General features: G+C 44.2%; 6 protein-coding genes across 11 annotated transcripts; 5 read left to right on the forward strand and 1 right to left on the reverse strand.

Moving 5' to 3' along the window:
- Positions 1–31918: 31918 nt before the first annotated feature.
- LOC309573380 (uncharacterized protein C4orf54 homolog) lies at positions 31919–44389 on the forward strand (the record flags this gene model as incomplete). Its single annotated transcript, XM_082282286.1, has 2 exons — positions 31919–36340; positions 40748–44389. One exon carries the CDS (start codon positions 31919–31921, stop codon positions 36329–36331), a length of 4413 nt encoding a protein of 1470 aa, XP_082138412.1. The 3' UTR covers positions 36332–36340; positions 40748–44389.
- Positions 44390–49099: 4710 nt separating this feature from the next.
- On the reverse strand, positions 49100–74593 carry MTTP (microsomal triglyceride transfer protein; the record flags this gene model as incomplete). Its single annotated transcript, XM_082282258.1, has 18 exons — positions 49100–49268; positions 50141–50311; positions 50680–50804; positions 54584–54811; positions 55591–55712; positions 55814–55911; positions 56524–56735; positions 57751–57963; positions 58917–59024; positions 59605–59773; positions 60646–60803; positions 64154–64304; positions 65180–65319; positions 66346–66462; positions 67215–67322; positions 69281–69424; positions 70003–70190; positions 74533–74593. 18 exons carry the CDS (start codon positions 74591–74593, stop codon positions 49100–49102), a joined length of 2682 nt encoding a protein of 893 aa, XP_082138384.1.
- Positions 74594–78540: 3947 nt separating this feature from the next.
- Positions 78541–90879, forward strand: TRMT10A (tRNA methyltransferase 10A). Of its 6 annotated transcripts, none has more exons than XM_082282244.1 (8): positions 78541–78577; positions 79654–79957; positions 80969–81131; positions 81555–81626; positions 82053–82127; positions 83091–83240; positions 83805–83910; positions 85205–90145. In XM_082282244.1, exons 2-8 carry the CDS (start codon positions 79737–79739, stop codon positions 85369–85371), a joined length of 954 nt encoding a protein of 317 aa, XP_082138370.1. In that variant the 5' UTR covers positions 78541–78577; positions 79654–79736; the 3' UTR covers positions 85372–90145. The 6 variants fall into 6 exon arrangements, 4 of the variants coding, with proteins under 4 accessions (XP_082138370.1, XP_082138369.1, XP_082138372.1 ...); XR_014226428.1 differs by lacking the exon at positions 78541–78577 and adding an exon at positions 90259–90879 and having other exon boundaries at positions 78618–79957; positions 85205–87141; XR_014226429.1 differs by lacking the exon at positions 78541–78577 and having other exon boundaries at positions 78618–79957; positions 85205–85525; positions 87003–90145.
- A 5222-nt stretch (positions 90880–96101) lies between these two features.
- LOC309573476 (alcohol dehydrogenase 1) lies at positions 96102–108478 on the forward strand (the record flags this gene model as incomplete). Its single annotated transcript, XM_082282472.1, has 9 exons — positions 96102–96119; positions 99698–99799; positions 100978–101116; positions 103144–103231; positions 103340–103559; positions 104255–104515; positions 105048–105183; positions 106458–106596; positions 108454–108478. 9 exons carry the CDS (start codon positions 96102–96104, stop codon positions 108476–108478), a joined length of 1128 nt encoding a protein of 375 aa, XP_082138598.1.
- Positions 108479–118779: 10301 nt separating this feature from the next.
- LOC309573475 (alcohol dehydrogenase 1) lies at positions 118780–123241 on the forward strand (the record flags this gene model as incomplete). The annotated part of the gene is made up of 9 exons (XM_082282471.1): positions 118780–118797; positions 119714–119815; positions 120019–120160; positions 121127–121214; positions 121327–121546; positions 121678–121938; positions 122219–122354; positions 122660–122798; positions 123217–123241. 9 exons carry the CDS (start codon positions 118780–118782, stop codon positions 123239–123241), a joined length of 1131 nt encoding a protein of 376 aa, XP_082138597.1.
- A 4764-nt stretch (positions 123242–128005) lies between these two features.
- Positions 128006–131844, forward strand: LOC309572989 (alcohol dehydrogenase 1-like; the record flags this gene model as incomplete). The annotated part of the gene is made up of 9 exons (XM_082281604.1): positions 128006–128023; positions 128940–129041; positions 129495–129636; positions 129731–129818; positions 129931–130150; positions 130282–130542; positions 130822–130957; positions 131263–131401; positions 131820–131844. The coding sequence occupies 9 exons, from the start codon at positions 128006–128008 to the stop codon at positions 131842–131844; spliced, it is 1131 nt and encodes a 376-aa protein (XP_082137730.1).
- Between the last annotated feature and the right edge of the window lie 7200 nt (positions 131845–139044).

Here is a 139044-nt window from a genome sequence, read left to right on the forward strand (position 1 = left end):
GCTCAGTGTGGGGCTAGGAGCCATTTGGAACAGGATTTCTTAGCCTGCAGCTCCTGCTGGTCTTGGGGAATCAGTTTTGAAAGAGCTTTTCTAGCCTCCCAGATGGGAAAAGCTTCAGAGGGATTCCATGTGTCAGATGAGACTGTCCTTTGTTTGAGCTTCTAGTTGTGGCTGCAAGGTGCTCTGCTTCTGTGCTTAACTGTTCATGTCAACAGGCAGACATTCAGTTGTAGATAAAGATTTTGCAAATAAACTGAGGAGTTTTTTCCTTACTAGGAAAAAATCACTTTTTAGTGGCAAAAATTACTTTTTTCCTCTTTCTGAGTTTGCCCCTTCCTCTATTGCTTGTTGAAAGCTTGTGATCTGATATTCTCTTTGGTAACCTGACTCTGAAATCCACAATATTTGGTTAAATAGATACTTTGATGTCTCCACTGTTTGCTTGTATTTACTGGATAGATTTATTTATTATTGTTCTCCTGTTCTGGAAGCTGCTGTGTTTGATTTCAGCAGTGATGAACCCATTCCAGGTTATCTTGTCTCTCTTACTGAGAGAGGCAGAAAAGCAGTTATGAAAATTTCTGGGTTACAGATGAAAAGGCACAGGAAGAAAAATTAATTAAATTCCAAGCAACAAAGAGCCACAACTAAATTTTAGTAAATTCTAATTATATCACAAATGGTCTTCAAAGTTCAGCAATGCAGGCTCAAAGGTATTTTCCAGTTCTTGTGTACACCATTGTGTTTTGTGCACCAGTGTGCTGTGGTGGGAGGGGGTTCCCATCTGGGAGCAGATGCTTCCTCTTACTCTGCACCTGAGAGAGCAAAGTTTCCTCTTCATTTATAGCAAAAAAAAAAATAAAAAAAAAAAAGCAGAAATTGTGCTCTCATGCAGCAGAGACCGGCTTTCCCTTTAGCAAAGTCCACTAGATCTTGGGTTTTTAACACAGGTTAGCCACTGGACAGAAAGGCTACAGATTGCCAGCTTGCACTTCCCCAAAGCCAGAATACTTCAGTGTCTGTTTTGGTCTTGTTCCCAAGTACGGGCATCCCTGTGGGAGGACTGGCTCCGTTTGCAGTGGGAGTGCTGTGCAGAGCAGACCTGTAGATAGCAGCAGTGCTCTGGTGCTTGCAGCTCAGCCCGAGCCCTTCTGGCCACAGAGCACCCCCAAAAGACAGTTTGGCTTTCTACTCATCCCCTCACAGCTGTCAGTTACAAACCAAAATGTGATTTAAATTAAAAAAGCAGTCTCTTGAAGTCTTTCTTGAACAGCTGTGCCATCTCACAGGAAACAAATGCCATACCCCTATTGCTTTAACTTTAGGTCATGGAAAACAGAAGGAGAACTATGGCCATCAAAATGGGGTGGAGAAGGCTAATAATGATTGATACATGTACGAATATTCCTTGTGTTATGTGTCACACTAGGTTACTCCAGAATGCCACATTTACCAGCAGACTTTAAAACCCAGTGAATGCTTTACAGTGCAGCCACCAGGTCTCTCAGTCCAGCAGGTGTTTGCTTTTATGATAGTGGATTTGGAGATTGTACGTTCTGTTTGGGCAGAAATTGTGGGATTGCTAGGTGAGCTTATATCACATGTGTCCTGTAAGTGGTCAGGTCCCAGGATCATGATGGCTCTTCCAGGTTTTTGAGCTTTTATGCAGCAGTTGTTTAAAACTGTTTGAAAGTTTTAGGTTTTTTTAAGGTAGGTGTAATTTTGTACTATAAGATATACTTTAATATAAATTAATGAAGGAGAATTCAGCTTAGATAGGCATGTGACTAATAAATAAACATGATTGCTGCAAAAACATAATTAAATAACTCCAGTTACTTGACAGAACTTGGCAGGAAAGAATTGAAAATGTAATTTCTTTCCTTTTACCATTTCACCTTCCAATAACTTGAATAGATTACAGATAGCTGTGAACCATCCAAGCAAACCCTAAAGAGAGTGATTTCACCCAAACAAAAGTAAAAGAAACACAAAGCCACTGTTAACATGATTGGGAATGAGGGGCAGGCTGGGATGGAGCAGAGTGGGCACCTGCAGAGCACAGGTTTCCTACACAAAAGAGCATTGCCCATTGATTCATTCCTTTTAAGTTAACTGCACATTTTGCAGTGCCCAAGACATCTAATCCCTGTTACACTCGGGTATGATCCCATGGGATTCTGTGAAACCCTCTAAAGCAACTACAGAAATCTTTCCCCCGTGTTCAAACACAGGACGCACGCTAATACCATCTTCTGAAATTAACCTGATTGTTCCCTTCTGAATGTGGCACAGATTGTCTTGGAGTGTTCATTGGAAACAATTTTTTTGCTGGAAAACACTTCAGATACTAGCTATCAGCATAGTGATGAGTTTACTTTGTGGATTTTGAGGCACCTGAGGCATGTTTATTTGGTGTGTTTCTAATGACCGCAGTCAACACATTTCCAAAACCTGCCAGCTAGCCCTATGTTGTCTGCAATCTATTCATAGAGAAAACACAGAACAGTGGTGAGAAAAGGGATTTGAAAATGCCCACATGCCTAGGGAAAAATGGCTTGAAGACCAATTGCGCAAAAGGAAGTGTTGCTCTTGCCCCATTTTCTCCACAGTTTGGGCTGGGCAGGGCTTCTATAAATAAAGATCACAGTAGTTGTGTTGCTGTCAGGGTTCATTCCCCAGGCTTGGATTAGGAACACATCTCCACCTAGGCACAGCAAGACATGGAACAGCCATGCCCTCCTAAGTCTTTGTGGAGTTTCCTGCCAAGTAGGACAGGCCCAGCCATGTCCCATAGGAATATGATTATGTATGGGATCCCAGAGATATTTATTTAATAATTCAGCTTTATAAGTCTCTTAACTCTGCCCTTAGTAAAAAAAAAAAAAACAACAGCATTCTTCATACTCTTCATGATGTGACCTTTGGGACCAAACATATTTATCCTTTCTAACATAATACACTTTCTTCCTCTTGTTTGCTCTAGGAAATGCAGCTACTCCTCTAGGGCTAAGTACAGGAGGATTTTTTTCTGGTTTCTGAACTTAAACAGGGACACGGTAATAAGTACAGGAAGTTTCCCTTGATGCTTGCTCATTTTTTTCCTAGTCCTTGATTGCTGTGTGCATAACCAGGAGCTGGAGCATGTATATTTTGAGATGCTGGTGGGAGATTAAATGCCTCTAGCTAGAACAGCTGTGTTATCACACGTGGTTTGGTTTTCACAGTTTCAATAATGTGGATAACAATGTGAAGATTATGTGTTTCCAGTCTCAGTTCTACAAGGAAAACTTTCTAGGAACTTTGTCAGTCCACTGTTTAATATACATGTGTGCTTGTTAAAGCCTTCAATTTGTTTTTAATGTCTTCTTAGACACAGCCAAAGTCTCTTTAAAACTTCCCATTTTAGAGCTATGTCATGTTCCCTGAATAGATTATGTGTGTTTCAAATTCTTTTCCTATCCAGCCAATCTCAAGAAATAAACCCAAACACCTAGAAATTATCTTTAAATTAGAAAATGTGGGCTTTAGTGGCTGCTAGTGGCAGCACATGTGGGGAGGTGAGGGAGAGCAGGTCTTGTTGCCAAAGGCCAGGGTGAGGGGCAAGGTTGGAGACGGGCAGCTCCTCTTGTGGGCCACGTGGTGCCTTGAGCCAAGTGACCTGCTGGTGGTTCAGCCTCTGCCCAAGGGGAATCAGACCTGGCTGTCTAGTCTGTGCACCGAGATTACCCAGTAAGTAAAGATGTAGAGAGGAGGGACTTCTCCAGACTCCCTCAAAGATGGCTCTTGGCTGTAGTAATCTGGGGTGGGGAGCACCTTCAGGGTTGGAGACCTGAATGTCTTCACACCTGGAGTTGCACCAGGGATTCCTGCTTGCCTGTGAAGCCAGCCCATAACTCTGTCCTGCAGCAAGGCCCAGGGTGCCAGCTCCTCACAGACAGCATTACAGTACCTATTGCCAAGCCTAAGGTAGAGACTGCATCCAGAACAGGACTGACCACACACACGGGTGTCCACCATTCATGAAAAGTGATGGAGATGCAGCATATGATTTTAGGCTTGGGTAAAAGTCTGGTTAAAAGCTAGGCTTAGGTAAAAGTGTCATAAAATACAAAATGAAGCTATTTAAACTAGAGAGGGGGTGAGGGAAAAAAAGGCTGAGAACAGTTTTATTTGTTGTTTTGTAAAACTGTTTGTAGTGTGATCTTATTACAGTTCATAAGCTGGGGTTTTTCATTTTTGCTTTTTGTGGTTTCAAGGTTTATGTTCAAATAACATGTAATGAATAACAAATTATATCCATAATAAATAATTAACATATAATACATAATGAATACAATAACATTATATAACATTAACACTAATTAAATTTATCTCTGCACTATCAAATCTGATACGCCTGCCACTTTATGCAACTGTTTATGGATACAGGGACAAGCTTTAGGAGTAGTACCAAGACCTGAGTAGAAAGAAGCTTAGGAGAAAAATTTTTCTACCCAAATAAAATTATATTACGTCAGTTGCTCTGAAAACATTTGAATGTTGCATCATTTTGCACTTTATGGCACTGCTGATGCATAAAGCAGGATACTGAGAATCTGGGTCAAAAAGGGGATGCAGATTGCTATCTGAGAACAGTGATTGCAATTATAATGCCTTTTCCTTGCAGAGGAAGCATGGGTTAATATGTTAACGTTATGTGAGTATAACATGTTATGCTCACATCTGCATAATAGAATCCCAGAAGAGATCTTGCTGGAATTACAGATGCCAGGCATTTTCCAGTGCCTTGCCAAAAGCGCTGTTCACTGCTAGTTGCTAATTTAAAAATGTACATGCCTTGTGGCAGGTCAATTTTTTTCAAAAATGAGTAAGAGCCTAATCCTAGAAATGCTGCAGGAGCTTTATAACTCATATTTTGTGGACTCTAATTGGTCTAATGGGTGTTCAATGCACTGCAAACGCCTGGTATGGATGGCTGCTTCTCCTACCAGCACATGGCATCAGTGACCATTTGCAAGCCAGCAGCAGTCTCATCTTCCATTGCATGTTCAGGCACTTCAGCGACTTTAAAAACCAGCACTCTGTCACATTAACACCCAAGAGCATTCTCCTGGCAGGGCCCAGGTTATAAATAGAGATCCTCTCCAGAAGCCTGGTCTTACCTGAGCTGTCCATCTGCCCATGCTTCCAGGCATGATCTGTGCATGCCTGTTTCGGGGCAACTGCAGTGGATCTCCCCTGCAATGGCAGAAGAGGTTGTAAATGTTGCTGTGCCTGGCACACTCTCCCTACTCAAGGGGATGAGAGCATGTCCTCTGCTGGTTTTGGTGAGGGGAAAGCCAAGTTTGGGTCATCTATGAAGGATTGTGCAAAAAGAGAAGAAGGCATGGAGGCAGGCAACTATGCCATACTCTCCTGCAGAGCCTTCAAAAAGCACCAGGGTTGTCATTTTTCTGTATTTAAACTGCAGATATTGTCTTTTCTTTTCTTTTCTTTTTTCTTTTCTTTCTTTCTTTTTTTTTTTTTTTTTTTTTTTTGCAAGGCGAGTGCATTTGGCCAAGTAGCACAGTAGGGGGTATTAAAAAATCCTGCATGACCGTGCCGCTTCCCTATAGCTATTTATTGTACCATGGACCACAACAGCTGCACTGGGCACCCACGTGACACACATGTCTGGCCTGTGCCAACATATCAGCCCGTCAGGCCCTCTTATTTATACTGCGACTTTCATAGCAGCCATCTCACCCCACTTCACGTGTTATAATTAGACCTTGAAAACCAGTTCAGATAAACATAACTCGACTATTAAAATCTCCAAACTGATTGACATAAACAAGTAAAGTAGTGAGGGGCTGGGGAGCTTGCTCAGATGTGTCCTTGTCACCACGATTTTGGCATAGTAGACCGGTTTTTGTTTGAATGAAAGACAGCTTTCAGGTAGTGGTCTTCGGTTCTGTTACCTTAGAGCAGAGCAGGGTGCACTCGTGTTTAACTGCGGTAAAGTTGATACAGCTCAGACCTTGTCAACACTGTGGGTGTGCTCCAAGTCCAGCCACTGATCTAATTTCATTGCAGATAGGCAAAACTAATCAAAAGACAGTTGTATCCTGTGGTACAGGTGCCTGAAATATAAGCTGTAATTGAACAAAGAGAGAATTGGTGGATGACCCAAGAATGAGCCAGTGAGGATTTTTCTGGGTTAAGATGAAGAATTAAGGAAATTGAGATTTGAGACACGGCCTTGATACTGTAAAGAAAATGGAGGGGACTCCTAGAAACATGGAGGTCTTATTGTTGTTATGGCGTGATTTGGTTTCAGGAAGTCAAGAATCTCTTCTTTGAACTCAGAAATTCAATTTGCATGTTTATTCAGTATGTGAGTTGGCTTTCTTTCTCAGTTCTGACAGACTGTAAGTTGTAGTACCTGGAACTAGAATTTGGGACCTCTTTATTTCTTAACATTTCTCCAGTTTTTACATTTAGGTCATATCATGGGTTGGAGGAGGATGGGGCTATGTGTGAGCTCCCAGGAAATTCTAAGTTTGAAACATGAAATTCATAAGGTGCTAGCTCTCTAGCACATCATTATTTTAATGAATGTTAGAATTTAATTAACTTTTTTCTTGCTTTGAAAGGACTTGATAGTCCAGGAGTCTGTTTACCAGAGCTGGAATAAAACCAAACCCCCATGGCCTGTAATCTATTGAGAAGTGTAATTATGCACAAGGCAAAACCCCCCACTTATATCCAGGAAATTTCAGTTATTTAAACTACATTTCTTGTCTATAATAACCCAGATCTTTGCAGCCTTGAAAAAAACATAGTGCTGGCCAAAGTATATATGCTATACCCACAGAAAGCATTTTACTAACTGGGGTAAAAATTAAATATTGCGCAAATACAAAAATCAGAAGAGATTCATATCTAAATCAGAAGGCTTCCCTGCCATATTTCTGTAGGCATCATAGGATCCTGCCTCTGGGAATCATCCTCACAGTTCTGAGGACCAGGTAAAAGTCACACTCTGAACATCCACCAAAGCGAAGAGGCTTTACTGCACTCCTGCAGGCGCCTGCAGCACTTCACCACATGTATATTGCTGTTTTACCTGAAAGACTCAGAAATGTGCCACCTGAGGGTTTCACAGGGTGTGCCAGCATCAGACAGAGATCTGTGAGCTTTTGTGCTTCTGGCATGGCTCAAAACTGGGCACAGAGTAGCATCAAATATTGGAGATACTTAGTCAGAAGCCCAGGTGGGCTGTGTGGTTTGGTAAAGCCAAGCAAGCTGTACCACAGCCAGGAGCAGAACCCAGCTGCTTTTACAAGGAAATCCCTTTCTGTATCACTAATGAAAGCTTGAAAGTCATTGTCTTCTGGGATGGAAATGGCATGGCAAAGTATTGATGAGATCAAAACTATTTTTAAACTGCTAAAATGAAGTTCAGTTGTTTAGGAAGTGCTGCTGAAATTCGTGGTTGGTTTAGTACAGGTTTAATAGCAGTCCTGAGGCCGACAGAAATAAACTGAAACTCTGTAAATGAAAAGTTCATTGAACAAAACCACTCTGCATAAAAAATGTAGATTCAATGTAGAGAGAACAGAGCAAAATGTTTATCTGCTTGAGTTAGTGAACGTTATTTTGACATCTGTATCAGTTAAAAGTCATATCAGAGTGTTTCTGGCAAAGATGCAGACAACAAATTTGTAGCAATTGGGCTGGATGTAACAAAGCTCCAAGAAGCTGAACAGCAGTTATTCCATGGCATATTTTGCAACTGATAAAAATCCATTTAAATAACAGTTGCATGTTCATAATCATGTTCATTGAAGGGGAGCTGCACATCCAGCATACCTTGGAGATGTCTCACCAGCGCACAAATAGGGATCTTAATCAGCATCTCCAGAAAAAAAAACCTGTGGAGTCAGGTGCAAGGGTGAAGGTGGGGGCAGTTTAGTTGATGCCAAGAAGGAAAATGTCACTTTGATTCTTCATCTGCTATCATGGTGACAAGAAATAACCTAAGCAGCAGCAGCCCCTATCAGCGCTTTGAAAAAAGAGCTTTTGCTTGTTTGGGATTCAAGGTGAAAACTGCTTTTTGTATTTTTAAGTGGCAGGTTCTGCTCACATTTCTGGGCTGCTTCACATTGTGGAAAGGTTCAGCTGGCTGCTCTCTGCCACCAGTCTGTAGCTAAGTACTGAAAGCTTCCTTTAGGATCTAAATACAGGGAGTGTAAACTATACTCTTTGCAAGTTAAACAGCTTGACACCAGAAAACCCCTTGATTTTTTGTCCTTCTCTTTTGCTTTAACATCAGAAATGTATTGAAATACAATACATTGAAGCAGAGCTGTTTCAAGGATGTCCAAGCATAAACACATACTCTCACTGGTGAGTAACAGCAAAGAGGAAATCTTATCCAGGAGGAGCTGGCACATAACTGGTATTGTGGCTCTGTCAGGCCCTTCAGACTGATGCAGGAGCAGATGGTTATCTACAGGAGCACACACTGCAGGGAAATAAAGGCTGCATCAGATCATTCATGATCAAACCCCGTGGCTTCAGGGAGCCCTCATATTGTCAGGCTGATAAATAGGTGCTTCTTATTACAGATTTTTATCTTGCAAACAAGTAGCATCCACAGAAAAGTCGCTGTGGAAATTGCCACTAAAGCCTGCTGCAAAAATGGGGAAAAGATGACTAGGACTGAGATATTTTGGAAAGATATTCTGTACCTGCAAACTATTATTGAGCATGCGTTGCAGTCAAGCCAAGGCAAAGGAAGCTGGTGCTGTGGCACCTTACTCAGAGAAGTGGGCTGAGAAGGTATCTTCCCAAAAGTTCTCCCAGTGATTGTACACAGAGAAGTAAGGGCCTCACATAAAGCTGGGGTTTTCAGATCACCGTGGTGATCTGCTAAAGACCTTGGAGTGCCAAATTACCAAGGAGAGAGAGTCCTTAGCCAGGCTGTTAAGTGAATCAAGCCAGGAAAGATGGAAAAATGCTGTTCACAAGAGGTAATGTCCATATGCCCTTCTGAATGCAAAGAGGTGAGTAGTAATTTTAGTGTCTTCCAGCAATATCAAAGCAGAATATTTCTTTTGCAAGGGCAGAAGTAGCTGGAATTAGTCAAATGGTAATAATTGCATAAGCCATAGGTAAGTTTTGCACTGTAAGTGCAGTCCATGCACTCCCCCATTTCCACTGCTGCAGGCAAAAAGGGTCTCCCAAATCTGATCTCACTCTCCTGAATCTGATCTTACCCTCAGGAACAGTTCATTCCATCCTTTCCATCAGTACAAGAGGCTCTGAAGGTGTGGCAAAAAGTAGTGCTAAGTATTTAATCTGCGTAATGGGGTGCTGCTGACAAGCCCAGCTTCCTGCAGAGCAGCAGAGTCCAAAAAGAAACCCTTCTTGTGGGAATTGCAGCAAGTAGATAGGCTGCTGTGGCAGTCACATTCCTTCAGAAGAAAATATAGTATCCCAAGTGGAGAAAATAGGGCAAAGTGCCCTTCCTTCTCTAGCAAGGAGGGGTACCCAAGCATTGTTAGACTAGACGGGAAGAAGATCCCATATGCCAGCTACATGCCTGCAAAAACCTGCTGCAAATCCCCTGTCTGTGTGAGGGATTCTTCCCTGCCTATATTTTACTTCAAAGGTTTCCTTTGGGAATAGAGAATTGTAATTTATTTATAGAGAAGAAAGAAATCAACATGCAAAGCTCTTATTTCAAATTCTCACTCATTCTACTGCTGAAAGTCAGCTGTTCAGACAGTTAATGTGTGCTGGGAAGAAATTAAACATGTGACTGAGAGATGCATGTCCAGGAGTTTTTCTTGAATGAACATTTCCTTTTCCCTTTCATTAAACCTGTTTCTACCTGTTGCCTTAAAAGTCCTGTGACTGGATTTTTGAATGAGAACATAAACCTCTACTCTGAGGAGAGCTACAGGCCTTCTGAGGGAAGGTGCTTTCTGTGCTTTCCCTTTGCATGGATTTCCCCATCTGCAAGGCAGGGATGACAACTCTAACCTCATCTTTTGAGTGCTGCAGGCTGGCAGGTGTGAGCCAAATGATCTCCTAAGAAGAAATAGTTATGTGTTTATGTAGTAATGCAAAGTGCTGTGGTTGGGGACTCAAATGAAGAACATTGTGGGCTCAAGTGAAGAGTGAGAAAGCTGCTAAAGGGGAGTGGAAAAAAGAAAGATCAGTTCTTTCAATCTTTCCAGCTTCTAATCCATGGCAACCTGCTGCTGAGGACAGCTGAGGGAGATGCACTGAATCAGCACGTCTCTCAGCTGCTTTGGCCACTCACCCTCCTCGCCCACTCTTTGGGCTTCCCTGGCCATTGCTGGGTCTGTATTTATACCGCACTCCCCAGATACTGCAGTGGTGACTGTGGTATAAATACTGCCAGACAGCTATCTGTCACTCCTGCCACTGGCAGGCCCCAGGATGGCACAAATATGAGTTAGCAATTGGTTTCTGTGGAGGGAGAATTTTGAGCTGCTTTCTGACACCAGTTCTTCCACCGCTGAACTCCTACCTCGGGACTCAGTGCCTGCGTGTACTTTGAGGGAAGCTGGGACAGACTTGGGACAAACCTCTTTTGTCAATGACAGCATTGTTTTGATCTGTGCCACGGCAGATGTGAACTGTAAGGCTTGCTGCTCCTGTAGCAGTGAAGGAGAGAACAAGGCTTCATGGGCTTGCTAACATACTATTAATTTTGGGCAGAACTGGCTTGCCTCCAAGTGGTACAGAGAACAGGTTTGACACAGTTATGGATCACCCACCTCTGCTTTTGCAAATGGACACCTGAGCAGGGAAACCAGTCACAGTCAGCCCTGGAGAGTGGTCACAGGCTTCTGGAGGGGTGATGGTGGTAGTGGTGGTGACAGTTAGAGCTCTCTGAGCTCCTTTTTGGAGCATTAATCAGAAAGGCAAATGCTCCATGCACGAATGAAGGCACGTGCTATTTTGTGAGCAATTCTGAGTATAATTTTAATATTGTCATATGAAATAAAGTAAGTGTAAAGGGAGTGGGGAGAGAGTAGAGAGAGCAATAACTGTTTGTAATTTCTGAGAGGTGTAAGAGTCCTGAAACTCTTTGAGGCAATACCTCAGGGTTCATCAAGCACTACTAAGTGATTGCTCTGAACCCCTTCCCCTTCCACTTGGGATAGTGTTGCAACTGTCCAGATAAGCCATAAAGCTGGCCTGTCACCTAAATTTAAAGGCCAGATTTAAATTTCTGCAGCTGGGGCTAGCATGTGAAGTCTGAAGCCAGAGCAGTGGAAAAATGGGATTTTCCTTCTTTGTCTGACAGCTACAGAGTTGCCCAGTTCTTCTCATCACCTAGTCAGGATTTTTTTGTTTGTTTTATATTCTAAAGAGGAGGCAAGTTTCAGGTAGGATTTCAGGTAGGATTTCAGGTTGATGTGCTCTTTCATTTAGATGTTGTGCTCTTATCACAGCATCCTTGCCTCACCCCAGAAGAAACAGAAAACAAAGGATGCAGACCAAACATACGTAGCGTGGCTGCTGCTGTTCTTGACTTTGCCCCTAGACCTCCAGGCTGCCTTGCTTTGGGCCATGGGAGGTGAGTGGAAAGAATGAGAGGTTCAGAGGGTCACATCCGTATCTTGGGGATTAGCCAGGGGCTTCTGATTTGCCTTTTTAATGAAGGCAAGTCCTGTTTGCACCAGGCTGTGCCCCTATCTTCTCAATGAAGACAGGATAAAAAATGCCTTTTAAGTCAAGCCACCATAAGTCATTAATCAAAAACAAAGTCTTTGAGCATTTCTGTGGAATTAGGAAAATAATAATACCACGAGAGGAAGTAAAGGAGTACAGAAATTAATGAGGGCACAAAACAGTCTTCCAAGCACACTCCTTTTTCCCACCTTTTAACTTCTTAACCAACAATTTCACTGTATTTTAAGTGCTTTTATGACTTTCACTAAAGCAGCAGTGAAGAAGAAAAAATCGTTACCTAAAGAAAAATGCAGGCAATGGCATAACTTTTTTAAAACTAAGCATTAGAACAGTATTTTGTTCCTAATTACTTTAGAGTAGATAAAATATATCTAATTCTGAACTGTTGGGTAGGAAAATTACGTGCATTTAAAATATGCTTTGAGATACCACTCAGAAAAAAAATCCTTTGAGATACCACATGGAGAAAGAGCCTTTAAATCACTGAAGCTTTCTGTGTTGAGGGGTGGAAATGATGCTCTGGACAAGTGTTTCCATAATGCCAGCAGAGGAAAGATAAATGAGAGTAGCCCCAGGCTACTGAAAAAATAATATGCTTGTACTGGGTGCTGAAAGCAGTTTGTGAACTCTTGGGGAATATGAGAGCAAGGGACAGGTCAGATGTTTTCTTGCAGCACAGGAGAGGCATCATCAAACTTGCAGGCAGATGGTCAGGAGCCAGGCAAACTATCAAAAGAGTAATGACAGGGGATATAGGAACTAGAAGTACTGAAGAAGGAATGATGGAAGAAGTAAATAACCTGGACTGGAGAGGTGAGAGGCAGATAACAAAAGAGAAAGCCCAGAGCCTCATTACTGGTTGTAGCTGTAGTCCTAGAAATTATTTTTTCCAGGCTATATTTAAATAGCTTTCAGTATCTGTGGGTCATGGTATAAACAGCTGCTCTTCCTCAAAGCTAATGTCATTGAGGAGAAATAAAAGAGGGAGTTTGTAAACACGTGTCAATCTGGGGGATCCTAATGCAATCTATAAGTTGAGAATATCTGATGGATTTGCTCCTGGGTTTAAGTAGGAAATAGTATTACTGTTTCAAGAATGGTGGTAGAAAATATAAGTTTCCATTAGAATGAGAATTAAAATCTTAATCTTTGTATTAATTAAAATGATATAGATCTTTAACACTAAGTGTCTCTGGAGCAGTATACAATCTGTGGTAGAGAAACTGAGGTTCCATTGTAATCTGTAGCTCACAAAATTATGTAGTATAACAAAGAACTCCCCATGTGGATTTACTGATGTGTGTGTGTAGCCAGGAGGAGGGAAACACCAGCAGGCACAAGTCAGGGAAAGCTGTCTGAGGAAGATGCAGGCATAACAGACTACCTGTAAAGTGCTGCCTGGGCGCTGGGCAGGTGGTAAGCTGGTGGATATTTGGAACAGGAGAATTCTCTATTTTTATAGTTTTGTGTCCAAGATGGACTGTACCTTGGAAAACACAGGAACTACACGTTGCTTGCACTATTGGGAAGCAGGACAGGGATGGCATTAGCTTTATCCAACATGTAACCAGTGCCCACGATTGTCCACATTATGCTGCAGAAGGGCCTATTTGGGAGAACAGTCACTTTTAACAGAGGCCAAAGTGCTAATGGCTTATCCCTGTTGTTTTAAGGGCTGGACTGAAAAGACAAGGGATTTCAGAAATGTGAGACTCCATCAGAAGCAGGGTGAGTAGACCACTGAGACCTGTGAAGTGACAGAGACAGAGGTAGAAGACAAGGTGTATGATGGCAGGGGACAAGCTGGGGAGACCCTGCTCAGGCTTCTTATCCCAAGCATACCCCCATGCTGGAGAATTTCATCCCAGGGGATGTGATGATGTATAGCAGCACCTCCGGTGACTTCCTTGCACTGCAAGGAGAAAGCAAGGCTTGGTGTTTGGAGGAACTGGCTCTCTCTGCAGGGCTCTTCATGCCAATAGGTGCCAGGTCTGTGTGCCCATCCTCCCAGATGCCACCGCTGGTGGGCTCCCCAGGGATGTGGCCCATGTGATATTTAGGGAATAGCGCACTGCCTTTCCTCAGAGCTTGGTCTGACAAGGCACAGGAGGAGTGGAGCAATGTCAGCCTCCAAGGCCTGTCTGCCCTGTGGGGTACCTCTGTTTGGATGAACTCATGTACAGAAGGGTAATATTAAATGTTGGCATATAAACAAGCATATAAAAATATTAAGGGAAAATGAAAGTCAGAGGGGGCCTGTGGAGATCATCCAGCCAAACTTCTATCCATAAGGCTCTTGCCCACTCTCTGTGCAGCTATCAAGGGCACTTGTATGAGTTTTTAAAAACAGTTTTTGTCAGTGCAGTAGTTCTATTGTAATTATCTCATTATGTAGCCATAAAAAGCAAGGATGATGATAAAAATTCAAAGGAAAAATAGGACATCAGAGCTCTTAACTCTTAATCCCCCAGCATTAAGAGTTAAACCACAGCTATGAATCCTTAATGTAACCCACTCATATGTGTGGATTTGTGCCTGATCTTTTGGTTAAGTATTCAAAATAAGTTATGTATTCAAAATTATTTATGTAGTCAGAAAACATACTGGGATTAATGAATGAATTAAGTCGTGCTTGTTCACACCAGGTTTGCAGACCTAATTTCCAAAATAATGAGGAGGATGTAGAAAAATGCTAGTTTTTTGTGACAATAGTGAAAGCATAATTTCAGAACCTTGAATGATATGGTTATTTTCAGAAAGAACTGAGGGTCAAACAGCCTTTTAAGACTGGAAGTGTGAGACAATGGATAATCAGTACTGTCAATAGCATATGACACAAGCAAAAAAGGACAATGTTAAGGAAGTCTTTCAGAAAGTTTTTTCTTTCGACTTAACCCTTATCATTTGTATACAAGTATATTCACACATCCTTTGCTAAGACTCATGTGTCTGCTCTGTAGCACAAGCTTTGTTGCTGATATAGGAGTTGTTAGGGGTTTCTTCATGATTAAAATAAGTGTGGGACAATTTTTATGATTAAAAAGCCAATTGTGTGGGATAGAAGGGTGTTGAGGAGGAGAGGGCTGCAACCCTGCTTCCCATAGTCTCTCTTCCCTCCCCAACACCTCCATCCCAGGGAGTATTTTACTTCCTGAGAAAGCAGGTGGTTTCAAGATGTAAGTTGGATACCTTGCTGTGTGGCAAGGAAAAACATAACCTTGGATTTGGGTAGCTGGCCATTTAAAAAAGCACTGTAGTAAATTCTGTGATGGTATCAGCAGGTAGCTCTTATTTATGTGTGACATAACTGGTTGTGGTTTCTTCCTGGACGGATATCTGCACCTAAAAATAAAAGTGACACAGTTTGTGTTTTTAGCAAGATGGCACAAATACTTTTCAAATTACTCTGTTGACTAGAAAACAATTGCACTTCATCTTCTGATGAGTGCTGGCACCTGCTGCCTTCTGAAGTTTATTTGCAGCATGAATCATCAGCGGGGCCTTGAAGTGCCTTCAGTCCATTTTAGGCTCTGAAGACCTGGAATGCATGAAGACCTGGCCTTTTATGGACTCCACCTGGAATCCTATCTTCTGCTGTAGCATCTGAATCTTTGTCTTGTTCCTTGTCCTGTGCCCCTCCCATGGGAAGGGCCTGTAACCTGCATATCCAAACAATGGAGTTAATGCTGCTGTGGCTGCAGTTTCTGTTCACTCCAGGACAGTGGGAGCTCCATTTGGCTCCACCAATCCAGGTGCTGAGGACCTTGGTTTCCAGCTTGCCATCTTGCTGTGCAGAAGCCAAGCACCAAGCAATCCTTGCCACCCTGTGGTCTGTAAAGGGAATGAATGAAATGTGATCACATCCATAAACTGTAAGAGCAGTGAAAAGGATATTTCTGTACCAAGACATATAAGATTTTCTCATCAAAAATGTGGGCAAAACTGGTCTGTCCTGCTGCTTTCAGAGAACTTGTATGTGTTACATTATTCCCCAGACTGCTAGTGGCTTTCTAACCATAATCTCTTTTATTACTTCTGCACACATTTTGCCATACTCAGAAATTTTTTCCAGCCTAGAGATATAAGGATCATAAATGTCTCTATCTCAGAGCTGCAGAAACTCAATACTTTTAAATGCCTTTGGATATGAACAGTGCTGTACAGTGGGCACTAAGTATTATTATAGTAGCATTTACTCAGCTAGGCTGGCCTGCTGAATGCTGAGGGGCATGCTAAGAAATATATTGGTTCCTTAGAGAAGGGAGTGGAAGGCAAGTCATGATGTGGCATGATTTCCCAGGCCGTTGGCAGAAAAGCTGCATGAACTCTGTGTCTCTGTGAGCCTGACTGAGGCTGTTTGCACTGACAGTAAATTCAGAGTTTCCAATGAGTGAATGAAGATCACACGTGCAAGGGAGCAGGGTGTCGAGGTGCCAAAGTTAACATCAGGTAAGCTGGCTCTGGAGTCAGTGGCAATAGAGGCACCACACCCAAGCCCTGTGCAGGAGGGAGCTGCCTTGGCTGAATGCATGTGGTTACAGTGGAACACAGTCCTTGCCCCTGGGGTCTGTGCTGCTGTACAGCAAGGTCATGAGGTGTATGAATGTATAAGGATGGGGGACACGCTCATCCTGCACTGCCCTGCACAGAGTGGGAACATTGTGGGTGTCCTTGTGTACCTCTTGCCATGCACGCTGTTCCCGTGCCCAGAGCCAGAGCCTCTCAAATAGCTCCTGCACAGGCACCCCTGCGTTCCTGCACTAAGACAAGACAGCTGCAACTGATCTCTCTTCCCCTTTGCCACCTACTTCAGCCAGGCATGGCTGGCAAGGGTTTAGCTTTCCTTAAAATTCCCAGATGTCTTCTGCCTTGAATGAACACGACCCATGAAGACCTTGATTAGACCATCTACCGCCCACAGCATTTCAATATGATTGACTTAAACCCTGAGGGCTTCAAACCTGCTCTTCCTGACCTGGATTAGTGCTGCTAAAATATGGGCACAACAGATGTCTCTTCTGTCCCACAGGTGCCAATCTGCCCTTTAGGTGCCCCTAAATGCATCTCCCATGTTGCTACTTAGCAGGGGACTCTGCAAGGTCCCTGCAGACACTGGCCCCATCCAGGAGAATGCCAGGTGTTAGCTTGTTTAAAATGTAGTTGCATCATGCAGTATTGTAGTAATCTGCCTGTAAGAGGCAAACATCTAAACTGAAGATAAGCCATAAATTACAGCTGAGGAACAAGAAGGTGTTGGATAAATCCACAACAACCTGAATTTTTTGGGATTTTCCATAAGACTATGAGATCAGTTTGAAAAGGTTCAAATGAAGCAAGTTGCCATCCTCACCCTGCAAAAGCAAAGGCAGCTTGGCTTTGCCTCATTCTAGGCAAAAGTAGTCAAGCTTTTTGGGCAGGGGTCACTTCTAATCCCTCAGTGGAAAACTGTACCTTCTGTCTCTTTGTACCATATGGAATGTTTTAAAGCAACAAGGACTGTAATTTAGGACAAGTACAGCAGAAGGACAGCGACCACCTGATGAAGGCTCACTGGGACATTCTGGACAGAAACTTTTCACCTGCCTCTCCTCTGTGCCACTGCACAAGCAGACCATGCAAAGGACCCAAGCACAGCCTTGTTCTAGGCTGCCTTCAAGGGCAGGAGGTGGATTTCATCAGGATGCTGGTAAAGTTGGCCGCTTCTGGCTCAGGATCCTGTGAATGTCTAATGAAGGTCAGAGTATTCTCCCTGATGGTTATCCATGCTGCTCATCAGATGTAACGAGAGATGTGTGAAAGCACAGGCTCTGTTCTGTTCAACATGCTAAACTGAGAGCAGGGAATGTATTGTAGCAGATATTTCCTCCCATTTGGCAGGTCTGAGAGGGCACTCTGTATGGAGACCTCACTTTCCATATGGAAAGGTCAAATGAACTTCACACTGACTAAATTTTATTAGCCAATTTTTGACATCCTTCCTGATGGCTCTACCACATGGTTAGCTTGAGCTTTTCATCCTTCATTAACAGTGATAATGATGATCATTTTTACACTTAGCTCCCAGTCCCTATAAAAAAGCCCTGACCGTGTAGATGCCTGAGGACTGCTCAGCCTTGTACTACCTACTCTTTTGTGCAAACATGGTGCATTTACTTACCCTGCAGATTAAAGCAGTCTGAAATAACTTACTGCTTAGACAGCTCACCCTGCAAATCAGGCAAGAGTCTTTAGCACCAAACAAGACTGGGTAAAATAAACCCAGCTTCAAGGACGAAACCTTGTACCGACTTAGCTGAAACTTGCCTTGGAAGCATTCTGCATTCAGTCTGTCACCAAAATGTGCCGTATTTTGAAGGGGATACTTTGTACTTACTGTATGTTTTATAGTGAAAACCCACAGCTGCACTGCAACGTTCCCATGATGGTGGTAGAACCGGGTGGTTTATTTTGGTATGTAGGTTGGTTTGCAGTGTCAGCCCTCATTAAAAATTACCTGTGATTTAATAGTAGAGTTTGAGAGTGACCAATGGATGCTCCAGACCAGTATGTCTATCTACACTGTTTAAAAAAAAATCTGACTAATTTTCAATTTTGAGTGTTTGGGATTGGCAACACAATTAATTTCTAATCAAGAGCCAAGAATTTAACACGTATTTTGTCTGAGGTGTTGCTGTGATTATTGACTGCATCACAAACTTTGGCTTACTTTTTCCACACTTTCATGTTTTAAACCAATATTGATCAAAACGGAAGTAGCCTCCAACAGCTGGACTACAACAGCAATTAGCCTAACAACTGGTGGATCCTTTAGAAAACCTCAACAATTCAGGGCTTTTATTGTGAATTTCTGAATTATGGTTTTTTCTAATGCTCTGACTTCGCAAGTAACCTTTGGAGTACATGGCTGTGCTGAAAACATCTGTTGATCTTTATACAGTGTCTCTGTAAATAGCTCGTGCAGCTATTGCATCCCTGCCTCAACACTTGGGTGACAAAGCCACATTAATGTGACCAAAAAAAAATTGTGGACAATACCAGATTCTTAAGGCAAAACATTTTGTGCATCTCACTTCCTCTTCTTCCTGTCTTTTACTGAGATATTCTTTGGTCCTGTCCAGCACAAAGGTGGTAATGGGGATTCTTGCTATGGTACGCTGCATTTTAAATCAGACTGAGGAGAGCTGCTAAAATGCTCAATACAAATCCAACCTGGTACAGTGCCGTTCTCTTTTGTTTAGAAACTTAGGTCAGGTAATGTCCAGCTGGGTGGAAATCTCCATCTTGTGCCTGGTGAAAAGGCTGGAGCAGCCAGTGCTGCAGGTTATTCAGCAGGTGGAGCAAGCATGCAATTGTGCTTTCACACTGGTGTAAATTCAGAGGTTTGCTGTAAAACCAACAGAACAGCTGTTCCTCTGGTCAAAATGGGAGAAAGGGCATTCAGTGGGAGAAGTTTTCCTTCAGGGGCTCCTGATCAATGGGAAGTACCCACATACAAGCCCAGGCTCTAGTTTTATTTCTCTAATTTGCAAATAAAAAAAGTCAGATAAACTTTATGTCAAAAGGCCTGTTCTCACTGTGTTTTACTTCTGTGTAGGCAACCAATTATCTATTATTTTCAATATCAATTTTTTTAACAAGTCTGTTCTTTTGTTCTGCCTCACTGGCCAGCCGTTACAGCCATAAAGTACTGACAGCCACTCTGGCTGAGAGAAGATCAGATAAGCTGTATTCTGGTAGGTCAGCTGATCACTCAGGAAATTCTACCTTCATTTTCCCAGTTATTGATATTCATTTGGAGGGAAAAACTCTGCACAAAAAAACCCCAGCATGGCTATACAATTGCAGAAAACTTTGGACTCGATGATCTCTGTGGGTTCCTTCCAACTCAGAGTATTCCATGAACTGGTGAATCAAAGCATTATCAGGAATGCTAATAGTTCTGCTGACTTTTCTTATTGCTAATGGAGGAGGAGGGTGGTGTCCTCGCAAAACAAAGACAGCTTTTGGCTTCAGTCATAGGTCATATCATCCTCTGATAAGCACAATAGAAAAAGCAATTTCTTGAACTTTTAGTAGTTTCCTTTTTGAGATATTCTTTTAGCATAGATGCATTTTTTAATATGTTCTTACTAAGTGTTTCTTTCACTGCTCCTAGTACTTAACTTTATAAACATGGTATCTGAAAACAAGATCTGGGCAGAATGTAATAAAGGGCAAGCATGTCTTCATCTCTTGCAGCAGCATACTGTGGCACTACTGAATTTTCAGCTCCCCAATCATTTCCTGAGTAACCAAGCTTGGGAACCAAACCACTTTGTTAAAAACAAGAATGTCATGACCTTCTTCCACACTGGTGCCCAGAGAGCTCCCCGTGAAAGCCCAGTGTGCCTTGTCTTCAGCAGGCATTAATGCATGTGGGGGCAGAAAGGTTTTGTACGTGTGCCTCTGCCTTGCCTGTTTGGCTTTTGTGCCAGCTGAAGCACTGTGTGCTGTGGGGTGGAAAAGCTGCCTAACAGACGAAGGCAGCTGCCAGGAGAGCTGCTGCATGCTATCTCCCAGCTGCTTCTCCTGTAACCTCGGATGACCATCATTTCTGGGTAAAGGGAGAGAACACGAACCTCTGGGTTAGGATCTGCTAAATCGTGCCTTTCCCCCAAACATATGTGATTAGTTCTACCACTCCTGGTAAGCAATGGTCTAAATGGCGTAACTTGAGAGCCTGGCCACATACAGTAGAGATCAGCTTTGGTCTGCTCGGCTCAATCTATGGGCTGTACTCTCTCCATCATTGCATAGCTCTTCTCAGGTTGCCATCATATCCCTGTAACTGCTTTTGGCTGTATCTGATCACTAAAACAACTGTACAGCCGCAACAGGATACGTGTTAAGTAAGGCTTTGTTGTCAAGTGATGCTGGACTTTTGCCCAATCACTTTATGTGCCCATCCTCTTCAACATACACGAGGAGGTATGGAGGTTTCAGCTGAGAGCAGTGATTTGTCCAAGAAGATCAGCATGTGCTTCCTTTTATCAGCTAGGGATAAAAAATCATTATGCTGTGTTCTCTGCTTGCTTTATATATTCAATTCACGTGACTCACCGCATGGAAAGTTAAGTGGCTTGAACTGCTGGTGCATCAGAAAAAGACCTTAATGGACTCCTCTTTTTCCAGCATGGGGAGCAACATGTCCTAGTTGAATGCATTTGAACCAGGGCTCAGGAGTTCATTCAAGCTAAATATATCCCTGCAGTGCTGTCAAGGTATCAGGCACTGAGCTTATATATAACCACATTTTTTTCCATATGAACCCACTCATATGGTTTTATACCGTTCAATAAGACAGCCCAAAGCAAAAAGTGGATTTCATTTCCTTTCCCTTTAACCACATAGGCTCAGCCAGATCACTGATCCTAGTTTGGATAGAGCTACCCATCCAGCTGATCTTTTTATTGAGACCTCGCAGTGGCTTTCTAGTATGTCACATATTTCTCTGAGTCCTAAAAAAGGGCTCAGGGCATCAGTTCCTCTGGAAACAACATTTGCTTTTCCACATAAATGGGAAGCAAGGCAGTCATGTTACGGCCAGATGAGGAAGTTTACCTTTATGTATATACATGTATATAATACATGCCTCTATGCACCAAAGTGACTCGTCTGAAGTAAGAAGCTAATTACTGCCTGGTTATGATAGACCAGCTGGGACTTTAGGTGGGTTGAACTCTGCTGGTTGTTCTGTAAGTTTTGGTGAAAAGTTATACTCCAGAAGCATTTTTCTTCCTTCTGGGCTTAGTTCTGGCGGGGTCAGGACACAGGAATGGAAATACGTAAAGGGATAAAACTCAGCTGAAGTTTTAGTTTTCTTGTGTTCTAAAGCACAGAGTAGCAGGTGTGAAATACCTTTTGTGAAAAAAAAAATCTAAGCTTTCTTTTTTTTTTTTAAACTTATTTTTAATCTCTTTCACATCACAAATGCTAAAACAAACAAAATCTCTCTGACAAGGAGCACATTCTCAGGTTTGACCCTTGAGGGTCTTCACTGTTGCAGATGGGTCTGTGTTGTTATGATGAGAAAAATTGCTCACATAAAGATATCCAAAGCTGAGCTATCCCAACTTAACTGCTCTGCTTTTGCAGGTGAACAAATGGCCAGCACCCCAGCTAGCCAATTTAAAGCTATCTCAAGTATCTCTGTGCTACGTGCCACCCTGCAGCCAGCAGCTAATACAGTTGTTACTTGTGTCACTGGGTAGCAACCTTTTGTGCCATCTAGGCTTGTACTGGTAGTAAAAGAAAACAATTACTAGAGCGTGGCCAAATACAATTTCCTGCTGGACACTTTATTTACTGAACACTTCAGACCTATTTGCTAATTTGGGTTAAGTTCAGCAAATAGCTCATAAGAGGAGAAAGAGTTATTAAGTGTTCAAATTTTCTGAAACAGAGAGTTTTTTGCTTTCTTTTCCCAAACCTGATTTGCGGGGAGGTTTGGAAACCATTCAGAGATGGGAAAGGAAAGGCTTTCCCTCTTATTTCCCTCAGCCTTGAGAGTCATCCAAAGCAGAATATGATCCATGCTCAGTTCCATGATCCTCTGGCCATGGTGTGCTGGTGCAGGTGAAGGGATAGGAAGCAACCTGGCAACTGCAAGAGCCTCTGAGCAGGAGAGGCTTCTTTGGAGGAGGAATGTTGTCCCATGGGGGTTTTTTTGGCCCTGGGCTGTGGGGCTGAGGGAAGAGAAATGATGCCAGCATCCAGCTGGGCCCTACAGGGAGCCCATCACCCCAGAGGGTTTGCACACCAGCCCTCACAGCTGGGCAAATACATCCAAACACAGTTCAGTCACAAAGTGGACAAACACTTCAGTGTTTTGGCAGAGTGAACTCCACCGCAGCCAGTATTTGCCCAGAATTCCCCCTGCCTCATTACCAGGATGATCAATTTATTAATTGAGAACCTCCCTAAAGGCAACACTTGAAGACGCTGCAGAGGGGAGGATTTCCAGGAGGGTGTTGGGGGAGACGTGGTCAGTGTCTGCCTGGCCTGGGGATCTGAGTCACAGGGATTTCAGAGAGCTCATCGCTTCCTGGGAAGCACTCAACACCTCACAGGATCAGGCCTGCACGCTCTGTGCAGAGCACCCTACTAAACCCCACACCCCCAGGTGCCAAGACACCATCTGTGTTCTCAAAATGCTGTGGTAAAGGAAAGTGGCAGACCTGGAGAGAGAACCTCACCCTCCTTGCAGAAAAGAGAATACACCATTTTTGTGTTTAAAATATTCTTATTTTTCCTATTTTTAAAAATATTCCTATTTTTCACTGTTGATTAAAGGAATTGTGGGAAATGCAGAAGTGTATAAGCAAATATCTGGCATAGCTATAGATAGATATTGTATGTTTGGTATAACTATAGATAGATAATATGCTACAGCGTATCTATAGCTATATTTTGATTGATAGATGTGGTATGTTTTGAGGCCAAACTTGAAGCTGCAGTTTAATGAAAATTGCATTAAGCTTCAGCATGATGAGAACGGCTCAGCTGATGAAGGATGTGTTCAGGTGCTTGCAGTCTTCTAGAGGGTGAATTAATTCATTGCACAAGGTAAAAAAAAAATAAACCACCAGACTTGGTGTCAATACTGCTTTTTGGAGAAGCAGTATTAAGATAAGAGAGATTTTTATATTGCAAATTAAAAAGTACTTTTGCTCTAGTTAGATACACAAAGGCTTATTCCTAGGGTGAACATGCATCTCTGTTATTTGTATATATTTGACTACAAGCTCATCTGGACAGATTGTCCTCCTGTCCTATGGAGAAATGCCATTTCTCTAAGTTAAAACTGTGTTTAAAGTACGGGTAGAAACTCTTACTATTTCTGTTTCTGAGGCTAGCTATTAAGAGTTGATGTTTTATGTATTTTTTGCGAAGTATCGGCAATACATTTGTATAACTTTCGCCAACATATTCTGCAGAAAAAATACATAAAACCTCTGGAGGGCAAAATTACAGAAAAATGCCTCACATAAATAACCTTTTCTTACCTCACTTACCAGCTGAATGTGGGGAGATACTTACGCATTTTTCATCTCTGTGAGATCTTGAAGGATCAAGGACAAAATAAAAAATAAATAAATAAAAGTAGTCCAATTTAAATAAATCCCTTGCTCTAGTATTACTCAGCTTCTGCCAAGCTATCATTTTCCAGCCTCATAAAACTGTCATGTCATTAGCGTTTTGGGATGGTCTCCTTATAAACCTGACCTTTACAATGGATTTTACACGTGGATTTAAAAATCTTATTCTTACTTTCCTCTGCAATTGCCTCATGTACTGACTAAAAGGTTTTGTCAGATGGAAACTGGCTGGAGTTATAACTCCTGATTATGTAGCCAGTTTCTCACCTGCAACTCTTTAATTTGTAAGCCAAGCAAGCCAGTGGAGCAACACACAGAAAACCATGGATGTGACCTTAATTCCGGGCAGGCACATCGCATGTGGATCATAATGGTGTTTATTGAGCTCCCCTATATATAGCCCCTCCATCCCAAGAGAGCTTCACTCTGAGGGCTGCTTGATCCCACTTGTCATTGCCAGGGGTGGGAGGCACTTTAGGTGGCTTTTACTGTAAGCCCAGTGAGAAATGCCTGCGGACGGCCGCTGCACGCACTCAGCTCGGGGACCAAACATAGGCCCTGTGGCAGGGGCTGCGCGTAACCAGCGGGGATCGCTTTCCACAGGGCCCTCCCGACATTATTTATTGAGCACTGGGAGCAAATTAATCCCAATCCGACGCTGGCTGCTCTCCAAAGCATGGCAATTTCACGTTACAGCCTTGGAGCAGATTGGCAATTGACTGCTCGAGCACACATTCGTCTGTTGGAGCTCTTCTTTGTCAACAAATTGTTACCAGAGTTCAAAACCCCTCTGCAAAGCAGTTGATTGCATAAAGGGATGGTGTTATCCTATATAAAATCCAGACTGGCTGCTTGCATTTCTAATTCTAAAGTAGGAAAAAAATTGTACTGCTTTAGGTTTTCATGTGATGGCCCCTGGCTGGTTAAAAATATTAAAATAATAAAACTAGATTTAACAAAATCTAATAATAAAAATAATAAATTAATGAACCATGAGAAAATTAAGAAAAAGATCTTGAGTATAAATAAGATATATTTTAAAATATAATACAAAACATCATAAAAATATAATCTATTTACATTCACATTGCTTCAAGATATAATACCTTGTTTTCTCTTGTCCAAATACCCCGAACTATGGAGGCAGATTTTGAGCCTGAACTTTTCAGCTGAAATCTACCTCTATAATCAGTTTTGTGTAATTTTAATGAATGGTCATAAATCATCTCTCCTTCCCCCCACCAGCTTGGCTGATAACAACTCAAGGAAAGGTCACGGTTTCGGGTTTTTTGGCAATCATCTCCACAGTTCCAATAATCAGATACATCTGCAGTTCTCGGGTTACCCAATAACACTGTACAAAGAATAGGGGTCACTGAGAAAGTTCATTTCCAAAGGCAGGCCCGTGATCGGAGATTTTAACAGACCCAGCCACCTGGGAGAGTTGCTTCTGTGGAAGAGGGACTTTGAGAGGCCTGGGGGAAGGAGCAGCACAGTTGAAACCAGCTGGTGTAACTTCAGTTCCTGGAGAAATGTGGGCATAAACTTGCACAAACTTGTAGGCAAAGAGAGAGAAGGATAAAGAACCGATAAATAACAATGCGAGTTTGATAGGTTGGGGAGTTCTTCTAAAATGGGGCAATGGGCTTTGCAGAGAGCAGAAATGGTGTTTGCCTTTCACAGGGCATGATTGTCTTCTGTTAGCCAGGTAGGGAAGCATTGAGCTGGTGAAGTAATGAGGAAAGAAAAGATTGTTTGGATCGTGCTTGAAGGTCAATTACAAATACTGCATCATTTGTGTTACTAGGGAACTTATGGGGGTCAACACAATTGTGTTTGTTCAGTATTTTCATTAGTAACTAGAGGAAGAATGGAAAACATGCTCAGGGTAGGGCCCAAGCTGAAGGACATGACCATGCCAACATGACAACAACAGACGTTACTCAGAGCAGGATGAGCAGGACACAAAATTATTCCATCCCTCTTCTTACCACAGGGGAGGTTCCACCTGGTCTCTTGTGGGCACCTCTTCTCACTGCACGTACGGATGGGCTAAAGGACATCTGAAGAGCAGTGACGGGAGATGTAGCTGGTATGTCCCACAGGTAAAGTTACAGTGAGCCTAGGGCTAGTGAAAGCTGGAGATTAAAGGAAGCACGCTGGTCACCCTTAGTTATGAAGAAAACCTGTAACATAGAGTGGGAATCATCATCTTCCATCTGTGGCAGAAATAAGGGATTGACTGCAAGGAGATGCCAGATAGACCTGAGGACCATCTTTCTGATAGTATATGGAAAATCAGGTACCAGGGAGATGGCCTGGGGAAGCCATGAAGTCTCTGCAAGCAGAAATTTGTCAGTGCAGGCTGGACAGGCACCGGCCAGGATGTTTGTGAAAGCAATAAAGTGTTTATAATTAGTCTTATTCAACAGATTCCCGCAGTTTGCATGTGCTATTGCTGTCTACATGTGACAGCTACCAGAATATTCTCTTGTATCACTGTCGTTGTAGACACAGTTTAATCTGACATGCACAAAATTCAGCAAGTATTTGATTTATTTTGTCTGAGTAGCAGACACCCCACATAAATACATGAACGCATATTTAGACTGTGTTTGCAGCACGACTGAAAAGTACAGGAGAAATCTAAACTCGTTCTGGGATTATGTTCCTGCCTGTTTGTTTTGGCATGAGATTTTGGGGTCTGGAAGAGAAGGATGGGTAGCAAGGGGGAGGATCTGCTTTAAAAACATACATATCTTCTGCAGACCTTGAAAGGCATTCAGCAGGAGCTGCTTACAGCAAGGGCCAGAGGGAGCTGCAGGGAGGGCGGGAGGTTGTTGTTTCACAACATTTCAGCCACTGCTGCTCACAGAATGCACTGCAGAGCATAAGGCAGTGGCCAGAACTTGATCCTATCTCATCCTAGCAGGAAAAGTGGCCTCCATTTGGAGGGCCACACCAAGGTCTTTGAATCCTGCAAGATCAAGCGCTCAGGCTAGGGTCTTGAAATCCACCCAGCTCTGGAGTTTCTTTTGAAAGGTCTGACTCTCACTGAGAGGGAGAGGTCTGCCAGGAAGGAGCGCACATTTGGTTTACATTTGCAGGTTGAGTGTTTAGAAGAGCCCCTCAGTCTCTTCAATGGGCTCGGGATGGAAGAGGAAAGATCCCCTTGACTGGCATTGTCTCAGTGAGAGAAAGGATTGAGGCATCCAGGTGTTGGTTTTCACTTAGTTTTTGCCTAGTACTTTTTCAGTCAGTCCCTTGCTAAATGCCATAAGAAACACCATTTTAGTGCAAGCTACAAAAATCTCATTTTATTTCCACTTTGTTTTGCTAGAAAGCTTCCATACCAACACATGTGTGGGGGTATTTTACTTCCTTTCAACATATCTGGTAGCACTTGGAGATTTATAATGTGTACTGGGCTTCACTGTTTGGTGCTAAACCACAAATCCACCTCTTCTTTCCCGCAGTGGTGTTTGCTCCCTCCTTCTTGGGTACTAGCCCTGAGAGAAAATCAGGGCGCTGTTTTCAGTTTTCCCTTCTCCTTAACACACACACACACACACACACACACATATCTAAACTTCAGTAATGTATTTTTTGCTTTGATTTCAAAGATTAAGTATACCAGAGAGTTCACTTTGACAATGTGCAGTGTTACCAGAAAACTACTGAGAGAAAAATCACTGAGTGAACCCAGCAGTATTCAAATACTACTCAAGAGAATAATCAGCTGAAAATTAAAGCTTCTCCCTATGGCTCTATCATTCTTCATCTCTCTCTGAACCTATAGTGAGCATCCTTTGCTGTATGCACAGAATTTAACACAGCCCTTATGCTGCTTCCTTACTTTCTGTGAAAGACATTGGCTTCCCTGTGAGAAGCATAACCTCTCCTGCAGACCATCTTAGTTACTGGAACCATGTTTGTCTTCTCCATAAAAATAATATTTTTATTTTTCTTCTGTATGAGTCTGATTTTTATAACTCCTTTGTGATGACTTAACACTGTAAGAACTAAAATACATAAAGTGGTATTAACATTTCCTAAAGTTAAATTAACAGATTAATATTTTATCTTTCCCTAGTCAAAGAAAGCTCAACTAAATTCTCCCCCACCAGTTGTTCATGTTCCTTCCTGTCTCAGTTAAAAGAAAAAACCCTGTGCCTTCCTCTGCATGGTCCCCTATGTAACCATATAGTTACAGTCTCCCTAGCCTCATTCTTCATCTCTTGATTCCACTTTTAAGAGCCTCTTCTCGAATTCCTTTTAAATCCCACTTCCCTGCTACCTCCATGAGTAATGTCTTTTAAGGTGCAGAGCTAATTCAGCCTACCTGCATTTTCCCCATCACCTTTACCTGTCTGACCTAACCTATATGAGCAAAGGTCAGAGTGTGGCTAAGAGTGTATGTTGTTATTTTTACCAGAAAGAGATTAAAAGTAGAGTACCTACTATGTTACAAAACGCATTAAACATACAGATTTTCTGTGATTTTGAGGACAGCTCCAGTAACACTTCATGACAGATTTGGATGCAGAAATCTTAGACTGGTGCCGTTAGTGAGTGAGACCGATTCAAAGGTGGAAACGACAAGAGAGTAATTGATGCTATTGCATGCCTCAGCTGAGTATTGCTCGGGTCATAAGGATGACATGTTAGTTACTTATATCCCACATTATTAGGCAAATCACATTGATCTGATTATTAATCAATGGAGATGTCATGCCAGCACAGAAGAAGTTGGTATTTGCAAGAAGATGTGATGGAGCTGCAGTTTTCCTGTGTATTTTTTACTGCGACCAAACAGGTCTATCCCTTTGCTTGCTGTAGGGTTTGTCTGGCAACTCTAAGAGACACACAAAAAAATTTAAACCCCAAATCATCTGCAAAGCTTTTGGAGCACTCTGATCCCTTGTGAGGCAGCACCACAGGGGAGCAGTCCTGGGGAGTCAGCCCCGGGTTCAAGTTGTGCACCCAAGCTTTGGATGCGATGCACAGAGGCTGTTAGACACCTCCAAAACAGGCTTTACAAAAGCTGACACTATGGTAGCTAAGAGGAAAGGCTGGGGAGAAGGCATTAAGCCTAAACCCCATGGAATTTTACGCTTTGCTCAGGGCCAGACTTGCAGCAAAGCATCTCTGAGGACCTGGCGCCGCATCAGTGCAGAAATTTCTGATACAAAAAAAAAGAGGAGGAAATCCTTCGCATTTTCCCCTGCTCTTCTAATGCCACACAGTGATTAGAGCACTTAAGCTGGATGTCAGAGATCTGCTTTTTACAAATGGCATTAGGATTTGTGTGGCTCTGTACCCTGTAGCAATGTCTTAGTGCCACGGGAAACACCCTGATCTGACTGCCTAAGGCATGCAGGCCTCCAGGGCTTGCCGTGACTGAAAGTGGAGAAGAACAGGTGTGGATTTTATGTATGTATTTTTGTCACCAGGGGCATAAATTCCCTGTGATGGAGATATAAGTATGTCATAAACATACATATAAGAGTGCTCCATTATGGTTTCAGCCTCAGTGTTGAGAGTCATTGCCTAGGTTTGTAAGATGGAGTAGATTAAGATCAAGATATCACCGAAGGAAAAGTGCAGAAAAAACCGTCTCAGGACCACAGCTAGAAACTAGACTGTGAAAATAGATAAATAAAGAGTCAAGTTTTGATGCTCATTTTGGTGGGGATCTTGTCTGGGGATCTTGGCAGGAATACATGAACAACTGTTACAACTCAAAAAAACACCACCACTTTTATTTGTGCAGGTTTGGGGAGCAAAGATCTGATTCACTGTGTACTCCTAATGCAGGAAAACCAAACAATGGAGAGGAGAGTAAGGTGTGAGACACTGACACCCGAGACCCTGGTTTGGGAGATTAGAGTGTGGGGGCACTGAGAACGTGGGGTGGAGACCTTGCTTGAGAGGAGGCATCTGGTAGAAGGCAGAGGTAGAGCAGAAGGCCAGGCTGCTACAGCTGCCAGCAGTCACCCAAGTACAATGAATGATCAGGGTATAAAACACATTCCTCAGCATCCCAAGCATTTGGAAAGGACTGTATCTGAGCATCTACTCTTAGCCCATCATTAATTAAAACCAAGATGCCTCTTAATAATGTGCTAAAACATTGTCTTTCTCTAGTTACGTCATGATTTTATTGTGGCTGCTTGAGACAGAGGCAAGCCTGTAATATGTGTGGATGGGACACAAAACCCAGTGAAGCTGTTTAGGGATGATGATGCCATTTACCACAGCTCTGTTGAGAAGCGCGGTTGCTGTGTGTGCCAGGGGAGTTGAAGCTACATAAACCTGGGCTAAGATTAAGGCTGAGGAAGCCTAATAGTCATAAAAGCTGGTGCCCAGTTTCTTATTAACAGTAAAATGGAGGCAGGACAGGCTCAGTAAGGATGAGAATCAGATATCCATGCTGCTTGGGGAGAGCCTCACTGCACGTGACCTGACTTGCTCCAAACCCTCCAAGTTTGGAGGATGTGTCTTTCTGTTAAAATATCACACGGTGCTTCAGGAGTATTTCCATCCTGTCAATCTGCAGCCTAAGAAACGACCATGTATCTATGTAGGGTCCTAAAAACTGGAGCCACCTCACTTGTTTTCCTCCAGGCAGAAGAGACCCTTAGCTGAAACAGGCTGTGAACCTGCCCTTGCTGCAGGGAGCCTCACAAGGCTTCGCTTGGGTTCAGTAAAGAAGGGAGGTCATTTTTCCTGGAGGCAGCAGGAACAGTGCAACCTCATGGGGAGGATGGCAGCAGAGCAGCCTGGCTACAGAGTGGGATGAGGAGCTGGGAGCACCGGGAAACCCTTGTTTTGGCACGGACAGTGCTGGGAAGAGTTCTGGGATGGCATCTGCTTTGCCTCCTCCATCCTTGTGGCATCTGTGGCAGAGATGCACACCATGCCAGTGTATGCAGCTGTAAGGTCTGGATCCTGGTAATGGCTTTAGGGATTTCCACAACTCACTCCCATCTCAGTTCAGTGTTACCAGCCCAATGCCAGCTTCCTCACCTAAGTGTTCAGATGCTGCAAACTTGGGATGTTGTTTTTTAAGCTGTAAATTTAGGATGTTGTCTGCATTGTATACCTGAGAGCTGCTCCTCATCATTGCTTCCTTTCCTTCATTTCTCCTCCTTGGCATTTAACAGCTTCCCTTTTCAAAACTTCCATGGTGCTGGAGTGATATTTGGTGCGTGATTCTTGGGGACTGTACAGTAAAGCTCTCAGCCACCAAAGGTCAGGCATGCCATAGAAATGCCTATTAATAGGTCTTAGGTGCTGGGTGTGTCTAAACCGGCATTTCTTGGAAAGAGAAAGATTTCTTGGAGACCAGTGGCACTCTGGACTACTGTGAAGGTGCAGGGCCAGGCCGGCATCCATAGGGTGTCCCTACACAACCACACCTCTTGCAAGTGGGGACACAGGGTGCAGGGGGAGAGTTTAAGGAAGAAAATAGCTGTTTAGCCACTGCTGTTTGTGGAACGAGGGTGCACTTGCTGTTGACAAGCTGCGCACTCAGCCGGTGCCCTGGGAGTTTTTCTCCTCCAGCCGGTGCCGCCGGCTCCCCGGGGAGCTGGGCAGTGGCAGCATCTTTGCAGGCATGGGCAGCTCTCCCCTTCCAAGGGGCGTCCGGGCGCCTTTATTCCGGCAAACACAGACGTTTAAAATAGGATTTCGTTCAGCCGGCGTAAGTGACGCCAACTCTATGTATAATGCGCGCCTGGGGCCGCCCGAGTGAGGCCCATCTCGGAAAACGCGGAGAACCTGAGCCCGCCCCGGGATGTGCAGGGCCAGCTCCCCCGCGGTGGCCGGACGGCCTGCCCTGTGTCGCGGTGGGCTGCGGGGGGAGCTGAGCCCGGCCCGACCCCTCCGCCCCCCGGCGGCGATGCCCGCCCGGGCCGGGAGCCGGCGCGCCGGGCGGAGGAGGGGACGGGAGGGGAGGGGAAGGGAAGGGAGGGCGTGGGCGGCTGCTGCCCCCCCGTCCCCGCCGGCACGTGCCTGCCCGCCCCCGCGGGCCACTGCCGCGCCCCGACGGCCCCGGCATGGACGCGCCCGGCCAGCGGCCCGCCAGCCCCCGAGCCGGCCCGGAGGGCGCGGCGGCGGAACGGGCCGCGAGCACCAGCCCGAGCCCGAACCCCAGCCCGGGGGCGCCCATCCAGGAGGAGGAGGAGGCGGTGTACGTGGAGATCCGCGGCTCGCCACAGGGGCTGGAGGAGACCAGCCAGAACCCCGAACTGGCCCCGGCCGGCGGCGCGGAGGGAGCGGCCGGTCCCTCACTGGACAGGGGAGCCGGTGGGACCGGGGATGGCGGCTCGGCGAGCGGCGGACCCCCGGGGGAGGAAGCGGGACCAGCATCCTTGGACCACGGGCGGGATCGCCCTCCTTCCCCGGCGGCGGCGGAATGCGGTGCTGACACCGGCTCCGGGGAAGTCGCGGGGAGCGGCGGGACGCCGGAGGCGGGGGGCTGCCCGGAGTCCTCCTCCTCCTCCTGCCCTTCGCCCGTGACCAAAGCGGACGACTTTCCCGCAATGGGCGACCCGCTGTCGACGGAGGGCAAAACCTCCTCGTCCTCCTTCGGCTACGAAAGCGAAGTGGAGGATGAGGTTGCGGGGCGCAAGGCGACTCCCCCCGGCGCCCCCCCGGGCACCCCTCCCGGCGGCGGCCGCGACGAGGCGCACTATATCAGCACGCAGGAAATCCAGCTCAGCGAGGTGGACCACGACATGGACTTCGACGCGGGGCTGGCCGCCCGCTGGGACTTCGAGGATAACAACGTGATCTACTCCTTCGTTGACTACGCCTCCTTCGGGAGCGACGAGACCCCGGGGGACACGCTGACGGAGGAGGAGGAGAATAGCTGCTACCTTAGCACGACCACCAGCGACCCCAACAACCAGACGGACAGCATCGACAACACCAGCAGCACCGAGATCGTCAGCCTTACCTCCGAACACGACACCCCCGGCGGGGACAAGCGCGCCAGCTCGGGGGAGAGCCGGTCCAAGCAGCCTGGCCGCCCCGGCGGGAGCCCGGGCGCCCAGCTTCTCCTATCAATCAAAGCCGCTTCCCGGGCTATAAATGAGTCTAGCAACGTGCACGGAAAGCAAAACACTGTTTACGCTGCCAAGCATGAAGGCGACATGAGTCTCCGTGTCGCCGCGGCTCCCGACCGCAGTGCGAGTTTAAAACAGGATGCGGTCCGCGACCACGCGAAAAAGTTCATCGCGGTGCCCGCGCGGCTGCAGACGCGGTGCGGGGCCGCCAGGGCAGGGGAGCACTCGAGCGGCGCCTCCAGCGCCGTCAGCGAGCTAGACGATGCCGACAAAGAGGTGCGAAACCTTACGGCCAGGGCTTTCCGCAGCCTGGCGTACCCCTATTTCGACACCCTGCGCCCGGGCTCCCGCGCCTCCTCCGCTTCCCTGTCCGACAATGCCCTGGGCATCAACCGCTGGTCCACCTACCTGGACCTCAAGTGCGGCAGTCTGGGGCCGAGAGCCGAACCCAGCCTGCTGCGCTCCGGCCGCTCGCAGACCAAAGCCCTTGAGTTCGTGGTCAGCAAGCTCGATGGGGAGATCGCCCACGTCGAGACGCCGCGGCGGCTGCGGGCGGGCTCCCGGGTGGTGACCCTGCTGGACCTCGGCGATGCCGCCGAGGCCGGAGAGCCGCCGGCTGCGGAGGGCGGCGGGAAGGGGTCCAACAAGAAGTCCAGGTTCGCCTCCAGCCTCCTCAAAAATGTCATCTCCAAGAAGATGCAGCTGGAGCACGAGTTCAAGATGGAGCGGGGCGAAATCACCGACACCTCCTACACCGGGCCAGGCGCGGGCCGGGAGCCGGAGCCCACCGGCGGCGGCGGCAGCGCCGGTCGGGAGCGGCAGCGGGAGGGTGGCGTGCAGCGGCAGAGCTCCCGGCTCTCGGAGGGCGGCTCGGACTGCACCGCGGCGCCGGCGGAGGATGCGGGCGAGGGCGGCGGGGGCCGGTCTCCGGCCTCCAAGGCGTCGACGCCCCGCGAGGGGAACCGCAGCCTGGACCGGGCGCTGTCGGAGGAGCTGTGCGAGGTGAAGCGCAGCGCCTCGGAGGCCATCAAGGCCACCTTCCTCCGCAGCCAGAACAGTGCCTTCAGGTCCTGGAAGGAGCGGGAGGCGGAAAGGAAAGAAGAGCGGGCGCCCGTCGGTAAGCTGAAACTGTCTCCCAAGCACGACTGGCGAGCCGACCTGGGTGAGATCTCTGCCGGAAAGTCCACTAAGATGTCCCGCCTGTTCGTCCCCGCCATTCAGCACACTCCTCGGGAGAAGGAACCCGGCAAGCGGGCCACCAAGTGCTCCGCCGCGGCTGCCGCCGCCTCCTCTCCCGCCGCCGGCTCCGCCGCCACCTCTCCCCCCGCCGCCAAGCCCAAAGCCCCCGAGATCAAGATCAGCCTGGGCAGCCTGCAGCAGCCCCGGGACGCCGCTTTCAGCATCGCCCAGCTGCTGACGCCGCAGATCGCAGGCCGACCGCCGGACGAGGGCAGGGGACAGCCGCTCAAGCCTCTCAAGGCCGGCGACGGCCCCGACAAAGTGCCGCAGTTCCTGGTGCGCGACGTGAGGGACAGCAAGTACAGAGCCCAGGGCATCCTCCACCAGGTGCGGGACGTGCGGAAACTCATCAAAAGCTCCTACAGCGCTGACTCGGGGGATAACAGCAGCGACAAGGGCAGCGGTACCTCCGAGCAAGGCGGCCCGGAGCAGAAGCCCCGGCAGCAGCTGGTCATCGCCGGTGTCCCCCGGTCCCTCTCCCCCGTGGTCATCACCTGCCAGGCGGTCGGCCACACCGGCACCAAGCCCACCGAGGCGGGGGCCAAGGCGTCGGGCAGGGCGCCCGCCTGCCCCCCGGAGGGCACCGTCCTGGTGCACCGCACCTCGGGCAGGCTGCCAGTGGCCACCATCGCCCCCAACAAGAGCGATGCTCGCCAGCCGGCCGTGCTCAAGATCGTCTCCAAATCCTCCGCGCCCTGGCGGCACCAGCCCCCGCCGCCGCCCGCCGAGAAGGGCCGGGGACCGGAGGAGGACCCGCGAGAGGAAAGCAAGGCAGCGCCGGTGCAGAACGCGCTGGAGAAGCTGACGGCGGCGGTGCGGAGCATGGAGGAACTATACAGCTTCAACAAGCGCGAGTGGAAGCGTAAGAGCGACCCTCTGCCCATCACCGACAGCCACGTCCTCTCCCTTATCGCCAGCCAGGAGCGGGGCGTCGGGTCCCGACCCGCCGCCGCTGCCGCTCCGCCCCCGCCGCCGCCGGCGGACAAGGCGGAGGAGCCGTCGGGCAAGGGGCCGAGCAGCGAGCGGCTGCCCCGCCGCCCCTCCAACAGCGCCGCCGACAAGGTCTCGGCCAAAGCGGCCGCTTTCGAGAGCTTGGCCCGGCAGCGGCAGCGCGGCCCGCCGGCTCCCCGCGCCCTCCTCACGCTCCGCGGGGCGGGGGGAGCCGCAGCCCCCGCGCCGGCCAAGCCCCCCTCCGAGGGCGGCCTGCGGGGCCCGGCACCGCCGCGCTCCCCTCGGCTGCCCGCGGGCGGCGGCGGCGATGCGGAGCGCGGCCCCGACTGCGGAAACTATCTGTCCCTGCCGCTGAAGGCGGCCACCGAGCCCGGCTCCCCCCCGTCCCCGGGGGCGGGGGCGGCGGCGGGCGGCGGCGTCCGCCCCAGCCCGGTGTCGGCGGCGGCGGCGGCGGCGACGCTGTGCAGCCTGCAGCCCTTCGGCACGGCCAAGCCCTCCGGCAGCCCCAGACCGCCGCCCGGACCCCCACCCGCCGAAGAGCCCCCCGCCGCCGCCCCGCCGCCCGCCGAGGGCCCGCCCGCTGCCCTGTACCGCCCGCCGCTGCCCTTCGCTGCCCTGCCGGGCGCCGCGCCGCCGCCGCTGCTCTGCTTCTCGCCCTCCGTGCCCGCCGCGGCCACAGCGGCCGAGCCCTTCCCGCAGACGCAGCGCAAGGTGCTGCTGGACGTGAGCACCGGGCAGTACTACCTGGTGGACACGCCTGTGCAGCAGCCCCTCAAGCGGCGCCTCTTCGACCCCGAGACAGGGCAGTACGTGGAGGTGCCGGTGCCCCAGCAGCCGGCCGTCGCTCCCGTCCCGCTGCCTCTCTCGCCCCTTGCTCTCAATGCCGGCGCCTATGGCGCCACTTACATGCTCTACCCCGGGCTCCTGCCCGCCGCCACCGTGCTGCCCTCCGGTGCCCTGCAGCAGCCGCTGTCCCACCCGGGCAGCGATGGCAGTGCCCCGGCAGAGCCCGGCAGCCCCGCCGCGCCAGAGGCAGCTTTTGCCGAGAGTCCCTACTACGTTGCTACCAGCAAGGGCCCGCCGCCGCCGCGGCACGGGGCAGCCGAGGCGAAGCCGGTCATCAGCATCACAGCGCCGGCCACCGGCCCGCGGATCGTCGCGCCGCCCTCCTTCGACGGCACCACCATGCGCTTCGTGGTGGAGCACCGGTGAAGAGCGCGGGTGAGTAGGTGCTGCCTGGCCGGCACGGCAGTCACCGGTGATGGGTCAGGGCAGACCGGGTTAATGGCCAAATGACAGCGGTGCCACAGCTTCTTCTCAGGGGAGAGAGGGTCCACAAAGGGGCCCTCACCAGGGTGTAAAATACAGATAGAACACACAGATAGAATAGAGTTAGGTACACCCGTGGGAGCAGTATTCCTTGGAGCTTCTTTATTTTTGCAGTTTCAGAGAAGCACACCGTAGCTGCTCATCACACAGCCTGTATTTGTGCAGCCCCATGGCTGAGGCACCTCCCTTTGCTCCCGACGATGGGAGTGTGGTTGGGCATCTCTGTCTGGATCCATCATCTGGACCCATCTTGCAAGCCATGAAAGAGCCCCTTCACCCTGGCAACATATCCTCCTCTTGTCTCACCTCTCACCTCTTCCTCCCAAGGGGAGGTGAGCACCTCTCTCCCCTGAACCTGTTTCTCCCCTCCCTCAAGAAGAGTGGGAGAGGGGTCTGATGGAAGCAAGCCCATACTTTGGGCCCTTTTTGTTAGTGGGGTGAGGGAGCAGGATGCATGTAGCAGTCCCTGGTGTGCTCTCCTGGAACCATGGGGCTGCTGGCAGGGGCAGAGGTACCTACAGCTGCCTGTGCTGCAGGAAGGCTCCCAGGGGCACCGCTGCAAAGCACAGTTTTACACAGCAGCTCCAAGCTTGGAGTGCCATTGTCCTGACAGTGTCCAGTTACCTGGGGCTGTAACCCTCCAAATTCAGGGATGTGTGTGCAGGGGCACTGAGTACCTGTCCTGGAGCAAGGTGGAGAGCACAGGACTGGGCATACAGCAGGCAGTGAAACAAGTGTGGTGCAGTATGTCTTGTGCAAAATAACCAAGGAACGATGACATTTCATTTTGAAAGACCTGAAATATTACAAAAGTGCCTTGAGGATTGGTGTCACTGCTCCTTCTGCCTCTTGCATTAGAATGCATGGCTCATCTTTACCGCGTGCAGAGCTGCCCAATCTGTTGCTTACCAAAGACTCGCAGAGTTGGTTTTTTGGTGTATGTGAAAGGGCAAAGAGAAAGAGTGGAAGAGTGGCAACAGTCAGAGGTTTGGGTTTGTCACCAGTTTGCACTGAGCTTTGTCCAGCTGCATGCTTGAGGGTAAATTTTGTCTGCCAGCTCTTGGGTTATTTATTTTGTTTTAATATTTTTTCAGTTTGCATCATTACTACTGCCTAGTAGATTATTTGTTGAATGAAACCTTGTCAATGGGATTTATGCACTTACTTCTCTATTTGTAAATATTTTATCTTGAAAGTTCCATTCTTTTATCGTGGCTGTGGATGAAGTTGTTTTCATTGGGCCTTATGGGTCACTCAGGACAGGCAACATGCCAGTTTAACTTGAGCTCTGCTGTGCTACTTGAGATCATCTTGCCAGTAAAGTCTTCATAGAGAATCTAGATAAAATTGCAAAAAGTAGTTGATGATTTTTCATTTGGTCTGGAGGCTGAGTTGAGACTGCTAGCAGAAGGGATTTGCTAGATTTCAGATAAGAGACTTGACGTTTTTGAAAAGGTGGAGTATATAACAGGTGTATTTGTAACAGTAGCTATTTAAACAAAAACCTCTAGCTTTTCTTGTACCACTCTTTAAAAGTGAAAACCATCATATTTCCTGGTGTGCCTTGCCCCTCCTAGAGGGTTATCCTGTTATCACATACTTAGCTTGCCTTCAGTGCCTGGGGAAGCAGGTGATGCTCTCAGCAAATTGCTCTTTGTCACTGGTGAAGTTAAAACAGAAGCTCCGCTTGGTTGTGCTGTGTCAGAGCTCTACCACTACAAAACTGTGTGAAAGCTGCCCCAAAAGACTGGTGATGTAAAAACATGCATACTCAGTACAGAAGGTCATTCAGCAGCGTGCAGGCTTTAGTTTAATTTTACCATTCTTTTAATGTTTGAACATGCTGAGGTGCTCGTTGTCTAATGCAGACAGGGATGCGCCCTCTGGGCTGTCTCAGACCTGCTGAGGGAGGTGTCCTGCTGCTGGACAACGGATGTACTTTTTTTTCCTTGACCTGTTCTGGCAGTCTTAAATAATTTTAACTGCATGGTGCAGGATGTATTTAACTAGTCATTGGACTCATATATCTTCTATTTCAGTGGAAAAGTAGGTATATGCCAGAGGGGAATCACATCTATAGCCTTCTTCTTCCTGTTATTTTCATTTACCTATTTAACTTTCATGTCCCTGTGGATAATTTTTCCTCTTCTCTCTTTTATTATCTACTTTGTCTTTTGCTTTCCATTATTTTCCTCTATCTCTTTTGTGATTCCACTCCTAACGAAAAAGATTTGTTTGCTTGGGGTGGTGTTTTTCCCCTAACAAGAACAGCAGTATAATTTCATGTGAATTGAAGGGTGAATTGTTATTAACTTTTTTAATTCCAGCTGCTTTCACATCAGACCAGGGTTTTTTTTGGTTGCAGCAATGCTGTGCAGATCCTAAAATGGATTTTAAACCAGCCAGATTTCATCCTTTGAGTGTGGGAGTTGAATAAAGCACTGTCCCTTCAGGTCTTTGATTTTTTACTAGGCAAAAGGAGCTGAATGAATTCTCTTTTTCTCCACTCCTGAATTTCTTTCTGCACTGCACATGCTGTCTTCTTCCCTTCTTTGCTCTATTTCTTTCACATTTTCATTCACAAACTGTATCACTGTGTTAAGGACTGCTCCATCTTGGTCTCCGTCACCGCTGGGGGGTCAGTGTGACTTGAATCTTTGGTGATGGTGTGATGCCCGTGGTGGTGTTGGTACCAAATCCTCTGCACATCTACTGCTCTTCCAGCACTTCCTTTTGTATCTGGTGCTCTTTTCTGCACAATCGTTGGGATTAAATGGATCCCATCAGTTTGTGTTCTGACAAGATCCAAGCTGCCATTTCTGAACTATTCTTAAGTTTTTGATATGCAGAAAATAGTAGAAAATATGTGCACGTTTCTGGGCAATATCATATGGTTGCTTCTCTTCCTGCTCTGCTTCACTCACCATAGATGGGGGAGCTTTAGCAACATCGTTCTTGCCTGATGCACTTCTTTCTTGATACAGGAAAGAAGTGATGCTAATTTTCAGTTCAAATAAACTTGCATCCAAGCCTAGACGGCACCAACACGTAGTGAGTGGACTGCCTGACAGCAGCTCATTCCCAGCAGAAATGACTGAAAATGCATTTTTAACTTTTTTATCTATTACCACATTATACTCTGTGGAGTTGCTGCCTTGTGTTAGTGTAGTGGATTGGTCCAAAATACTCATTACTATTTCTGAGGAAAGAACAGGTAGCAAAGTAGAAAGCAACTGTAGTAAATTGTACTGCCAATATTAGAAGGGTATTTTTTACTGTTTTGTTTAAACATGAGCATAAACACCTTATAGTTACAGGAACATATACACCAATATACGTATTAGCTGTGTTTTCTTCCTAATTGCTATCAGATAATCTATGCCTGCCTTTAAAAATTAATTATGCGTGAATAGCATATAAAAATTATTTTAAAGGCTCACAAATTGATATTTTTAAACTTTGTTTTAATTGTTCCCTGTTCAGCAGGATGTATGTTCTACATTACTAAGTCAAGAAGTCAACTTACAGTGTAAAATGCAGTACAAAGGATTTACTTTTGCTGATGCCTTTGCTGAGAATTTAGTAAAGAATTTATCCAGTTTTAGTGGGAAATACTGGAATATTCCTAGAACCAAATAGGCTTCAACATTTGATCTAGTAAGTCAGTCTACAAATGGAAATAAGCATGCCCTTGTGTTCAAAACTGAGGCTACTCAGGAAACGTTTCAATAGTGCTTAGCCTTGATACCAATAAAAGTTAATGGTGAGTTTAATGACTCCTCCTGCCCACAATGATTTCCTGAGCCAGTATTTAAGTCTTAACTCCACGAATCTTGGAGCATGTGGGTAGGGGTTGTTTCCCTTTTCCTGACATACTCCATGCTGGATGCTGTGTCGGTGAGGAAAGTGCCCAGCTCTTTAACTGAGCGGATGCATCGCTCAAATCCTGCTTAGGTCACATTGCCTTCTTCCCACCTAGGTCCGTGGGGTTCCCCAGGACCAGTCTGCCGGCAGCTGTGGGGTTGTAAGGCACAGCATGTTCCACACCTTGAGCAGAAAGGATGGGTTCTGCGCAAAAAAACAGGGCTTCCCAACCACTGACTCATTTTAAAAAGTTGGGTGCTGTTGTCTGATTGTTGGCAGTAGCTTAGGACATGAGTAGCAAGAATAGTGTGATGACAAAGGAGGTATTTATGCACTTCTCCAGAGGAGTAGAGGTTGTTCAGATTGTTGTGGCAGCTCTCTAACAATCCGTATTAATGATGCCTTTCTGGTTTTGTTTGTTTGTTTTTTCCACAGGGATAAGGAAGAAGAATTATGCTTCTTTAATTTGAAATACACTTTTTAACTCTTCAACATTAATCCTAAAAACTGCTTCTACAGCTTTCTCAAGTGTTTTGCTTCATACAAAACAAGCATGTAAGTTTCTTGTTTTCTCCTAAATGCCCCCCTGTTTTGGAGTATGCCTACATTTAATTATGTGAGCAACACTAAATTACTGCAGTATTTTGTGCAAAGTTGTTTTTGTACTGAAGCTGATCTGCAGGCTTTAGACATTGCCTCTGTGCTGGTAGCCAGTGGTAGTGATGCCACTACAGCTGTTTGTAAAATGCAGGGCGTAAGTGCAGCAGTGTTGCAGTGTGGATCTACACACAGCTTCATTCAGGTCCCCGGAGCGTGTTGTGATGATCCAGTGCAGCCCTGCAGCTCTTCAAAAATAAAGCCCTCAGCTCTCTCCTACTGCAGTAAATGAGGGTCTTCCATATAGGTTTTAGTCACAATTTGCAATCAGATGTTTTTTTGTACTCTGTACTTCTCACTTGGAATTGCAAATGAAGAGAGCTGTAGTGTCAAATTTATCTTTAGTGTTTGTTTTTTGGCATGGTTCAAAACAAACTGTGTAAATGTCAGAAAACACATTTGATTGCTTTCATTTTTTGTTTGCTCCTCTGTACTGCATTGAACATCACAAGTTGCCTTAATTATGACAGTGTTTAAATACTGGGAAACCAGAAATTGAATGTAATATTTTAAAATCCTGGTTCTAAAGGAGAGAGCAGCATTTATTTTTCTTTAAGACTGCTGTCTATTCTTCCTTAAATTGCAACATTGTTGAAAACAATGCCCTGTGAGAGGAATTTTTTGATGTCACAGCCTCAATAGTACTTAGTTGTTTCTTTAGCTGTTGTTTGACAGGTTTATCTGAGGGCTACAATTACAATTTGCTAAGAAAATATTTATCTTTTGAACAAAAAAATATAAAATAAGATTAGCGAAATTGCAGTGATTTGTATGAGCAACTCTGCTCAAACTGATTGTTTTGTTACCAGTAACTAGTGTGTTTCAGCAAAAGAGAATTATTATGACAGTAAAACTAAAATACAATAGTCTGTTCACTGCCCAAAATTTCAGTTCAGTGAAGGACTTTGGGAAGCACATAAATGTAAGAGCAAACCTAAATTATATAACGTAAAGCTTTCTTGAGGTAACAGATTAGAATTTTAAAGTCTAAATGCAAAACTCAAAAGTCTATACTTAAGCAATTTGCCCACAGGCAGGATTTTCCACCACCTGTTCTCGAGGTTTCCTGCAGCTGGGGAAGTTTCAGTGTTTCCCATTTTTAAAATAAGCCCTGGGTTTTCATTTTCCTGAGTAACTCACCAGGTGTGGGAAACTCAGGTAGAACTGTCTTTAACCATATGTGTGAGATGGTATTTCAGTGCAATTTATTTGTTTACAGGCACAAATTGTAATTGCCCTCAGGATGAAATGCACTGCAAGCATGCAGATAGGGAGTGATTTCTCATGTATCTCCTCACTCATTTTCATCATTGTGAAAATCCAATGAATATTCTCACCCTTTTTAAAGAGCTTGGTGTGCCCAGCTAGAGCACATACCATCTAAGGCTAATCCCTGTGCTCTTCAGCTGTACACTCTGCATTACAAGCTTTAACTTCCCACTGGGATTCGGGCTCACTGCCTCTTAAAGGAAATGAATGCTTCTCTACCTTTCTCATGACCGATAAGCCCATAGGTGTGGTGATTAGAGTATCAGTGTTAAACAGAACAGTACTTGGGACTGCAGGACAGTGCAGGTACCAGAGTAGATGGTCCCCTGTGACACACACGTGTGCAGGACGTCCAGTATAATACTAGCATCCCTGTTCCAAAATGTTCCTGTCCTACCTTTTCCTATATCGGTGCTCGGAGCAGAGTTTCACATTGCAGTTTACAAGATATAGGTTTGCACACACAACCTCAGGTTTACAGTTTCACCCGGTGTACTTGAAAAAAAAAATGCATAGAAAGCAAGTGCCCAGGATTTCACATGTATTTGTTGGAGGAAAATTTTGCAGGTTTATTTTTTTTTCCACTGTCTGTGGAGATGAAAGCAATAAAATGAGGGAATACCAACAGCTATTTATTTTCTCAGGGGAGATTACTTCAGTGGAATGTGTCAATCCTAATGTCAAACAGTGTTTACTTGATTTTGTCTGTTACTAAAGAGACTTCATGTTTACATCAAGGGGTCAGTTTTGCAAGGTGCTTCTCTTCGCAGACCTAGCAAAGCCTTCACATGCATCTCCAACTTCAGATATCTTCAGATTCCTGGGGACTTCAGTGGAAGGATTTTTTCCTTCCCCCATCTATGCAAAGCTTTGCTGAACTCATCCCAGAGTGCTGAGTGCCTTGCAGACCCGAGCACCGTTCTTCACTTTAGAGAACCCGAGCTCTGGGCTTGAGTCAAGCCGGACTCAGCAGATAATGCCACAAAAGGTCACCAGAAGAAAACTCTGGTAATATGGTGCTCCTCCGTGTATACCCAGTGGTGAATTTCTCCAGTGGATGGGGTGATGTGTAACCACATATCTTGGATTAGAGTCAAGCCCTCCATGTCAGGACTCACAAGCTGCTAGTATTATATGTTTCACGGTGCAGTCATAGTATGTTACAGCTGAAATTCACCCCATGTGCAAAGCAAGACAAAATCCTGTGCACCACTCAAGTTCCCTCCCAGCCCTGCTGTCAGGGTTTGAGGGCTGCGCCAGCAAACTGTCCATGCATTTTAGGTCAGGATCCAATTAAAAGTTTGAGTAGGACTGGAGTGATGCATCAGAATGTTGTTCTGGTCTTTTGCAACAGGGTTGGTTTCACTCAGTATCAAATTTAGCCCCTGGTGAATCAACTGGTGAATGATTTGAAATGTATTTATGGGTTGTGTGGGGTGTTCTTCCCCCTTGTTTGTATTCAAAGCTACCTTTATTCTTTAGTGTTGATGGCCAAAGTGTCATTCCTTACGCTTATATATTGCCATTAACTTGTGGCTACCCGAGAACACATACTTCAAAAATGCTTGTGCTTTTTTTCACCTATTTCTTTTTTTTTTTAATTTCTTCTTTATTTTCCCCCGCCCCTTTCTTTTTCCTCTCATTTTTAAAAGGAGTGGGATAGTTATCAGTGTAAAGATATTGAAAAGTGCAAATGTGAAGTAAGGATAATGATTGTTAAGAGGATGTGGGTGGTATGTCTGATGAGAGAGGGGTGGGCTGTAAGGCAAAGGGGAAACTGCTGTGAACGCATCGTGTTGATGATTGTTGCCTGTGGAGGAAGAATTAAGAAAAAGAAGATGTATAACTGGAGAGAAATGGACTCTTTGACCTGCTGTCATTGTAGACAACACTGTGGCAAGTGTGTGGCTGAAACCCGAAGTGATCCCGCTGCAGGATGCCGTGGGCCTGGGATTGAAGGACGGCAGAGTCGCTCTGGGAATTGCACAGTGGAAACACTTCAGTGCATCACAGCCATGTGAGAACAGACTGTCTGAAACCTCCAAGTACCAAAGTTTGTAACTGAATGAGTTGGCATTTGTATTATGTTGGGGTTTGTTTTTTTTCTCGAATGTTATGATAAATAAAATGTATTTTTCAGTAAAAGATACACTGCAAGTAAGCCTGCAGTCCTGCTTGGTTGTATATTTGCAAAGTTACCTTGGCTGTTGTGCAGAACAAGTGAAAACAGAGGCATTACTTGGTTCAACACATGAACAGCAACAGAAGAAAGGATTTCACCACAGAGCAGATCAAAAATCCCGCACTCAAGAGTCTCCCTGAGTTTGTCCCAGTATTGAAAGTCTGTTTCTGACCTGATCTCTATTCTGTCCTCTTAGGACAAAGAGAAGTTGGAATTGCTTATTTTTTTTATACCCAAGTATATCTTAAATGAAGAAAGAACTCCCCAGTTCAGTGAACTAACTTTGACTGGTGCATGGGTCTGGGTATCCAAAGAGCTGCATCTTTGTTTGTTGTAAGATATTCAGAGAGAGCAATTGGTGGGGTGAATAACTTTTTTCTGCTGACTCTCTCTGTTATTTTCATTGCCTAATATTGCAGTGCAAGCAAAGATAAGATGACTTTATTAGTGGATAGCAATATTGCTTGAGTTATTACTAGGAAAAAACTTCTGCTGCTTTAATGTATTCCTTCTACCTTCATGGAGATTGAGAACATTTCTGTTGTTAAGTCCAAGTGTTTAAAAAAGCATGAGTCAAACACCAAAAAATCCCAAAACAGACTTGAAAACTAAATTATTACTTTTGCAGTTTAAAAGAACACTTTTGCTTCTCAGTTTTCAGTATGTAAGGGGCACATAATGATCTCCCTCTTAATCATGTGCCCAAGATACTTAAAGGAAAACTGATTCCCACCTCATTATTTATCTACAAGTAATACAACATGTAGACATCTGCTGTGAATTTGCCTTATCATTTCGAGACACGGCTACATGATCTTCCCACCTTGCTGGAAACACAAGTTCACTGGTAAAACAGTGGTTGGTGTTTGCGACTTTCTCCCTCTCTTTCCAGATTCGTTGGAGTTTGTACCTCAGCACTGCATCCACAATAGATGTCATTGGTGGCTTCACTGCTAATGTCTAGCCAGTGATTCCCATACAGAGGCACATGTGGCAGCCCCAAAAGACTTAAGATTGGGATGAGAACAGATGTTGAAGGGAAGAATGGGGAAGGTGGGGGAATGAACTGGGAAGAGCGCAGCCACACAGGCTTAGCTGAACAGGAGAAAGCTGAGTAACCTCAGCAGATGAAGGCAAAACAGACACAAACTAACAGTGGGTGTGTAGAGCAGAGAGAAAGGCCTTGGATCACTTCGCTCAAATTAGAGAAGTCTGAAACTGCAAAGGGACCTGGGGTTGTGAACCAGAAAATTTGGGAACTCTCCTTTACTTTTCTTGAAGGAGAGCTCTCGGAGCCTGATTTCAGCAGAGCTCTGTAACAAGATCTTCACAGCACTGCTTGTTTCTCACAATAGATGGAAGATTTAAGCTGAAACCTCTACAAAAGAGAGGTCAAAAGTAAAAAAACTGAGAAACATGAAGTTTAACCTTACCCTAAGAGGCCCAGTCTTGCAACCAGTGTTTGTGTCCAGCCACAAAGTGCCTCACACAACTGAGATTAAAGTATGAGGATTTCTTACAATACCTTAAATAAACTGAAAGGTGGAATACATCTGGGATTTTCAAGGACTGCTGGAGAAAATCTTAAAAGTTTCTACATAGTCTTTAAAATATCACTGGTAGGAATGTCAAGACCAAAACAATAAAAGCGCAACTCTATTGTCAAAAGGAGTAACGAGAAGCAGATAATTCCCTGATGTCAGATCTAAACAAGCTATTCAAACATAAAACATAACACTAAAAAAAATTTCTTCAAAACAAAAAACCAAACAAACAAACAAGAAAGCAAGCACCTGTTTTAGAATTGCTGTCCCCTGGGCGTGTCGCTATTGAGAACACGTAATCTGCTTGCCAAATTGTATCCCTATATATATGAATATTTTTCTAAGAGTATGTGAAAAATACTCTTTAAAAATCAGCACTCCTGGAAACCTGAAGGGGGAAGTTTCCAAGTCTCTTTTGCAAGTGGGTTGCTTTTTGGATTTAGCTGGAGTATCATTGCAGTGTTTCTTCTGTGGCTTCCAATTAGAAAGGACCAAGCAGTTATTTGCTTCTTTACACTTCATGTATGAATTATTAATTGCTACCATTGCTGATTACTTAAAAATACGTGCAATACCATTATTAACTACGTATGTTACATCTTTGAGATTGACCCCCACTAATAAACAGAGCATTTGCTTTGTTTGTAACCCTAAGTGTGTTTTCTCTTCAAATGCGGGCTCGAGCAATGTATTAATTTCACCTTATTTTTAGAAGTTTGTTACTTTTGTTGTTTCCGTAGCTATGGAGCCCAAGTAAGGAAGCCATGGCCTTCCACTACCCAGCTGTTGGACTAAACCTCTCCTGGAATCCCCATTATGTCCAGCTGTTGGGGTCAGATAGCTTGAGGAGCATCTGCTGCCATGCCAGGGGGTATCCACAAAGACACATATCACTTCTGAAGGAGCAGTGTGGGTCTCAAAGGCTCTGTTTAAGTGTCAAAGCTGTGGGAGGTCCACAATTTCCCCTTACAGGCTGGTTGTTCAATTTGATAAAATTGAGAAGGGGTAAGCTTTGCAGTGGGATTGCTGATATCAGACAAAGATCTTACAGATCTTACAGATTGCAGTATCTAGAACCCTTTTTTCCTGATTTTGGGTTGTAAATTGATAGGCAAGCCTGGCAGAGTGGGGCTGAGGTGTCATCTGTTGATAACTCTTTCCAGGTAAAATAGTGATGGCAGCTTTTTCATTGTCCACTTTATATATTTAGGGTGTCGGGTCACTGCAGGAGGAGACTGCCTCTTGCTAGGTGTGTGAGTACTTAGCTCTGCTTTCATTTTTGTTTTATGTGACAGAAAGAGCAAGTAGTAATAACAAATGCAAAAGCTTGTCTTCAGTTTGTTCCTGAAACAGTAGTGGAGGTATCAGAGTGTCTACACCACAGAGGGTGCAGGCTTTGAGAGTGGATGCTGAGTTCAGTATTGATGCTGAAGAGGGGTGCCTGGGTCTTTCCTCTGGGTAGAGGGTTTGGGCACCTCCAGCCCATGGTGCATCCAGCTGGAGGTCTCCTGATTAGAGAGGAAGCTCGGGACAAGTGAGTTTCCAGCTGAAGTTATTGCTTCATATTGTGAAGGTGAGTAAAATGGTTCCTCTTACCCCGATCAACACCATTCCTTCCCCAGTGACAGACTTTCCCTACCCAGAAAGTAACAGACAATAAGACTGTAAACCATTTCTTCACAGTGTGTTTTTACCGGTTTTATTTATGCTTTGACTAGAAATGTGCCGGCATTTTCAGGAAAGACAACAAGCAGACTATTCATCCCACTGACAGTTTGATTTTTGCAGATTTCTGCACTCTTGTTTTTTTTTACAACACAAAAGAATTTGGATTCTTTTCTTAATCTTGTAGTAATTTTTTTTTTATGACAACCTATTTATGACTTTTTCCTGCCTGCTTTTGGGTTTGGGGTGTTTTTTTGAAAAAACAATTGTTCTTGGCTTTTTATTTTATTTTTTTTGTGACCAGCACTTGCACACCTTGTACTATAAAAATTAAATCAGATGGATCAGAGATCAGCTGAGTTGGGATGGCATATATCCTTTTTTAATCTGTAATGCTGATGTAAATGTAAAACTTTTTTTTTTTCATGGATCCTATGAAGACACTGCCTGAAGTGTGTAAGTCATTTTAATCAGAGGACTTGTCTGAGTAGTGATTTTTTTTTTGCACTGAAATACAAGCCTAACTTACCTAAAAGAAGTGTTCTGGCTCTGCACAGGCTTTGCTAGACTGCATCCAAAACGTATTTCTTTCAAGACCCTTTACTTCATCATAGCTCAGAATTGCCTTAGTGGGTGCTCATTTTTTGAAATGCACCTGCCTTGATTACACACAGGGACACAGATTTTTAGGAGGCAACCTTGACAAGCAACCAGTGTTGGCTTAACTCTGCTCCAGTTTCTGGTAGCTACAGAAATTATACCATTGATTTCAACGAGAACAGAATTAAGACAACTGTAAGTCCTTCTGGAAACATTACCTCACACTGTTAATCGATTGTATTTAACTACAGCAGTTAATAAAAAAACCTCCAAAAGATAAATAATAATAATCGAGTTCTGACTGCTTAAAAAAAACCGCAAAACCCTTTGAAATCATGTAAAATAAAACCTGCTTTTTTGTAAACAGGCAACACTGAGTAAGCAGGAATTCATGGTCCTACCTGGATGTTAACTGTACTTGAAAATTTGAATGGGGATTGGTCATAGGCCTAAAACACCTAAATACTTTAAAATATATTTATAAATAATCATTCTTTATACATCATAATTGCTCTTCCTGTATGTCAAAAACACAGACTTCTGTATTCCCCAAGAAAGAAAAATGAAGGATTACTTTTGCTTTTGGCACAAAAAAGTAAAAATGAAGAACAAGCACCGCCCTTAAGGGAGTGCATGGAACTCTACCAAATTGGTCTTTATTTGCCTTAGGGGTTTTTTTTACAAAAGTTTTAAATACAGGTTAATATGTAAACACTGTGCACGCACTGAGAGTTTGATCCTGGCCCGTTGAAATCAATGGCAAATTTCCCATTAACTGCAGCAGTGCAAGGTCAAGCTCCATGTTGGTAAGGTACATGCAGGCCTAAGTCATTGAGGGATTCCAGAAAGCAAGGAGCTCAGGTCCTGCTTTCAAAACCAGCTGCCGGCAGAGTCAGACTTTGCGCCGAACACCTTCTTGCACATGTTGGAGTTTTCCTGGTGGAGAGGGTATTCATTCCCTGCCAGCACAGCTGCCTTCCCTCTCCTGGCAGTGTAGCGCCTGCCAGAGGGCAGGCTCTCATACTTGGTCATGTGAGTCCTGCAAAGACACAGCACCAGGCTCTGGCATTAGCAGGTTTATGCAGAGCTTGCACCCTGTTAGGAACACCTTGCACACAGGCGAGATGGCACTTCCACAGTGAGCAGATATAAGCAGCAGATGTTTTAGTGGCTGCAGAATAGCAGATACTGCTTTCTTAGGATTTCCTGAAGATCCTCAAGTTCTTTGATTCCTCTCAGGTTTTTACCATCTTTTGGATGAGAAAAACCCGAGTGGAAACCTGACACAGGCTCTGCAAATGTTATCTTCCTTAGGTCTTAGCAAATAGGGATCAGGTGAGAGTAGTAAACCCCATTCAGTTACTATTCTTCGGCTACTGAAAAGTATATTTTTATCCTTATTGCACAATTGTTCAGTTTTCAGGAAAATTGGTGCCTTAATACAATATGATAGAACACAATGGCTGCAAGAGCTTAACAGCCAGGTACTTTTGCTGACACTAGTAAATAGCAGATGCTCATTTATGGCTTTGCATTTCCTCTCTCAACAGTGTAACAGAGATCTACTGCTGGCAAAGCCTGAGGTCACCATCAGAACTGATTGTACATGAGGGGACTACTGTCCTGCCACTTGAGTTAGTTCACTTGCAAAGCCAAATTAAAAAATTGGATTAAAGTGCACAGATCTGATCAATTGTGATCTTCAAAAGGGTTCTTTCTGAATCCTAGGGGTGAGGAACAGGGAACAATGGGCTAGCAGAGAGGTCAGTGTCTGTAACAGCCTGTGCTGCACCTGATTGTGTTGGGCTGGAATTCGACCTCAGTGGTTAAACTCTTGTGACTGTGAAAACCTAAAGTTCCAGCAGTTGGCTGAAAGGACACCTCAGAAAAGTCTGTGCTGTTAATTCTTACCTGAATGGAGACTCTACTCTGTCCATCTGCATACAGACCAAAAATGGGTACTGTGAAAACTGCACCGTGGAGATGAAGTCTAAAGATGTTTCTGCTTCCAAAGTGGTTTCCATACCAGTTTTTATAAAGAAAGAATCCACCTCGGTGTTACCAGCTATAAACACGGCTACCCTACAAAAAAATTCAAGCATTACAATTATTTCAAAACACATTAAAAAAGAGGAAGTTGAATTACAAACAGTCCTACCATACACACATAAAAACTGCCCTCAGGGGAGCCTGTTCTTCACATAAATGTGTATAAATTCAGATGAGACCACCGGGAACTGGTATTATCCAGGTGGAAAGGAAAAGAGAAGTACAAATGTTCTCCCAGGCACACACCTATTTAATTCAATTTATTTAATTACTTAATTCTAACTCATCTTAATTCTAACTCATCTGCAAGGTCTTTTATATTTGAATTCTTCTCATTAGGACTACCAAGGCTCAGGAGTGAAAGCTGTCTACAGCTACAGAGTATGCTGGGAGTATCTCACCGGTTCTTGACGTTGGTTTTGGATTCCCGGTACCACAGGCTGAACTCCATCCCCCCGGAGATGTCGATGGCCAGTCCACCCAGGAACTCCGCACTGGCCATTGGCCCAGACTGCAGCTGGATTTCCTGAAGCCATAGGAAAGCACAGGTTACTGACTTCAGACCTCAGAGGTTTCCTTATTCCCTTTGGTACTGCACTCACACCACTTGTCCTTTTGCAGGAACGAAAAGGAAGAGAGGAATTTTCTGAAAGGATGGACAAAACATCCTGATGCACCTCCCTCCCTCAAAAATGGGATGAAGCTACAGCAAGGCACCTTGCGTCCTCTCCCTCTCCCCTGTGTGCCAGCTGGCATAATTTCTGCATGGAGTGTCACCGCAGGGAATACCATGTCTCCAAGAGCTACCACACAAGCCCCATGGAGGCTGTGATGGCAGTCCAGCTCAATCAGATTAAACTCCTTGCTGGAAGCCCAGCACAGATGCAGTGCAGTGTGACTGCAGCACCTCTGAGCAGCCCTGCACTGGCAGTAGGATGCTGCCACTTGTGCTGTGTGTAGTGGCTCCAAACCCACCATACGACAGGAATTATGTCTTCAGTGGCTTCAAACCCATCAGCTAATGCACCTTAATTTGCATTTAATGCATTTTCTATCAAATATCGAATGTGCTCATGGCTTCATGAAACCTATAAGGCTGGACTGGAAACACATCCATAAAGTGCATTTAGGAAGTGGTAGTATAGCTCAGGGTCATGGCAGTTCATTACTTTTAAGGTTTGACACACATCCAAGATTTTAAGGTTCACCCAGCTTGACAATCTAGCTCCCTTTATATAGTTGTTCTGCTTCCCTAAGAACTAGTGGATTAATTCACCATTTTAAAAGAAACATTAATCTGGGAAAAGCTTTTTTTGATCATGTGCCTCACATACAGGACACTTTCTCCCATCTCACAGATGGATTTTCTCCCTCCTCCCAGGTTTCTGTGTCTGTGGTATTCTCAGCACCTGTAATGTTGCAGGCCTTTATAGGACACATGGAAATGTGAATTTCCTCCCCCTTTTTGATGTCCAGGCACCCTAGAAGTCTCTATTCTCTTCTTAGCTATTCAGTAGTCCAGTAGCTCCAGCTAATGCTGTCCTAATATTTAAGAAAGAAGCAAGCAGAGAGTCAGTCTAGCTTCCTAATCCCTATAGCAAGGAGAAACGTCAGGGAAGGTTTTCGTTCAGAACATTAAAGTTATCTGGCTGTAATCGAAGACTTGGATAATTATGGTAGCTGTACATGGTTACTTCACCTTTCAGGGTAAGTTAACTATCCTTGAAATTATTTCCTTGACAGAACCAGCTTGGCAGAGCCATCTTGGCAGTCAGTTGCTGCTAAAGTGGGCTTGAGATTTAAAGAATGCAGTGGGCTGGCTGTGGCCTATAAATTCAGTGTGACCCCAGCAAAGTGTGGTCATATGATGCTCTGATTTCTCATTTTCACCCAAGTTAAAATCATGGATTGGAATTGTGGTCTTTCTGAAATCAAAGTGAGTTTTTATACCAACTGCAATGGGGCATAAAATACCTCCCTTGTTGGTCTGCTTAGGTGTGGAGATAAAGCTTGTTTTACTTTATTTTACTTTGCTTTTAATTGAGATTGGATTGGTGGGTAGCTGCTAATGAGTGAGGAGGTAACAGTATACATGCTGGCAGAGATATGTACACACAACCAGAGTAGCAGATATTTTTAGATGCATTGTCAAATTGCACCCAAGAATATTAAAGTAGGCTAGGTTTGCAAAGGCTGCACAGTTCAAGGCTTAAATGCTACCTAGAATTAAATTGTATTTGTCACTGAAACCAGCAGAGAAGCTAAGGAGCACTTGTCTTGTGTTTTACTAGCTCATCTATTTCCTTATTTATAGCTCAGCCCTGTCCTTCGTCTCATGTGCAAATCCAATCCAGGCTGATGGGAGGTGTAAATCACAGGGACCCAGCCTCCTCAGGAGAAGTATTTTCCTTTCCCTTCCTATTTTAGGCTTTGTGTCTCATTTGCAGTGGAAAATGTGATCCAAAAGATCAGAATCAGTCATTTGTTACTGTTCAAAATGCTGAAATGTGCAATGTTTCAATAAAAAAAATGTCTTTATGTACTGCACTGTAATGCAACCTTACTGTAATGCAACGCAGAGATGGCTGCAACAGGCACTTCTCTGGGAACTGGCTACCTTCCATTGGGGTCTGGCTTTCAAGTGGCTTCTCTGACCTATTAATACAGTATTTAATTTCTCTGGGCTTCTGGCAGGTGTGTTGCCTAGGAGAACTATTAACACTGCTGAACTTTAATGCAGTCTCAAAACAGTTTTATGAGAGCTGTTTATTTTATAGCAGGAATACAACTTCTGGTTATTCTTAGCCCTCAAACAACACCGTGGCCACATGGAAGTGCCAAAACCATGTTGATGTGCTGTTGAGATGGAGCATAGCTGTAAGACCATTCTTAGAAAGATGGGCTCTGCTTAAAAGGCAGCTCAGTCCAAAGCTGTGTTCAACAGTGCTTTAAAACCACATTTGTCCTTGTGGGATGTGGAGGTAAGACACTGCTGCTGAGGCTTCTGGAGAGTCGGTGACTGACTGAAAACACTACACCCTGATACTGTTAAAAGTGGCACACAGTCCCAGCCCTGGCTGCCCCAGACTTCTGAGAGGTTCTCCAAAGACAAGGAGTGGAGAATTTGCTGGCTGACAGAGCTCTGGGGGTGCCCAGCCATCTGATTCAGCCAGAGTATGTCTGGAGCTTGGTGCATGCACAGCAGTTGGAAATATTTAGTTCTCTAAATGCTCCCTGTGCTCAGGACTAGACATGATTATCTTTCTCACCTCTGCGGTCTGTTTGTTAAATAGGTCACGGTAAAGTTTTTGCCCATAATCTGCGTGTGAACTGTAAAGCACTGTTGGAATGAGCTTTAGTTAGCCAATTTGGGCACTACTTGGGAAGCCCTCTGGACTTAAAATACCATTAGAAGGACCTGAGCTGGGTTCTGGATGGGGAAACCTGTCATGTGCAGAGGGTGTTTCTGTGTAATTTTGAGCAGACTGGATTGTCTCATCATCTACTTTTGGCATTTTCTTTTGCCAAGAATTAAAATGGAAGGAAAAGTAAAAAGTGAAGTCTGAGACAGCAGATGTTTCATGAGCTGAGTACAGCTGTCAAATCCACAGGTTCTAAGGAGATCCCTGCTTGGGAAGAGCAAAGATATCAAACCAAGTGCTGACCCCATTGAGAGAGATGTCTAGATTCTTAGTCCTCCAAAAACACAATATGTAGCCAGTTATATTTATATGTGAATCTATTTATGCACAAAATTAGTATATCATTTGGGGTGACAGTTGCATAAAAACTGTGTAATCCTCATTTTAATTCCTTGTTTTGCCTAGAATTAAATGTTGAAATTTGGACCTCTTAGCATTGTTCTTTGAAGGATAATTACCTGGGAAAGTACCGGTGATTCATTCACCTGACAGTTATTGCCTAACTGGACACAAGGTCCCTGGACAAACTGTGAAAAGGAAAACTTAGGTGGTCACATGGGACAATACTGTATTACAAGAAATTATGGGGGGATATGAGTTTTCAACAGAAACTCAGTTGGATTTGCTTTTATTCAGTTGCACTTTGTTTTCTAGAAGATCTGTTCTCACCTTTGTTCTAGGTTGCTTTTCATGTAGTTTCATTCTGGTTTTTTATACCTATGACTTTTCTATTGCTCCCCTAGGAAGGGTAGCCTGTGTAACACTAGTCAGGTTTATTAGCACTGAAAAGAAACAAAATAAGGTGTCCTACAATAGCAGTGTGGGGGAGGAACCATCTCTGCTTAAGAGACAGAAAAAGAAGCAAAGAGTGTGCTGTTAGTACCTGTAAGTAATCTGTGAGGAGGACAAGTCCTTTCACCACGTTCATGGGATCTCCAGTTGCTGAGAGCATTTTGGACATTAAATCGCCATACCCTTGGAAAAACGTCACTGGCCTGAGCTGGAAATTGAACAGAATGGCTGACATGCCAGCAAAGGAGTCCAGGTTTTCCTCGCCTTCATCAGGAGTTGCAGCTATTATGGACTCCAGACCCTGAGCTTCAATCACCACCTACAAAAAAACAGTCATACAGAATCAATGAAAAAATCCTGCCTGACCCATAACAGCCCTACACATTTTCTTAAGGCCTACAAGCCTAATTCTAATTTATGTAGCTGTAGTTGAAAAGGTATGAGGTTAAGACTTCATGGAACTAGGTAGAGCACCTATAAAAATGGAAAATAAAATAATCTCATGCCATGTTTTTGCCCTTTGGGGAGCAGAGCAGAATTTACCCACATGAAGATCACAATCCTGAGACTATTTTTCTTTCAAACACATTTTCCTTTATTCATATGACTATTTTTCATGGACAGTGTGGAGGAAAAGCCTCACAGGAAAAACTGCACAATTTTTGTCCTGCATAAATTTAGGAGAATTATAATACTGAAGATTCTTGCCAATGTTAAGAAAAGTCTAAAACACAGACATTTAAATCTCTTTGATTTGTACATTTGATCTACTCCTTGAATTTCCATTCTATGACATACCTGAGCTAGGACCTGACTTTACAAACTCACAAAGCTTTTACTGATTACATCAGATAAACAGCATAGGCTTTACACAGACACAGACCTTGATGCATGATGCAGAACAAAACACTTGTTGTTTTGCTTATGGCAAACATATGCCACATTGGGGGGTTTTCCCCTCTTATTGGTTTTCCCCTGTTATTGGCTTGTTCTCTGCCCAGCAAACCATATGGTCTTAAGCATTAGCTGAATTGATTTAGAAGCTGTAAGAAAAGGACCACATACTGGCTTACTTATTATGTACAGTGTGGCAGTTACCTGGATGGCATGAAGTTCAGTGTTTCTGTCGAAAACATGGATGTTCATGTTACTTCTCCGTAAAATGCCAGAGCCGGAGTAGAGGATGTCGAGGCTGTAGGTGGATGACACATCAGGACCACCTTAATTAAAGAAGAAAGAAGGTACCTGTGACTAAACTAGTGGATTAATCAAATGTTTGGGAATACCAAGAAGGTTCAGAGGCAGTTTCATGGTTACATACGTGTGATATATCCAGTGTAGGCAGAGGAAGAGCCCATCTTGGAGAAGCGATCATAGTTATGGGTGCGCATGTCCTTCAGAACTTGCCGAACTGTTTTGCTGTGGTATTTCAAAACAAACAAACAAAACCACTGAGATACAAAAATGTTACAGTACCATTACTTTTCAGTAGAAAGATCAAATTTGAGAGAGAGTGAATTTCCCAGTAGGAAAGAGGGTCTTCAAAACCCTTACCTTTTCCCACTAAAAATCTGCTCTAACCCAGAGTCTCCTTTTCAATTTTAGGTACTCCGTGCAGTCATAGGAAGAAAGGCAAGCAAAGGTCTTGCTTGAAAATTAAAGGTTTTCAGAAGAAAAGATATACTGATTATGTTCATTCTCATGCTGTGATGTTTAAAATTTTTCCACATCACTGGTTCTTAAAATATAAAAGCAATGGACCCAGTGAGAGAATTAAGACCAACAGATGACATTTGTCACAGTAATGCAAGTCAGATGCCTAATTCTTTTTTGTACCTGTGAAAATATGAATAGCTATTAAAAGAACTACATTGAAATGAAGGGATTTATTCTGAAATAACAATACAAGGGATATAAAAATAAGATATCTTTTTATACTCTCCTTAAGTTTTAGTAATTCATGAGAACCTGTGTGTTCTTTGTAAGGAAGGGCTTTTTTTTTTTTTTTCATTTACACTGAACTTCATGTACCTTGAAGGCATTTCAAAGTGCAGTATATCTTGGATCATGGAGAGCATGTACTTATTCATTTCCATAGGCAGTTCCCCAATGGAGAGCAGGATGTTTTTCACTTCCATGTAGGATGGGTTACTGTTTAAGATGATGGCAGCTGCTGTGGTTCGCACTGTCTTCTCGTGGACTCTGCGAGTCTGGTGGTATATCCTGTTCATTGTTTCCTTCACCTGGTCAGGAAACACATTATTCACTCAATGCTCATGCAGATGACTGGGCAAAATACAGGTTGGAATGTCGTTTATAACATCAGCTTAAATTAGCTTAAGTTAGCTCCATAGCTAAGGCTAATACATAAGGATATATTTTCAGCATCATGTTTTTCATGGTCCTTTTGGAATGTTGAGACATGTATAGATAGCTCAGTGACCACAAGGACAAGTGGGACATCTGTTACGTTCTCTCAGCCACAGACCAAATACAGCCTTACACACTGGTTTTCAAAGTGGGGCTGTAAATAAGTAGCAGCACTAAGAACAAATTAATGTGGCAGTGGTAAGAGAGACATTTTCTTCACCGTTAGGGAAGTATGTACTTTAAAAATCAAGAATCTTGTGATTTTAATTTTCTAGACAGTGACCTGTGGTGGCCTCGCGTCCCTGAGAAGATTGTGACACATCTCTGTTACAGGGAGTCCGTGGAAAGCCACGTAGCCCCACTGACAGAATGGCCTCCAGCATGCTCATTGCAGAGCACTCTGACAGCCTCAGTCCTGGTGGCCAGCAGTGGGTATGAAATGGAATGTAGGATAATGTAGCAGAGGCAGGATGTCAGGTCCCACTATTTTCTATGTCTTTTCTTACTCTTGGAGGCTGCAGGGTAAGATGCAGCTATTTTATCCTTCTCTTACTTTGTGTTCTCCCCATGTGAAAGCACAAGAAAGAACAGGGGTTGCACAGGTGCCCAAGGGCTCCCTCTTGCGAGGGGAGCCCAGTTTTCCCAGCAGACTGCATGGCTGTGTGTGACCCTGGAGCCAAGGGCTGACTAGCACGTGTCCACCAGTCCATTCCTCCCCTTCAGCATGTTGAGTGCACCACACAGGTTGGTGCCATCAGCAAACTTACTGACATTGTACTCAACCTCACTGTCCATGCTGGTGATGACAAGAAATGAACTCTGTTAATTTATCCTTTATGTTTAATACAGTCTCCCGCACTTCTTTTCTAGGGTGGTACATTTTCTTACCTCTTTGGTGAGAGAAGAAGGATCGTATCTCTGCAAGGCAGTGGCAGCAAGGCTGCTGATGGGCCCTTCCCCTGACTCAGAGTACTTCAGAAGCACAGGAATTGCTTCGGGAAGGAGTGCGTTCTTCAGTGCCAGCAGGTACATCTGCACATTGTCATCTTTCTTGGCCTTCTCCAGTCTATTTAGAATCAACCTTTTGGCTTCCACAACAGCCTAAGAAAATCAACAGCACATTAAATGGTGATGATAAATCTCCCTTTTCTCCCTTGCAGGAGTAGAAGGGGCAGGCCTGGGTTCTAGCTTGTTTTTGTTGCACAGGGTTAGCAAAGGTGTCATTTGTGAGCTGTATGTTGATGGCTCCTTCAAGCATAACCAAAGTGACTGCAGCCACAAGTGACACCTGATCCACAGTTTTATCACTTGCCAGCTACTCCTGCCCTGATTCCGGGACTTCACAGGTCTTCCTTGTGGGGCCAACATGACCCCACGAAAAAAGGCAAGGGAAGTGTTCTTCAGTGCCTCATAACATAATGTTATAAAAGTGCTTGGCAATTAACAAGGAAAATTAAAAGGGCCCATTCAGGTGCTCTGGATCTTTTCAGCAGTGTGCTGCAGTGCTGAACAACACAGATCCAGCAGCCTTGTCTGATCATTCCCATCCTTTAACACCAGCATCTACTCAGTTCATGCTCAGAGTAAAATCCTCCTTCTGGGTTTTTCTGTGCATGTTTGGGGCACAGTTGAGTACTTGAACCAATGAATTCTCTTCACAGAGGTGAAATAACCTAAGGTGACTGCAAATAATAAACAGGTCCTGAGTTTGCCAGTGTTTCTCTGAGGATATGCAAAGCTTTTGGACAAGGGAGCACAAGTTCTGCTTCTGCTGACAGATTCAGCAGCGAGAAAAAAAAAAATCTGTCAGACAAGGGGAAACTAGAAGAGATCCACAGAAATGGGAAGAGACAAGATAAAGCCTAAATCTGACAAAGTATATGTCATTATTAAAAAAAAATACAATCCTCTATCAAACATAGGAGTTTATGGGCTTGTTTTAAGCGGGAGAATCTGCTTCCCATGTCTGTCCTGCTCTCCCAGTAATGTCAGCAGGGATCAGTCACATGTGTTGCAGACCAGAATTTGGGCAGCAGTGACCACCAGATACTCACTGGAAGCTTGCAGCCTCCCCTGTCACACAGCTTTCTGATGAGCGCTCCCATGACAATGACAAGAGTTTCTCTGATTTCTTCATTAGCGACATCCCCCTTGAACTTCTCCTGTCATGCAAAAGCAAAGCTGTTTAGTGTCTCAGTGTAAATATCATGAGCCACATTCTGCAGTGTGTTCAATAGGCTCCCTCATTTTCTGTGAAGATCACTGCAATGCAAGGGCAGCGATTACCACAATGGCCTGGGGTCAGGCTAAGCACAGCACAGCTTTATCATTACATATATATTACATATAATAACTGACTGCCATATTCAACTTGAGTTACATTCAGTCTCAAGTAGATTCATTTGGGGGAAAAAAAAAATATTTACAGTCCTGGTTACTGGACTTTCATAAGACAACAATCAAACAATCCTCAAATAATTTTCCTAACATTCAGTATTATGTTTCTTTTCCAAGTAGCTGATTTTCATAACATTTTACAAAGTAAATAGACTTTCAGTCTGGACCTAGGAATGTTTGTTGTTTTCAGGATCTATGTTAATGGCACACTTATAGGAAACCCTGGAAGGCATAAAGAAAGGAAAATTAGAAACAGCAACAGTTGTTTCTTCTTCCCTTTCTCTTTGACTGGGATGAGGCATAAGAGAATTAGCTCTGTTGTACTTGTTTTGTCCTTTGACTTACAGTTAAAGATTTCAGGAGTGTTTCACTGGGGTGAGAAGCAAATCCACAGGCATACAGGAATCGCTCCTGCAGGATAGAAGTGCTTGCATCCTTAAAGTCAAGAAACTCCAGTATGGCCTCCAGTGATTCTGGTGTCTGAGCTGAGGTTACGGCATCCACTACCTGTGGACTACAAAGAAGTGGAAATTAAATGAACATATCATTGCAGTGAGTCAGACAATACTGAAAGGACTTTGCTGCAGATTGAAAGAAAGAAGCTAATGTGCTGAAAGACCTCTTCATTGCAAGTAAGAGAATCTTTTACTCTTGTTGGAAAAAGTATTCTTCAACTCCTTCACCTCAAAATGGTACACGAACTCATATGTATGGATAATATTTGAATTTATGCAAATAGGGGACCAAAAAAGGTATTAAAAACCGAACTATCACAAGTGTATTAAAGTTTACAGGACAAGGTTGTAAATGTAAAAAAGTGGTTTAATACTGCATACACAATGGCACACAGAGAAAAGGCTTCTATGCTACCTGAGTGACTCTCAGGTTTATCTCTATTGCTAACAACTGCTACAATTTGTTGGCAAGATCCTGACCATATGACTCAGAAATGCTTGTCAACTCTCAAGTCTCAGTGTGCATGCTGTTCACAACCAAACTCTAATACCGGGACAATTCCCAGACTTCAATCTTCCCCTTCTTTGTTGAATTTCCAATTGAAGGAAACAAATGGGAAGTCAAGAACAAGTTATAGGGTGTTTCAGAACAAGCATTTGGTTTGAGAACCTTTGGCTACACTACAAAGTATGTTGGCCTTGCACTGTAGATACAACCCTGGTGGCTGAAGGGTGTGCTGAAAATTTATTATATTACAATATAAGAATAAACATAACTTTAAAAAAAATTCCTTTTCCTCCGGACAGTACTGAACACTGGGTTTGCATTGCTAGGAGATCACCAGTAGAACTCAATCTCTTTGCATCCAATTTGCCCTTCTGCATTTTTCAGTAACTTAAACCTTTTAAAAGCTCGTTCATGGCAACTTACAGAAATTCTTTATTTTCACTTCTAATAATTTTCAGTATCTCCTCCTTCGTAGCTTTTCTGATGTTCTGAATGAAGGACAAAAAGCTTTTTGCTGCTTCAGCTTTGGAAAGTTTGTCAGGATGCATATGTTCTCTGATGCTCTGCCAGTGTTCAGAAAGCTGCAAAACAATTCATATTATGTCAAATCTCTCAGATTGGGGTTTCAGTTCTCAAAATCAGACCTACTAAATGCAGATATGTAGGCCAGCTGTTGCTCAAATTAGCTGAAATCCAACAGATTGATGATCCTTTAGCTAAGTATTTGTTGATTTATGATATCCCAGCACAAATACCTTTGAAACCTTTCTATAGCTGTCTCTCTTCCAACACTATTAGTATTTTCCTGATGTTGTACATGACCTTAAATGCAATCTCTTTTGGAACAATACAAGTTTATTTATATTGTAACTGGAATAAAGTGAATTCTCTTCTCTTGCAAATTTACTGTGCTTTCCGGTGAATATGGTGTTTACCTTATGTTCCCATTTTTTCCTAAGTTTTTGGGTTTTGTTTTTTTTTTAAAGAGGGAGATGCACAATCCCCAATTCACAAATGAATCATAATTTCTGAGAAGATGGTAATTTTGGGTTAGTATAGAACAGGATTAAATGTCCAAGAAGTTATTCCCATTTTTTATTCATAAACTTGCACACAAAGGGATTTGTAGTTACTGTACAAAATGAAAGGTAAGATGGTATTAGAACAGGTAATTGCTGTGTTTATTCCCACACCACATTTTTTACCCAAATGAGCCAACATGGTAGCAAAGCACCCATATCTGTCCTTCCAGATACACTCCCATAAGAAACTGGTGCCGGTATTTTGACCTTTCCTCTCTCCCTCGCATTTGCCTCTGTTATCTCAAATTATTGAGAACATTCCTTGGTGAAGACTCAGCTGTTCTTTGCAGCAGTCTTTACTGCAGTTTTCCCAAGTGGGAAATAATTGTAGCACCCATTTGACCTTTACTAAAATACTTCCCCTCTGTGGATTTTGTATTGGGCAATAGCACTTGAACCTGCTGGCAATTAGAAGTATCATTCATCAGTACAGAGTGCAACTTCTATCGACTGTAACAAACAATAATTAGGCAACAATGATTGAGACATAGGATATTTCCTGAGGATTAATGACCACCTGGGAGGAGCTCATGTTCTGAGGCACAGATGGGTCTTTTAACCTCAACTGGTGATTAGTGCTTAGCACCAAGGTCAGTGCTCCTATTATAAACTGAAATTGGATAAACATATGGGGCACTTTTTATTCCCCCCGCTGAAGCTGCACCATAGTCCAGCAAAAAAATCTCTAACCTCATTATTCCTGTATTTTCTCCCGTGCAGAGCCCAACTGTGTGGGCTGCTCTTAGTCAGTTTAGCCCATATCCTAGAGACAAGCAAGGTGGGAGATACAAGCTGGAGCCACCTCAAGCAAAAGAGTGGAGACCAAGCCTTCCTCTTTGGGGGGTGGTCAAACTGTTCAACGGCTACAAGGAGCAGCTGCCATCTCCTGCAGTGACCATGGCACTAAAAAAACTTCTCACAAATGACTTTTATAAGGACCCTCATTCTCCTGATGTGAATGTCAGGCAGTTTGGTTTTAATAACCCAAACATTGAGGCACAAGATGCACATGCTTCCACATGGCACCTCAGCATGAGATGGATCTCTGTTTCTCTGACAGAGAGATCAGAACAGAGGTCTTGTGGGCACTCTAGGAAAACTCCAGCCAAACCAAGAGGTTCTAAACAGAGCAGGAGTGGGTTTTGAATGTCAGTGCCTGACAGCTGTTTACCAACATACAAAGGGTGGCTGCACAAGACAGAACAAACCCACCTCACTTTCAGAAGGGGCAAGAATCCATTACCATAGGAACCATGAGCATAAAAGAGTGTAAGATGCAGGAGCACTTCTGAAAAGAGCATACTTTATGCTGTCTAAACACAGAAATCTAGGCCTGATTTTAAGTGCAAACATTTGCCATAACCTCAGAGAAGCTAGTGCTGCCATCTGGGAAATGAGGATAGTAATGGTTATTTTACCAAATTCATAGAGACAAGACCTGTTACAATTTCAAAAGGGCTTTGAGAATGTAAAACTCTAAGGCATAGCATGTCAGCAGGGCATTAATGCATACTATGATATATAAGTACCATATGCTGTGTTGCTGCTTTGGATACAGTGTTCTGTTTATAGAGCCCAGCTTTTCATAGCAGTTACTGAAAAATACAGTGAGAGAGCAGGACTTCATTCTCCTCGTGCCATTATGTTTATAATGACATAGCTCAGTCCCCAGGCAGTGCTCTGGAATTATACCCTGTGTTTGTTACCTTGGTCTGGAAATTATAACTGTTTTGACAAACTCAGTTCCAAGTGACAAATTGATCAGCACAAACCCCGATGGGCAGAGTCAGGGAAAAAACACCTGTCCCTACTCTGTTTAGGATGCCTTGATGTTCCCTGCTCAGAACTGCTCCAGCACACATTCAGCATCATTTCTATATTCCCCAAACATGTGGTTTTGGTCTTCTCTGTGGCTCAACAAGCACTAGGCAAGATAAATTACTACAGTGTAATGCTACTTCCAAATAACTAGCATGAGTTCCAATATAGGAATGTATTTGTGCTCATAAGGAGTATCTCTGGAGGACTAAAATTATGTGTGCTGAATAGAAGCTAGATCTTGCTTATCAAAAACAGAGACTAATGATCTTTAATGTTCCCATTCATTCCTCAATGGTAATAGTATTAATACTGTTTGCCAACAGTCACTGTAGTAATTTATTTAGTTTATGATGAATATCATTAGTAAAACAAAAGATTATGCATTTACAGTACCATGCTCTTAGCCTTCAGATGTCTTAAATATAAAAAAACAAGGCAATTTTTTCCCAGGGAAAAATGAGAACATTACTGGACTTCCCAAGAATACTAAAGCCCCATTTTATAATTATAAAATACCCGTAAAATCTTTTAAACAAAAGACTACCTCAGGTCAGGTAGTAAGAACAGGTTAGATATATTATCAACAAATGCTTAGCCTGCCTAAGAAATGGCTAATGAACTTTAATTTCTAGGAACAGTTCAGCTCCTCCATGACAGAATTGTTTATGAACACCATCAACCACCTTAAAATTAATTTCCCACCCCCTTACCCAGAGGAAATAAGCTTCTGCCACCTCAAGGCTGGCAAAGGTGAGATAAAACAAAAGGGTGTTGTATTTTCCAGTGATCTGGAGAAATACTGCACCCAGTCTTTGAAAGAGAGCAAAAAGGTTGGTACTTTTAGTGGTAGATCTTAAGACACTCTTGTGGGGTGAGCACCATTGCAACACTTCCATACTCCCCACTCCAGGGTGTATTTTATATTGATATGTTGGACCTGTCCTAGTTCTGCTTGGACAGAAACTTCCTTTCACACTTGTTCTGCTCAGCTGAGCAACCTGATGTCCAATGAACCTGTGTTTACTCACTGAAGGGCATTTTTTGCATTCGGATTTCACTGGCTCTGCTTCCAGGGGCATGGCAACATAATTGGGGTCCAAGGTCTTGATCACACTGGCGACTTGCTTTGCAGCAATCAGTCCCAGCCCAGCTTGTACCGACTTCAGCTCCAGCCTCTGCCTGTACATCCACACAGTGAGAACACCATTAGAGCTCAACCATCAGTGAAGAGATGCAGAAAGCACAGCAAGAAGAAACAAAAAAACCCTCCACAGACAAAAAAATCTGGAGTAAAGTCTTATTGTAGTCTTATTTTTAAATGTTCAGAACATGGCAGGTCTATGGGCTTTTTAAGGTAACAGAAATATCTGACACCAGCAAAATTACTGCTAGAGTTATGAGCAATAAAATACCTATATGAGAGACTTTCTAAAGCATAGATTTATAGCACTTGATAAACAGCCTTCAGTAATCACATACATTCTGAATTGTTTCATATATTTGTTCTTAAAAGATCTGGAAAGTGAGATTTTTGAATGTACTTTTTCTTTTAAATATCTAATATTACTGAGATGCCTGAATCATTTATCTTGTATGAGTATCTCCACACTTTCAGTGCTTTGGAGTCTGGAGTCTAAGACAGAACTAGGTTTCATTGTTGTTTCTTTTCTATGCAGTAGATTTTATTTTCTATACTTCCAAACTCTCACATACTAGAAATGGAAATCCATCAGATTTCTTGAAAAATAAGAATACAGAACACCTACAGCACTAATGGGTAGATTAAAAACTTTTAGCCAATTCCTGCTGTTTCCAGTTAACTTCTTATGAATGCCATTATTTATTATTTGTGGTGTGGTAGAACACTTAATCAAAACTGGACCTGGCACCTGGCACAGTTGGATATATATTTTGTATACAGATACAAAAGAGACCTAAATCCTTACCTGGAGAATTTACAGCCTTAGATCTCGATTCTCTAAGACCTACACATATAACCTGACTTGAACCACTAGTCCTGCTACCATCAGTGACAGTCCAATTGCCCAACTTACTTTGAAACTATTTTGGCACCTGTTTTTTGTCGGTAATTCAGAAGGAAAACAAAATTTTCTTCTGCCTTAATGGATTTAATGAAACTGTCTTCCAGCACATAAATTGTAGCAGATGTGGCTTTTGTACCAACATCCAAGATCTAAAAATAATTAAAAATAAAACAGAAAGAAGCTATTCAATAAACAACAAAATAGGAAAAGAGCTCACAGTTCCAAATGAGGGCAAGACTTGTTACAAAGTAGAGCCATATGAGGGAGGTGCATATATGCTGGAATCTCCAGCTAAGCCTATAACCAGGTTTTTAAGAATTCCTTCTGCAGTAAGAAGCCACTCACTTCTACACCATGTGCTACAAATTCAGTATCTACCATGGTAGATGACCGTGGGAACAGGGCAGGAAGTTATGGAGCAGGCTGCAACTGAGAAAACACCCGGTACTACATTTAGTTTAAGATATGCTTTAAGTAAGACAAGAATCTTTTCCAGAGAAATGTCTTGTAAATGAGATTGTCATGTTCACAGTCAGATCAAACAAGGTGGCTGGCTTTGCTTCCTGTTTTGTAAACAAGATGATGTCTTTGTGGTAAGTGTGAAAATTGGGAACCCAGCCACAGTGTTAAGGCAGTTTATTAAGAGAGTGTGTGCTGTCTTTGTACTTCTCCAAGCTGGGAAAGGTCAGTTTCTGATGAAGAGAATCCCAGTGCCTTCAGCATATGTCCAGGCTGCCCTCAGTACTGACTACTTAGAACGACATTTACTAACAGTGGAGGACCATTAGGGCCGTAGTAGGGCTTCAGTTACCTCTGTGGCACATCTCCTGTATTACACCTGTGCATTAGGGAAGCCTTTGACCTTCCAGGCAAGCCTGACCAGGCTCCATTCAGGAGTCAGCATCTTGCCTGGCATTTACAGCAGATGGGAAAAAGGTTACTGTTATCCCTGTGACTGTGTCTGTATCAGCTGAGCCAAACTGGTTTACACTACAGGATAATCTGTGCTCTCTCCATGGGAACTACATATGACATTCAGCTAGTAAAACTACAATATTTACATACAGAATTTGCTTTCGCTAATGCAACAAGGACTTCTGAGAAGATGAGTAGTAGCTGCTAAAAATATATTTTAAATAGGAAGAATAGATTTTACTTTGTTAAAGAAATCATACCCGGTTGTGGCTGGTAAATCCTTTCTTTTTTATTTCACAGGAGTCCAGGTCTTTTATTTTAGTCACTTGGTCTTGCCGCACATGGTAAGTAGTATTGCATTTCCCAGAAATGTCCACCTTGGAAAAAAGAGTTAGATTAGGACAATTTCTTGAATTTGTCTTTGGGATCACAGAACACCTTCCAAAGATGAAACATTTTCTCCACTGTTGGAATCCTGTACCTGAGATGCTGCACTGCTTGCGTTTATTTCACAGTTTTGAGGATGTCAGTGGTTCTAACTATCTGCTTTGGATTGGCAGGGGTACTATTCATTATATGTCTATGAAGAAAAGTAACAATATTTGTTTAAACAGAAGAATTAGGAAATACGGGGCAGCTCACACTATACTTACAAATTTGAGTTAAATTCAAGCTTTTTTCAAGGGGACAGATATACAAATTTAACAATGGAAGGCAACTTAAATGGATGCAGCTAAACCAGTGCTAACTTTGTGGGGGTACTCTGATTTAGAATGGGACTCCACTGAATTGAATTTGGGAATCAACCAACTTTAAACAGCAGTATAATCACTTTGATAGTGACCTGGTTTAAGGTGGTTTATTACCAAACTCTGCAAAATTGAAAAAGGCATTTTAAATCAAATGGATTGCACTACTGCTTTATGTTAATTGCAGCAACTTAACCTGTGTCACTAAATATTCAGAAGACTGTCTTTATGTCCCCAACCTCATATGTGATCAAAGGGATGATTTCTGTCACAGTTTACTCCTTCTGAAGTCAGCAGGAGCCACAGGTCTGCCTTTCAGAGCAGATCAAGCTCTGCCTGTTCCTCAGGTGATGATAATACTGCCTGATACAGCACCATACCTCACGGGAAGAACCAGAGTGCAGCTGTAGCTGGAAAAGACTAGCCAGACCTCTCTTAATGTTCTGAATAAAACCAGGTTCATTTTGATATGAGTAGAAGGTTTTGACCTGTAGGAACAAAAAAATAAAGTACATAAAAAAGCATCCAAATGCATATAACAAATGGGGTTAAATGAGAAAGGAATAGTGATGGTCCACTCTAGAAAAACTCCCTTTACTTTTTTTCTCATTAGGAAGTTGAATTTGGATCTGTTGCCCTTATTTAAGCAAACTCAAGAAGCTGCAGGGCCTGATGATAACAGTGCAAACACGTTTCAGCCTTCAGCTGAACGTAAGCATAGTTTCAGTGCAGTGAGCATCTCTCCTCTTGGAATCAGAGAGAATTTAGATGGAAAATGGGACACTTTACATAATTTCACAGGCAACCCATTTTTCCACATAATCCTCAGATAATCACTCCCCACAGGGGCATAATATCTGTTGCACTTTAATCACAGGTTACAAAAACTCAGGACGAATCATAGATAAATCACAGAATGACTTAAACGACGTGTTACACATATCACAACCTTTGCACTTCATGGGTCAACTGTTGTGCTTGAGCCTCTCCTCTGGTAACAAGACTTTGCACCTCCACTTAGCATTCAAGGTGCTTTAAAAGCGCCCCTTCTTCTGGAACTGTAAGTACAATCAGTGTGTTATCTTGGGGCAACCCTGAAAAGTGAAATTACTGTGCCAGGGATGAAAGTACCACACCACAAAGAAATTATAAAAGGAGTGTATAGACCCTACTACCTGAGAATGTAATGCATTCTGACTGTGCTCTTCTGGTACCTCTGTTCTCATTTAGGGATGTGTACAGTTCACAGCCAGCGCTGTCCTGTTTCTTTTTATGTTCTGTAAAACTGATGACAAGGCTGAGTTTGAAAGTTACTGAGCAGGTCTGATAGCAGCTGCAATTCAGCAGGCTGAGCTGACGGACAGGGTATGTGCTCAGTGCCTATTTACAGCAGGAGGTAAAGATCCTGCTGGGATAAAGTGTCACAGCCCTCACTCCGGTCTGCAGAAGGGAAAAGGGAGTGTGACCTTCAACCTTCCTTCTTTCTCACAGCCCCTCTGCCCATGCCCCACCTGCCAAGCATTGCTTGGGCTGCAGAGGGGAAAGTGGGGTCTTGGCCTAATGCCACAAGCAGCAGGAGGGTGAAGGACCAGGGAGAGGAGGCAGGAGCAGCCAGGGCTTGAGCCTCACCACTCCCAGGCCAGAACAGCAGGCTGAGTACAAAGGGACATATAAGCAGCATTGCAGGAAAGAAGAGGGTGAGATGGATGTACTTGAATCCCCTTCTCAGAGAAATGGGGATGCTGAGAGCTACAAACAGACATGGGTGTTCCTGCAGTGGGGCATTGCTTCGGTGCTCTCTCAGGGCAGTCTATAAAACCCAGGCATGTGTTGAGACACACCTGCTCTCTGACCCTTGTCTTCTGATTTTTGGAGACAATTTCCCAGTGGGGGAAAAACATGTAAGACTGTAGCTCTTTTGGCATCAAGCTCATTAACTTGGGAGCATTGAAACTGCAGGGGATGTGGAAGTAAATAAGCAACCAAAGAACTGGGAAAAGCAGTCCTGGGAAAATACTTGATAAGGGTTTAAAGTGATTAACACTGCTCCTCACAGACTCGGTATAACATCCCTTATGACAAATTGTATCTCCTTTTCTGCCTTCAGATCTTCAGGACAAAATCCTGCCCTCGCTGAAGTCAATAGCACAAATCCCACATAGCAATTGTGCACATATCCATATGTGTACTATAGATTTGTGGACAATCTGCTCTTTACTTCCCCACTGTGTGGTGTTCTCAACACACAATAGGCTTGGGCTAGAAGGGCCCCTTGTACGGGTAAATTACAGTCTGTTCTAAACTACTGTATTTCACACAGACTGGTAGGACACAATGGCTTATTAAAAACCTGAGAAAATAGTGAAGTGGTAAATTCTTCAAGTTTGTTACAAAAGATTTGTGTCACGTTTCCTCCAGGACTGAATTTTAAAAGACAGGGTCTTACTTTTCCACGGACTAACTCAAGCACTATGGGCCTCTGTAAAGCTTCCAGATACTCCTTCCCAATGATCTTCTCCGTGCTTTTTCCTTTGAAGACGCTTTTAGCAGCTGGACGTTCATTCACATTTTCAACCTGAACATCTTTTATCTAGCAAAGTAAAAGCAGAGAAAATTAATGTAGAGAGCAGTGTAGAATTGGCCTGGAGTAGGCTAGATAGACTAAATCACATGATAAATGTTCTTTATTTCTTAATTTCTGGTTGTGATTATTAACCTTCTATGATTACTATGTCTACGTTTACAAAATAAGCCAGCACTCTCCACTGGGGAAATAAGTGTCAGAAAACCTCACCATAAAGCTAACTACCAAACCCATGGTACAAGCAAACGTCGTGATTTGTAGGTAGAACTGAAGGCTTCAGACAACATATATTGCCCCTTGGGTAAGGGCTTGCACATCAGTTGTTTGAAGCTACAGGTGCTGCATGATGCAATTTCAAAATATAGGAGATATTCTGAAGTTCTGGCTTATGATGTTAGATACATACTTGTGAAATCCCACTGAACAGGAATCAGATCATCAAAGCAGCTGGGTTTAGTTGATGATACTAGAGAATAAGAAGTTTAGCTCGTGTTCTGAAAGTGAGTTCTCTGAGATTAGATTAGCAGCTAGATAAGTGCAGAAAAGATTGTGTATGTTTAAAGTTGTCTGATGGCATTCATTACCGTAATTTTGATCAGCTGGTCATCATCATTGTCAGGATTTCTCCATAAGAGGTTGACATCCACACCAGAAGAAATCCGATATCCTGCACTTTTCTGCAGTGATGCTTTCACCCCATCAACATAGACTTCAGCTGAGTAAGCAAACTTATATAGCTTGTCATTATTTAGGCTTGGTCCAGTAGTGTGCCCTGTTTGGAAAGCAAAAACAAACAGCATTTTAGATTTACTAACTCACATATTCTACCATTTTTTTAGAAACACCTTTAGAAAAATTAAAAATTGAATTAAAAACAAAAGATTTATGGGACTGACCCTGCTACTTTGATTTCAGAGGCTGTTCCACTGAAGCAGCTCGGGGTTTTTTGTGATTAAGTTGACACTGATCTTACATATCTTACATATTTAACATAAGAATGGTCACAAAATCCTTTCTTCTAGCTCTTCACTTAAAGACTGTCAGATTCTTTTCTTCAGCTATGTTAGCATATTTGTTGGCAATATGTTACAAATTAATCCAAAATTATTTGCAATTCAATTTTCTGTAATTAATCATGCAATTCCTGTGCTTAGCAATGTGAAATGCACTGATGTAATTTGTTGGAGCCAACAGAAATCGTTCTCTGCATCTCTTGCACGTTTATTGGGAATCTTTCCATTAAGAGTCTTGTCCAAGGGAGACATGAAGGTAATGAAAACATTAAGAATGTCTTTTTTAGATTAAATAATTAAGCTCTTGTTCTTTAAGCTCAGTAACTGTCCCTGTAGCTGTGCCTCTGCTGTTAATTGCTATATTTTAAGGAATGTAAAAGGGAAGGAAGGAAAAAGAAGTTGGCTGTGCACAAAGTGCTCTTAATGTTCTCAAAGCAAATCCACATACAGTGACCTTAGGTGCTATCTGTAAGCAGCACAGCACTAGCTTCACACACCCAAATGCTGCACCACTGAATCCACTGGGAATTTCTTCATGGAGATCAGGAGGTACAGCGCAGAAACAACAAGTTCACAACAGAGTTAATCTAAGAAACACAAAGTGCTGTCCTCAGGGACATCTCAGTCTTATGACAAGTGCAGGGAAAGGCGGGGAAAAGAAGAAAAATCTATCACAACATCTCACACAAATTCTTAAACATGCTGTAATGCAATCAGTGTCTTCAAAGTCCCCTGCAGAGATTCATCAGGCTATCTTGATTTATGTTATATCCCCCTGTTTTATATGACACACTCAAATAAATTCCAAATCACTGTGTTGATAAAAAGGAAAACCAGTCTTATTTCACTTTCATATTTAAAACCCAGTTAGGTGGGTGCACGGGGTAGTTCCATCATGGGTGGATGGATATATTTTGCGTTCTCAAAGAGTCCAAAAGCCCTGTTTCATTAAGATTTTGCTCACTTCCTTCCCCTGTTCACTCAGATACCATGGCAGTGGATTAAGATTAGCTTCAAAGAACCTTTCCCTGAGCAAAACAGACACTCCACCAAGTCTGGTCTGCAAGATGTGTAAACTGACAAAGCTACAGAACTAAATGCATTTATACTTTATGCCAGCTGGGGATGTGGTGCAGCAAGTTTGGTGATCCCAGCAGGCACAGCCTGTTCACATGTGAGAGGCCAAAACTGTAACTTGATTTTTCTTCCAGGGAGGCTGAAGGATTCATTCAATGGGGCTCCTCTGGTTTTGCATTTCTTGTGTGTCTGCCTCAAAACAAAGTCACCAAGGGACACACAACTCTTCCTGCAGGTTTACTGTGAATTTCCTAGCCACTTCCCCAATTCCCCCCACTCCTACCAGCTTTGAAGCTACTTTGCCCGTGAGAGTAGAGGATGCTCAGTGCCTGCTCAGAGGTGGCTATGCCTTTCAGGGACACCCCTGGTTCCTTGCAGTCCCTTGGAGCCAGTTGTTTCCTTTCCTGGTTCAAAATGCCCTTCATTTGCAGCAGAAACGGCAGTGCAAGGGACTTAGCATCAGCTGAGATTTTAGGAATACCACCCACTAGGTGCATTCTAAACGTAGTCCCATCTAAAGAAAAAGAAGTGGGGGAAAGCACATCCAAGAGAAATTATCTGGATGCTCAGCGAAAAGTGTCTTATTAGTTAAGGTGGTGGACGTTGTGGTTTTGCTCCCTCCCTATTTTCAGTTAAAAGCACCTTTCACCTACCCTCTTCCTTTCCCCACAGCTGAACACACACATGGGGTTTTTTTCTTTTGTAAGAGTTCCTTCCCTCTTCCTCCCTTTTAGCACTTGCTTGTCCCCACATACAAAAGACCTGTTCCATCCTAAAGGAAACAGATGAGCAAATGATGCAGCAGCTTCTTGCAAGTGTCATTGAAGAAACGAATAACTGCGAAGTATTCCTGGGAGCTAGAAGAATATTAGGTTTTGAAAGCTTTCACCATTTCACACATAGAAAACACTGCAGGAGCCAGGGCAGAAGACACCTTTAGTTGCCAGACTGGGAAAGGGTACGCCAACAGTGTATCATGATAAGAGAAGCAGCAGGGATGAGGCAGTATTGAAAGCAGTCTCAAAGAGTTAGCATTTATCCTGGTGGAAATGAGGAAGCCGAGAGAGACAACTGAATAGTGTGGTCAGGCTGAGAGGCGAGGGGGATCTTGACAGATGAGAGACAGAGATACAGGGTCACTGACCAGAACCAGTATTCAAAACAGCACAACTAAATTTTCATGCCAACTTTCATGAAGAAAACACCAGTACTATTTTAAAAGGAATATTCCAACACCTTTCTGACAGAAACTTTACTTAATAAAAAGCCTAAATTTTAGAAGCTCCTTCCTTTGTATTCAGCACAGCACTGGAATCCTTGCTGCCTGTGCAGCCATTGACATTTCAGCTGACAGCAAGCGTCCCACCGCCTGAGAAGGGAGGAGAGACGGACACACAGACTGCCATCAGCCCAGCCATGCTCTCTTGGGGTCAGAAGTGCTGCTTCCAAGGTGGAGTGCATAACACATAGTTTGACTAGTAATGTTACGTGTCCGTCATTAAGGGTAACATGCCAAGTCTATAATTAAATCATGATACTGTATAATACAGAAGGTTACACTGCATGAGTAGAGACAGCTGTCAAGTCCTGTGCCTTTTATTAATATATATGGCATGCACAGCATGTGTGTCTCTAACTACTTGCTAGCTCTACCTTCATAAATCATATTTGCCACTGTCTCTGATACCAGATAGCTTTAAAAAGCAAACCCCATTCGCTTATTTGAAAACATTTTTCAAGTCGAACTGCAGTAGGAGAGTTTCATGTGTGCTGACCTACCTGAACTGAATAGAATAATGTTTCAATATTTCCAAAAGGCAGCATAGCCTGACGAAAAGCTAAAACACTAATTCTAATCCCAGCTCTTACACTGAGACCCTAAGTGGCCTTTGGGCCAGTAATTTAGCTCTCAATCTCTGCACAAGAGAGAGATGAAATCTGGCAGAGCTGAAGGGACGACTAATTAAAGAGAAAATGCTTGCTCAGTATCCTGGGGATGTGACAAGCAAGTATTTCTTCACATTGAGAAGCTTTGCTTAATTAAGGGGAAGCTGGGAAGACCAGACATCAGAAATGTGGCACACTGGTACCTAGCCATAAACTGAACTTGGCAGTCTCACAAAATGAGCTCACAGGTAAAGGCACTGCCTACAAACTTCTCTCCTTTGTAACTCGTGTCATGAGGGCGTACAGAGGCAGGGAGGAAGGAAGGTTGCTGCTCTGTGCATACACAGTGTTCTGGATTCCCTGCAGGAAACAGGAGGTGGCATCCATGAGAGCACCTCTACAGCCTTTTTAACAGCTTAACCCAGGATGGCGTGTCCCCCCTGCTTCTCATCATGATGAAGACATCCTCATTAAACTGAAAAGTCAGCTCATGTTATAAGGTTGCTGTTCCTCTAAATTTAATGCGAGGTTGTACATGAAGAGACACTACTAAAGACACCTTTCCTTGCTTCATACACTGGCACTGCTGAAGCAGACAGCCTCCAAGATTTCATACCCTTGACTTTGTCAGGACACCTGAGTAAAGCTCTACTCACAGGGCTTCTGCAGACACCCAGATTTTCAAGACTTACTACAGAGCAAGGTTCTCATGAAATTAATGGGATGCTTCTTACTGACTTGAGTGGTAGCTGAGTCAACTGCTCAGAAGCTGAAACCTGGAGAACCCTAAGCACTTCCTGGCTCTGCTCCACCAGAGCACTCTGTGTGTTTAACTTTTGAGGGTGTGAAAAGTCCCCTTCAAGTCGGTGCCCCCCACAGTATGTCCTGATTAAGCAAGGTCAAGATCCCTGATCTCCTGGTCACACCACTGGCGCTGTGCACTTGAAAACTGTCTCCTCCATCACCTCTGCTGAGAAGAATGCCACAAGCACTTAAACCTAACTACTAAATGCATCTTGTATTACTCAAGCATGTCTGAGTAAAGCTGATAATTTTTGAGGCAAAACAGATCTGCATACACACACTGGTTATGCCTCTGGTGAGGCAGAAGCTGAACCAAGCCCAGTACAGACCTACCTTTAACAGAGGCTGAATAGGTGGAAATGATGCAAAGGAACAGCACGGTAAGAAGAATCATGCTGGACTCTGCCGAGCTCCTGACTGCAGCATGAAGTGTGAGCACCTCCAAGAAGTGAGCTGAGAGTGGAGCTTGCAGAGAGAGCCACAGGCTCAGCCTCACTGTTTATCTAGATGTAGTAAAGGTCAGATTCCAAATTCCACACTCAGGTACTAAGTTCATGAAAGGACTTCCAGTTAATTATTAAGAACTAAGGTAACTGGCAGTTTCTACCCCATTTTATCGATCACTTCGGCTTTCATCTTTGAATACTGAGCCCACACAGACCCATTTCTGAGCAGCAGAGCCCACCTCCAGTGCTGGAAGAACCAGGAGATCCTGCCACCACTCCTCACTCTGAACCAAAGGGTGATGGGGTCTGTTGCTGCCAGGAGCTGGATCCTGACCACTGTCTCCACTGTCTTGCATCATCTGTCATCACTGCTGTGAGTAACTGCAGAAGTAGATGTTTTTAAGGGTCTTCCTGGAAGCAGAGGTACATGGGATTTATCAGTGACATCCCAAAATCTGATTCTACTTCATTACAGACTCATATGTGATGTCAGTACCTGCTACATTGTACCATACTAAATCAATGTTCTTTCTTTCAGCAGCTCCAGCCCCCATCTTACATCATTGCAGTGGCAGAGGTTAGATGAGATAAAACAAGACATTTTGTCCCATCTCAGTGAAGGGTACCTGCCTGGCAAGGTCTGGGAGTAGGGCAAACCAAGCCCTTTCCCCTTTTCTTGTGTCTGACTAACCCACGTGCTTTCCTGTTTCCTCTGACTGTAAATGCCAGGCCCTCTCACACTAAGCTCAGGGCCACAGGGCTGGTTAAAGGATGTCCTTCAGCTGTCCCTCAGGTGTCAGTGGGGCAGCAGGCCAATCCCCTGTGTTTCTTGGCACACCCTGGCACACAGCCTGCAAGGCTGCATGGCTCTCCCCCAGCACACAAAGCCTTCCCAGCTCTGTGAGGAGGGAGGATCTGCTCCTGCTTGTAAAGGAAACACACAAGTGAGCCATCACCACGGCCTTCCACTCCACTTCCACAGGTTGCTTTCACATGACTGCACCCCAAACCAGCAAGTGCCACCCCAGGCTGCATTTAGATGCTCCCAGAGGGCCACTTCTGCCACCACATCCTCTGTAAGGGATGGTTAAGTGAGAACAGCCTTCACCTTGAGTGGTATAAATGCCTCCTCTGTTTTCTTGTGGTAAAAGAGAAGTCAAAAACTGTGGATGTCAATCATTGCCCAGCAGTGGGAAACAACGGGCCCATGCCACTGCTTTGCCCCCATGCTCATCTGCACCTTGTGGAAGTTCCCCCTGGCCCTCTTCCTGTATTTTGTTTGTGTGTGTGCACACGTGGGAGAGAGGAGATTAGGAAACCCCAGGGGTCTGCTATTGCTTCTTTCCCTTTTGTGGTTGGTTATGCCGCCTTCCCAGCACAGGTTGTGACATGCTCCCAACTTCAAGGGACTGAGGCAGAGGACTCCTCTTGCTGCATTTAGTAAGCAAGGAGCTTGCCAGACTTTCTGTGCTGTTTTGAAAAAAAAATAACAACACTATCTTGGTGCAACACCAACTCTGTCCAGAGAAAGGCCAGAGATATGGATCCCACTTTGGAAAAGCAGCATTGACACTTCACTCAGAAGGGGGAGTTGATCTTCGTCTGAAACGTGGATAAGAGCAATTGTCCTCTTTATACGCTCTTGGGATACAAGAAATGTATTTCTTCCTTCATATAAAATACTATTTTTTAAAGGCCTCTCTTAGAATATCCCTGGCCAGATCCCCTGCTGATGTAAATCCACATCTCTCTTTGGACACCACTGTAGCAGTGCCAATTACAGAACTAAGAATGTAATTCCCATGTAAAGAAATTTTGTACATACATTTCTGCGTGCACACACATTGATACACCCATAGGCATACCTATAACACACACTTGCTGTGCTCTTCAGACATCCTAGAAACAGGAGGCCTGAGCCTCACCTCAGTTATGGCCAGAGTTAATCAGCAGGGACTTCCTTTCAGTCAGATTACAGCAGTGAAACCAGCGCTGTGCCCACCAAAGTCCACACCACGCAGAGGTTGCAGGATCAGCCCCTCATGGATGCTTCCTGCCATGCTGGCATATGGACTAGGGTCAAAGTATTCCTGCTGCTGCACATTTTCCAGAGTCCAAACTATATGGCTCATATCTTTATACAGCCTAATAAAACTAATGAGATTTCCTCCCATGTTTTGAGGTCAACAAAATGTTTCTTTCTGCCTTCTCTCCTCAAGCAACAGCATGAAGATCTTGCTGTTCAAGTCAAACCTTCAGGTGTGAGCACCAAAGTACTCAAGTACATCTTCGACCTTCAGCTGGTGCCTGTGCGCCAGCAGCTCTCAGTGCTTGGGTGAATAAGATGCCCCTGGTTCTGCCACAGGGGCAGAGGGGTTAGAGATACCCATCCAAGCCACTGGCCAAAGCAGTTTTCCACCCTAAGCCCTCCTCAAGAGTGCTGCAGTCAGACCCAGCCCACAAGGAGTAATGTCATTGTCCACACCTGAGCCCCCCGAGTATCTTTTTTCTTCTCCATACTATGCCTTTTGAGCCACAGCTTTAAGCTGTGGAGTATTTAGTTCTTTCTGTTGCTGGTAGGGGGTGACTTACCATTTGGATCAGCATCTTGAAAGAGTCATGTTACGGCTCTACTGAAATAATGGAATTGAGACAGCTCTTTCTCAATATTTGCAACTGCTCAGGTCTTCATTTCGCTTTGTCACTGCTTGGCACTTGGCAGATTTCAGAAAACATTGCATTGCCCTGTGTCAGTATCTGAGGACACAGGGGCCTGGATGAACAATACTGACGCTTTGCAGAGTGCACTGTGAGAAAAACAAACTGCGTAAGCAGTTTATTCATTCTAGGAAAAAGCACATCTGAATATTATGTGACTTTGTCAGATGTCTTTTGCTTTTTTAAAAAAATGGGCTTCTATCAGTAACTTGTCTGCTGCCTTTCAAGGACCAAAAAACGCCAAAGGATTCTCCACAGAGAGACTGGAGCATTTGGACTTGTGTGATGCTGGCGTGTCAATCTAGATATGAATAGTAACGTGAGTGAGGTTTTAAATAGACCTCAGCAAATGCAAATCTAGCTATTTTTAAAGTAATGCACTGAATCGAAATCACAAATTAGATCAAATACTACAGCAAATATTAAATTCCAACAGCAGTTGAAAGGTCAGTGTCTCACTATGGTGACACCGTACAATTTTGTGAGTGCAACACAGCTGTAGTGAACCTGAAACCAGCACTAAAAGTGGACGAGTGTGTATATCTGGCACCAATGAAACCTGAGAGAAACACTGATGCACATGAAAAGAGGATTATGGCAGCGCACGCTCGTGTGTTTGCTAACTTTGTGTGCCTCGTTAACCAGGGGCAAACAGACATCTACATACTCGGGCTGCCCAAAATACATTGTTCCCATAGAATATAATCCCAGTCTCCAGAACCGACTCCTGTAATAGGGCAGCATTCTTTCATGAAGTTATCTGGCGGCGAAAGAACGCGGCCCTTCGCTGGGTATTGACACCGGAGTTTAAAAAGCTAATTGTCGGTGGCCTTTAAAAATAGGAAGCACGAAGGCGCGTACCTCTCTTGAGGGGCGGAGGGAGCACAGCACTGCCGGGGGACCTCTGCAGCTACAAAGCCCTGAGGAATGCTACCAGTTAAAAATACTTCGCTGGCCCCTGCGTGAACTCAGCGGTGCCATCAGAACCATTAGATAAAAATAAGGTTTTCTTCCTTTTCGCTGTCCTTTATCCCCACGGAGCGCCCAAAGCCGCGGCTGGGGCGGGGCGGGGCGTGCCGTGCCCTGACACTAGCCGCCGCTGGGGGGCGCCCTGCCCGGCGGCTTCACGCGGCCGCCGCCCGGCTCTCCGCGCGCCTGCGCGTGGCGCGGCTCCGCCCCTCTCCCGCCGGCCGTGCGCGCGGGGCGGCTCGTGGGTACGTTGCGGCCCCCGGGAGCGGGGGGGAACATGGCGGCGCTCAGCGGCCCGCGCAGCCCGCACCGCGCCTTGCCGCCGCCTGCGGGGCGGGACCTGGCCCTCCGGGTGCCTGCGGCTGGCCCTGTGCAGTCATGAGGGGCTTATGGCGTGTCCGTGCATAGATACACGTGTGCGCGCGGCCGTGCGTATGTATATGTGTCTGTGAGCCTGTATACGCGCACGCAGGTGTGCGCGCAGGGCTCGGTGTGTGAACGCCGTCAGACAGGGAAATCGGGATGTGCCAGCAAAACGTCCGCTGGTTTTCTGGTGTCCTGTGTGTTTCTTGTCTCTCCTAGCACTGCAGGAAGCCAGGGGGTTGCTGTTTCGTGCCTGTTGTAGATGCAGTGTTCTTTCTCCGGTGAAGTTGTCTTTGGGGAATTGTGTGGGTGTCGAGCACAGAGGAGCTGCTAGTGTGGAAAAATTGCGCTTGCCATTAGAAAGAAGAGGTTATAATTGTAATTGATTTGAATTGAGAATGTTTTGCTGAGTAACAGTTTAATGTGTTCATTCTTTTACTTGCCCTGTTTGTCCACTGACAATGGCCGCTGTCACTGCCCAGTGTCTTCTGTTTTCAGAAGAAATAAAAACTAATTTTGAAGGAGTACAGCTCGTTCACACTTCTTTTATTTTTCCCCCAAATGGCTTTACTGACTTTAAAATTACATTTCTCTAACAGGCTGCCATAGTTATATCACAGGATATCTCTTTGATTTTTTATGTTTGTGTACATACACTGCTAATGCTTTTTTTTTCCCTGTTACATTTGATTCAGTGTGATTCCCTACTTTTATGCTGTTGTTCTTTCATGAAGTTTTTAATTAGAAACTATTCAATATCTGCAGATCTAGCAGGCAGGGTTTTAGACTATCAGAATATAGGTTATACTTTCTCTACTATTTTCTTTTTTACTGTTTGCAGAGGCTTTAAACAAAAAAGGCCTCTTATTTTTATTCTTTATTCAGGCTTATAGTAGGCGTTGAGTGTTGTTTTAGTTGAGTTTCTTGTTAATGACACTCATATCACTTTGTTTCCTAGAGAATTGGTGAGCAGAAAACTTGTTTTTAAGGAAATACCTGGCATGTGCTGAGAAACAAGTCAGAAAACCTGGCCAAAAGCTAATGTCGTCCGAAACGCCCACAGACAGGCCAGAGGTGCCAGTGGAAAGTACCCTGCTCCCTGAAGTTCCTGATGTGGAAGGAAAGGCGAAGGCAAGTGACAGTCCAGTAGACAGACTGGAGGCAGGCTCGGGCAAGGAAGAATGCCTTGAGTCCTTGTCCAAGAGGCAAAGAAAGAAGCTGCTGAAGCAGAAGCAGTGGGAAGAACAGAAAGATCTACGGAGGTATGGTTGCAAAGCAGCTTCCCATGGTTCACATGTAATGTTTAGTGTAAAAATAACGATGTGTCAGCAGAATTTGTTTGTGAATTGCTTCAGCAAATCAAGGCAGTTGAACCAGTTTTCTCCCACACCAGGTTTAAAGCAGTAGCCCCAGGCTACTTCATCTGCACTTGAAGAGGCTGTAAAGGTAAGCATCCCCTCCTCATACTAGAATTGTTCCTAGGCTTGAAGAGGATGTCAGGAGGAATTCAAACATGCATGTTTTTGATTTGTCAGAAGGGAGAGAAAACTCGTGGCCTTGTTCCTTTATGAATGGGCTGCGCCCCTTTCCCTGGTGGCATGAGACTTGAGAATCTTAAAAAGACACTGAATAAAAGCAGCTACGTTTGACACATGAAGTGCTGTGCTACAGGTTACATTGATTTATAATCTGTTGGAATAGTTTGGAAAGACGATGAACTTCTGTTTTGTTGTGTTAAGAGAAAGTGTATCTGCAAATGCGTTGATGGTGATTTATTCCTATCCTGCTGACTGCCAGGTGCTCCTTCCCGAGACAGTGGTTGTTGCTGTCTCTGAAATTTGGTCTCCCAGCTGCCTGCTCCTGACAGGAGGATGGAACAATTTCTTCAGAAGCCTTTTGAAAAACTGTTCAGTGAAACAGGATGTAAATTGCCTTCCTCATTCTGATTCTGATACTGTTATTTTGTCAGTCTTTTTGCTTAGTTCCATTACAAGATGTGACTCAGAGCACCCTTAAATCTGTGAGACTCCCAGTATTGATTTAATTGAATTTGTGTCAGATCTCTGTCTGTGGGTATTTACAGAACTTCACAAAGATGGGGGTGTGTTTTGTGCTGGTCTCAGTGTAGCACAAATGCAGCCAACAGGCTGAGTTTAAACTACCACAGCCACAGGACAACCACTTTGGCCCTAGAAGTCTGCATTTGTGTGCATAACATGGTACCTCAGCAGACTTGGCAGCACTTTTGAGGATTGATTTGTTTGTTTACTTAGGCAGAAACGAAAAGAAAAACGCCAGAAGAGAAAACTAGAACGTCAGTCAAAATTGGATTCCAGTAGTGAGGGGAATGACAGAAAGTGCATGCGCAGGGAAGCTGTTCCCAGTACGCTTCGCCTCATTGTGGACTGCAGCTTTGATGACCTGATGGTGTTAAAGGTAAAAGGAACTTCAGATTAACTAGGCATATTTAATTTTCTTAAATATAAGCTATATTTTCAGGAATTTCCCATGGGTTAAGGACTGAGTACTTTCACAGTGATAAACCTGCTTGATTCCTCAGATTAATTCTGTATGTTAATTAAATCCCTGTGGTGTTTTTTTTCCTAGAATAATACAAATCAAGCACATGCATAGAGTTGTCTAAGTAGACTTGTGTGGAAGATGTGTGTGTCTCCAGCATAATCCCTTCACAGTGGGTGTTTTTTCTCTCAGGATCTGATGCCCACACTCTCTGAGTAGTCACTTTTGCCAGTTAAAAGCTTCCTTTTTCTCTCTTTAGCTTCTGACTGGCTCATTATAAAGTATTTCGTGATGGTCTGTAATGAAGGACTAAGTAAAACCAAATTGTGTTTTGTACAGGATGTTAAGAAGCTCCACAAGCAGATTCAGAGATGTTATGCAGAAAACCGCAAGGCATTTCATCCTGTGCAGGTATGTTTGAACAAACTGAACACTGACTGTTGCCAAATACCAAACATGAGAACTCTAGTAGGAAAAAAAAATTTAAGCTGCTTCTTCCATAAGAAAATTACTTCTATTGTAACACCCACATTATAAATACACCCCTGTATATGGAACAATATGTGCATGCAGATGAAAAGTGCCCCATCCAGGCATGCCACTAAGATACTGTTGATACTCTGAGTTTTATCTGTGGCAGATCTTAAAAAAAAGTCACTCTAAGTGCAAATTTGTCTTTTAAATGTATCACTAACTGTATGAATATGGTCCTAGTACCGCTTCCATCTAAAAAATAATTAAGAGTTTTAGCTGACAGTTCAGGGTAGCAAGAGAGGAAACAGATTGTGGAAAGTTAACATTTCTGTATTTTGTACCTCTTGTTTGTTCTGTTTGAAGTTTTACTTGACTAGCCATGGGGGACAGTTGAAGACCAACATGAACGAAAATGACAAAGGATGGGTGAATTGGAAGGTGAATAATTGAGTATTTCTGTAAAAGCTTAAAGTTTGGATTGTAGTTGTTAACTATATTGTTAGTTGTGAAGAACATAATTTTTTTACACCTGTGTTTTTCTAATACATGAGAGCAATAGCTATTTGACAAAGTGGCTTTTTGTCCTTTTAATTTATTTAACTTGAATAAACCAAAGACTGCTTCTCTTGAATCTAGATTTGATTTTTGTTTGAAAAACTACACACAGATCTATTTTCACTTGTTTTTATTGAACAAATTCCATACTTGATAAACAAAGCAGGACTCCTTGATTTAGGCAGTTCCAGCAGTTGTCTGTCTTGACAGTGCTCTTTTTTTCTTGTCCAGAATAAGACTTTTAAGTCACGATGTGATTCTCTCATGTGCACCTTCACTTCCATCGCGTTGCCTCAGCACTGAAGTGTTCTTGAGAGAAGTAGCTTCTCTTATAGACAAACTCATGTTGGTTTTCCTTGTGACTCCCTGTTAAGCCACTATTCCAACAACTTCAGAGGAAGAGCATTTAGAATAAATAAAAGCAGTCCAGTTTTCAGCAGTTCTCGTGCAATAGCTGCTTCATGAGAGCATAGCATAAACCTCTCTTACTGAACAATTAATGTTAACTAAGCATTTGCTTCTGGGTTCACTTTTTTTAGTGGACTCGAAAATTATTTGGATCTGTAGGAGAAATATGGTAACGTTTGAAGGGAATCACAAGAACTTAAGGATCTGTAAAGTTCTTTCGGGGTTTCAGAAAATTTCCTGTTGATTTTTACAAGTCAGTGCTATAGGGATGGGAATGTTTATGCAGAAAATTAATCTGCACTGTGCTGTGTATTTGAACATGAAGTAGGAATGTGGAATGACAACATACTATTGGATTTATTTTTGCCAGTCCCATCTTGGGTCTGTAAAGCTTGGTCAGCAATTGAATGTAACTTCTTTTAACTACCTTTTTTTGAGGATATCCAAATTAGAACAGAGCACTATAGTGAGCTAATAAAGAAAGAAGACCTAGTATATCTTACCTCAGATTCCCCAGATGTTCTCAGAGAGCTTGATGAGAAGAAAGCCTATGTGATTGGAGGACTGGTGGATCACAATCACCACAAGGTAAACTGTGGGTCTGTTTCTTTGCAGCTCTTTTTTTTTTGGCACCTTATTTGATATTATTGCTGTTCATGTGTAAGCTAACATAAATAATAATGAGAAAACGTCTTCAAAAAAGAATTCCAAAAAATGTTGAAGAAATGTGAAAAAAGCTTGTGGTGGTAGCAGTGGCTAGTGTTCCAGAGTTTTTTTTATCCTTTACTCTTCCTCTGAAAAAATACCATGTGACTACAACCTGAATAACTTTGTATTTTAACATAAGCTCACGTTTAAAAGCAGACTATGGCTGGTGGTTCTAGAGCTGAGCTGCGTGAGCAGGTTTCATTTACAGTCCTTTTGACCACAGGTCACAGTGTGACATATATAGAAAGTAGTGAGTTTGCCCGCGGTTGTAGCCGTTGAGGTACTGTCTAACCAGGGTAAGTTTCTTTTTGTAACCAACTTCTGAAGCAACATCATGGCAGCACAGGTGACCCTCCTGCCAGAAAACCATACTCATAGTAAATCTGTATGGGCTGATCTGAAACAGTGATTCTCAATCCACTTGTTTTGGTGTCTTTTCCCCAGGGAATTACTTACAAAAAAGCTGTAGAGCAGGGAATTGGTCATGCACAGCTCCCACTTGGAAACTTTGTCAAAATGAACAGTCGGAAAGTGTTAGCTGTCAATCATGGTGAGTTCTAAATCATAAAATAATTACATCATTTTAGAATATACCTGTGATAGTCACAGTTCAAACCCTCAGCACTGCAGATACCTAAACCTTGGTCTATTGTGTTGTTATTTCTTGAATTTAGTTGCCTTCAGAATACACAAACTGCCCTGACCTTTAAATATTATAGATAATGGTTAAATATAAATGATAGTGTCCTAGCCATTTAGAAGTGCACATAGTTTCCTGTTGGCTTGTCTGAGGATTACTTGTGGCTTTCTTACCATCCTGGTCTTGTTTCCAGGCTTACTATATAAGTGAGTGAAATGTGGTAAACTATCCAACATTGTATTTTATTGTACTTTATGCCAAGGGAGGATGGATGTTTGTGATGTTTTCACCTCTCTGGACAGCTTTGTTCAGCAGTAACTGCCTCAGTACATGTAGACTTTCCTCAGTTGGTATCAGCAGTGCTCCAACTGCTGAGCTTTCATAACTGTATTTTTACCTGGTTTCTGGTTGTGATTGAAGTATTCAACTGCTTAAGCAAATGTTGAATCCACTCCTTTTAAACTTTCAGCTTTATCATTAGATTGTCTTTCAGTGTCATTAAACAAAAATATATGCAAAATGGAGCCTACTCAGACCTTCATGGAAATTTTTGACATGGTGTTGAAGTCTTTATTCCCCACAATGTGCCCCACTGCACATTCTTTAGTTTATCTTACCTTGCTTTATTTCAAGTTTATTTTTTTATGTAACACATTGCTTAATGATAACTTCATTTTCTTAAAGTGCTGTTGATTGATGAGGTTTGCATTTTCATTATAGTAATGATTATTTAAGCATGGAAGAGAATATAGTATGTCATAGGACTTAAAAATTATCAAACCCTATGTAAGATTTACATGTTTCTAAAATTGGATCTTTAATTGTTGCTTTATACAGAAAGAAAGAGCTAATTATAGGAGGGGTAAAAATCTTTGTTAAAGTGAATCCACTGCAGGATTCTCCTGTCAAACGTGGAAGCATTGTTGCCTGTACAAAAGGCACTGGTGAGACTGGAGTATTGCAGGGACCTTTCTCCCTGAGAGAAATAGTGTCATGCAGCTGGAAACTCAGTGTGCTTGGCTTCAGGCTGCAGCAGTAGCAGAATTTTCTTGTCCGTTCCTGCCTGCACTTCATCAGCTCTGCTCTGAAGGTGCCACAAGAGAATGCACATAAACCTCTGTAAAGATGGGTTTGGGGGTGTGTTGCTATCAGCCATTCACTTACCTCCCTGTAACAGGGCTGATGGGCTTTTTTGATGTTGCAGTGTTTGAGATCATCCTTGCATATCTGGAGAAGAGAGACTGGAAGGAGGCCTTTTTCAGTGTCCTGCCACAGAGGAAAGGGGCTGTTCCTTTGGGAGTAGCCAATGATTCGTCCAAACATGCACAGTCTGGAAAAGAAGATGAAGACAATGACTCAGACAGCAACTAGGCTTCAGAATCAGATGATGGGAAAGATGAGACTTGCAGTTCATGGGATAAAACTGGGACATGAAGTAGTTACACTTCAAAGACCGTCTACTGCCCATATAATTCTGAACTGTCTCAGTGCTCAGTAGTCCCAGAGCTGCTTCTGTGCATGAAGGGTAAACTTAAATACAGCTTTTTACCTTGAAACTTCAATATAATAGCTTTAAAAAAAAAAAAAAAAAGAAATTAATGGCAAATGCAGCATTTATTTTTTTTCCCAGGGAAGCTGTTTAATTTAATTTTTTAGTATTATTTTTTTATACATACCAAGTTGGGTGTGAAGGCCAAGAGCATCAGTAGTTACTATTTTAATGTATACATTGGCTCAATTTCTGCTCAAAGTTCTCTTAAAAGCAATGAATGACAAGTGTTCCTTTGACTCCAAAACCTGTACCACTAGTGCCTGCTGCAAAGTGTGCATGAACACTCTAAAGAAAAATTCTGATTTTCCTGAGCATCTCAACAGACAATCACAAGCAACTGAACTGCCTGATTTTATATGTCATGTTTAGTTAGCTGAGATCAGTAGGTGAAGTGTGAATGTGAGGTTAAGCCAGTTCTTTATACTTGAGCTTGAGTGGGATGGGTGTCAGCACAGGATCAAATCACGTGCCTTGGCTGGCATATGGTGCATTTTCGCTGTCTCTGGCTCTGTCGTTTCTGTGCCGGAGCATGAGGTGTAGCGATCTCTGAAAGGCGTCTCTAAAGCAAAGCCGCTTGGCAGGATCAGCCACACACACTCACACGCGTGTGCACACACAAACGCACGGGTAGCTTCAGTAATATGGCTCAGTGGCAAAGAGGCAGGAAGGATCTTGCATAGATTTCCACAGGAGCAGTTTGTTGCTTCTACACTGTGAAGGGTTCTAGAGGCAAAGACCCAGAACAATGGAGAACTCAGGCTTAAGTACAGGAGTGGGGCTAGCACCAGGAACCAACGGTGTGAGGGCACAGGAGCAGTACAAAGGCGGGGAATGGGGACCAGTGAGGGAGCTCTGGGGGAGTGGCAAGGGGCAGAGGCAAATGGGGGGAACCTGGAGTGGAGAACTTTCTATGGCATGGAACATATAAGGTAGCAAGGGGGCGGAGCGGCCAACAGCCAGCCAGGAATGCAGAACTGGGGTAGATTGCCGTAGCAGAACAGAGCATTCTGGGAGAGGCTTCTTTTCTCACCGTGACCTCGACAGAACCCTCTGGACTAGGGACTAGGGACTGTCTTGCCCAGAACTCTCTCTGTCCCTTGTACCAGAGGCTAACCAGCCACCACAGTGCATCCTGAGATGACACAATCACTTTAGATTACTTCTTAATTTTCTTAGCAAAACTTCTCACACAGCCTCAGAACAACACCAGGAGACAGGAACTCTTCCTTAAAAGTCACTCACATTCAGTACTCCTGTGTAATCACATGATCCTATATGTGTTGTATTGTCAAATATTTTTCCTTTAAGAAAACAAGTCATAATCTTAGTCTTGGCTGGATGTTCTGATTCATCTTATTCCTAACTGACTTATGTGCTTTAGCAAAGTAGTGAAGTGGACACCCTGGAAGTGAGGCTTCACTGTGAACCTGCCCCATCCCTTTTTCTCCAGGGAGTAGCCAGGTAGCTGCAGTGCCTGAAGAAGTGCAGCTCTCCCACGGGTTGGCTGAAGAGCATGAGGACACAGCATCCACAGCATCATGAGGACACACACTCCTCTCTGCTGAGCTGCAGTCAGAGGGCCGATTCAAGTATGGCTTGCCTTGTGCCCATTTTTCTTCCTCCCTTTGTTGTTACTGCTTTCAAGTGGAGACTACAAGTGGGATCCCTACGGGTCCCTATGGTCTAAAGGGTTGGCAACTGACTGGTTATGGTTACACGCTTAGTGCACTTCTCTCTACTCCTTTTAAATGGCCAATAGAAAAGTTTCTTCTCTTAGAAGGATGGATTGTGGTTTGTTGCTGAATTTCCATGGGGGCTTTTTTTAGGCTTTACAAAACTGTATTTGCTTTGTTGCAGAAACTAGATCAGCCTTTTCATAAAAGCATTGCTGGTTGTATTTCTGTAACAAAAAAGGCAGCATAAGTATATCCAGCATGTATTACACTGATTCTCTAACTGAAACGTGTAAAATTGCAAGGAATTACACCTTTACAGCTGAGGTTCTGCATGTTAATGCATGTAGCACCTATTAAACCTGATCTAAGACTCCTCAGTCTGTCCAAGGTTTCCTTAAGACCATACATATGCCTCATTTACTCAGGCTTGAGAGTGCAGGAGCAGGTGGCTTAGACAAACTGGGGGCTTTTAAGAGACATGCTATGCTGAAAGGGTTTCCAAAGCATCTTACAGAATTGTTGTGCAACTTAAAACACAGCCTGTCTTACAACTTCACCAGTGAAATTAGATACACACACCCACACACATACAGGTGTTTTTAAATTCAGCTGTTTAAATCTGAAGCTTACCTGTCTATGGAGAAATAGAAGAAAAACATAGTCTGGTATGTTGCTCCTTGAAGGCTGCTCATGCCAACTGCACAGTGTCACAAGATCTCGGTGGCTGCTGCCTATGCATATACGTTGCTTGTCTCACCCACCTGCTCTTGTCCCCCATCACAAGAAGCATGGCCAGCAGCTCAAGGGAGGTGATCCTTCCACTCTGCTCTGGTGAGATCCCATCTGCAGTGCTGCGTCCAGAGCTGGGGCTCACGATACACGAAGCCCATGGACTTGCTTGAGCAAGTCCAGAGGAGGCCATGAAGATGCTCAGAGTGCTGGGGCACCTCTCCTGCAAACAGGCTGAGAGAGCTGGAGCTGTTCAACCCAGGAGAAGAGAAAGCCCTGGGGGCGACCTTAAAGCACCTTCCAGTACTTGCAGGGGGCCTACAGAAATGCTGGAGAGGGACTTTTTACAAGGACAGGTAGTGATAAGGCAAGGGGGAGTGGTTTTTAACTGATAGAGGGTGGGTTTAGATTAGATATTAGGAAGAAATTCTTCATTGTGAGGATGAGGACTTTTAGTCTTTTTTCATTTTGGATTTACATACTGTATACAAGTTATAGCACTGTTTGGCACTCTGGTGTTCTAGCTTGTGGCATGCTACTTAAGAAAGCACATTTATTCTTAATTTTCAATCTACAGACCTGGTTGTTCTCAGTATTTTCAAAATGGTCACTTGCATATTTCAGGCATGGCCCACTAATGCATTACACTTGAAGCAGAGATAAATCACTGTACTGTTTTATAATAAAAAAAGACAAGGAATTTGTTTCTGATAACAGAAATATTTACATGCAGTACTCTAGGGCACTTCTTAAAGCAAGATCCTTCTTTGAACCAGCTTTAGCTGTACAAAATTAATGAAACTGTAGAAAAACACATAGGGAGGTTCTCTGCTTCATGCTGCTGTCCTCAGGGAAGATCAGCTCTGACATGCTTGTCTAGCCAGGATTACACCCTGGGCCACCATGATGTTGAGAACAGAACATAAGAAGAGAAGCTGCGCAGAAGATCTAGAAGAACAGGATCACTGTGTTTCACCACCACCAGGCGTCATTGCTGTCCTTAGGAAAGCTGACTTTAATCACTAAGCTTTGTAAAGTTTCAGGTACTGCCCGAACTATTGCTCAGCAATGCTGGGCAGCAGAATACACCCAGAGATCTTTAAATGTGTGTAGTGAAGCATTAAAAAGGCAATAAAGAAGGTATGGCTCAAGGAACCTGAAAAGAAAGAAACAGAAAATAGGAAGGGGATATGGCAGAAAGTAAAACCTCGTGGCTGAAATGGGCAAACTTTCTTTTCGTTGCATGCAGTGGGAAGGTCACAACAAGATGCCATAAGTAATCCTGTTGGTTTTTTCCCTTCCCACTGAGCCTCAATCCCCTTGGTTCAGATTTCTGAAGTCAGGGACCCCAGCAGTGTTCATCTGCATCCATGTTGTGACAACTTCCTAAACACTGTACTGCTGCAGGTTAGTGTACTTTCCCCCTTCTTGTCCATTTCCTGAATTCAGGTCAATTTGCCTTTTGATTTGGTTTCCACATGTCCCATAATATATGCTCACTGACCCTATGTTTGCTTATGGAGCAGTAGTGTTTTATTCTAGGCATGACTACAAGAAGGGCATCTGAATTATTTGAGTGGAAAAGAGCCTTTCTGAATAGCCCCATCTCAGAGGCTTTTGGTCATGAAGTTGACGATGGTGGTGAGTTTTGCAGTGCAAGCCGGCGTGCTGCACATGGGTGTAACTGTCCAAGGGGATCCACACTGATGGTTATTCCAAAAACCTGTGCGCATGACAAGGCACATGAGCTCAGGGCAGTCTTGGGGCTATGTGGCTGCCAGCTGCAGGAGTGCAGGATGTGGCATTCTTAAAATCCTTAGAACTTGAGGATAAGGTCAGGGAAGTTTGAAGAGTTCCAGTGTTTTTTTGATTTAAACAGAACTTTTTATTGCTCAGGCTGTGCTGCAGATCACGTTGAAGATCACAGGTATACTGCACCATTATTGGTGTTGGTTCATATTATTGTAAAGTATCCATTTATTCTGCAGGAGGGTTTTAAAATAAGCTATGAGTAAGCACACATTCTTCTTGTCATAAGTAATTCTGAAAAGCAGAGATGGACTTCAGAGTGACTTCCAAATCTAAAGCTGAATAAACTTTGGCCCATGTTTGAAATGTATCCCTTCACTGTCCCTCTTCCAAGAAGGTGTCTGTGTTAGCTGGAACAACAGCATCTACTACTGACAATACTAAAGCCAAAATAAAGTGTTTGATTCATATTCATTCCCTTTTGCTGCATTTTTACTTCAAGTAGTATAAGATGTGCTTTTTTTCTTCTTGTTTGCCTTGTTTGGCTGACAGGAGCCAGAGAGCGACGAAAGCTGACAGTTGTGCAGACCTTCTAGCCTTGGTGCCATGAAAGCCATGGGACAGATAAAAACTCAAGGCAAGAACAAGGAGCAGAGACGAAACAAAGCGCAAGGCAAGAAGAGGCAAACATGGAACGAACAGGATGCTATGACCTGAGCCTCTGGTGCAAAAGGATGATTAGCCAGAACAACGCTGTCACAAGAGGGAATCTGCAAGGACTTGATAGTGTTGCTATGGGAATGGGGCATGGGGGTTTGAGCCTATGGATTTGCCCAGAAGTAGTAAACTATAAAATGCTGGTAACTTGTACTGGCTTTGCTTGCTTTGCTTGTTACATCCAGCAGAGTCCGTGCCTCTTCAATCCCTGCATTTGGCTGTGATATTTTCAGAGGAAGAAAAGGCATTATTTATTATTACTTATTTTCTGAAAGGAAGAAAAGGCATTATTTTAAAAAGGGGTGTTCATATTTAATCAAGTACTCTCCTTGGATATTATTTTCCCCTTCAAATTCTTCTAATACTTCCTCTAAACCCACAAACTTTTAAAACTACTGTTTTGCTAATTTGCACCTTCCACCTTTGGCTTTTCTTCAGCTTACAAAAATGAGTAAGGCATTATCCCATGAGCAGTTGATTTATTTCCTGTGTGTTTTGGAAAGGTGTTTATTTCCGGATGTCTTTGTTCATGTTCTCACAAAAGTGGATGTCATCCCATATGTGCTTAATTCAGCTCCATTGCCTTGTCACACACAGCTGTATAATCTTCAGATATGATCCCTAAGCTTTTTGAAGGCCATAACCTGCTCTGCCAGCTAGTTCTGAATCTTAGCTGCTGCTCAATCTCTGTGCTTCAATACTAATGAGTACTTGCAGGGTTTTGTGTTTTGTGTACCTAATCTTTTGGACATCCTTAAATGTGCAGGTGGAAAAATACAAAGGGTTTGGACAGTCACAGCTTCTATACTGTGTAGGGTGGGACTTCAGAAATGTTGCCTTTTTTTTCCTGTCTTCTACTAACATGTGTGTCCCAGAGCTTTTGGGTTACCAAGTTCTTCAGAAGTGACTCATAAAAGAGTAAGTTGGAAATTGCTATCTCACAGTAGGAAGAAATGCTGGATTTTCAATTTAAACACCCTCCAGAAGGCTTATTTATCTTAACAGCTAAGTCACTGTCTGAAAGAAAGAAATGTACCTTGCTAAGCTTAAAATCAACACGGTAGATAAAGAAAAAGTAACCTATTTTAAAAAATGCTAAAGTTTTAGCTAAAGCTAGTATGCATTTTATTATTTGTAGGGCAGAATGTATAGTTGTCAGTAAAATCTGTGATGCATAACTGCCCTTAAAAGCTTTTTTTTTTCTCTAAAGAGTTAGGTCACTCGAGCTGTGATTAAAATAGTCTCCTGTTAAATAGAGCCAGGTCCAGTGCAGAACTTATTTTCCATTAAAGGAAAGCTGGTTTAGAAAGCACTAGCTCTCTTCACCTGGAGCCAATATCATGCATTGCTTCAGGAAAGCAAGCAATGCAAGGCTGCTCAGCCCTGGCAGGAGTAAGGAATGGGAAGCAGGCTATGCTGCCTGTGAAGTGGCAGTAAAGAACCACTTCCCACTACAAGTGCCCTGTAGTCAGAAACTGTAGCTGTAGCTACAATCTCCTGAGCATGGCCAATGATTCATAACATAATTAAGTTACAGTCCCCAAGTGAAGATAACCTGGAGTTGCAAGAGCAGGCCTTTGCCCACTGTTTCTAACTTGTCTTGTGTGCAACCTTGTAGGGTATGCCCAGCCACTGCCCTGGAGGGATGCCTGCTGAGATAAGGAGATTGAGCAATCTCCCAGCAGGACCCCCCCTGGGAAGGCAGCTACTCTTCAGTTACCGTGAGAAAAAGACAGACCCAGAATCTTCTGGGAGACCCTAAGCAGATCCTTTGTAACCCATTGGCCTTTACCCTTTGAGACCCATCCCCTGTATCCCTATAAAAGCTAGCCCTCTGCCCCTGTGGCGGAGAGCCCTCGTCCCTGGCCTCCCCTTCGCCGGAGTATGGACCAACAATAAAGCTACCTTTCGTGCAGAACCAGCCACACGAGCCTCTCGTCTCTCTCTGGTTTGGCCTGGAGGCTGCTCTGCAGAGCTGAGCTGAAATCATGAGCTGGTATCACTAGAGAGCTGACAGCCTCTCCAAGGGCCCCTCTGCCAGCAGCTGAGGGAAGACACCAGGCCTCAGGAAAGCGATTCCTTTCGGGACCATCTCTCCGGACTGGTCACAGCTTCCTCGGTCAGAGCTACTGACCCCTCACCAGCTGCCATACAAGCTCACCAGCCGTGAACACCTCCAACATGTTCTTTGTCTTCAGCCTCTGACACACATTTCACTGGAATCTGCTGAGGTTAATAAGTCACTGGAGAGTGGATGTTAATGCATCATGTTCAGTTGGATAAAGTGAGATAAAAAAGATGGTAAAGGAATTATGTATCATATTTCCATAGAATTACAGGCTATCCTGAGTTGGAAGGGACCTGCATCAAAGTCCAACTCCTGGCCCTGTACAGGGCAGCCCCAAGAGTCACATCCTGTGCCTGAGAGCATTGTCCAAACCCTTCTTGAACTCTCCCAGGCTGGTGCTGTGACCACTGCCCTGGGGAGTCTGTGCCAGTGCTCAACACCCTTTGGGTGAAAAACGTTCTCCTAATACCCAACCTAAACCTCCCCTGACACACCTTCATGCCATCCCTTTGGGTTATGCCACTGGTCACTAGAAAGAAGAGACTTTAGTTGTATAAAAAGGAGTAAAATATGTAGATAAACATAAAGAAAAATTCTTTTCACAGTGAACACCCCTAAAAGTGGAGAGGTCTAGGGATCAGCGAAGTATTTTCTGGCAAACGGTTGAGCCAGGAGGCCTGTGCAAGCAAGTTGTAAAGGGGCGGCACTGTGGTTTCCCTGCATGCCAGGGCCCCTGTATCCTCTGAGCTGGAGCCTCACCCTCACTTATCTTTAGGAATCTGGCAGAGCAAGGCAAATAAAGCAGCTTCTGCAACATGGTTATGCAAGTCCACATGTGCCTCACTGAAACCATGTGCAGTCTCTTTTGTTGGCACCTTCTGCCTAAAGACCATGACGCTTATCCCTGCACAGGCTGCAGAGAGGATCCGCTGTCTCATCCAGTGTTCTCAGTTGGAGGCACTTACTCAGGCCGAAGGACATGGTTTCCAGATAGCCTCAGCTTCATTTTCTGGAAAAAAAAAAAAGGAAAAAATCATGGCCTTGATATGCATATAGCTAAAGATATGCAGAAAGTTTTGAGGGGAAAGGAAACATAAAGGGATATGAGACATAAACCACTAAGGAAAGGGATGGGAACTTTAGGAGAATCATAGAATCATTAAGGTTGAAAAAGACCTCTAAAATCATCAAGTACAAAAGAAGGGAAGAAAGGAAAAAGATAAATATCAAGGAATAGAGTGGACTAGAAATACTTCATTCTGATACAAGTTATTCTAGGAAGTGCAAATCACTAGGTGATTTACCTCCTGAGAGGAATAGAGAGCTTTGGCTGGAACACAGGAGAAAAAGGAGAGTTTATGGCCTTTGGAAGAAAGGGCTGGGAGCTCAGGAGGATTACAAGGATATTTTGAGGTTTTGCAGGGAGAAAATTAGAAGGGCCAAAGCCCAGCTAGAACTTAATCTGGTTACTGCCATTAAAAAATAAAAAATGTTTCTATAAATACATTAACAGGAGCAGGGCCCCATCATGTGTAATGGTGACTTGGGAAGACAAATGCCATCATTCCAAATGTCCACGCCTTCCTCCTTCTTCCCCCACTTTATATGCTGAGCATGATGTCATGTGGTCTGGGATAGCACTTTGGTCAGTTTGGGTCACCTGCCCAGGCTGTGTCTTCTCCCAACCACCCAGGCACACCCAATTTCCTCACCAGTGTGGCCATATGAAATGCAGAAAAGGTGTTTGCTCTGTAAACCACGCTCAGCAATAACAAAAACATCCCTACATTATCAGTCCTGTGTTACGCACAAATCTAAAACCCAGTCTCAAACCAGCAACTGTGAAGAAAGCTAACTCTGCCCCAGCCAAAACCAGCACAGAAGTTCAACAAGGCCAGGTGCCAAGTCCTGCCCTTGGTAACAACAACCCCAGGCAGCACTACGGGAAAAGCTGCCTGGAGGAAAAGGACCTGGGGGTGCTGGTTGACAGTGGCTGGACATGAGCCAGCGCATGCTCAGGTGGCTAAGAGGGCAAATGGCATCCTGGCCTGGATCAGAAATAGTGCAGTCAGCATGACTAGGGAAGAGAAGAATTTTTTCTGGAATTAATTATAGTCATACAGGTAAACATGAAAAAGTGCTATACTTAGTAATTACTAGTCAGATTATATGCAGCATTTTATCTCTTTTTCACTTGTTTCTGAAGGAAAAATCTTGATTTCAGGATGCTGGGTGTAATATAAAAATAGATGAGGCTTGAAGTCCTCAGGAAAGGCAGTGCTGACCTATTGAAGAATGGTTAGAGATCAGGGGCATGGGTCATTGATAGAATTATGGGATCAATAAAAGAACTGTACAAGCAAAAGGCCTGCAAGCAAAAGCTAGTGTGAGAAACTGCCTGCATGAGAAAGCACCTGTGTGAGAAACAAGCCTGGGAACAAGAAGGGAGTTTTTAGGATGTGCGGCTGTGCAGATAAGATGTAATGACCAGGAGAAGGGAGGGTGAACTCTGAATTCTTTAATCATAACATAACTAGTAGAAGCTTGCCAATGTAGTCTAATTATGTAGAAGCAGAAATGCGCTTTGATAGGTTTATGCCACTTAAGAGTTAACAAGCTCTGGATTGCTAATAAATGGAGCTTGCTTTTATCAACCATATTGGCTGTTCTGCAATTTCTCCCCACGCCGCAGTCACTGGACTTTTCCAACGCTGACTTCCACTCAATCCCTTGCACCAGCACTTAGTGCCAGGAGAGGGCAAATGTGTGGGCATGTGAGCAGTGATGGGGGCTGTGCTCACAGGTATTCATGGGTCAGACACTCACAGATCAAGCAGGGTGTTGCGCGTGGTAAGAAACACATTCTGTGGCAGCACTTCTGACTTACTGACTTTAGTTTTCCCATCAGCATGATTGGCACATTGTCCTTGGACACAGTGAAGTGACAGCCATTCCAACAGATTAATGAGTAGCTGGACAGTAAAACTAAGAACTCAGGAGCAGGGACAGCTGCAGCTGCACAGTCAGTGTATGTTTCTGAAGCAGCTTGCACAATTCCATGTTTTAATACATGAGCTGGGCTGTTGTGTGACCAGAGTTCATCAGCAAAGCTTTCATGTTCTCACTGTGTCCCTGCTGCTGTGAGTTTAAGAACCACTCTCCCCTCTCCTCTTTTCACCTACAGTGCCACTGAGAGCAGTGGGTTTGGCGAGCAGCTCTCAGGGAGGTGGAAGAAGGGAAATAGCTTCCAGCCAGGGCTGTTGCATTTGTCCCATGACATTGAGGGCAACCACAGGTGGGCTGCAAAAAAGGGTAGGAAAGACCATGACAGAGGAATCAAGAAGACAGAAGCACTGAAAGAGTGAGGTTTCATCAGATGAGTGGTTTACTCTGATCCTAGCACTTTTTCTGATTAAGGGGTGGGACTCTTGAGCTGGGAGGCTCAGCTAAAAGATCAGAGCAGTCCACTTGCACGAGTGCTTCACACAACCAGCTTCCAGTGTGCTGGAGAGGACTTGCAGTACCAACAACCCAGCTGCTCTGGGGCTGACTGAGCTCTTGGTGCAAGAAACCAGCAGTGGCAAGAGTCGAAACAGGCACACCAGTCAACATGAGCACAGCAGGCAAAGTAAGCAACAGCTTGTATTAGGAAAGTTTCTTTGCTGCAGCTGAGTAATGCATTTTTGAATGTGAATTCTTTGTGGGGACACCGTAAATCCTGGTGGTATAGCACAGATTAGAGTTTAGGATAAAGCTGGTACAGAAGAGCTGCTTTTATTTGCAGGTTGCTATACTTTCCTAGGAAATAGTTATTAACTCTTCAAGGCAATAGTTTATTTGAAGCAAGACAAAATAACAGCAGCAGAATAACATCCCCTCTGGGATAGCAAACTATTTTTAATCTCTGATTTGATAGTTTAAAATATGATAGAATGTACTAAGTGTTTAGATCCATGTATTTATCTGCTCTACCAGTTTCCCTTCTGAGATCCTACAGTAATTTAAACTATTTTTAGTTTATTTATAATTCATATCAGCTCATTTTTCCAGAAAAAAGACATAGTTAATATTGTGTTAAATTTTGGGATGAATTGTGCTGACGTTAGAACAGTCATTAAATTTGAATATGTGTATAACAAGTCCCAAACTTTAGTTAACAAAGACCAGAAGTAAATTCCGCGTGCAATGCGATACTGAGCTGGAATTGAAGTGAGTAGTTACATCTTTGCTAGAAATTAGATTACAAGAGAGATGGAGGTTAATACCAATACATGTTCTTTCTTACACTACTGGCAAGATGGTAATGTACACCCAGGGACCTGCAAGAAGGGTTAAGAGACAAGAAACTAGAAATGGAAAACAACTGAAAACATGTATCTTGCCGGAATGTGCCTTAAGAAAGTACCAGGATCATTTGCTGTTACTGACAGCTGTCTTCACTATTGCAAAACCAAACAGAACGACAGACAGGAAAAAAAGTGCTCTCTTTAACTCTGAGTTACTGCAAGTGCAAAATTAATTGTAGCTCACTTGTAGGTAAATTCACCAAGTTCAGTCCTCTACTCAGCATTGAACGGAGCATGGTAAATGAAGTGTTGTGATGTAACTTAACTGCCCTCGATTTCACTGTGTTTGTCTTGGAATAACACGGGTGTTACAGTGCAATTTGTGTAACCAAGCAGCATAGTTCTTGTGTCCTGTACAAGGGTGTGTTTCTACACCTGCCCTCCTCTGCCACAGTAACTTACATGGCTGGTAGAACACATGAGCAGGGTAAAAAACTGTTAAGCCTGTGCTTGTCTTAGCAGATGACGTGGGTGATAGAGTGCTGTTGCTGCATGTGTGGGATCCTGTTCCAATCTGTAAAAGCTCACAGGGACTAAACAATACAAAGTCAACTAATGTCGAATTTCAGGAGAGATTTGTTTGTTCTTGGCAATCCACCTTTGGCCACCTTTGTTCTTAGAAACACTACATGTGCTTTGCATGTGCAAGTCATGAAATCACCACTGTGCTATGTGGAATACAATATAAATACATAAACTGCCTTTTTTTTTTTAAAGTAAGTGTCCTGGAAAATGGTGCCCTTTGAAATGTGACCTTTGACCACACTTGTGATTTTTTCACAAATCACACTTGCATCTAAACATTAAATGTAAATTTAGTGCAAATATTTCTTGAGGCAGTTTTTTTCAAAGCTGTCCCAGTTTGAGACAAATTTGGAGGAAAATGTCCGAAATGAATGTATCCTCTAATAGAGGGCAGATTTCAGCAGCCCCTCCCTCACCAGGTTTTGGAAAAAAAAAATTCCTCAGAGGAAAGTGAAAAAAACCCCATTTATTTAACAAGCAGGGTGCACGCAGGCACAGAAAAGAGTGAATAATGTTAAATAATAAAACCTCTCGCTGTGGAGAAGAAACCTGGGTAGATTTCAGAGTCCTTTCTATGGATGTGGCTCTGCCCTCTCTGGAGCTGGGGTTCGGCATGGCCCCCTCTGGGCCACGGTGTGGGGCCTCCCGGTGATGTTGTTCCAGACCGGAGCAGAACAGTCCCAAGAAAAGTTCTTGCCTCAGCTAGCAGGCTAGCTACAAAGCAAAGAGTTTTAACTCTCTGTCTCTCTCCTGAGAAAAGGAGCCGAGAGCTGGGAAAAAGCAGGAAGGTGCTTCCTCAGCTCTGTAGCGGCAGGAACGCAGGGGAGTGTGTGTGTCCTTGAGCACAAACTGCTCCAAAAAATTTGCCTGGCTTCTCTCCCCCCTTTCCTAAGAAACAGCTTAAAGACACAGGAAGGCACAGGACTCATGTCTGGCACAGTGCAGACGATACAGAATGCAGTATCACACAGTCATCCCAGGACAAAAGCATTGTGCCCATCCTACTCTGTGTCTAGATGCTGAAAGTCTGCTATTTTATTTCATATGTTTAGCGTTTCCTAGTAATTATTTCCTTTGTTACCAGTTTTCAGTTTGTGGATAATCAGACATTATTTCTACTACTTCAAAAGCCTTTGATACTAAAAATTTGTTTTGTTTGTTGTTTTCCCCTGTGAATTTTGCAGCATACCGATGTTAAGTTGTCCCAGTCACACAGGATAAACGTGTGTGTGCTAAATTTCTTGCATCATGGGCTTGATTCCTCTCCATTTCTTTCTCAAGATAATGCCACCTGAAAACTTGCAATCAATAGACTTAACAGAGTGACTGAGGCCTTAATAATACATCACCCAGGAAAATCATATTTCAGGGCCTGGGGCTGTTTAAAGAACTAGGATGAGATCTTTAAACACCTCCACAAAAGATCAGCAATTATGGGGACAGAGAGGTCCCACTGGTTTTGAATACACTAGGATTGAGCTTGCAGGGAGGAAATCTGTTTGAGAGCCTAGGATGAGGTGTGGACAATGCTCTTCTCTTTTCTGAGGGCATTTTTCTCTCAGTGGCAGATGGCCAGAGGAGCCCTAAAGCCTGTCAGTACCAGGACAAAGCCTGAAGAGTTAATGGACAAACTTTAGTCTAACAGAAGAAAAAAAAAAGCTGTCTTGGATAGTTGGGTAGTAACCCCACCTGAGTTAAACATCCCTTCTGAGAAGGAGGGTACTGTAGCATGGATAATATACACTAAAGGGACTGTTTCAGATTACCTCTGTGGAGTGGTACGTCAGTTTGCAGAGGTGCCCTTTCAGCCATCACCTCATGGCTGAACTCGGGCTCTACTAGAATGTTCATAAATCTGTATGAGGCTCTGAATTCCATTTTTAGCAATTTCAGTTCCCAACACAGGCAGTTCTAGGCAATACAGACTTTATCATAGCCTGAGAAGTGACATCATTTAGTGTGCCATCTTTAAGAAGATACAAATATAGACAAGTAATTCAACACCGCAAAAGAAATCCACCAAGGAAGTTAGCAAAGGAGCAATGAGAATGGGTAAGGTATCCTGTTATCCTAGGAGACTATTACACATGCAGCTGAAAACTTGATGTGACAGAAACATGAGCAAAGTCAGACACGATCTTCATGGGCGAAAAAAAATAGGCTTACACTGACCTTTGGTGTTGACTTTTTGGTTGTTTTGTTTGGGATTTTTTCCCTGTAGTTTTCCATCTCTTCTCCACAAATATGAGCAGGAGCTTCACATGCAGAAGCGGAAGAATCTGTCTGCGTGATGACTTGAAAATGCAAGTGCCATTCCCGTTTGCTTTGTTTGCAGGTTATTAAATGCAAGGCAGCAGTGCTGTGGGAAGCCAATAAACCGTTCAGTATTGAGGAAGTGGAAGTTGCCCCACCAAAAGAATATGAAGTTCGCATAAAGGTACTAACAATAAAATTTAAAACAACTCCTATGACTTGCACTCTGTCCTGCTTTTAATCAGAATTAGTCCTATAAATTTTTAAGACCCAGTCAGAAAACATTCTACTAGTAAGTAGTTACTAGTCAGTGAGCTCCTATGTAACATGTTCAAAGTCCTAAATTTGATAATGAAGTTCTTTTTTTTTTTTAAAAAAGAAGGTTTTCAGTGTTGGATTTTATATTAACTGACGTCTGTTTTTCTAACAGGCTGAAAAAATTACAGTACAAGGCAAAAATCAGAATTTCCTATAGTGTGGAGCAAGAAAATTTTTTCACTTGATTGAACCTGTGCTAGGAAATAGCTCAGTAGGGCTGGGAGCTTCGTCTTTTACCTGGATATTGGCCTCAGTGGAATTCAGCAGCTGCCTTCATTTACGAGCAGTTTCAAGTGTTACACACATGAGGAAAACCCTCTCATGGGGTTGACAAATCCATTTGTCAGAATAAAAGTTGTAAATACACACCTGAATGTTTCAAAAGAAATACTGCTGTTCTAGCTGCAAGAAAAGGCAAAATATCATCTAAAATACTACGTGTAGCCTAATTCTTTTAATGAAACATATGCAAATATTTAAAATATATACACAATACAATAATAGAATTATTATGTAATTATTTAGAATAAAAAATCATTGTATAATACATAATTTATATACAATATCTATGATATATTGGCATATAATCTAAATATAACAAATATAAAATATACACAATACTTCTATGTTTATAAATACTATGTGAAGGTTAATTTGAATTTACATAATTTTACATTTACATAATATTGCACACTTTTCTTTTTATCTATTTATCTATAAATAGTAGGAATAATTTAATTTATTCTGTTCCCCCTATACAATTGTATTGCTAGAACGTTCAACAGAAAATTCATCTGACTCCCTATAGAGCTCAGTACTGCACAGCAAACATTCACAAAGGAGCTTTGCCCTGTCAATTAAAGACTAATACATACCACAAAAGTCTTAAATCACGCAACCAAATCTGTTTTACCTGTAGATTTATTGCATATTGAATTTTAGAGGGGAGCAAGTGGCTTCTCCAAATGTAAAATACAATTTCGCTTCTGCATATGACATGACATAGTTAAATGCAGAAATATTCTTGTCTTTCCTGTAAATCAGATTATGGCCACTGGGATCTGTCGCTCTGATGACCATGTGATAACTGGTGTACTGGTTATGCCTTTTCCAATAATTCTTGGGCATGAAGCAGCTGGTGTTGTGGAGAGTGTTGGGCAAGGAGTGACTTTGATCAAACCAGGTATGAAACAGCACTGGAAACAAACCCTGTGCTGAGTTTCCAGACTCCTCCTGAAGTCAAAGATTATTACATTCATGAATATTTTTATTGCACAGGAAAATATTCCAATTTCAATTTCATCAAGGGTACCTCAAAGGATATAAACCTGCTGTTTACACCTTTCTGTGTTCCCAATATTGATTTACTTTCATATTTTCTACTCAATTTCTTTTGGTTTTGGCAAAAACATCTGCAGCTTGCTTTCCACATACGTAGTGCTTTTTCTGTCGTGCAATTCAGAATGTAGAGTCTTTGCTGTTGTTATGAAATCAGGCATTAGCCGCAGGTTCTTTGAACACCATTTATACAGCTCACCTTTCTCAAGAATAAGGCAAAGCGCTACACAATAAAGCACCTTCTTTTAATTGTCCTAACACCTAAATAATCCACTGACTTCAGTAGATCAGAACTTAGGTCTTTTAAAAGCATCAGGGCAAAACAGGGGTGCCCACCCTGCTGCAGGCTTTGCAGGTGGGCAGCACCAGTGCAGGTGAGGCAGCACTGCTTCCTGAGGGCTGAGTTGCTCTGAGGATGCTCATCCGGACCAGCTGCTCCTCTCCCTACATTCTCTTTGAACTACAGCGTGTAGATAGTCAGTGAAAGATGACAATTTTCAGCCAGCTGCTGCAAGATGAGCTGCGATTCCTGTACACTTTTATAGGACTGAAAAAAATCTAACAAGGGCTAAATTTTAAGAGAAAATATGCAGTGAAAAAAATCTACACAGAATCTCTCAATTTTCAGGCAGTTTGCTATGATACCTGAGTAGTTCACTTTTAACATCTCTGTACTTCCAGTGTCTTTGTCCATACTGACAAGTATAAAGTTTGTCCAAAGCAGATTGGTATGTATAAGAAAAATTCTTATTACAGTTAAAGCTACAGTTAAAGCTAACTCCAAACAAAATGCATATTGCAAATTTTAGTGATAGCTCTAGCTGGTTTTTCTCTTATGTCTTGGTTCATAAATCTCTCTGTTGTCTAGTTCTAGCTGCCCCGTGTTTCCAGGTGAGCTGAAATAGCAGGCCTGAAGACTTACATGCACAGAATCACATTTCTCAGATGTTGCTTAATTTACACCTCCACGTTCTGAAAAAAGGCTTCAACTTGTGCAATATTTCTTTAGCAAAGTGATTACTAAGCCCATGTCACAGTTCTAAGTTAACTCAGGGTTGAGGTAGTGGGGGCATTTAATGTTCTGTAGGCATTTTTCATTTTTTAGTGGAAATCAAAAATTTCCCTTGACTTTCAATGTGTCAAGGATTAGCTACATTTTAAAACTGGCAAATCATAAACTAATCTGTATTAGGAAATACCTGTTTAGAGATTATTAGATATTTACCATATATCATTGCAGTGGAAATTGCACAGGGGTAAAAAATTGCACTGGGAAGCTATGTGCTACTTTGTTAATCATATAATTGTGCTAGAGAATTAGAGATGTTGGCTTAGCTTGTGTGTGCCACTGCTTCTCAGACAAGCATTTTACCTGTCTTTACTCAGAGCAACAGTAAGAGGACTGCTATATAGCAAAGATGCTCAAAATAATGCAAATTAATACTTAAATCCCCATTCTTTGTATGCACAGTTTACAGCCCTGTTATCCTGGCACTCCAATCTGCTGTTTTAGTGGATGTCAATTTTTATCTCAATTTCCTTACTAAAAGAAGGTGTATGACTACCTTCTTTTTACACAGGAGATGCAATAAACTGCTGAGCAAGTACTTCAGAAGTGTCAGTAGATAACATGATTTTATAGGTCTGACTCAGTTCTGTGGAAAGACATTGGGAATTTTGCATATCAATTTCCCCTAATTATGTCCTCTATATAAAATACAGAGATGGTTCATTACAGAAGAAGGAAATAAAACCATCACTGCACTCCTAGTGCACATTTACCTGGGGATTAAATACACTCGCTTCATGTTCTTACCTGCATGCTTCTTGTTTGCCTTTTTTAATCCTCTGTCATTACTGTTTTATTCCTAGGAGACAAGGTTATTCCACTCTTTGTTCCACAGTGTGGGGAGTGCAAGAGTTGCTTAAACACCAAGGGTAACCTGTGCAGTAAAACTGAGTGAGTTTTCCTGGATTACTTACAACCCTAATTAGATTTTACTTTACACAAAACTGATTACACACAACAAATCTCACTTGCCGTTATTTCTGGTCATCTTTCAAACAGCCTTGGCACAAGAGCTGGATTAATGCCTGATGGTACCACTAGATTCACCTGTAAAGGAAAAGCAATTCACCATTTTCTTGGTACAAGTACCTTCACTGAATACACAGTAGTGCATGAATCTGCTGTGGCCAAAATCGATTCTGCTGCTCCTCTGGACAAAGTTTGTCTAATTGGCTGTGGATTTTCAACAGGTTATGGGGCTGCTCTGCAGACTGCCAAGGTAAATATGATGGTGGGTGTTTCTGATATTTTATGGGGTCTGTTCAAGATTGTGTGGCCTGCAAGTGGATCATCAGCATGGCAGCCAGGAAGTATTGACTCTGTTTAGTTCAGTGTGGAAAGAAGATACTACTTCTTTACCTACTTCAGATTCTGTCTCTAGGGTACTCAGAAGTCTTCAATTCAAAATCCAGTAAAATTACCTATTACCATCTATAAAGTTTTCCCTCATAGCTTTATCACCCCTAGAAAAATGTTACAACAGAGTTCATTGTAACTGAAGTCTAGGAATACATAGAAGCCTATATATGCAACACTCAATTTGTAGCAATTCATGAATGTGACTTTTAGAGCTGGCCCTGTCTACAGTGGAGTGACATTACAGATCTTAACACAACTGGAATATAAAGCATCATTTAAAAAAAGGTGTGTCTAAGCCGAAGCTGAGACATATAATGAAAACAGAATTCTGGTCTCAGAAATGTATTTTAGGGACAATTTCTCTTAGTCATGTGTAGATTATAACAGTATAGTTGGCTACTGCACTAGCAGTTAGGCATGTGCAAATTCCTTCTCAGCGGGTAATCTCTAAATTGCAAGAAGTGGCTTAAGTGAAATCATGTTGATAATGAGGAAATGCATGATACTTTCCCTAGCCTGTAACAATGTGCCATGTTTACGTGGTTATTATTATAGGTGGAACCAGGCTCCACCTGTGCCGTCTTCGGCCTCGGAGGAGTTGGCCTCTCTGTTGTCATAGGCTGCAAGGTGGCTGGAGCTTCCCGCATCATTGCCGTGGACATCAACAAGGACAAGTTTGCCAAGGCCAAGGAGCTGGGAGCCACGGACTGCATCAACCCTAAAGATTTCGATAAGCCCATCCACGAGGTGTTGATGGAAATGACAGGGCAGGGTGTGGACTATTCCTTTGAGGTCATCGGCCGTGGGGATACCATGGTATGCAACCAAAAGATGGGCTGACACAAGGCATTAGCTCATTAGCACTCTCTTCACCAAGCCACCAAACACCGAGGAGGAGGAGCTGGGAGCCACTGGCAAAGTACTGAGCTAACTTCAAACCTGTTAAGTCCAGCTATTGGCCACTGAGATGCAGGGATAGAAGCATGCTCAGAAATTTAGGAAAGGGAATGCTATTGCAGTGCCCTGGCCTAACCAGGGTGGCTACATTTCACATAGCTCATTATCTGCTCTCCAACTGTGGCTTATCACTAATGGCTTAGACAAAATGGGGGAGGAGAGCAAAGCCAGGACATACCTAACCAATGGGAACAGATACAATGGTGGGAACAAATACAATGGTGGGAGCAGATACAATGGACATTTTTTGATGGGGTTTCAAAAAATTAATTTTGTGGTTACAAAAAGTGAATTGCAAGCAGAGTCCTGAGAGGAGGAAATGGAGTTCAAACTTCTGCGCCCTAAAGACAAATCTTGCCTGATTCTGGGTGTCCCTCTGTTTCTAATGCAGACTGCAGCCTTGGCCTGTTGCCAGTATAACTATGGAGTCAGCGTGATTGTAGGTGTGCCCCCTGCAAAACAAAAGGTCACTTTTGATCCCATGCTCCTCTTCACTGGTCGCAGCTGGAAAGGCTCCGTCTTTGGAGGTAAGGACTTGGAAAGATGTGATTTAACTGGCTTGGGAAATTTGTAAATCGTCTTGAATGAAATAGGATATATCAAATTCATTGCTTACACTGTCTTATTGGAAGTAATATTGATGGCTATTTTGCTGACGAAGTTCAAAGGGAATTAATTATGGGAACTGTTAGTTAACGGCAAGAGAAGGAAGGAAAAAAACAGACAGGGAGATGGGGGAAGAAAGGGAAGAGAAGAAGAGATAAAGAGAAAGGAAGACATAAAAAGACAGAAAATAGAGAAAAATAGGGAGGAAAGAAGAGGGGAAAATGAGAAAAAAGGAAGAGAGGCAAAAGAAGAGAAAAAGAAAAGGAGGGGGAGGGGAAGGGAAGGAGGAGCAAAGATAAAAATAAAGAGGAGGAAAAAAGGTAAGGAGAAAGATAAGAGGGGATAAAGGATAGAAGATAAAGGAAAAAAAAGAAAAAATCATGAAGAGGGAGAGAGGACAGAGGGAGGGGAGAAAAAGAGCAAGTGCAAAAAGGAGAATGTAAGGAATAGAAAGAGAGGGAGAGACAGCAGGAGAGATGGAGAGTCAGGACTGTAAAGGACCTCAGGGGTTATACCCAGCTGATTTCCGCATAGGTCAGACCCCAGCTTAGCCCCTGGCCAGCTGACAACAGTCCATTCCCATTCCTTCTCTTTCTGGAGCTGCCCCAGCAGTCCCACACTCAACAAGTCCTAGCTCACTCAACACAAAGCTGATGGCCACAGAAAACTTGTTTCCAACAACAGGTTTTCTCACTCGTAACCAGTTCCTCCCATATATTCAAAAGACAGCTGAATAAAATAGCAGAAACAAATCAGGTTTCTCTGGAAGGGTATGCTACTATTTATGACACCTTTATCTAGTGGTGCTTGTAGGAAGAGAGCCATATCCACCACCCACTCTCCAATTTTGAGCAGACAATCAAGTATCCACTTACCAACATGGATGTCAGCACCCTGGCTTTTTTATGAAACGTGATTAAGTTGAAACAGTGTTTAATGTGGGGGAAAGTATGGATTCTGTAAAGACTGAGATTTGTACTGCTCTTCTGCTGCATTTGTGATATGTGGAACAGCTGTGCTTTGTCCCATGTGTTTCCTGCTGGCACCCTGTGTTACAAAGGTAAAGCCAGGCTGCAACATTTCATCCCGTTACTCTGCTATAGAAAGTTTATCTAAAAACTTAAGCTGCCCTGGGTTTTATGCATTTTCAGAAGCATTTAATATCACTATGCATTGTCTGTGGGTTTTTTTTCAGGCTGGAAGAGTAAAGATGCAGTTCCTAAACTGGTTGCTGACTACATGAAGAAAAAGTTTGTTCTGGATCCATTAATAACTCACACACTTCCTTGGACAAAGATCAATGAAGGATTTGATCTTCTAAGGACAGGAAAGAGGTAAACATTGTTTCATTGTAAAGGTTCTGTACAAATAACCTAAAGGAGATGTATGGTAAGAGAAAGTCTGACTTCTGGTAGAGAATGGGTAAGGCAGGCCACCATGCCCCTTAATCCCTCCCAGTGTGTTCCCATGGGTTGCAGCTGGAGTAATAAAGACAGCAGACCTTCAGCTTTTGAAATGCAGTGGGCACTTGCAGAGGAACTTTCAGACTCTAGCTGGAGCAAAGACACTGGCTGGCAAAGAGAGAAAAGACTACACAATTGAGGAAGTCTCTTCCCAATACCCACTGGAAAAAAAAGCACACAACCAAGGCAGCATGGGAGTGCCAAGCTGTAGAGTGCCAGGGGTTAGCTACATCATAATCCAAGAAACATTTCAGGATGAGGAGCAGCAACACAGAAATAGCCTGTTCCTCTTGAGAGTTAGGGAACAGAGTCCCAGTCCAATTGGTCCTTAAGTCACTGGGTACTTTCTTGAACTTCAGAGCTTTAAAAAAGGGAAAGTGCTTGGTATACATATACATTGCAAACTCAGAATTTAGGTCTTGTGCTTTCCTCAAATATTGTGAAAGTTCAGGTCAGACTCTGCTTTCACAGGGTATTGAAACTGGGAATATTTTTTGATAGAGAAATTTGATGAGATTCCCCATGGTGATGCCTTTTCCTGGTCTTAAAATCAAGAGTCATACACAGTTAGAAGGGGAAAAGGGATTTTACCTTGGTATTTATTTTAAGGATCCTTAGGTGCACTACATCCAGGTCGAATACACTGAAATGCACACTGCAATGCACACCCACAAACGATCTGGTATAACATTATAGGTCTTACTAATTAGCATATCTATCAAAAATTCCCCAATGAGAGGCTTGAATGAGCCCCCCCTTCCCCTGGATGGTTCTATCTTAGTTTACAAAATGTGTTCTGGAGAGGACCTTGGGGTCTGGGGCACACTAACCCCTGCCTATGAAGCTTCTAAAATGTTGTCTCCTAGCTGAACAAACAAGTCCAAGAATGTAGGCAAAAAGCACTAAGAATACAGAAGCTGTAAAAAGGTGTAACAGGGGTATAAAAGAAAAGGCAAAAAATCTTCATGGCATCAATGGGAATTGAAAATTGTCCTTGGCAGAAGTAGGAAATGCATTTGTATATCACAGTATGTATGGGGACCCTTTTTGAAAGTTCTAGATGTTTATAACTTACAGAGGCTGGAGAATTTTTCTTTTAATGTTTTCTTTTAATTGTCATTTGCTAGCAGTTATTTTAGGTGTTACTTGCTCTGAATATAAAAAGCAAGTAACAGAAGAATTTCAGGCCCTGAGGTTTGTTTTCAGGTTCTAACGACGCAGCACACACTTCACTTTTTGACTGTCCTTATTTTACATAGACTATAAATGTTAGTTTTAGTTCTTAGTATAACAAATGGAAAAGTGGTGAGGACAGAGATGCCATCAGCTTTGCTAGGTTGTCAGCCTGAAGATGGAGACATGTTGCAGCTGATCATTTTTAAGGTGTACAATACTTCAGTGTTGCAGTGCAGAATAAGCTATACCAGTTACCCTGTCATTGGAAAGATGAGTCTAAGCGTCTCTCTGAGGAACTTCACAGGCTGTAGCTGGTGAGGCCAGGGCTTTATCAGTGAAAGCTTTGCAGTCTTCTGCGAATTTTGTTCTCTACATCTGCAGCAAAGTTTGCACATCTTCTCTGTCATTTGCTGCAAGCTGGGGTAGGGGGCAGGCAGGGAGGGAGTACCCTGTTTGGCAGCAATAGCCCAGATTATCAGAGAAAACAGAAGTGTTCTGCTGATGTTAGCCATGGGGATTTTCTAGTCACTAACTTGTCATTTTATATTGCAGTATCCGCACTGTCCTGATATTTTAGGATTCCCAGATGTTAAGCAGCAGATGGCTCACCATCAGTATGAACTTCATCATCCTCCAATACAACTTATACAAAATGCAAACCAAGACTTTCCTGAAAGATCTACCATTACCCTTGAATAAAAGGATCAAGCTCAAACCCCACATTTCAAGCACAGCATTTATAAATGAAGCAATCTTTTTCCTTCTGTCTCCTCATTCTTGTTTTAAATCCTTCATATTGTGCTGCAATTTTTAAATAGCCAGTTATGAATCACAGGTGCTACAAAAAGTTTGGAATTTTTAAAATTACTTATAATATGCAATCTTTCAATAAAATAAAAATGAAGGAAACTGTTTCTCTGGGCTTCCATAAAAGTGCAAGCTTAAGAAATTTGTACATGCAGTTCAGCACAGTAGAACTCTAAGTTATAACTGTGTATCTGTCCTGAATGACTGTATCATTCCAGTGCCTAATAGGCAAGGAATGATACAGCAGAAATTAAAATTTATGGCAACCATGTGTTTGAATTAATAATTTCAGTAAATTATATTTAAGCAAATCACAGATTTAGGTACTGGAAAATGTCTCACCACTCGGTATTTTACCAGATTACACTCCCAAACATTTTATGTAAAACTGATGTGTCGTTGTTCTGTGTTGTGGTTTATATTTGGTGTTTTGGGGTTTTTTTACCTTTTTGCATCTTTTTTGGGATTGTTTTAGTTGTTGTTCAGTATGGTTTTAGGCCTTTGGCCAATTTATACAAGTGTCTCTGATGTTTGGGAAGCAATGTGAAGAAATATGAACATGCATCAAGTATTGGGTTTTGTTTCCATTATACAAAGGGGAAGCTTCTTAATTTCTTACGTATGAATAATTGGGAAGAAACAGTTTAGTGGTAACAGTTTGCAACACCTCAAACATAAAGCACCTTACTGTTTTCTGAATTTGCAATGTGGAAACAGGAACAGAGGCTACTTCTATCTTGGGAAATATGGTCAACATTGACATATCTTCAGCATGGACTAATAAGAACTCACAGGCACTCACATGCATGGCAGCTGGGTAGAAGAGCCTGTGAAACAAGGGGACTGTGTGCTGCTGCTTACTTACCTTTGTGTTAGCAGAAAGAGTCTGAGTGGCCCAGCTAGTTTAATGATTTGAGGACAAGAGATCACAGTTCAGTGATTTCACAGAATCACAGAATCACCATGTTGGAAGAGACCTCTAAGATCATTGAGTCCAATCCATGCCCTAGCACCTCAACTAAACCATGGCACTGAGTGCCACATCCAATCTTCTTTGAAGCACATCCAGGGATGGTGATTCCACCACCTCACCAGGCAGACCATTCCAGTACTTCGCCACTCTTTCCATGAAAAACTTTTTCCTAATATCCAACCTATATTTCCCTTGGGGCAGCCTGAGACTGTGCCCTCTCGTTCTATCAGTTGCTGCCTGGAGAAAGAGACCAACTCCCACCTGATTACTACCACCCTTCAGGAAGTTGTAGAGAGTGATAAGGTCACCTCTGAGTCTCCTTTTCTCCAGGCTAAACAATCCCAGTTCCCTCAGTCGTTCCTCACAGGGCTTGTGTTCCAAGCCCCTCACCAGCCTTGTTGCTCTCCTCTGGATGTGTTCAAGCACCTCAACGTCCTTCCTGAACTGAGGGGCCCAGAACTGGACACAGCACTAGAGGTGCGGCCTCACCAGTGCTGAGTACAAGGGAAGAATGCTGGCCACACTATTCCTGATACAGGCCAGGATGCTATTGGCCGCCTTGGCCACCTGGGCACACTGCTGGCTCATGTTCAGTCGGCTGTCGACCAGTACCCCCAGGTCCCTTTCTGCCTGGGCACTGTCCAGCCACACTGCCCCCAGCCTATAACATTGCAGGGAGTTATTGTGGCCAAAATGCAGGACTCTGAACTTGGACTTGTTAAACTTCATCTTGTTGGACTCTGCCCATCCATCCAACTGTTCCAGGTCTCTCTGCAGAGCCCTCCTACCTTCCAACAGATTGACACACGCTCCCAGCTTAGTGTCATCTGCAAATTTAGTAATGAAAGACTCAATATCCTCATCAACATCATCAATAAGAATACTGAACAGAACTGGCCCCAGCACAGATCCCTGAGGGACACCACTGGTGACTGCCCACCAACTGGATGCAGCACCGTTCACCACCACTCTCTGGGCCCGGCCATCCAGCCAGTTCTTAACCCAGCAAAGAGTGCTCCAGTCCAAGCTGTGGGCTGCCAGCTTTTCCAAGAGTATGCTATGGGAGACAGCGTCAAAGGCCTTGCTGAAGTCCAAATAGACAGCATCCACAGCCCTTCCTGCATCCACCAGGCAAGTCACCTGGTCATAGGAGAAGATCAGATTGGTCAAACACGACCTACCCCTCCTAAACCCATGCTGGCTGGGTCTGATCCCCCGGCCATCCTGTAAGTGCTGAATGATGGTACTCAATATAAACTGCTCTATTACCTTGCCAGGTATCGAGGTCAGACTGACTGGCCTATAATTACTAAGATCCTCCTTCCTACCCTTCTTGTGAATGGGCATCACATTGGCCAGCTTCCAGTCACCTGAAACCTCACCAGTGAGCCAGGACTGTTGGTAAATGATGGAGAGTGGCTTCGCAAGCTCATCTGCCAGTTCCCTCATCACCCTGGGATGGACCCCATCTGGTCCCATAGATTTTTAAACATCCAAGCAGCTCAGCAGTTCTCTGACTGCCTCCTCCTGGATAACAGGGGGACCATTCTGCTCCCTAACACCATCTGCCAACCCAGGAGTTGTCCTAAGGACAAGCTGTCTTCCCACTAAAAACTGAGGCAAAGAAGGCGTTAAACACTTCCGCCTTCTCCCCATCTGTAGTTACTAAGTTCCCTCCCACATCCAGTGGAGAACAGAGGTTGTTCTTACCCTTCCTTTTGCCATTAATATAAAATATAATATTATATATTTATATATTTATATAAATTTATATTATATAAAATATAATATAAATATATTTGTATTTTTTTATTATCCTTCACAAGAGCTGCCAAGTTAAGCTTTAGCTGAGCTTTGGCCTCTAATTTTTTTCCCACTGCCCTAGCAACCCCCTTAAATACCTCCTGAGAGACCTGACCCTCCTTCCAAAGATGATACATCCTCTTTGTATTCCTAAGTTCCTTCAAAAGCTCCTTGCCCATCTAGGCTGGACACTTGCCTCATCGACTTATCTTTCGGCACACAGGGATAGTTCGTTCCTGTGCCCTCAAGAGCTCTCTTTTAAAGCAAGCCCACCTTTCCTGGACTCCCTTGTTTTAAGGGCTGCTTCCCAAGGAACTCTCTGAATAAGTCTCCTAAATAGGCCAAAGTCTGCCCCCCAGAAGTCCAATGTAAAAGTTTTATTGATGTTCCTCCTCATTTCACCAAATATCGAGAACTCTGTAATTTCATGGTCACTATGCCCCAAGTGGCCTTCAACCACCACATCTCCCACCAGCCCATCTCTATTTGCCAACAACAGGTCCAGCATAGTCCCTTCCCTGGTGGGCTCACTCACCAGCTGTGACAAAAAGTTGTCCTCCACACACTCTAAGAACTTCCTGGACTGCCTCCTTTCTGCTGCATTAAGTTCCCAGCAGATGTCTGGTAGGTTGAAGTCGCCTACAAGAACAAGGGCTGGTGATCCTGAAACATTCTCCAGCTGCTTGTAGAATAACTTGCTCACCTCTTCTTCCTGGCTGGGTGGTCGATAACAGACTCCCAGCAGGATGTCAGCCTTGTTGGCCATCCCCTTAATTCTCACCCATAGGCATTCAACTTCATCATCATTGATTTCAATACCCATGGAATCAAAAGCCTCCCTAAAATAAAGAGCCACCCCTCCACCTCTTCTCCCTTTCCTGTTTCTTCTAAACAGCTTCTAGCCATCCAGTGCAGTGCTCCAGCTATGTGAGTTGTCCCACCATGTTTCCGTGATGGCAACTATGTCATAGCTTTGCTGTTGTACCATGGCTTCCAGCTCTTCTTACTTGTTACCCATGCTGTGTGCATTGGTATACATGCACTTCAGCTGGGCTGCTGATTTCACCCCTAACTCTGGCTTGCCACCCTTGGGCCTGCTTCGGGAGAGCCCAGCTGTATCCCCTTCCCCCATCAAACCTAGTTTAAAGCCCTCACATTGAATTCTGCCATTTCATGGGCCAAAAACCTTTTGCCTTTAACAGAGAGATGGAGCCCATTTGGTTCCAGCAGGCCAGATGCTGTAAAAGTTGCTCCGTGGTCAGAGAACCCAAAATTCTGCTGATGACACCAACCCTTGAGCCACTTGTTGATAACACGGGCTCCCCTATTCCTTTTGTCATTCGTCCCTGCCACCAAGGGGACTGAGCAGAGCATTATCTGTTCTCCTGCCCTATCAACAACTTGACCCAGAGCCCTAAAGTCCCTTTTAATTTCCCTAACACCTCTCTTTTCAATCTCATCACTGCCAACCTGGAGTATCAACAGTGGGTAATAATCAGTGGGCTGAATCGGCCCAGGGAGCCTCTCAGTAATATCCCGTACCTGAACCCCAGGGAGGCAGCAGACCTCTCAGTCGACATATGGGGCCCTCTGTTCCCCTCAGAAGGGAGTCACCTACGACTACCCTTCTTTTTAATGTTAGAGGTGGTGATCTGTCTGACAGATGAAGCGTAATTGGGAGGCCCACTGGTCAGATCATCTGGCTGATCCTCTAGATCCAGGGCCTCCTACCTATTCTGAAGTGGCACCTGGGTAGATGATGGGGGTTGGGAGGAATTTTTATTACCTCCCTGAGTAGGAACCCATTTCCAATCCCCTTCATCCACCAGGTACCCTCCTATTGCCTGACAGTGGGAGGCATGGGAGTCCTCAGACTTCTGGCACACTTCCCTCAAGGATGGAAGGGCAGAATTCCACCAATCTATTGCCCTCTCACTTTCCCTAATTTTCCTAATTTGAGGATCAAGAGATTATAGTTTAATAGAAAAAGATCCTTAAACACGCATATAAACTAAACTTACACAACAATTGAGAGCTGAACTTCAGTCGTCAGCATAAAAGGGGGAAAAATAGAGCTAAAGTACAGCAAACCTCAGTTCTATCCTCTTCAGGATGATGCAAAGCCCATTTTTGTGGTTTTAATCTGCCAAGCATGGCATGCTGTTAGTATCTTTATTAGGATAGTTGCTGGGATCCAAAATAATAAACCCATGAAATCAATTCTTATTAGGGATATTTTATAAGGCAGCCATCTAGATCTGTCTTCTCATGGAGGAATGAAGTGTATTCTGACTGGGAAACAGTGAAAAGTTCCTACTTCCCCAGATCATTTTGCCCCGCAGAACCTCGTCAACATTCAGCTGAAGATGAATTTGTGTGATTGTAAAGCATGGACAGAAGGTTTCTGACAGACCTTCCTAATGGCTTTCTGGCTTTGAGGTACCCCAGGTAGGTGCAGGGCAACATGCACGGCTCTGTGTAAGCCTCCATTTAGCAGCTTTCCTGGGAGAGAGTAGAGACCACATTCCTCATCAGAGCACCAGCTGTCCACTAGCACATGATGACACTATGAAAAATCTACAAAGGGACATGAAAACCCCAGCAATTTCCCAAGAAACAAACTAACTACCAGACAAAGCACAAATGGTGTTTCATCAGACCTCAAACTATGCCAGTGAGTTAAACACTCACATGGCTTGGCTTTGCATACAACTGAGCACTCCCATGTTTCTGCTCTCCCACCACATCCCACCCACCCAAACACTCCCCCAGGAAATGGCACATGCTCCAGTGTGCAGCTCTATTTTTACATGCTTTTAAGATCATGCTCCCTGACAGTGCATCACAGCCAAATTATCATTCCGACACAGCTTAATCCCCTCCAATGCTTCCAGGTTATCAGACAGAGAGCACAGATCCCAGTAATAAAAACAACTGTGCTACACAGATACCTGGGAGACAACAAGCCCATGTTTTGTTCAGGGGTCGTCACATCTTTGAACAAGTGAAAAAAATTGCTCTGGACAAGTAAAAAAAAAATTCTCTTACAAGATACATAAATCATACTAGAAGTGATGATAGATTTATTTCTTTTTTAATGCAACAGGTAGAACAGGCTGAATATTGAAAATCTTTAAAGCTTCATTCTAGAACTCCTTATTCCTTGGAAATTATATATCATCATCGCTCATGGTCTGATTGAGGCTACCAGAGGTGTGCAAAGAAACGTATGAAAAAGTAGGAATTTCTTGGGAAAAACTGCTAAACATCCCTGTTTAACTGAAATACAGACAAAAATGATCCACAAGTGCATGTCTGCTCTAGAGCCTGCTGCTCACCTCCAAGACAGGAGCATGTAATCACCTAGAGGTTGGGTTGACCAGCAGGGCTGGGGAACTGGATGCCAAGCAGCACTTCCATGTGGCTGGGACCACGGTCACACCACAGGGCTGCCATGCTCTGTGCAAGAGCTCAGACAGCTGCTGGGGCAGGGTAGTGCAGCTGGGCTGCATCCCTGGAGATGGAGATGGGTGCAGGGAACTTGAGAGCTGGAGGCTCAGCCTGCCAGCTTGTCATGGTTTAGCATAATTTGGGTTTTTAGTTAAAGAGGGCTCCATCAGCCACAGAAGTGATTCTTTCGCAAAGAGGTGCTTACAGCTTCCTCTAGAACCGACAGAACCAATTGACTGGCTAGTTTGAATATTGGCAACTTTTTAAAACCACTTAAGAAGCTTGACACGCCTCTGTGATCCACAGTTAAGAACGAACAAACCCTGGGAAAGCTCTCTTGCTGCCGGCTTTCGGACAGGTGACTGGGGGCCTGTGGTGCGCCCCAGGGGGCTGGGCTGGGCCCTGCTTGGCACGGCCTGGCCGGGTTGGCCATGGCGCAGCTTGGCTGAGATCTCAGCCGCTTCTGCTCGCTGGACACCCGGCACAGCCCCTCAGTGCGGCCAGGAGACAGCCACCCCAGAGTCTCGTGGCCCTGTTCCATCCGTGGCCCTGTTCTGTGCAGGCAGCCCTGCGGCCCGGCCAGCCCCTCCCAGGGCAGCCGCTGAAATAAAATGCTACACCGAAATGAGCTCCGGCCGCCACACGGCAGAAATTACGTGACCAACAGCAATAAGAGAATTCCAGCTGTGGGGCCCGGGTGAGATTAACCCTTTTAGTGTTGTAAGTTTCCTCCAGAACAGATGAAGCCTGCAGACATCAATCCTCTCCCAAGTGAAAAGAAATGGACGGGTGAGGGCACATGAAGAAAACACCATAAAGACACCAAATCAGTGAAGAAGTGTAGTGGTTTGGTCCAAAATACTCATTACTGTTTATCTTCTGCGAGATAAGAATTAGGAGAAATGCAAAGCAGGCCCCAAACTTTAAAGAATATAAAGAAGTTTATTAACAGACCTAAAAGAAGCAGAAAAAATAAAATTATACCACCTTCAGAACTCTCCTCCTCCGCCCACCTTCCTCCCTTCTTCCACTGGCAATGTAAAAAGACAACCCTTAAGATGTTCAGTCTGTTTACCACTTCCATAATAACCTTGTTCAGTCCATTTAGAAAGAGAAGTCTCTTCTTGCTCATGCTATGAAAACATTATCACAAGGAGCCAGCCGCCCACTTCCAAATATTGTTCAGTCCATTTAGGAAGAGGAGTCTCTCTGCCTGCGTGTGAGTCCTTTCCCCCGACTTGCAGCTTTTCCCGCAACTGCTTTCGAGGGTCCACTCTTGAAGTTTTTTTGGGGTACAATTTTAAGGTTGAGCCATTCAGAAACAAAACCAGACGTCCTTCTCCTTCCCTGAGAGCAAAGGGTCTTCCTCATCTTCATCATTAGGACTATCTCTGGGAGCATCTCTAGGTACTGAGGTTTTCTCCTTTCCCGTTTGGAGCAAAAGTCGTCATCTGGTCCATCTCTCTCTGTCCAAACTTCTCGTGAAATTACAGCTGCGTCAGCATCTGCCTATCTCAGCGCAGGTGCTTTTGCTTACGAGCTGAACACTCCACCCCCCATATCTTCATGAAATTACAACAGGATACTCTGATATATCATAGCTTCACAACAGAATTTCAGCTTTAAGCATCTCCTCTCTCTCTTCCCTCAGGTTTTCAGCTCTTCACAGCAGTAAAAGGGTTAATCTCACCTCGGCCTTGCAGCCTTGCAGCTGGAATGTTGAATGTTTCTTATCGCAGTGGAGAGGGGGGAGAGCCGAGCCGCTCCGGCTGCCCACGGCAAGGCAGTGGGGGGGGGTTCCATGGCTGGAACAGGTCCATGGCTCCAGGATGGCCGTGGCCCGGCCCGGCCTGGCCCAAGCAGGGCCTGGCCAGGCCCGCTGGCCCCCACACGGGGCCTGCAGCCACCTGTGCCAGCGCCGGAAACGAGAGAGAGCTTGGGGGGGGAGTTTGCCTATTCTTAAATGTGGATCACAGAGGTGGTCACAACTTTAAGTGGCTTAAAGAATTGTCCATATTCAAACTGGCCAGCTGATAGGTTCTCTCAGGTCCCAGAGGAAACTGTAAGCACCCCTTAGCAAGGACATCCCTTCTGGGATGATGCTTGCTAACCTATGACAAGAAGGAAGAGCTGAAACCCCACAAGAGGAGAAAGAGGAGATGCTTCAAACCTAGAAGCTGAAACTCTATTGTAAAGCTATGGTGATGGACTATGATACATCAGAGTACCCATTGTAATTTCATAAAAGCATGGGGGGTGGAATGTTCAAACTGCAATTGTGAGCAGAAGTATCTGTGCTGAAACAAGCAAATGTTGAAGTAACTGTGATTTGATGAGAAGCTTGAACACGCAGAGATGAAAGTGATGAGGACCCTTGCTCCTAGGGAAGAAGATTACTTCTGTTCCTAGAGATGAAGATGCTCCCACACATAAGTGAAGAGAACCTTTGTTTCTGAACAGCTCAACCTTAAAATGGTACCCCATTAGCTCAAGTTGTGGGAAAAGCTGTAAGTCGAGGGAAGGGACTCTCACATGCCAGCAGAGAACCAACCCGGGCAGCTGTCTCGCTGTGACATTGAAGCCATGAGAGAACTGTTTCTTGTGGAGATGTCTCCATAGCACGAGCAAGAGAGACTCCTCTCCCTAAGTGAACTGAAAAAGATTATTATAGAGGTAGTAAACTGACTGAAAAAATCTCAAGGGTTGTCTTTTTACATTGTCAGTGGGAGAAGGGAGAAAGGTGGGGGGAAGAGAAGTGTTCCAAAGGTTTAGTCTGACTCTTACTTTTTTTCTTTCTTTAAGTTCTGTTAATAAACTTCTTTATATTCTTTTAAGTTTTGTGCCTGCTTTGCTTTCTCCTAATTCTTATCTCACAGATGGAAAATAAGTAAGTAATGGATATTTTGAACCAAACCACTACACTTGGTGTTTCTGCCCAGTTTACGAACTGAACCCACTACACAGCTCCAAGTCCTGCAGCTGCTACCGACCTTCCCCCTCAGCCCCATGAAACAGGGTTGGGACACTCGGTAGTGAGCACCAACAGAAATCTCTGTGGGCAGTCCCTGAACACATAAACATGGGGCATCTTCCCAAACACAGAAGCAGTTCCCAAACACACAGTGCTCATCTTAGCCTCGTCCTCCAACAAGCTCTTGCTCATCATGTCTCCCCTACACATCACCTTGTTCAATGCCTCAGCAGAACACAGCTCTGAGGGAACCTGAAGAGCCCAGAGAGAATGAAGCCACTCACAAATCTGGTTACACAGGAGTGAAGCAAATGTGTCCTTGGAAAAAAAATCTCCTTCTGACACATTCTGCCCTTGCTGCTCTGGTGAAAATAACTGCAATACCATAGACAGTAAAGCTGAAACCCAGGAGGACATGTGGGTTTGTCCACCACACCACGTCTTCACTGCCTTTGGTTCTGTTATTTTTCTTTAATTTTTAATCCCTTTGCAAATATTGTGGTGTGAATGGCCACCAGGTCAAATGCACCAATATGGCAAAAAGGGGACTCTGAGGAAACCCAGGTAGTGACGCAAGTCTCCTCCCTCCACACCTGCCAGAAGAAACTGGAAGAATTAAATCAATCTTTCTGAGCTCTCTGAGCCTTTCAGGCAGGGAGGGCAGAGAACAGCCCAAGGGCAGGGTCACTGATAAAAGCCTCCCTGGAGGACTTCAGCCCCCATCCATCTCCCTGTCGATATCCAGCTCCTCCCCTCAGCACTCCCTGAGCTCCTGAGAATCCAGCATCCGACACACATTAACCAGCGCAACCCAGGGCAGCGGCAGCTTCCCTCCAGCCTGCCACAGCGACGGACACAGCGCTGCTAAGACCACATGGCCACTGCGGGAAAAGTAAGGACATCGCAATTCCCATCTCCCTTTCCCTCCTGGGTGCCCTGCTCTTGGCAAAATCCTCTGCAAAAGGCTCAGCCTGCACGCCACTCTGCATGCCCTCTTTCCTCCAGCCTTACTCCCCCAGCTCTTCCAAATCCCCGTGAGTTTCACCAGCTTCTGCTTTCAGACAACTGCACGTGTCCATACCTGCATTAGGTAGTGCATTCCCCCTCTGTCCTGCCCAGCTGCTCAGGAGACAAAATATGGAATTGTGTTGCTCTGAAAAACACCCTCCTGCTCAATCCCACTCTCTGCTCCTGCTCTGGCAGCAAACGTGGCTCTTCAGTGGTGCCCTCTTCAGCCACTCATCTCCTCCACTCAACCTTGGCCACGACAATACCCTTTTCAAGCTGCAAGCTACATTTTGCTGATGTCAAACTGCTTTCAGTTAAACAGGGAAGGGTTTGAGCGATGTCACACGCAAATCAAGCCTTGGTAAAGGGAAAAGAATTATCGAGTTGCCAATCAGATGGGGACAATTCCATAACCACTCTCACTCACCTTCAGACCAGTGTCTTACAAGGCTGACATCAAAGCTCTCCATAGACATTTCCACTAGGTAGGGTCCACAGTCCCGATGAGAGCACAATCTGGCCAGTAACATATGGCGATGTTATGAAAAATCCACAAAAGCTATCACAACCCAATAATTTTCCAAGGCTATACCTGATACTCTTTGGGTGACAAACCACAAATGGGGTTTCCTCAGACCTTAAACTAGGCCAGTGTTTATTCAACATCACTTGCTTTCAGGTGCAGCTGAGGATCACCAAGTTTGAACACCTGGGGTTCAGGTGATTGCAGGATGACTTCCCCCAACTGTCTGCTAAAGGCAAATGTTCCCATGCAATGTAATCCTCTCGGTTGTTTCCAGGTTATCAGGTGCAGAGCTGCTGTTGCCTGGGCTCCAGGAAAACCACTCTCTGTTGAGGAGGTGGAAGTTGCACCCCCAAAGGCAGGGGAAGTCCGGATCAAGGTAAAAACACATTTCAATAATTTTTTCTCCCTTGCGGGAGTCGCTCTTCTTGCGGCTGTACCTTGAATACAACTCAGAGATCTGTGTCCACCCATGGGCCTTAACCGTCCAGAGTAGTTCTGTGGAAAATCCTTCCACAAACTGAGATAAACAGAGGCTGTACTATTTCAAAAACCACCATCTACTCTTTCCTCTCCAAACAGATTGTGGCCACAGGCATCTGTCACACAGATGAACACATTTTGACAGGTTCCTTTCCTAATGTGGAATTTCCAGTTATCCCAGGCCACGAAGGAGCTGGGATTGTGGAAAGCATTGGAGAAGGAGTGACCTCTGTGAAACCAGGTAACCAACACACACTCAAACCACACCCAGGATTCAGGACTCAAAGCTCTGCCAGGCGCTCAGAAACTTCTCCCTGCTCCTGAGTCAGTGGTTCAAAACCTGACTGCACACTCATTGCACTGGACTCTCATGTCCACTTTCCCAGTCTGTTCCTCATGTACACGACTGGGGCCTAGAGCATTTCATCCTCACAGGGAAAGCAGAGGGTTCATGGTAGGTGTTCCAGTTTGGACAAATTTAGAAATATATCCTCTGAGAGAAGGCACAACCACCCCTCCCCCACCAGGTTTGGGAAAAAATAAATTTTCCTTGAAGGAAAGTGAAGAAAATAAAACTATTTCTTTAACAAACACACAGGAAAGGAAAATAATGCTAAATAATAAAATCTGTCGGCGTGGAGAAAAAACCTGGGAAAGTGTTCGAGTCCTCCCTTTGGTCTCCTCGGAGCTGGGGCTTGGCCCAGGGCCAGGCCCTCTGTGCCCGGTGGAAAGTCCTCCCGATGTGCTCTGATGTTACAGCAATCAAGCAGTCCAGTAGAAAAGGGGAAAAATCCGAAATTCCAGGGAAGGAAAAATTCAACTCTCAGCCTCTCTCTGGAGAAAAAGCAGCTGAACCACTGGCCAAAAAACTGTTCGGGGAGCAGCAAGCCGGGTGCTTCCTCCCTCCCCTGCCGCAGCTGGGAAAACCAATTGCTATCTGTGTGTGACCTTGAACAAGCTGCAAAATGCTTTGAAAAAGTTTTGCTCAGTTTTTTCCTTCCCCCTCTCAGGCTCAGTTTAGAAGCATAGAAAGGCACAAAAATTAATTTCTGGGCATAGGCAGTGATATGGGATACACATCATAAGGTCACCCCAAGACAGTAGGTTGCTGCCATCAGAAAGCTCAGGAGGGGTGGGTGATTCAACAGGCAATGCCCTTAGGGCCTGCTGAGCAAAAGGCACCTAAGAGAGATCCAATTTCTTGCAGGAGACAAAGTCATCCCACTCTGCGTGCCTCAGTGTGGGAAATGCAGCTTCTGCCTAAATCCTGAATCCAACTTCTGCCAGAAGTGCCAGTGAGTTTGCTTTCCCTTTCCCTACACCTACATGGGATTGACTTCATGAAAAGTCTGAAACCCCCATCAGTGCTTTACACATAGAAATGTGAATACTTGCATCTCCCCGCAGTATCTCTGAACCACAAAACCTGCTGCCTGACAAGACCAGCCGCTTCTCTTGCAAAGGGAAGCAGATCCACCACTTCATGTGGGTCAGCACCTTTGCAGAATACACCGTGGTCCCAGAGTACTCCGTTGCCAAGATAGATGCTGCAGCACCTCTGGACAAAGTCTGCTTGTTTGGCTGTGGATTTTCCACAGGCTATGGGGCCGCCATCAACACAGCCAAGGTTGGTATTCAGGCGTGTTTAGCACCCCACGGCCACCCTTGCAACCCTATCAATCCTGCGCAAAAGAAACCTTCTCCTCCTCCTCTTGCTCCTCTTCCCACTGGAGACTCACAGGGCCCCATGCTGTGCAGGTAAAACCAGGCTCCACCTGTGCCATCTTCGGCCTCGGAGGAGTTGGCCTCTCTGTTGTCATGGGCTGCAAGGAGGCTGGAGCTTCCCGCATCATTGCCGTGGACATCAACAAGGACAAGTTTGCCAAGGCCAAGGAGCTGGGAGCCACCGACTGCATCAACCCTCGAGACTTCAAGAAGCCCATCCAGGAGGTGCTCACTGAGATGACCGGGCATGGCGTGGACTATTCCTTTGAGGTCATCGGGCATGCAGACACCATGGTAGGTGACACTTGCAGCACCTGTCCTCCCTCCCACATCATCACAGGCTCCTCTTGGGACACCATGGGAAGTTCCTTGCCTGCTGCCGGCACTGCTGGGCACATCGTTGTGAGAGAAAACAGTGTACAAGTCTTAAAAGAGGCCCCAGGCTCTCCAGGTCTGCTCCACAAGGGGGGATGTGTTTTCAGATTACCAGGGAGGGGCAGAAGACTGCACAAAAAGAACACTTTCCTAACCAACTCATCAGGGCTCTCTCTAATTCACCTCTCTGTCCCATCAGATTGCTGCCTTGGCTTCCTGCAATATGAGCACTGGTGTCTGTGTCATGGTTGGGGTACTGAATTCTGGTTCAGAGATATCCATTGATCCCATGCTTCTGCTGACTGGGCGTACTTGGAAGGGGACTGTGCTGGGAGGTATAAGACTTAAGAAAACATTTCAAATATTTCAGCTTTTCCTTTCATGGTGGTTGACAAATCATAGTAAAGAGGGTTTTCAAGTAAAAGACAACTTAAGAGGAGCACTGCATTTCCACCAGATTAAACATTAGCATTACACATGAAAATAAACCTCTGCTTCTTTCATATGGGACCCCACTCATCCAAAAGAGCAGAAAGTCTCTCACAAGGGACTGGCACCAGTCCTGACCCTCACTGTAACACTACCTTACCAAAACAGCCTTTCTCCCATTATTCATGCAGCCGCTTTCTCCTGTTTCTAGGCTGGAAGATGAGAGAATGCCTCCCCAAATTAGTTTCCAGCTATTTGGAGAAGAAATTCAATTCAGACTTGCTGATCACACACACGCTGCCATTCGCTAGAGTGAACGAGGGATTTGAGTTGTTACGTGCAGGCAAAAGGTGAGACCCTGGCCAGCAGGAGCCAGGTTCAGCAAACCTTAACACCTCCTCCTAAAATTCCAACAGGCAGAGCATGCAACACTGGCTTCCCAAAGAGCACCTGAGCCTTTGAGGAAGCAGGGCCTCACAGCTGAGTGTTGGTAAGATCTGCCATAGCCCAGAGGGAAGAGCCCACATTCAGCACGGGGGACCCTCCTGCTCATGGTTCAGCTCGGCACAAATCCAGTGGCCTTATCCCCTGGGGGGTTCCCCTCAGCAAGGATCTGAAGGCTGCCCCGCTGCTGCACATCTCGTGCAGCTCCGTTAGGAAGAGGCTGGATGACAAAGAAGGTGGCCAGGGGGCCCCAGGCACACCTGCCTGCCCCACTGAGCCTGCTCCTGAGCTGCAGCAAACCCCCCCTTCCCTTCCACTTTTCAGCATCCGCAGTGTCCTGCTCTTCTGAAGGACACAGTTGTGGAAGCTGAGCAGAGGGACCGGTGCAGCAGATGCTCTCCTGGCCCAGGCCCTTCTCAACCAGCACCTCACCTTGTGGGGCACAAGGAGACAAGAATGAGGAACTCACCTGTGCTGGTGCTGCTGCTGATCCTCCTGTGCCTGGACAAGACCCAGAAGGATGTCTCTCCCAAGAAAACACTTTCACTAATAAAGGTTTTCCATCAAACTCATCCCACGCAGTGCACTCAATCAACAGAGACTCCAGGGCCTTGGGACGATTGGTTGATGGGTCAGGAACACAGGAAGTGATTTCCTTGATCCTATCAGTAACAAGGAATTATACTGGGAGGAATAGGCAGATCCATCAGGTCAATGCATGGCTCCGAGGCTGGTGTAAGCAAAAAAATGTTGGGTTTTTTGAATGTGGAATGATCTATTCAATACCTGGTCTACTGACACCTGACAGGATGAGCCTTTCTCAGAAGGGAAAAGGAGTTCTAGCACAGGAGCTAGCAGGGCTCTTTGACAGAACTTTAGTCTGGAAAGGGGAAAGGGAAAATACCAGGCTGGCCAGTGATGAACAGTGGGATTGTGCACCAAAACTTGAGGAAAGGAGCACTAATGGGATCACTCAATCTGCTGCACAAGTCTTGGCTACAAAGTACCACACGTGGAAACATTTCTGTAACAATGAAGGCAGCTTGAGGAACAAACAATGATGACCTGGAAGCTTTTGCCCAGTCCCAGAGACTTGATATCATTGGCATAAGTGAAACCTGGTGGAACAAGTCCTGTGACTGAAGTTGGATGGTTACAGGCTCTCCAGGAGGCAAAGGCAGGGCTGAAGAGGCAGGGGGGTACCACTATATGAAATAGAATAGGTTGGAATGTATGGAGCTCTCAGTTGGCAATGGCACAGTTAAAAGCCTCTGGGTGAGAGTCAAGGGGCAAACAAATATTATGTGGATGTCACTATGGCTGTCACTGCAGACCTATGGACAGGACGATGATGCCAATCAATTATTCTCTGAGTAACTAAGGGACGCATCCAAGTCGACTGCCCATGTCCTTATGGGGGACTTCAATTTGCCAGACACTAACTGGGAGCATCACACAGATGGTACAACCCAGGTCAAAAGACTCCTAAGAAACATGGATGACAGCTTTAGGGAACCAACTCGGAAAGATGCTGTCCTTCCTTGACCTGCTGCTTGTCAACAGAGAGGATCTCGTGAGCACAGCGGCTGGTGGCCGTCTTGGCCCCATCTCAGCTGGGTGAATGCTGCAGCCCCAACCAAAGCCCAGAAGGGAACCCACCCCTGCTGCTGCTCTCTGGTCTTGCTCTCAGGACCACAGTGTGTTTTGCTACAATGAAATTATCCCAATGCAAAACCTGTCACTCCAACATCTTTCATTTAAGCAGGAGGATTTCTTATCACTTTGCTTTGTATCATTTTCTCCTAATTTTTCCTGCTTTGATTCATGTTTGTCCTCTTTAGATCCTGATCTTAGACTGGTGGCTTTTCTCATGGTCTAGTTTTGATCTTGGAACAACCTCAGAGAAATTTACAGACTGGAACTGGGAAGAGACATTACATGTGCATTTATGTCCCACCACACAAATGTGGGTGCTAGAGGTGCTATACCTAGGCTGTCAGAAACTACAAAGCAAAATTTCTCCTTACATTGCAGAGTGAAATTCTGTGGGAGATACTACAATCACAGCTGGTCTGGCAATGAAATTCGTTCTGAGCACAAGTTGAGATATTCCATCATTCTGTGATAGCAGGCACTGAAAATCAGCCATTTATTTTTAGAGTCCTGTTCTCTATTTTAACATTTTTTTCCCTCAGCCATTCTCCTTCATTAGGGTGAACAGAATCAATTGTTCATTTTAACAGACCTTTATCAGTATTTTTGTTACATCTCTGCTATGTGCAATATATCAAGGTGGATCTAACTCTCACTTTCCTTACCTCATTTGCCTCATTCTGCTATCCTTTTCTAGGAGCTACACAATATTTCTGTCCTAATGGAAATCCAAGCAACAGGGCATCTTGTAGAATAGCAAATTATTAGTCCTGCTAACAAATGCAAAGCCACACCTGCTAGCATATGATCTACTTTGTTCTTCACAGTGGAATGCCAAAATCTTCTCTGAAACAGGTGCCAGTTACACTCTGGACAACTATTTAATGCTGAGCCATTAATAAAGTCATTAAAGCCTGCCTTTGTCTTTTAATTAAAAATTATTGAAGCCTTGGAACTGCTGCAGGCAGGGGAAAAGATAAGATTTGTACTTAGCCCTCATAAGTGAATTTCAGAGTCTATTCCACAGAGATTTCTGTCAAATATTCTTCCATTTTTCCACCTCTTTGATATAGACAGCAAACAACCCAAACATAAACAGAGGGACAGAAAACTGACTACCAAGATGCAGACAGACACCTTGAGGTCTGTGCCTGTCTGTACAAACATCTGAACATCTGACCTCACAGATCGGCTCTTGAAACTCGTAAAATACGTGAATACATACAGCAAGTCAGGATAGAATACATGAACACGTACAGCAAGCCATATCCTAGAACGTAGATAGACAGGATCTGCCATTAAAAAGTTAATCATTAAATCCATGCCTGCTGACATACAAGTTTGATCTTATTTTCTCTCTACTACATGGATAAGAAAAAAAAACAACCACCACCTCATGTCTGAAATATACACAAAGCTGCACAGCGACAGGATGTCAGTATCAACTCCCTGCAACAGGTACATACATTTTGAATGTTTTGCAGAGGTGCCAGCCTTCCGTGGCACTTCACAACTGCAAGCAGGGCAGACAGCAATTCTGAAAGCTATGTTGTCTTCACATCAACGGTGGCTGTGCAAGTTTGATGGACTAGAGCATCACATACATGTCTTAAGGAGAAATAGCAGTACACATTGGAAAGATGTTTTTACAACTGTTGTACGGGTTATACACTCAACAGTGGATACTAGACATGTCCTAAGCACCATGAGATACCAGTACATGTAGCACATTTATGTCCTTCTGTGTGAGATGAAATCATAAGCCATAGGCATGGAATGCTGTCTAGGAAGCAGGTGAATTATTTCATTCTCCGTTACGGGACTTATAAAATTTGTTGGTTTCAGTTTCAAACACTGCCAACCATATGGGATATCAGCCATACAGCATTTGTCCTCTGGAACTGCTTTCCAGCTCTTGTGCGATGCAGACAATGGAATGGGAATCAAAGCCAACTAAGCTGTGTCCCAAGAGCTGAATACAATAGAGCGGGTCTGTCTGAACAGCCTAGAGAGTATTTTTGGTTTTGGCTAAGCACTTAAATCAGTCCACTTTCAGACTGAAGTGAGGATTGCAAGGCACAGGAAAGTACATGGAAATCTTGGAGAACCACCATATCTCTGCTCCACCTGGTGGGTGACCTGATAGGATAACAGGCATGAAAGAGAGTAGGTTTAGATCAGATATTAGGAAGAAATTCTTTACTGTGAGAGTGCTGAGGCACTGGAACAGGCTGAGGAGAAGTTGTGGATGCCCCATCCCTGGAAATGTTCAAGGCCACTTGGATGGAGCTATGACCAATTTCGTCTAGTGAGAGGTGCTCCTGCCCATGGAAGGGGGTTGGAACAACATGATCTTTAAGGTCCCTTCCAACCCAACACATTCGGTGATTTTGTGAAGGGCATGTGAATCAACTGTAGAGCTCGGTGTGCTAAGTTTGAGTCTACAGAGCAATGCCCTCCTGATTCACAAATGCTGCATTTTTTTCTGATCACATCTAATCCTTTGTGCATCCAAATGTCAAGAGATGTCTTTTCATTTAATACAAAATATTAATATAGGCAAAGTCTTGTTCAATAGCTCAAGAGGTAACTTCTTCTCATTATAGCATTCTAAATGGTTCCTGATCCAAAAAGGGAGTTTATGTCATTAGTGGGAGTGTTCTAGGGAACTGACCCATTCCTAGGTTTGCAAAAGTGTTCATTTCGGCCACAAAGAAGGAGGATTCCTTTCTAAACATGGCGGTTACGTCGCACTCTGAGTGCTCATTATAGCCTCGTCCTCCAACAAGCTCTTGCTCATCCAATCCCTGCAATACATCACCTTGTCCAATGCCTCAGCAGAAAACAGCTCTGAGGGAACCTGAAAAGCCAGCGAGAGTGAAGCCACTCACAAACCTGGTTACACAGGAGTGAAGCAAATGTGTCCTTGGAAAAAAAATCTCCTTCTGACACATTCTGCCCTTGCTGCTCTGGTGAAAATAACTGCAATACCATAGACAGTAAAACTGAAACCCAGGAGGACATGTGGGTTTGTCCACCACACCACGTCTTCACTGCTCTTTTTTTTAATTTTTAATCCCTTTGCAAATATTGTGGTGTGAATGGCCACCAGGTCCAATATGGCAAAAAGGGGACTCTGAGGAAGCCCAGGTAGTGCCACAAATCTCCTCCCTCCACACCTGCCAGAAGAAACTGGAAGAATTAAACCAATCTTTCTGAGCTCTCTGAGCCTTTCAGGCAGGGAGGGCAGAGAACAGCCCAAGGGCAGGGTCACTGATAAAAGCCTCCCTGGAGGACTTCAGCCCCCATCCATCTCCCTGTCGATACCCAGCTCCTCCCCTCAGCACTCCCTGAGCTCCTGAGAATCCAGCATCCGACACACATTAACCAGCGCAACCCAGGGCAGCGGCAGCTTCCCTCCAGCCTGCCACAGCAACGGACACAGCGCTGCTAAGACCACATGGCCACTGCGGGAAAAGTAAGGACATCGCAATTCCCATCTCCCTTTCCCTCCTGGGTGCCCTGCTCTTGGCAAAATCCTCTGCAAAAGGCTCAGCCTGCACGCCACTCTGCATGCCCTCTTTCCTCCAGCCTTACTCCCCCAGCTCTTCCAAATCCCCGTGAGTTTCACCAGCTTCTGCTTTCAGACAACTGCACGTGTCCATACCTGCATTAGGTAGTGCATTCCCCCTCTGTCCTGCCCAGCTGCTCAGGAGACAAAATATGGAATTGTGTTGCTCTGAAAAACACCCTCCTGCTCAATCCCACTCTCTGCTCCTGCTCTGGCAGCAAACGTGGCTCTTCAGTGGTGCCCTCTTCAGCCACTCATCTCCTCCACTCAACCTTGGCCACGACAATACCCTTTTCAAGCTGCAAGCTACATTTTGCTGATGTCAAACTGCTTTCAGTTAAACAGGGAAGGGTTTGAGCGATGTCACACGCAAATCAAGCCTTGGTAAAGGGAAAAGAATTATCGAGTTGCCAATCAGATGGGGACAATTCCATAACCACTCTCACTCACCTTCAGACCAGTGTCTTACAAGGCTGACATCAAAGCTCTCCATAGACATTTCCACTAGGTAGGGTCCACAGTCCCGATGAGAGCACAATCTGGCCAGTAACATATGGCGATGTTATGAAAAATCCACAAAAGCTATCACAACCCAATAATTTTCCAAGGCTATACCTGATACTCTTTGGGTGACAAACCACAAATGGGGTTTCCTCAGACCTTAAACTAGGCCAGTGTTTATTCAACATCACTTGCTTTCAGGTGCAGCTGAGGATCACCAAGTTTGAACACCTGGGGTTCAGGTGATTGCAGGATGACTTCCCCCAACTGTCTGCTAAAGGCAAATGTTCCCATGCAATGTAATCCTCTCGGTTGTTTCCAGGTTATCAGGTGCAGAGCTGCTGTTGCCTGGGCTCCAGGAAAACCACTCTCTGTTGAGGAGGTGGAAGTTGCACCCCCAAAGGCAGGGGAAGTCCGGATCAAGGTAAAAACACATTTCAATAATTTTTTCTCCCTTGCGGGAGTCGCTCTTCTTGCGGCTGTACCTTGAATACAACTCAGAGATCTGTGTCCTCCAAGGGTATTTAATTGTCCGGAGCTGCCTTGACTCAAATGCACCGTTGCCAGGGGCTCCCTTTCAGACTAGTCCTTGCCTAAACTGTCACACAGGAATTCCTGCCTCCAGCCTTTGCTCTGCTGGACAGGCCCCTGGGACCCACACTGTGGCGTCCCTTCCAGTTCCACCTCCAGCTCCATGAAGAGGAAAGCCACATGGAGCATTCAGACTCAGCAGAAGTGGAAAGCCCAGCCTGGGCTCAGCATGCTGCCATGGAGTGCCAGCACTGACTGAGGGGACATCATAACATCCCTGTGAAAATTGCTTCCACAAAATGAGTATGACAAAAGCAAGGACATCTACTCTTTCCTCTCCAAACAGATCGTGGCCACAGGCATCTGTCTCACAGATGAACATCTTCTGCAAGGCTGCTTTCCCAATACAGAATTCCCAGTTATCCCTGGCCATGAAGGAGCTGGGATTGTGGAAAGCATTGGAGAAGGAGTGACCTTTATGAAACCAGGTAACGGACACACAAAAACACATGCCCAGGAATCAGCTCTCACAGAGAAAGCACCCTTAGGGCTATTCTAACACAGGATGTTGTTTTCCTCCAGGTGACAAAGTCATCCCACTCTGCGTGCCTCAGTGTGGGAAATGCAGCTTCTGCCTAAATCCCGAATCCAACTTCTGCCAGAAGTGCCAGTGAGTTTGCTTTCCCTTTCCCTACACCTACATGGGATTGACTTCATGAAAAGTCTGAAACCCCCATCAGTGCTTTACACAAAGAAATGTGAATACTTGCATCTCCCCGCAGTATCTCTGAACCACAAAACCTGCTGCCTGACAAGACCAGCCGCTTCTCTTGCAAAGGGAAGCAGATCCACCACTTCATGTGGGTCAGCACCTTTGCAGAATACACCGTGGTCCCAGAGTACTCCGTTGCCAAGATAGATGCTGCAGCACCTCTGGACAAAGTCTGCTTGTTTGGCTGTGGATTTTCCACAGGCTATGGGGCCGCCATCAACACAGCCAAGGTTGGTATTCAGGCGTGTTTAGCACCCCACGGCCACCCTTGCAACCCTATCAATCCTGCGCAAAAGAAACCTTCTCCTCCTCCTCTTGCTCCTCTTCCCACTGGAGACTCACAGGGCCCCATGCTGTGCAGGTAAAACCAGGCTCCACCTGTGCCATCTTCGGCCTCGGAGGAGTTGGCCTCTCTGTTGTCATGGGCTGCAAGGAGGCTGGAGCTTCCCGCATCATTGCCGTGGACATCAACAAGGACAAGTTTGCCAAGGCCAAGGAGCTGGGAGCCACCGACTGCATCAACCCTCGAGACTTCAAGAAGCCCATCCAGGAGGTGCTCACTGAGATGACCGGGCATGGCGTGGACTATTCCTTTGAGGTCATCGGGCATGCAGACACCATGGTAGGTGACACTTGCAGCACCTGTCCTCCCTCCACATCATCACAGGCTCCTCTTGGGACACCATGGGAAGTTCCTTGCCTGCTGCCGGCACTGCTGGGCACATCGTTGTGAGAGAAAACAGTGTACAAGTCTTAAAAGAGGCCCCAGGCTCTCCAGGTCTGCTCCACAAGGGGGGATGTGTTTTCAGATTACCAGGGAGGGGCAGAAGACTGCACAAAAAGAACACTTTCCTAACCAACTCATCAGGGCTCTCTCTAATTCACCTCTCTGTCCCATCAGATTGCTGCCTTGGCTTCCTGCAATATGAGCACTGGTGTCTGTGTCATGGTTGGGGAACTCGATTCTGGTTCAGAGATATCCATTGATCCCATGCTTCTGCTGACTGGGCGTACTTGGAAGGGGACTGTGCTGGGAGGTATAAGACTTAAGAAAACATTTCAAATATTTCAGCTTTTCTTTTCATGGTGGTTGACAAATCATAGTAAAGAGGGTTTTCAAGTAAAAGACAACTTAAGAGGAGCACTGCATTTCCACCAGATTAAACATTAGCATTACACATGAAAATAAACCTCTGCTTCTTTCATACGGGACCCCACTCATCCAAAAGAGCAGAAAGTCTCTCACAAGGGACTGGCACCAGTCCTGACCCTCACTGTAACACTACCTTACCAAAACAGCCTTTCTCCCATTATTCATGCAGCCGCTTTCTCCTGTTTCTAGGCTGGAAGATGAGAGAATGCCTCCCCAAATTAGTTTCCAGCTATTTGGAGAAGAAATTCAATTCAGACTTGCTGATCACACACACGCTGCCATTCGCTAGAGTGAACGAGGGATTTGAGTTGTTACGTGCAGGCAAAAGGTGAGACCCTGGCCAGCAGGAGCCAGGTTCAGCAAACCTTAACACCTCCTCCTAAAATTCCAACAGGCAGAGCATGCAACACTGGCTTCCCAAAGAGCACCTGAGCCTTTGAGGAAGCAGGGCCTCATAGCTGAGTGTTGGTAAGATCTGCCATAGCCCAGAGGGAAGAGCCCACATTCAGCACGGGGGACCCTCCTGCTCATGGTTCAGCTCGGCACAAATCCAGTGGCCTTATCCCCTGGGGGGTTCCCCTCAGCAAGGATCTGAAGGCTGCCCCGCTGCTGCACATCTCGTGCAGCTCCGTTAGGAAGAGGCTGGATGACAAAGAAGGTGGCCAGGGGGCCCCAGGCACACCTGCCTGCCCCACTGAGCCTGCTCCTGAGCTGCAGCAAACCCCCCCTTCCCTTCCACTTTTCAGCATCCGCAGTGTCCTGCTCTTCTGAAGGACACAGTTGTGGAAGCTGAGCAGAGGGACTGGTGCAGCAGATGCTCTCCTGGCCCAGGCCCTTCTCAACCAGCACCTCACCTTGTGGGGCACAAGGAGACAAGAATGAGGAACTCACCTGTGCTGGTGCTGCTGCTGATCCTCCTGTGCCTGGACAAGACCCAGAAGGATGTCTCTCCCAAGAAAACACTTTCACTAATAAAGGTTTTCCATCAAACTCATCCCACGCAGTGCACTCAATCAACAGAGACTCCAGGGCCTTGGGACGATTGGTTGATGGGTCAGGAACACAGGAAGTGATTTCCTTGATCCTATCAGTAACAAGGAATTATACTGGGAGGAATAGGCAGATCCATCAGGTCAATGCATGGCTCCGAGGCTGGTGTAAGCAAAAAAATGTTGGGTTTTTTGAATGTGGAATGATCTATTCAATACCTGGTCTACTGACACCTGACAGGATGAGCCTTTCTCAGAAGGGAAGAGGAGTTCTAGCACAGGAGCTAGCAGGGCTCTTTGACAGAACTTTAGTCTGGAAAGGGGAAAGGGAAAATACCAGGCTGGCCAGTGATGAACAGTGGGATTGTGCACCAAAACTTGAGGAAAGGAGCACTAATGGGATCACTCAATCTGCTGCACAAGTCTTGGCTACAAAGTACCACACGTGGAAACATTTCTGTAACAATGAAGGCAGCTTGAGGAACAAACAATGATGACCTGGAAGCTTTTGCCCAGTCCCAGAGACTTGATATCATTGGCATAAGTGAAACCTGGTGAAACAAGTCCTGTGACTGAAGTTGGATGGTTACAGGCTCTCCAGGAGGCAAAGGCAGGGCTGAAGAGGCAGGGGGGTACCACTATATGAAATAGAATAGGTTGGAATGTATGGAGCTCTCAGTTGGCAATGGCACAGTTAAAAGCCTCTGGGTGAGAGTCAAGGGGCAAACAAATATTATGTGGATGTCACTATGGCTGTCACTGCAGACCTATGGACAGGACGATGATGCCAATCAATTATTCTCTGAGTAACTAAGGGACGCATCCAAGTCGACTGCCCATGTCCTTATGGGGGACTTCAATTTGCCAGACACTAACTGGGAGCATCACACAGATGGTACAACCCAGGTCAAAAGACTCCTAAGAAACATGGATGACAGCTTTAGGGAACCAACTCGGAAAGATGCTGTCCTTCCTTGACCTGCTGCTTGTCAACAGAGAGGATCTCGTGAGCACAGCGGCTGGTGGCCGTCTTGGCCCCATCTCAGCTGGGTGAATGCTGCAGCCCCAACCAAAGCCCAGAAGGGAACCCACCCCTGCTGCTGCTCTCTGGTCTTGCTCTCAGGACCACAGTGTGTTTTGCTACAATGAAATTATCCCAATGCAAAACCTGTCACTCCAACATCTTTCATTTAAGCAGGAGGATTTCTTATCACTTTGCTTTGTATCATTTTCTCCTAATTTTTCCTGCTTTGATTCATGTTTGTCCTCTTTAGATCCTGATCTTAGACTGGTGGCTTTTCTCATGGTCTAGTTTTGATCTTGGAACAACCTCAGAGAAATTTACAGACTGGAACTGGGAAGAGACATTACATGTGCATTTATGTCCCACCACACAAATGTGGGTGCTAGAGGTGCTATACCTAGGCTGTCAGAAACTACAAAGCAAAATTTCTCCTTACATTGCAGAGTGAAATTCTGTGGGAGATACTACAATCACAGCTGGTCTGGCAATGAAATTCGTTCTGAGCACAAGTTGAGATATTCCATCATTCTGTGATAGCAGGCACTGAAAATCAGCCATTTATTTTTAGAGTCCTGTTCTCTATTTTAACATTTTTTTCCCTCAGCCATTCTCCTTCATTAGGGTGAACAGAATCAATTGTTCATTTTAACAGACCTTTATCAGTATTTTTGTTACATCTCTGCTATGTGCAATATATCAAGGTGGATCTAACTCTCACTTTCCTTACCTCATTTGCCTCATTCTGCTATCCTTTTCTAGGAGCTACACAATATTTCTGTCCTAATGGAAATCCAAGCAACAGGGCATCTTGTAGAATAGCAAATTATTAGTCCTGCTAACAAATGCAAAGCCACACCTGCTAGCATATGATCTACTTTGTTCTTCACAGTGGAATGCCAAAATCTTCTCTGAAACAGGTGCCAGTTACACTCTGGACAACTATTTAATGCTGAGCCATTAATAAAGTCATTAAAGCCTGCCTTTGTCTTTTAATTAAAAATTATTGAAGCCTTGGAACTGCTGCAGGCAGGGGAAAAGATAAGATTTGTACTTAGCCCTCATAAGTGAATTTCAGAGTCTATTCCACAGAGATTTCTGTCAAATATTCTTCCATTTTTCCACCTCTTTGATATAGACAGCAAACAACCCAAACATAAACAGAGGGACAGAAAACTGACTACCAAGATGCAGACAGACACCTTGAGGTCTGTGCCTGTCTGTACAAACATCTGAACATCTGACCTCACAGATCGGCTCTTGAAACTCGTAAAATACGTGAATACATACAGCAAGTCAGGATAGAATACATGAACACGTACAGCAAGCCATATCCTAGAACGTAGATAGACAGGATCTGCCATTAAAAAGTTAATCATTAAATCCATGCCTGCTGACATACAAGTTTGATCTTATTTTCTCTCTACTACATGGATAAGAAAAAAAAACAACCACCACCTCATGTCTGAAATATACACAAAGCTGCACAGCGACAGGATGTCAGTATCAACTCCCTGCAACAGGTACATACATTTTGAATGTTTTGCAGAGGTGCCAGCCTTCCGTGGCACTTCACAACTGCAAGCAGGGCAGACAGCAATTCTGAAAGCTATGTTGTCTTCACATCAACGGTGGCTGTGCAAGTTTGATGGACTAGAGCATCACATACATGTCTTAAGGAGAAATAGCAGTACACATTGGAAAGATGTTTTTACAACTGTTGTACGGGTTATACACTCAACAGTGGATACTAGACATGTCCTAAGCACCATGAGATACCAGTACATGTAGCACATTTATGCCCTTCTGTGTGAGATGAAATCATAAGCCATAGGCATGGAATGCTGTCTAGGAAGCAGGTTACAAGAATGAGGCTCTCACCTGTGCTGTTGTCTCTGCTGGTCCGTCTGTGCCTGGACAAGGCATAGAAGGATGTCTCTCCCAAGAAAACACTTTTACTAACAAAGAGTTTCTGTCAACCTCATCCCATACAGGGCATTCAATCAGCAGAGGTCCCACAGGACAAGAGGTGCTCCCCCTCACCCTACAGTCCCTGCCACCACACCCTTGGTCTCAGCAGTGACCAACAGCCTTTGCCCGTCCACTGCTGCTGCCTCCCACGTTCACTCTCCTCAGTGAGCTGGGCCCTCTCCTCTCTGGCCCCATCTCAGCTGGGTGAGTGCTGCAGCCTCAAGCACAGCCCAGCAGGTAAACCACCCCTGCTGCTCTGAAGTGTATTATATAAAGCAGTAGATAACTTTCTTATTATGATGTAACACTTCACAGCATACATGGATGTGGTTTCATTTTGGCAAACGCTCTTGTACTTTTAATATATTTTCATCATCAAGTCCCACAGAGTATTACAGTACAACTCTGAAAAATCTTCCCCAAAGAACAGGATTGTCACTCAAAGATGGTCATTCTGTTAAACAGATCCTTCTTTCAGTGCTGAACTATGATGCCTTTTGACCTCTTTTGAGTGACTTTTATCCCAGCCCACAGCCCTTTGAACCTCTGGATACCCCTCAGCACAATCAGCAATTACACAGAATATCATGAGCACACAAATGAGTTATCAAAGGTAAACAAATCCCATCCTGTCTGCCAATTTTTAGTAACTTCTGCACATATCACTCTGCCATTACATAAAAGTAGTTAGCTATAATTCTCTTAACTACTTTTTAAACATAAGACAATAAAAGTGCCAGCAATGAGTTAACACCAAAATAATTTAATAAATGTTAATTAATTGAGTTCCAGCACTTCCTTACTAAGAAAACTCTGAGAGGTTCCTTCCAATAAACAATGTTTCCCTAATACTTCATATACATCTGCACAGTCTTAATTTTATACAAGTGACAAGTCTCAAAAAAAGTAATCAATTTGCCAAATATCTGTCTAATAAATATAAACACATAAATGAATCTGTGTGGGATTGGAACAAAAAATAATATTCCTTTTTGGAAAAAATCTAAACCTAGATGAAAAAAAAAATGATGACAATAAAAAACCTCTGCCTACAGTAAATTATAATTTGCACTTTACCAATTATTTTGAACTGTTGCTACGTGGAAAACTGTGTAAGCCCTTCTGAGCACTGAAGAGCTCTCCACTATAACAGGGCCACCTGGTGGTCACCTGTCCCTGCTCTCCAGGCATGCTGCCTCGGATCTCGGAGATCCTCCTGCCCCTTTGACAACAATCACTAACGGGGCAGGACTTCAAATTCAGCAGATAATTAGAGAGCTCCTCAAACTCTGCTTAATTCCTAAAATATCACTTGTTTCGCAGCTGGTCAAATAATTACATTTGAAAACAAAGACATTTCTACAAACCAGAAGAAAATGCTGCCAAAGTGCAAAGAAGGAGGTGCCAGCATAAACCTTTCTCCACTTTCGTCTTTCAGATTTCCCTTGCATAGGTAGTTCAATACTAACATATTAAAATCAGCACATATTAGATCAGCTCTTTGTGTTTTATTTGGTTTTCAATGAATGCAGATACCTTAGAATATTTAATCACAAAACTCCCCAAATTACTTATTTCCATATTTAAAATACTAAAAACCTTTCAGTATCCCAGCTTCATGTGTCTCTACTACAAAACTGTCATGGTCACTTTCACACTTATTTTGAATACATCAAATTTGTTTTGAAAAGTTATTTTACTCTAGTATACTTTAGAATTATACTAGGATTAATTAGTGAAATTATTCCTAAAGTTTTTCCTGTGGAACTAACCATTTCTTGAATTACTGGAAAATATTTAAATTTATATTTATGTTTACAAAACCAGAATATTTTAATTACCTAAGAATTATCCAAAGAAATACAAACAAGCTTTGAGCATTTTTGGACATAATCTCAAGCTGCGTCAGGTCAGGTTTTGGTTGGACATTAGGAGGAATTTCTTCACAGAAGGAGTGATTAAAACATTGGAATGGATTGCCCAGGGAAGTGGTGGAGCCACCATCTCTGGAGGTGTTTATGGAAAGACTGGAAGTGGCACTCAGTGCCATGATCTGGTTACACATGGTGGTGTTCGGTCAAAGCTTGGACTCAACGATCTGGGAGGTCTTTTCCAACCTAATTGATTCTGTGATTCTGAATTAAAACAATTTTGATTTTTTAAATGCTTCCATTTTTAACCAGCTATATTTATACTTTATAAAAATTAATTGATGCTAACTTGAAGAATGATGAGATTTTCTAGCTTTTTTTATGCTAAGCAAGTATTATCCTCCAGTACTTCACAGGAAAATGTGGGAAACTTAAATCAGAATTCAAAAGGATGGTTTTGAGAGCAATGCCCCACAAAAAGAGAGTTATACTCAAGCATCCACTGCTGTAACTAGTGCACAGGTTATCCCAGCTTTAACAGGGTTGCTCTAATGAAATATTTCTATCAAAACTACTGCTTTTATTTGGAAAAGTTATAGTATTAATAGGAGGAAAATTACCTGTGAGTCAATCTAGGATCATATTTGCTTGGAGAAAACAAACCAGGAAACATTTGTATGAATGCATTTCAGTTTTGCCTCTGGGTAGACTCGTCAGTCTGCTCCAGCACCCCTGTGCCTTGCCAATCTGTTCACCAGCGTGTGAGGTTGCAGGCAGCAGTTCCAGTGCCAAACCACCAGCTCCTCATTCTGATGGAGGCACACAGCCAGCTTCTGTCACTGGCACTCAGGCTGCTCCAGGATGGGCACCCTGGCAGATCACTCGCATCTTCATTCAGCATACATTGCCTGCCAAGCTTGCAAGTGATTTCTTGCCCCACACTTGTGCTTCGAAGTTAAACTAAGGTACAGAAAAATGCTCACTAAAAAACTAATGCCTCCAGGGTAGACACAATAGTACAATTAAAAAAAAAAAAAAGTAATACAGATCCCTAGTTGTTTTGGACTTTGTCTCCCTCTCACATGCTCACAGTGCTTCCAAGCTCTCCTCTTTTCCCAACCTAAATTGATGTTCCCAATTAACACATAACACCTGCTAGAACAACACCAAAACCAACCCAATGTAAAATCCAGAGCAGCAATGGAAGTCCTCACCTACAGAACTTATGTACATAAACCTGAAACATGTGACAAAGACTAGATAGTTCAGTCAAGAGCGTGAAGTGGTAACTTGATTTACTTGCATGGTGCTCAGAACAGAAAGAAAGTTGCAAAACCACTTACCATGTCCAGAGGCTTCCAGAAGTACACAGCAACACTGGAGGCAGCATCAGAAAACTTCAAGGGAAGGGAAGATGAAAAAATAAACAATCCCTTTAGTCTCTGAAATTGGAAAACGAGTGTTAAAGAGGCCTGGTTTATGTGTCTGTCCCTTTGTCTACCAGAATCAGTGCCTGCAATGTCCAGGATGTCAAATACTAAAAAAGTGGAGCATCTGTGGAGTTTAGCTAAACATAAACTGTTTGGAGACTTTTTGGAAGCACTGACAATCCAGGGGTGGCCAAGAGCATGAAATTCACAGGAGATGTTGGCAGAGCTGAATTTAACCAAGGAAATGGACAAGGCCTGCTTTGATTTTAGCAATAAGGTGTGAAACCTATATAGCACCCTCACTGGCCAAATTACCTTCCAGCTCTGTGTCAGCTTTCCTGACCCTACAGATTTAGTTTGTCATTTTAGTTTTGTTATTAAATGTTATGTTACTTTTATTTATTTACTAAATGCCATAGTTGCTTATGTCATGTTATTAATTTTCCACGTGCTGGTGCTGTTGTCCATCTGTGGTATTTGCTAAGCTTTTGTTAGCGTATCACTGGAAAATAAAAGTTCCCTTTCTTACTGAGGGGGACTTAGTTATACCCTGCAGTTCCTCAGGCACCAGCACCTCTCATGGAAAATCTCAATGGCTCATGGCAGCACTGTTCCCCTCAACTTACACAATCATGTCTGCAGACCTCACAAGAAGCCCTTCCTACCCTGCCTGGAGAAAAAAGGTTTTT

Source organism: Coloeus monedula, assembly GCF_965178545.1.
Source record: "Coloeus monedula genome assembly, chromosome: 5".
NCBI classification, from domain to species: Eukaryota; Metazoa; Chordata; class Aves; order Passeriformes; family Corvidae; genus Coloeus; species Coloeus monedula.

What these genes read in the sequence shown, in the direction of transcription:
- TRMT10A (XM_082282244.1), top strand. Translation starts at nt 79,737, where the DNA reads ATGTCGTCCGAAACGCCCACAGACAGGCCAGAGGTGCCAGTGGAAAGT. An exon ending in ATGACCTGATGGTGTTAAAG is followed by an intron (nt 81,132 to 81,554) that starts GTAAAAGGAACT and finishes TGTTTTGTACAG; the next exon opens with GATGTTAAGAAGCTCCACAA. An exon ending in AAGGATGGGTGAATTGGAAG is followed by an intron (nt 82,128 to 83,090) that starts GTGAATAATTGA and finishes CCTTTTTTTGAG; the next exon opens with GATATCCAAATTAGAACAGA.